Source organism: Cydia splendana, chromosome 9 (assembly GCF_910591565.1).
Source record: "Cydia splendana chromosome 9, ilCydSple1.2, whole genome shotgun sequence".
NCBI lineage: Eukaryota > Metazoa > Arthropoda > Insecta > Lepidoptera > Tortricidae > Cydia > Cydia splendana.
The window spans coordinates 47,222-191,400 of record NC_085968.1 but is presented as its reverse complement, the minus strand read 5'-3'; the positions used below and the strand labels follow the sequence as shown (position 1 = coordinate 191,400).

The following is a 144,179-nucleotide window of genomic DNA, read 5'->3' as shown; positions in this document are numbered from 1 at the left end:
TAGTTTACATACCGTAATTTTACTGTCTAATTTTGTAGTGCAAAATGTCAACGTAACACCCAAAATTCAACATAAAATAAACATTTCACAAAACATTTGGTACTTACTTATTTTTCTCTTCTGTCAGTCGACTAAATATAACTTGGCTTATATTTAAACGGTGGATATAGGTACTTACTTTTTACACGGCACAAGAGCGCTGGTGCTCCATGCGTCATACTCGCAGTTTTTGCGAACTTGGCCGCTTATGGCAGATATATGACACGTATGACAGCCTGCCAAGTAAAGTCGGCATTAATGTCAACTCTAGTCTTTTAGTCGAGTTTCTTGTCTTAGTTCTTTAAGGCTCTTCACTTATCCGAACGCAGAATACCTACGTATTAATAACTTTCATTGATAAAATACGAGTTCGAATATATGATTATGATTATTACCTATAGGTAAATAGGTATCATTAGAATATCTAAGTATTTTGATTTTAAAATGGCGAACGTCGGAAAAATAAACCTGCCAAAATACCTAGGTATACGGAAACCTGCCAAAAATACTGTGTTACTTAGCATCTTTTTATATAGGTACTTAACTCTGGAACTCATGTCCTAAATTTTAAAGTCATCAAGATAAAATTTCAAAGGCTATGAACTTATAAATGAAATTGCTTGAATTGAATTCATAATGTTCATATATAATCGTATAATTGTAGTTTGACTCGCCTCCGACTATTAACAGAAGAAAAAAGATAATTTGTATGCGCGTTTATCCTTCACTTTTGAATGAAATCGTTTCAGCGCATTTTAAACATGACAATTTATATATTTAGTGGCTTAGGACTACCTAGCTATTTAATGATGGCATTCGTTTGTGTCATATTCATTCTAAACCAAAGCTTTCATACATGGAACTTGACGAAAATTGACCCTAGAAACTAAAGTGTCCTAGCTAGAGACCGAGACTTTGAACGGAGCTTAAGGACATGAACTTAGCTTTGTGATTCATGTCATGATCGATGCGGGACACCGCCACCTACCGAGCTTCGCGCGAACGTCGCACTACATGTAACTACACATATTACAACTACAGAACCAAGCAAGCTAGAGACTTACCACACCGCGTTGCCGTTGCCAAGACAACCAACCAAGGGTTCAAGGAAGGATGGTTGTCAAACAATGAGCAAACTCAAGTGTTCGTAAGTGAGTGCCATTGTTTTTCGCCGAGTTTTTTCCTGGCGTCGGCCAATCGCGCGCGTGCAATGCTACTATTGGGCGAGCTGAGGGGGCGGGCCGAGCGCGAATTCTGTGCACCTTTCCACTGCTATTTGTTCGTGTTTTTGGAATTTTCAAAACAAACGCGAGATGCCATCGACGATCTGAGATAGAATCTGCTAGACGATGTACGTTGTTATAGCTACGTAACTGAGAAAAACGACAAATCTATTTATAACCGACTCTTTAATACGTTTCCAAATTTTAAACATGAACAATATTATATTATCAATAAAACATAAGAATTGAATAAGATACCGCTATGTATGGAATTTAACAAGTATAAAACATTATACTCGTAGGATACATAATACGAGTGTGTTATGTGTATAAATATATATATATTATTTAAATATAACAAAACACCTCCTATGATAATCCACCTGTCCAATTTCTTTGTCCAATGTCAGTGCGTCTCACTCTCTCATTACAGCAAAATGTGAGAGACGCAATACACATTGGACAAAGAAATTAGATAGGTGGAATACCACCCATAGATCTATGTAAGTACCTAAAAAACAAGTGTTAAGCTCAAAAAATGACTTTTTTCGGAGTAGGTACTTATACGTAGGTATATTCGAGGCCCGGGACCGGGAGGCAGGACCGGGATAAGTGGCGTACCTAACTATTACACGAAGAGAGGCCTATACTCAGCAGTGGGCGACTGAAGGCTAGAATGAGGATGATGATGATGATATTCGAGGCCATAATTGATAAGTAGGTACCTACCTAATTACTTTTAGTTAGAGTCTACAAAAAAAATGTGCGGGAGTGATTCTAATTATAAGATAGGTAATAGGTATAATATAATTAGAGGAAGTAATTATTAAGACAAAGATGCATTGAATGTATGTACATTTTTCCCTCTACATTTTTAGATGGATTGCAAAAAAAATCATACCTACCTAATTAAGGACCACTTTCAAGAAAGTTATATAATTGATAATTGATACCACTGTGTTACGAAAACTATTTATTTATTTATTTAATGCACTAGTACCTACGTATGTTGGCATATTATGCTTTAAACTTAGATATGCATGAAATAGATAGACTAATCAAATAGTTACAATCTTCATCGTCATCATCATCATATCAGCCCTTTATCGCATACTGCTGAGCATATGCCTCTCTTCTAGTACGCCACTTGTCCGAGTCCTGAGCTAATCTCAACCAGAGTTGACCCGCAATCTTCCGGATGTCGTCCACTCAACGTTTGCAGTCCGGTGGCTATGCATGTTCTAACAGCAACAGGCCATTGATGGAACTTATATTTTTGCAATAGGTTTTTCCTGATGCAGGTTGTCCATCACAATCCATCGCGGCAACGCAGCGAGCGTGATGGGCACCTTTGCGTCGGGGGCAGCCCGGGACGGGGTTCATTAGGCAATTTATTTTATACTTATCTAGTTTACATTTATATTTAAGTTTAGTTTTTAATTAGTTTTATGTTTAGTTTATGTGTCTGTTTTACGATTTGTCATTTAACTGTGTGTTCGATGGTAATCAGAAACCACCTTCCACAACATCCCTGAAAACTTGCATAGACCACTCGATCGGGCGTACGATTACGATAGTCGGTGTCATCCACTCTACAATTAACACGGCGCGGTGGAAAGAGGCGGGCACGGCACTAGCTGTCATTATCACGCCGTCACGTATTAGGTAGTCAAGTGCAGCCATCACAAGTTCATCTTCTTCTTCTTCTTTAAGTGCCTTCTCCATCCCGGAGGTTGGCGACCTTATGTCTATATGCCATTCTATCTGAAGTCATGCGAATTAATTTCTCTGTACTGCCCACGTCCAACCAGTCTCTTATGTTCCGTGTCCATGATATTCTCCTTCTCCCACGTCCTCGTTTCCCTTCAATCTTCCCTTCAATAATTAGTTTTAATAAATCATATTTTGAGTTTCTATTTTTTTTTCCCTAGCCTACTTTGGTGTCCCACTGCTGGGCAAAGGCCTCCCCGCGTTTTATCCACTCGACCCTGTCATCGGCATTTTCCCACCATTTGGGGTAGAATGCGTCCAAGTCGTCCCGCCATCTCCTTCTCTCCAATATGTCGACGAGTACGTTTACTTGGGCCAGATAGCATCCTTCGAGAACAGGCGGTCTATCGAAATCGATAGACGTATCGAGAACGCCTGGAAGAGCTTCTGGTCCATGAAAGCGCTAATGAAGGGCGACCTTCCCTTGTGTCTTAAGCGCAAACTCCTTGACATGTGCATCCTACCCATCCTAACCTACGGTGCACAAACTTGGTCATTAAATGAGGCTCTAAAATCGAAACTCAAGGTTTGCCAGCGTGCGATGGAGCGTAGTATATTAGGTGTTCGCAGAACTGATCGGATCAGAAACACGGAACTACGCTCCAGAACTAGAGTTGTAGATGTAGGCGTCAAGACCGCTAAGCTTAAGTGGGACTGGGCTGGACATGTCTGCCGCATGCACCCAGAAAGGTGGGCCAAAATGGTTACTGAGTGGGACCCACGGAACACAATAGACGGTGCAGGCCGGAGTTTAGGCAGACCGAGTTTCTATATATATGTCCGAAATATGTAGCTTTCCTTTCTTTAATAGTTGTTACGACTTCCACCTTTTTCTTCATTAATAACATGACTCTTTCGTTACTAACTTTGTCGGTCCATTTTATCTTAAGCATTCTACGATAGATCCACATTTCAAAAGCCTGTAATTTACTGATCAAATTTTTCCTTAGCGTCCAGCTTTCGGAGCCATACATGAGGATTGGAAGAATATAGCATTTCACCATTCGCCACCTTAAGTGTTATGTGTTGACGATTCTTATTGGGAGATATTTTTGTATTTTGTTTGTGAATTTATATTTTGGATTTGTAAGTATTTACCTACTTACTTTTATTCTAATTTTATTGACAATCCTTTTCATTATTATTGTTATTATTTTCATTTTTATTTTATTTTACTTTGACGATCATGATAGAAATTCTTATATTCTTGACATCAATGGAAACTTATTATGTAATTGTCTTTCATGAAATAAATCATCTAATCAAATCTAATCTAATCTAAGTTTAAATTAATCTTCCTGTTCGTCAACAGTTTCTTCATATTTTGAAAGGCGCTCTTGGCAATACCAATTCTAGTTTTAACTTCCTGCTCAGGATCCCACGTTTCATTAAGCCAGCAGCCGAGGTATTTGTATTTACTAACTCTTTCCAGACTATGTGATCCTAGTTTTAAGGGGGGAGTTTGTGCACTTGCTTTACTAACGACCATGTGTTTTGTCTTTTTAGTGTTGATTTTTAGACCATACTGTTGAAGTGCATCATTCAATTTTTCAAGCATTATTTGAAGGTCATCGAGGTTTTCAGCCAGAAGAACAGTATCATCGGCATAGCGTATGTTATTTATAAGCTTACCGTTGACACGAATGCCCACGTCGAGATCCTCAAGTGCCAATTTGAAAATAGTCTCCGAGTAAATGTTAAATAAACAGGGTGAGAGAATGCATCCCTGTCTCACACCTTTTTCTATCTTTACTTCTTTTGATATGTTATTGTTTACTCTTATCTGTGCTATTTGATTATAATATAGGTTTTTAATAAATTGTATATCTTTCCCATCCCATCCAATCGATTTTAGAATTTGGAATAATGTATTGTGTTGTACGTTATCGAAGGCTTTTTCAAAGTCTATAAAGCACAGATGGACGTCCCTCTGCACATCTCAGCATTTCTGAACTAGGTTTACTACAGCTACTAAAGCATCCCTAGTACCAAGGCCTGCTCTAAAACCAAACTGCGTTTCACTTATATTCTCTTCAATTTTTCTATATACTCTGCCATGCAGTATTTTCAAGAACCACTTAAGGAAGTGACTCGTTACACTGATCATTCTGTGGTCACCGCAGGATCTCGCATTAGCTTTCTTTGGTAAAGGTGTGAATTCAATGCTCGACAGAACAAGTTCATACTTCATACCAATCAAGCAATCACCTAGTTATAATGGACGCTATAAACAATACTCCGGGGCGTATCAGAGGCAAGTAAATATACAGACTGGTAAAGTTTATGCTGTTTTGAGTTTCTCATTAATGTTATAGCAAGATTTTATAGTTATGAGGTTATGACTACACATCGGTAACTCGTGGCATTTAGGTAGCACTTAAAAGATTAGTTTAATTAATTTCCTTTTTTTAGTGGTTTCTTTTTCTCGACTCGTATAGGAAGAACATTGTCACATCACTAGTCTGTGCCTGCTACCTAAATGCCACGAGTTACCGATGTGTGCTCATCACTAATTTTTTAAGTGCTACCTAAATGCCACGAGTTACCGATGTGTAGTTATGACCAGCCAATTGACGAAATTACAACTTTCACCTCACGTTTGGAAGCCCCTGGGCCAAGATCTAAAAATTATTTATGGAAAACGCCAATCGACACTTAAATAATGCATGTAAATCATCATTGGTCACGTGATTTTCGTTCGATTGTCATTTCGATACATATGGCATGGCATTGGCAATTACAAAGTGAGGTAATCGCCATCATTAATGTAAAATGTCTATGAAAATATGCCGTTTTTGATGACACTGACTCACTTATTTTTTTGAAGTCGGTGCAATATGAGGTAACTTTATTCTGTCCAAGTCGGCGTATATGTATAGTTATCTTAGACTGCCTCTTCTTTTTCTTCAGTTTTTCTCGATAAACGGTTGCTACGACCCTTTGTAAGAGAACGTCTAGCTAGAGTGAGTTCAAGTTACTATCATTGAGCAAAAAATAAGCATTCAATGGTCGACAGAACAGTCTATATCGTTGACTCGTCTCTGGCCATATCGCCGCGACATCGCGTTATGCGATATTGCAGTTATTACGATAAGCGATCAGATACACAGATAGCGACGTATAAGGCAACCAATCAATGTTTGATTACTGTCGACGGGAGAGATCATTTTTCTGCGCTGTGGGTTAAGGTTGCATTCGAATTGCGACTGCACGGGCGGGTTTTCTGTTCGTAGGCGCTTTTCGCTACATACGGGTGTTATCGGCTACGCTCGTAGCGCGTATTAGCTCGCACTGGCATTGAAGGTGTTAAGCGGTTTAGCAGGCCTATTTGGATTTCGAGATAATCACAAGATCTTGAGACGATTTAGAGATCAACTAGACCTACATTAGATATCGACTAGATGTGACTTGGATATCTAAGTCATAACTTGTCGAAAACGTTCAAGAGGGCCTCCAGAATCGCGGAAACGTCAAATTGGACATACTCTTACAAATATCTTTAAATTATCCGTACCGTAACTTGTTGAAGTCTAGTAGAAATCTAATTGGTTTTCCGAATCGAGCCGTAAGTGTGAAGAGGTAACAGACAGACATTTTATGATCGCTAACTTTACAATATTAGTGGCCAACTTATTATTTTAGACGCCAACCTATAAATTCAAGTTCCCTATAATTTTTTTGGGTGGCTTGATTTTGCTGCCAGTTTTTTATTTATTTATTTATTTAAACTTTATTGCACAAAAGAAAACTTATCGTACAAAAGGCGGACTTAATGCCAAAAGCATTCTCTACCAGTCAACCTTAAGGCAAAGCAGAGAGATTGTGGGCGGTGCAACTGCTACTACTACTAACAAAATTTAATATAAGGACGCAACGCTAATTTAAAGAATTTTAACATACATACGCAAGTACATCAAAATATACACGATACATATAATATAAATATACATATAATAAAAATATAAATATACATATATATATATATATATATATATATATATATATATATATATATATATATATATATCTAACATTAAATATATACAATAAAATATATAACTTATATAACTAAAACTAGGAATCCTTCATTCTACCAGCAAAGAAAGCACGTAACGATTTCTTAAAAGCGAACTTGTTTGGGGCATTTTTAATACTAAGGGGGAGTCGGTTCCAAAGGCGCGCTGCCTGCACGCAGAACGAATCTGACATAAAGCCAGTGCGATGTGGAGGGATGGATAAGGACATATTGCCAGAAGAGCGAAGCTGACGGTTGCGAGAAACGCCGTAGTATTGAAAGAGGGACCTGAGGTATACAGGAGAGTGTGGATCGTTGAGGACAGAGTATAGAGTGCACAGCATGCGAACACTGCGTCGTTGACGGATGGGAAGCCAGCCAAGCTGGGAGCGGTATGAAGAGACATGATCGTATTTACGCAGACAAAAAATGAAACGAATGCAGTTATTGAGAAGGCGATCCAACTTATTGAGAAGTTCTTCAGTTAGGTCAGGATAACACACATCACCATAATCAATTATAGGTAGAATTAGAGTGTTTATAAGGAGAATTTTAGTCTTGATAGGCAAAAAGTGCTTTAGCTTATTTAGTGAATGAAGAGAACCCATAACTTTTCGGCTGACCTCAGAAACCTGCGCTTTCCAATCCAACGAACTGTCGAGCATAATGCCTAGGTCCTTAACACTGTGACTAAATTGTATTGGTGATCCGTTAAAGTTTACTGGTGCAATAGTGTCAAAGTCCAGTCTGGCCACCTGTCGAGAACTGCCAATAACGATGGCCTGGCACTTAGACGGGTTCACATAAAGGCCATACTGCTCAGACCACAGTTGGATGTGCAATAGGTCCAGGTTGAGCCTATCAATAGAACTCGAAATATTAGTCACTTCACACTGGTCGTAAAGCTGCAGATCGTCGGCATACAGGTGGTGGGAACAACGAAGGCCAGGTGTGATAAAATTTATGAAGGTGGAAAAAAGGAGCGGAGACAAAATTCCGCCTTGAGGCACGCCAGTCGCAAGATCACACCAATCAGATAGAGACTTGTCAAGCCTAACCGCTTGTTGGCGACCACCCAGATAAGTCGCGAACCAGTTAAGGGCTGTCGGAGACACATTCAGATGTTTGAGCAGGGCAAGGAGGATATCATGGTCTACGGTATTAAATGCGTTGGAGAAATCTATTAAAACGAGTATCGTGACCATTTGGTTCTCCATGCCCTGTCTGATGTCTTCCGTCACCTTAAGAAGCGCAGTGCAGGTGCTGTGACTAGGACGGAAACCTGACTGTAAGGGACTTAACAAGTTATGGGAGTGAATAAAAAGGGACAATTGCTTGTGAGCCACCGCTTCAGCTATCTTAGAGAGAAAAGGGAGGATAGAGATTGGCCGGAAATTGCTAAGAGTGGAGGGATTACTAACTTTAGGCAGTGGAATAACAAAAGCCTTACGCCAAAGGGAAGGGAATTCGCCATTGGCCAGTGAGCAGTTGATGATGTCAGCTATTGTAGGAAGCACACAGTCGAGAACGGATAGAATCATAAAACGGCTGACATCATCCCAGCCCACGGCTTTAGACTTGATTGCTTTTATTATGGTCTTTATATCAGAGACAGAAACGGGAGAAAAAGAGAAAAAATCTGAGACAGGGGAGGAAAGAGACGAAATGTTAGAGAGAGTGGTAGCCTTAATCCGATTGTCGAGAGTAACAGCAGAAGAGAAGTGTCTGTTGAGATCATTAAGTGAGAAAGTATCATTGCTGAACCCACTTGCAGGTTTTCCCAGACCAAGTGACTTGATAAACTTCCATACATCGGCCATAGACGAGGAGGACACATTGTCATGAATAAACCGTCGCTTCGCTGTACGCACCACCTGGTTGCAGCGATTACGGGCAATCTTAAAAAGTTTCCAGTTCTCGTCAGTGCGAGCACGCTTAAAGAGACTAAAAGCTCGGTTCCTCTTCCTCATAGCCAGACGGACACTCTCTGTGATCCAAGGGGCCGGCGGCCGCTTGACTCGTACGGTGTGAACGGGTGCATGTTTATCAAAAAGTTTCAGAGTGGCAGCGTTAAAAAGAGAAACCTTGGCGTCAGCTGTTGAGGCGGAGAGCACAGGTGACCAGTCAATGGACGCGGCGTCCTTTAAAAGAGCAGCAGAATCAACCTTAGCAAAGCTACGTATGTTTATCAGTACAGGTTTACATTTAGGTGGCTTGATTTTATACGAAGCAAATATGAGATCATGGTGCGAAAAACCAGGAGCTAAGAGCTGACCCTGTTTTGCGATGAGACCAGGAGATGAAGTAAGAATGACATCCAACCAGGTGTCAGAAGAGACAGTATGATGGGTAGGAGCCAGGGGTAGAACAGAAAAACTAACTGAATGAAGAATAGATTTCAATTTACGCGATTGTGGAGTGTCTTTGCAAAGGTCAGTGTTTTAATAATGTGATGCTTAAATTTGAGGCTAATATAAATTTATTGGTGCTAAAATATTAATGTATAGCCAAATTATATTATTATATGCCCAGTGAAAGTTCCTGTTTAATATTTTAGTTGCCCGGTTAATAATAAACCTTAGATATATGTACATATTTTTAATTAAATTTCCATATTTATTTGCTGCCTAGCGTTCTAATACTTACGACAACGAGCCTGCAACGATGGAAAAGGTTTAATTACTGGATTAGGTACAGCACGTAAAGTTATTTCAAAATTAGTAACTAAACTTTTTTTATCGTTCCTCTAATTTTGTCTATGAGTATATTTTGGTCGGGGTCCCTTTGTTTCCCATAAAGTTTTAAATTATAATGTATTTTTTGTCATATTATCGTTAGTCATAAAACTGAAACCGTTAACTTTTCAGGATTTTCGTAAGGTTCTTCTGTAGGTAGATAGGTTAGGTTAGGTTTGTTTTATGGCAATCCTGAAAAGTTACGCGTTTCTGAGAAAAACCAATTATGACTAACGAAAATTCGGACAAACAATACATTATGACTTAAAACTATTTGGGAAACAATAGAGACCCATTTTGGTCATTAGATCTGTTTCCGATATGATATGACACTGATCTGTCAGTGTCAAAGTGACGTTTTTGGTTGAAGAAATGTCTCTTTTGACATGAGCGATCACTATCATATCGGAAACAGATCGAATAACTAAAACTCGAATTGGCCTATTAGGGATGTTAGTCATACCTATACCGTTCAAGAAACCGTTTATACATATAGCCACTGTTAGTCAAGTACAAGGCAGCTCTTAGCTCTTCCCTTATGAATGAATGTAGATATGTGATTACTTGATTAGATAAGAGTAACGTGTGGTTGATGTGCCGCGCCGCGTGATGCGGCCGCGATGCTGGAGATAGCGAGACTGGACCGAAATAACTGCAATTAAAAAAAAAGATAAAAGGTAAAAGATGATTTTTATTCATATCTAAGAAGGTGACATAATTATATAAGATTCGCAAAACTCCTGCAACTATACTTGCCGCAGTTACCAAGTGGCTAGAGTAACCGTAGACTAAGAAAAGTCTGCAACGATTTTAATAGCATGCAGTGCAAGTTTATTTATACGTCATAATTACATAGAATAAAATAACACTTGCACTGCGGGTGCTATCAAAATCGTTGTAGACTTTTCTTGGTCTATCTCTAGTCGGGAATTAATATTCGCAATACCTAGGTAATACTTATACTGTTGCGAGTCCCGCTCCTTAAGGTCGTGCAAGTGCGACGGAGCAAGATTCCGGCAATTGACGACCTGACTCCCTACTTAGTTTTGCGATAGTCTGATAATAATACATATTCAGAATGTAATTTTGTAGTTCTTTTTCTAATGCTAAAAAAGCAGCATATCTAAATATAACAGTGCCAAGTCTGAAGTGACAGGAAACGTTGAGGTGTCCCGCTCGGTTCCCGCGGCGTCGTGCGCGAGGCGTCGGCGCGCACGCACGAAATGACAATAAACGGCGCAGCCCGTGGGACCGCTGCGCGTGCGCGGCGCCCGGCTTGCCAGTTCCTGTGTGATAGCCTACCTACATGGTGGTTATTTCTTCAAGTAACAATTCATAGTCAGCATCTCCTAGCAGTTTTCGGCCACACCGACTGTGTTCTACAGCTGACATCGTCACTGGGTGATGCGCTCTCAGGTGACTGACGTAACTACATTTTTCAAAGAATGTGCAGCCACATTCACTGCAGGGTCAGTAGGATTCAGCTAGAACCTTGAACTGACGCATTTTGCGTCTGCACGATATGTACGATACTCCATCGTGGGCGGTCACTGACTATCGTAACTGTCGTTCACTGGTTAAAACGTAAATAATTTTATAAAAAAATAATGAAAACCAACAGTGACATCAACATGGTGTCTGTGTTTGAATAAACATCAGAATTGATTTTCGGGCCGGGTTAGGACGAGTTTCGTGTCTCGTGTCAAGTGCCACCGAAAATGCCATATCAGTAGAAATGGCATTTTCGGTGACATTAATAATGGCATGACATTAATAATGGCATGTTCACACTTTGGAAACTTTACTACCCACCTATTTATACTTTATTAAATTTTACTCTTAATTATGATCTTCAATATACCTATAGGTAAAGGAAATACAGATATATGAAAATTACCACTCAGTGGTGTAGCTAGGCGTGGGCGAATGGGGCACTTTGGAGGGCCTCGCATATGTGGTTTTCGCCCACGGCTAGATTGGTTCACGCTACACCAAGCTCTAACCACTAAACCAAAAATATCACTCTACTACTTAATTAAATATGATCTGACTTAGATCATTTAAAGCTCTAAACGCATGTAATGTTTCAAGTGTTATAATTATGTACATAATTATAAAGTCATTGAGTCGTTTCTATTTAATTACCAGCTAACTCATTTTGTTTATATACATACCCGACGCTGATGCGTCTCCAACTTCCTCTAAACGCTTTATTACCTATTAGGTATATACCTACAGCTACAGACTATCCTCTCCCTTTGTAGCTTCCAAACTGTTTGCACAGACTCGTTAAACAACGAAATCACGCCCTTTACCCAAATTAAGTCAAAAGAGTTGGAACGTGGGGCGCTAAACGCGATACGGGGGATAAAAACTCGCATTTAAATCACTGCAAAACAAACTTAATATAGGAGAATCCTCAAGCGGGGTGGGTTCGCCACTCGTCTCGATTTGCACTTCGTACCACGGATCTACAATGTACTTACAAGATTGCCTGTCAAATATCAAAAGTCCGACCAAAATCGGAATGATGTTATGTGTCATAGGGAGTAGGCAGAAATTAAAATGATTATGTAAATTTCTTTTGTAACAGCATATTCCAAGATATTGTCAGTCACCCACCGTATCCCCTGAATACAGCTTTCCGTATTTTCCAGTCCGCTAACCTTATGTTTTGGTACATTCAAGCGTCCGCTAGAGGGATTTGTAAAGCTCAAGAGTGGTCACCTTTTTAACCGACTTCAATTTCATAGAAGGAGGAGGTTCTGTATTCGGTTGTGGCTATGTTTTTTTTTTTTATGTATGTTCACCGATTACTCCGAAACCCGTGGGTCGATTTGAGTAATTATTTTTTTGTTCGAAAGAAGGTACTTCCAAGGTGATCCCACATTAATCTGGTGCTGTTCTGATGATGGGATCCATGAGGAATTGAGGGAACTCCTCAATTTTTCAAAGCACATGTATGGTGATTTGGGTGTTTTCTTAAGCAACTCGAGCATTTTCTCTCGAAAAGCACCAATTTGATGAAGTGGACCTGATGATGATGATTGTTTTGATGATAATCATGACGATTTCTTAAAATGTAGGACGTTCAGCGATTACTCCGAGACCCGTGGTCCGATTTGAGCAATTCTTTTTTTGTTCGAAAGAAGGTACTTCTAAGGTGGTCCCACATTAATCTGGTGCTGTTCTGATGATGGGATCCATGAAGAATTGAGGGAACTCCTCAATTGTTAAAGGCACATGTATGGTAATTTGGGTATTGTCTTAAGCAAATCAAACATTCCCTCTTGAAAATCACTAATTTGATAGAGTGGACCTGATGATGATGATTGTTGATGATAATAATGATGATTTTATAAATGTAGATTACTCCGAAACCCGTGGTCCGATTTGAGTAATTCTTTTTTCGATTGAACGAAGTTACCTCTAAGGTGTTCCCATAACATTGTTGGTTCTAATCTGATGACGGAATTCATAAGGAAATGAGGGAACTCCTCAATTTTTAAAGGCACGAGTATGGCGACATCGTTGTTTTCTATAGTAACTTAAGCATTTCCCCCCGAAAATCACCAATCTGATGAAGTACAACTGTAGCCCTACCAAGAGTTTGACACTACTACATATTCGCTAACGCCTTCGTAACTATCTCGTTCGCACTAATAGGATGCCAGCACGACGCATAGAAAGTAAGTTACGCACACGCTAGCGAATATGTCAGTGTAAGACTTATGGTAAGGCTACTGAGGAGTCGGGAAATGGCGGTTGAAAGGTTGGTGGTTCAGGGTCGAGGGATTCCGTGATCAGGGGTTGAGTGATCGGGGGGTTGAGGGATTGGGGGGTTGAGGGATTGGGTCAGTGGCGGGGCGGATGATGGATTTTGTGTTTGTGTAGTGACAGGAATAATTTCGAATTTAGTGATACGCATTATTATGCTTTTCATTCATGCGTCACACGTCACTCATAAGCTTTTAACAATGCCTTAAAACTAAAAATTGAAAAATAAAAACTTTTACAAAAAAAAAGAAAACCGACTTCAAAAAGGATGAAATAAAATATTATCCGTTTTTAAGTATATGCGTTACCAACTGATATGTTTTTTTTTTTTTTTTTTTTCATTTATTTATTAACACAAAATATTTACATATATTCAAAGAATTATGACAGCGAACAAAGCCCCCTGGGGCTATTTGAAGTCGGTGCCACGACAAATAGTAACAATACCGGTCAAAAATAATCAGGTTTATGTCTATAATTCACATTACAACTTTACTAATATTATAATGGTGAAAGTAATTCTGTTTGTCTCTTGGTCACCTTTTCGGCTAAACAACTGCCATGTAAACTGGTGAAATTTGCCATGCAGGTAAAAAGTTAAAGCCCTGTTGTAGATGGTCCTTGGATTGTTTTATATTTTGAAATCAAGTTTTCTGGATAAGAGGCGGGAAATAACTCAGTCCCAATCCCACACCAGAGTACTATGGACAGTTCGAAAATTTGTAAAAATTGCTCTTTAAAAAACATATCGGCAATCGCATTGGTTTTATACTAGTACCGACAAACATGGTACGGACTGCGCCAAGGTGGCTTGACGGTGTGTTCTTAGGTATCTACAGAAAGTATGATCATTGCTGTCGTGTGGTGTAAGGTAGGTAATCCAACGTACATACACACATACATTCTTATCGAGTCACCCTAAAATCATGGTATGCTTCAAATTTGACTTGGCACCGACTTCAAACATATCAGTTGGTAACGCATATACTTAAAAACGGATAATATTTTATTTCATCCTTTTTGAAGTCGGTTTTCTTTTTTTTTGTAAAAGTTTTTATTTCATTTGTAGTCTGCTTCTTTCGCACTCATGAAATGTTTATAGGTACCTAGTGTACCTACGTGATTGGCTTCCCTTTTGCACACTTCATGCATTCTAGATCTGTGGTTCATACAGTTGAGTTGAGTCACTACGGGCATCAACCTTAACTGACATTCAAAAATTCATGCGAATGTTTACCGTATTCTTGTGCTATAAACTCTAAATTCAATGTTGTCAACTGTTGTTATGTGTGTAAAGTACAACACCTGTCGTAATGGTATCTCGCGAGCCCTCCAATTCTTTTATAATTAACTCCGACACTCCGTTATTTGATTTAGATGCGAGTCAAGATTCCCGATTTAATTAAGGACAGCATCTGCATGTGTTTATTTTTTAGATATCATAACGCTATTTACATTAGGAGGTCATTGGAAGGTAATTATATCAATTGAATTATGAATGATATTTATGATGTGTATTTGTTTCTCTTAGAAAAGTCATTGCTAATTAGGTGATTACGAGTGTGTTGTACATGCAACTGTACAGTAGTGCAGAGGTCGTTTCACTTCATCAGTAATTTGAACAAATTGTACAAACCGTATCTTGAAAATCAAAATTGTGATGAAATATGGTTGAAATATTATTCTTGAAACTTTATAGCCTAGTATTGTCTTTGATTTTACAGTGAAATTATTATTGTTAAGTTCGACATCTCTACAACAATTGAATACCTAATGAATTATAGTAATAATTATATAAGAATAATAATTGCATCAATGTATTGCTCTAATAATTACCTTAAGATGTGATGTTTGTATGTGTAACTGATGATTTGAAGTGCTTGTTGCTAGGCCTACTTTGTTTCATAATGTTGTTACATGGTTGTTGCCTGCATGCTGTCATTTCTGAATATAAAATTACAATATATGCCTACTTGAATTAATAATTAAATAGAAACACAGTTTGACAAGTTAGGTACATCTTTGATTATGATTATATACCTACGGCTTTATTTTACCTAACATGCCTTCTAAACAATCGGCATTGACGAAGGAACAACACTTACCTTATCTTATATCACATCGCTTGTTGTGTCATACCCATTCTTTTACATTTTATAAGGACGGTTACAAGACTTAAATTGTATACCAATCATTAAAAATATCAGTCGTTATCTCTGAAGAGGCGGATCCTCAAATCGTGTTGTTTCGGGCCCTGGCAGCCAGGGGCCTGGAGTGGCCATTAATTCTGTAAAACACTCACTTTTGTCATGCTAATGCAGACCTCGCCGTTGCGCGTCGCGCCGACACCCGCTCGTGGGTTTGCGAAGCACGCCCGGCTATGTAATATTATATATTATATAAGGTTTTATACAAATTTCACATATTTTAGGAAAAATCAGAGAGTATTTAAAACATTTTGTCTTTGAGAAGTTATATAACCAATTTAAAGCAAAGTAAACAGTTGCTTAGAGCACCAAAATCTTAGGAATCAATCGAATGCCATAAATTACCCCGGTCCGGACAGGGGGGGCTCAAATAAGCTTTAAACATGCTTAGTGATAATAATAGTAGCATTAGTTCTACTAATTAATCAACCAAAAGGGGTAGATAGAATGGAAATCTCTCTCTGTCTTCAATTGTGTAATTTAGTTTTTCTGCTCCCCGGTCGGAAAGTGTCAACTTTCGGCCCACTGCGCTATATGAAGTTGCCGGTTTCCGGCTCCGACGAACAGAATAGTAGATTGTTAACCAAGGGATGAAAGGCGCCCATTGCAGTCGAGGTAGTTTGGCGCTCGAACGGAGTGCGAGATTGAAATGGTCTTTCACCCTAGTTAAACACTCTACTTTTCATATCGAAAACGACGAAACCAAACAAGACAAGGAAATGCTGCAAAATAATTGAAGGCCGTGATTTTTACTTGCAATCGAACACTTTGCATGTCGGAAGATAAATTAATAACAATAAATAAAACTCAGTCAAAATGTTAGTCGTGCAATTAATTTCTTATTCAAATATTTTTTCTAATAGTTATGTTATGACGGCTGTTATACGCTATGGGGCAGACCGTGCTAAGGTCTTAATATATGGACATAATATATTATTGTTTTTATAACCGACTCAATAAAAAATATTAAACCGTGATTTTACCATACCCATTTGTTTTATATGTATATGTACTTGCATAGGTATAACGGCATACACAGAAATTTGATTTAAAATACGCCCACAAAACGTCAGTTAGTTACCCAAGCCAATTAAAAGTATTATGTAGGTTATATTGCTAACTAGATCGAACATCATCTAAAACCAATGCCGCGATTCACACGTCAGACGTGATTGTTCGTCAATCATTCTTCTTGTACGGGAAACCTTGAGAACTGCACTATAACAAACATAGGTAACTCACAAATTTCGCACGAACCCGCCGCGCCGCCATAAAGCCACTCCCATACCATACAGTACGAACGAAGAACGTTACGCTCTCATTTTCAAACGGTATTATGCTTAAATTATACTTAGCTTTTAAATTAACATAACATTCAAGTGTAACGAATTCAATATTATCTCTGCCTGGCACTAGTTTATGTTAGTAAAAATATTTTATTAAGAAAATAGAGCGAGTACTGTATGTAAAACTATAGTACCAGATATATATTTTACTTAGTTTACATCTTTATGTCAAATCCTGCACATAAAACAGGATTTATAGTGGAATAAAGAAATCACATACAAACATGAACCCTGAAAACAATACACTTCTTTTTTTGGGCAGTCGTGTAATAAAGGGGTAGTAATAGGTGTCGCTAGCCGCGTGGCTCGATAATTATTTGTTTGTCAATACCATCCATACGTCAATGGCGTCGATACGTGCGCGGCTGCGCGCGCGCCGCGGGGGGCGGCAATATGCGGACGATTCGCGATCGGATGTCATTTGTTTGCGGCAATATTGGCGTTTGCACAAAGGTTTGATCGACAATAGGCGAGTATTAATTAAAGGAAGTGATTGTTTGCATGTTTTTGTTTGAGGTAAAGTTTTAATGCGCTGTGTGAATTCTGAATTTTTGGAAGAGGCAGAAAGGGTAGCCGATGTGGCTTGGTACTAGGTATTGGGTTTTCATCTTGTCCGACACGGTAAACAATAAACGAATTATTCTTCTTCTAGCTATCGGCATTATTTATGTGGTAACGAAAATAAATGTCAATTTTCCCAACACACACCTGCAAGGCTGCAATAATAAGAAGGTAGGTACCTACGTTGTACTGGGATGCGCATAGAGACGCGCTTTGCTAAATATTATGGTCAAATATTTTTCCTCGTTAGATAACTTACTATTTCTGTGGCGGTGTAAGTGAATCCCAGTAATCGATTTCCAAATAAACTAAAAGTATCTCTAAACACTAATTATGTCAGTGGGCACTTGGCAGTGTAGGTACCTACTCGTAAGTTACGAACGCACCAGAATGAGCCTCGATGATCTGAAACCCTGATGCGATCAAATATTGATGAGCAGTGCATACGCTCTGCATACATCGTCCACACTATTAACTGGCCGTTTGTAAACCGTATTACCAAGACATAAGGTCTATCGATGAGCATGCTGTTAAACGGTGGGACAAATCAGCCGGGCCGATAAACAGCTGCAGGGAAGCCTGAACACGGTTTATTCCAGGAACAGTCAGTATCAGAAGTTGCTTAACAGAAAAGCGACAATGACAAACTAATTAACATCGTCATATATTATGACAGGACTTAAAACCCCGTCATCACAAATAAAGACAGCCCTTTAAGCGACACTTTGATCGAGATTGAGTTATAATTACATATTCATCAATTATTATTTATCGTATGGCCACAGATACAGTCGACGTCAAAGATATGTTTACACTTTTGCACCTTACTCGTTTGTAACAAGGCGAAAAATGTAAACATATCTTTGACGTCGACTGTACACACACTTATTAAATTAATACTTAACATTAAAAAATACGATTCCGCAGCTACAAACTCGCGTTTATTGTCAGGTTTTTAAAATCCTCTATTAACGTCATTTCACACGTTTAATGGAAGGAATTAGTCCGTAGCTCAGCGTCAAGCTACTCAGGCTATCTAAATAATTTCTATTTTCCCGGTACATATTTTCCATCCGATAAAAGCCAAAAAACAGCCCAATAAATATTGAAGGCGTATCAATCTTGGACACGTGTTAAATCATTTACATAATATGTAAACACCAAGATTTATAGGAAGGTTCAACTATTCTGAATAACAAATTAGGGCGTAGATTTTAATCTACATACTTATCTACTTTAAATCTTGCGCATTTCATAAAAATACAGTACTTACTTAGGTATATAAGTCAACTTTCTCATTCAATTCGCCTCATTATGTTTAATTTTTTGATACTTACTTCATATTTTTGCAAAAACATTATTTAAATATAAAATTTATTAACATTATCAAGAATGATGAGTAGGGATATAAAAAACTGCTTATTTATTAATGCCTAAGTACATTTTTTTACTTTGCCGCTCTTCTCTACTGACGGAAATGGCTTGACAGTTATTTTTAATGTACTTATAAATTTTAATTATTATTTTTGAAATTGAAATTGAAATTGAAATCGTTTATTGCATATCACATAGCAGGAACAGGTGTTCTTAAATATAAGCAGTTCATGTGACGCCCTGTTAGGGCACAGCAACATGGTTCCACATAGGACAACATACTAATATAATCTAAAATTGTACATATTATTTACATATATTCCTAATAGTTATTTAATTATTTTACATTTTGATAATATCTTACACATACTAATTATAGATTTAGAATTACAAGTATCACTACACCAAAGAGATATTATGTATCTTCAAAAAATTCTCTTATACTATAATAACATTTATTTAGCAGGAATGATTTTAGTTTCTTGCTGAACAGGCTTAGTTTATTCTCATTTTTTATGTTATTTGGGAGGTGATTATATATTTTTATGGACATATAGTGTGGGCTAGCTGTGACCAATTTCAGTTTAGAAAAAGGAAGCTTTAATTTATTTAAATTGCGGTCATTTCTTCTGGGTAGTGTTTCAGGAGAGTATAGTTCACTATGTTTTCTTACAAATTTGCTGGTCTCCAGAATATATATAGAGGTAAGGGTGAGTATTTTATATTTAACAAAAAATGGCTTACAGGATTCCATTTCGTCAATGTTGGCTAGGATTCTGACACATCTTTTTTGGAGTATGAATATTTTGTCTATGTCGGTACTATTACTTTTTTTTTTCAGTTTGTTACTATGTACCTATATACGTATAACATGTTGCCATGCCTTAGTAGGGTCCATGACAGTACTCATTTAATTTTAAGAACATCTATGGGAATAAGTATATCTATGGGAATTCATTTACTTAAAGCATTATAGCCTATTAACAAGCCAATGATCTTAAATGAGGCAGGGTAGAGCGACAACTTTTTTAGAATTTTTAGTCGGTCCACAATTCGGCTCCCGAAAATAAATATTTCACTACAGTATTCCATCAAAAATAAAAAATGAAAACGAGCAGAATAGAGCACCACACTCTATTAACCTTACCTTATTGAATGAATGGAATTCTTTCCGAACTTGTCACCTCGTCAGCGGCACTCCTTTGTCAATTGTTTCGTAGCAGTAGATCACCGCAGGAGCACTCTTTGTACTATAAACACAATTAAGTAATCATTTATCGACCTTAATGCATTATAATAAGGTCTACCATGGTAAGTTAAGTTAGTAATCCCTTTATTCCCATATAAATCCCGACGCAGGCCGGCGTAGCGAATGGCACAATCCTTCCTGCGTGATTTAGGAGGCAAAAACGTGACACTGCGCATGACAGGTGCGCGGGAAGATTCTATAGAACTCAGATAGGATCTGATAGCCATTAGCACGTTGCCACTGTGATATGTGGTGTAGGTTCCTACCTACCTATGACTGATTAAAGGAAACCAAATATGCCCTGACACGCAAAATATGTCAAATATCCCTTCAAGTGGCGCCAGCGAAAACGCGAAAAGTAGTCAAGTGGCGGGGCCCCGGTGGGTGGTCAGCGCAGATTAAGAAAATTTTACAAAATCGTCGATTTAAGCTTTTCTATGTTTGAAAGTATATTAAATCACATATTGTTAGAATCCGCGTTATATAGGCTATTTGAATATAGCAATTAAATTATTCTAATGTTTATACATTTGGCCAGACCTAATCAAACTCCGGAAGAATGATAGTTTTCCAGCTTCCTTGTTAAAAATGACTACCACCATAAAACTAATTGATTATTGGAGGTAATTGCTATTTAATTATCAAAGGAAGACTTTTATCTTTAAGATTAAATCAATAAAAAGGACCTAAGATACAATTTCTTTTACAAAATAACCTCTTAAAAAAACCAGACTGACCTCGGGCTAGGCGGTCGCTCCCGAATCAATGGTCCTCACCAACAAATTTTATACCAAGTGTTTTTGTGTTTCTTATGGTATGCTATCCTTCTCTAACTCGCTACCTAATTTTGGGCGCTAGAAAAGCGTAACTATACTTAAATGCGTTCAATTTCACCTCTAAATACGTCAACACCTCATTAACCACTCACTGGTGGATGACAGTTTACCGGTTTTCGCATCGACCATTCACGGGTTGACCGCCACTTGAAGGGATATTACGTCTAGAAACGTTTCTTCAAACAAAAACGTCACTTTTGACACTGACATGTCTGATCCATATTCGTATCTTGGAAATATTATTATATTCTTATTCTTATCTAGACGTAATATTTAAGAACTATGACACGGCTATGAATAAAATCTAAATTATACTTTTTTGTTTTATTTTATGGGTAGGTAGGTGGTCGTAAATGAGTGAAATTTAATTCAAGCTGATTGTAGGTACATGTTGTATTTATTTTTTTGGCTAATTAACAGATGTACCTATCAGTGCCTAGGTACTTGCTTAATGAAGTGTCTACTAACCCGTGAATCTCCAAGCTATAAGCAATGCATTCTCTCTGTTTTTCCCAAAATGTTTTTTTTCAATTTTAACTGTCAATACAAATCCTAATCCTAGTAAACTAACAACGCAATGAAAGTAAAACTCACACCACGAGATGCAGTTGACATTTAACATTACTGTCCCACCCCCACCCATGACCCACCCCGCTTCATTCATTCAACTGCAATAATATTCCCTAAGTGTAAAGTACAAACAACCCCTAGTCTAATACTCTTTCATATCACCATAATACATGTCGATTTTACTTGCTCCCTAAATACCATAACAACACTACGATATTAGAGGTCAGAAAATACTGGTTTAACCAGCGACAGGATTTTAGGAATGACGTGTCATTGTCGGGTCCATTTTCCGGTTTGCTGCGCAATAAGAATTGCGCACCCGTGTTTGTTTGCATGTTTGTTTGCGTGTTTGTTTGCGTGTTTGTTTGTGTTCGGCGCGTGGCGGGCGGTGAGCGCTCTTCGAGACGCGTCGCTGGGTTTTAATTTGAACGTGCTGATTGAAATTGGGATGTAAAACGCTTATTAAAGTAAGCAGACTGTAATAACAGATTTCTAACGCATGATGTCAATATCAAAACTAAACGAGGTATTTTGAAAGTAAATCGAATACAGTACAATGATTAAAAAAAAAAATTACGTATGTATACCTACATATTGTGTTTTAATTTCAATAACAAAAAATAAGCATTTTTTTGTAGCACGTCAGTGGTAAACAAGCGTACCTACGGGACACCCGGTGGTAAGCGGTCACCGTAGAAGCCTTATGAATGTTACGTCCGTTTTGCCGGCCTTTTCAAAAACCTCACAGAAAAAAAAGTAGTCAAGATATTTTGTGTTTCCTATATAAGGAAACAATTAAATTCTTGCGTCAAGATATAAAATGTTTCAACGTTTATTATTTAAGCCAAAAATATCAATTCTTTATCCGAGTTACAAAAAGTTTTTTTTTAAAAAGCTCAATATTCTCACCAAGGGCGTTTGCGTTTTGTTTTATGTATTGTAGTTTTTGAATTGAACCTAAGTGTCTTAGTGCAATACTTTAAAGAACTTGTGCCAAGAAACTTTGTTTCTTGGGGCTAAAGATACTCATAATTGATTGATATTTCTCCATAAAAACAAGAAAAAGCATTGGTTCAAGAATACGTTACTCAATGTAAAATATTATATTATTTATATCTAGAGCTGAGATTTCTTAGCGCAAAATTTAGTATATCTTGTAAAAAGAATAAATTTTCTTAAACCAACATGATTCTCGTGATTAGTTGAAGATGTAATGTTTGTTGTTTGAAACTAAACTAATCTAAAAGAAAAGCCCTCTTGTTGACTATACAATAATGTAATAAATTCAATAGAGGTACAACTGTTCTAAAAGCTTAACAATATTTAGTACCGGCCAGACGTCATGTTTCTCGGAAAAATCTTAACACCGCGAACTAGGATTTTCAACACACGGTACAGCGACATATGTCAGGCAATTTGACAACTAAAATCAAGTTCTTACAAATAAACCAAACTCTCAAAGCAAAATTTTGGTGCTAAATAGCTTTGGTTCTTGACTGTATATTGAAAATATCAAACCAAAAATTTATCGCTCTTGTCTAAAAACTTAAAAGTCTCAAAGGGAAATTTTGGTGCTTCTTCTTTGAAATAGCTTTGGTTCTTGATTGTAGGTTGAAAACATCAAACCAAGAATTTATTGCTCTTGTCTAAAAAGTTAAAAGTCTCAAAGCAAAATGTTGGTGTTTCTTCTTTGAAATAGCTTTGGCTCTTGACTGTAGGTTGAAAACATCAAACCAAGAATTAATCGCTCTTGCCTAAAAACTTAAAAGTCTCAAAGGAAAATTTTGGTGCTTCTTCTTTGGAATTGGGTAATATTTTTGGTTTGATGAAGAGTTACTCAAGCTAAAACCGTTTTCTAAGAGCGTGCAATATCTCATGCCAAGACTTTTTTTTATTGCGGCGAATAATTAATATCTTAACTCAAATCACTAAAATTAGCTTTAAAAATGTGTAAACATAAAACTAAACAGTTTTTATTCTCCTTTAAAAAATGATGATGGTTTTAACTCAAGACATATTTATTGGACTAAGCAATTTATTATTTTCTTTAAGCAACCGTGCGCAAGAGAGTTTTTCGTTTTGAATTAAGATATCTTTTTTATCTGTAACTACCGTAACAAACCTAATTACGTTCATACAATAGTAAACAAGTAGTCGACAATAGTCTCTGAGCCTGTCTTAAAAAAAGCTACCGTTATTTACAGTGTGTGGATTAGCGGGATCCATTAGCGGGATCCAATTTGCGCTGTGTCCCGCCGCCCGCCGCGCTGACCGGTCGAATTAGCGCGGCGTCCCGCCGCCGCGCCGACGAGTCCCTGCCATGTGCAGCCACATCTAGCGGCTTTCATTACCTTCAGAATAAGGGGTCAGGAGACGCCGACTTTCAGGTAGATGAAAACAGTTGAATGATTATACAGATAAGGTGACATGAACGCTTGCAACGAATGCTATTATAAAAGCTAAACTGTGGAATGAGTTGTCGTTGTCGCCTGCGGTATTTCCAGAACGATAGATACCACACGACTTACTCCGGCCACCAATTATTTTTAATGTAGGCCAATAAATTATAGACAAAGGTCTCGGTACATTTTGGACTTCGAATAACAGTCCATATCGTCGGGTGACAAGCAAAAGTCACTAAGTACTATCAAAAAATTAAAGTAACAATGCACTTTATTACACTTGCAACACGGTTTATTGTCCAATAATTTCAATGTTGTTAGTTAGTGACTTTTGCTTGTCACCCGACGATATATTAATATGATCAGTCCAATCAGTCATAGGCCGTGTGTCAGCGTAAGTATCAGAATTTACCTGACACATATCACTGAAAGGTCTCTCTTCTCCAAAATATATATCACGCCCACAGCTTTGAATACTTCCCAATGCACAATTTCCCGCTATTTATGTTGTCAAGCTGCGCGCAGTTGAGTCGCTCACCACACAATACGCGTAGGAGTCATTTTTGAGCTCTAGTCAGATGAGACTTTTGTTAGTTATTCTAGTTCGTTGGTGCAAGCCAACGGGCCCGCGTCGCGGGTCGGCCGCCCGCCGCCGGGCCCCGGCCCGGCAATCCCCGGATTATCCGCGCCCGCCATGACGCAAATTAAAAACTAAGGCGATTTGTCGCGTCGCCGCCGATGTTCGCTTTATTGAAACTTTATTGACTGACAGGTTTAACTTTATGAGAAAAGTTTAATATAGATTTAAACGGGAGGAGCGGATAGTTGGACGCAAGTCAAGGATGCAACCCTAATTGAAAATAAATACTTACTATGTTTTTGGCAGAAAGTTTAAATTTATTAATAATTATTTTGTGTTTCAATGGAGTTTAAAAGCAAACTCTTTATTTCAGAATCCATGCGTTTTTTGATCGTAATAAGAAAAAACCCTTTCCTAAAATTTTCTTTTCGAGTTGACATATGTATGACCGAGTATTAGATATCCTTATAAATGCATAAGTAACTCTGTCTCTCTGCTTGTTTCCTCTTCACGCTTAAAACGGTGAACCGATTTAGATGAAATATGGTATTGAGATAATTTGAGTCATGAAAGAAAACATGGGCTAGGCATTTTATCAATCCTCATTATCATCCCAAACAGACGAAGTCGCGGGCAGAAGATAGTACCAACATAATTTAATGGCCTGACCCATATAAAAATGAACTGTAAGAAATCCTCTCAACAAATAGAAACACAATTTAAGGGTCACACAGAGAATTATATTAAAGATGCGTCCCTCAAACATCTTATTTACAAATCTGCTACTGTTTTTACAAACATTTTTTATTCATCCAAAACACATTTTTGAACGTCACCGTTATTCCGACGAATGATCGCCATTAGTCGCTTCGAGGAATGTTGGGACCAAAAAACGACCCGCTACCTGTCTCTATCAGATCGACGATTGTTGTGACAATAACAGTTAATGTTGGCAGATCGCATCTGGTAATTTGTTGCGATCCACACGTGTAGGATCAGGATCTATCAACACGGTGATTTCCTCGAAATGGTGTGGTTCCAAATAACAACCAATGAGAAACTAGTTAGAACACATTGATTTACAATAAAAATACGATGTTAGAACACTATTTAAGTTCTACTTGAAAAAAAAAATCGCCAATGTTAAAAGTATGGGTCAAAAGTGTGGTCGACGAACACATCAAACATCACGATTTCCATAATTAGACCCACAAACATGTGCACTTGTGCAGCCGCGGGACACGGCTCAAATTTATGTTAACAAAGAAATCCTTATTAGCTTTAAAATATCTGGGCAGCTCTACCCCGCCTAGAACCCCATTGTTGCTATCTATGGCCGTCTCTTTTTATTATATTTGTCTTTTAGATTATAAATTTACTGTTCAATTCACTACATCACTATTAAATTGAAATTGAATACATTAGAAGTGCTCGTTAAGCATGACGTTGCTCGGTCGATGATTTTAGTAAAGTGACAGCCACGGTGGATCCTAGATAACTGTATAATGGTTGTGTGTGGAGTTAAACGCTTAAAATGAATGTCTTCAGAAGTTCATTTCGCAATTAGCACCTGTGTTACACGCGCCTCGCCTCGTGTCTCTTTGTGTGAAGCCATGGATCTTTCTGGACCAACAGCTGTCAATCAAGCGTAATGTATGTGGCATGGAAATGCGCACGCGGCGCCGCGTGACCGCCTCGTACATATGGATCCATATAATGTATTCATCTTAACGTTCGCAATAAACAGGATAACTTCGGTTAATATGGTTTAGAACCCAATAGTCTTGCTTATCTGTTTGTCTGTAACTGAATCTTTCCACTCCCACTTAGTACGCTCTTGCTAAATTTCACCCCGCGTTTGATCCCGTTACGTGCTTGTAGAATCTGAGAATAAAAGTTTTTGCCAAAAATTTCATGAGATTTTTCTTTCAACACTCAACTCATCTAGAAAAGAGAGTGCTAGCTCATCGAGAAAATTCTAAAAAACCCAAACACAATTCTAACAACTCAAAAACATGAGTAGAAATTGAATTGAAACCTTAAAAGTACTGTCTTGAGTAACCCTCTGATTCTCGACCCCCCCGTACCTTGAAAGTGTGTCTAAATTGTCCCAAGCCAAACACTTTCAGGTTGTACACTTTACGTTTTACAAACGTCAAAAAAGGCAGGAGTTCGTGGTACCCGGCTCATAGAATAAATAATAGTATGTATGTACTACCGTACAGAAAGGAAACTTCCTGCTAGTTTGACAGCGGTTCAGGGTCGAATCATGCTGTTCCTTTCCAATATATGGCACTTTCGACTATTTAGGGTTGTCAAAATTTAAGCCATTATCTTATCTGTGGTCGTGCACGCAAAGGGACGTCAAATTGTGTCAACCCTAATAATTGCTCGGAGCAATGCTGAGCCGAACGGAGCCGAGTTTGCCCGAAGGGAGGAGTTTCGCAGTTCGCACCCCTGCCCGGAGACCAATTCAAACTTACATTTGACTTCAAAATGATGTCAATTTGTTCTCATTCGCCCATGCGTGCGTCTCGCTCGCGCCAATACATTTAATATGTTCATTAGCGTTAGCTAGATAGTTATAGAGCGGCCGCTACGCACATAGCCCGTAGCGCGTAGACATGCCGTCGCGTTGTGACCACTCTGTTTACCTAGGGGCAGGGCCTACACGTTCTAGCGCTAGTGCGCTACTGCAGACGAAGACTGGGTACTGCAGCCACATGAGGGCGCACGAGCGAGCGGACCAGCTCAGTTCCTCCGCTCGCTCCTAGGCATAATACTAGTGGCTCTGTGAGCTGTAGACCTCGCGAGCAGAGCTTTAAATAACATGGTGTTAAGAGCTTTAAATATAGTAAATTAAAAAAAAAACAATACGAAATTTATGTGTAAAAAAATACAAAAAGTTATAATATACAATTACTGGGCATAGAACCCAGACCCTCTGTGCAAACAGAAAAAGCGAACGTTTACAAACTGAGCCAAATAGTTCTTAGATGGGTTGACGAAATTTAGCTACTCCTTCTCAAATTAAAATTAGTTAAAATTAAATATCTCAATACCTCCGAAACCAGCGAAATAAATTTTCTGAATTTTTGGCCATTTAATCTATAAACATATCTCAAAAAGAAAACACTCGTATGGTACCGATACCACTATTTGTTTAGGCGCGAGCTATCACGACTCCGCCATTTTCAAAAAATTAAAAAAACCGTTCGGACAAAAAAAAATTATTTAGACATAGAATCCAGTCACAAAATTTCACGAGATTCGGTTAAGAATTGCGACCTGTAGAGGAGAACATCCGGACATACAAAAGCAAAACGCTCCAGTCGAAACGTAGACCTTCGCTAAGCTCCGGTCAATAATGCAGTCGCTGTGGCCGAAATCGGCCTGGAGAGGAGAAGACGTTCTGGCGCTAGTGAACATTTAGCAATTGCAACTAAAAAGTACACAATTTGAACTTCGAAAATAATATAATAATAAGTATTGCACGAGAATACGGTCGACAACTGAATGTGTTTTCGAAGTCACAATCAGTCATACATATTAACAATAACAATTAAATGTTACACTGCAATGATAGTTAGGTACAAGTAGGGAGGAGGTGTGTGACAAATATGAGGTACGGTAGGCTGTGCTGTTATCTTAATAGGCGTCTGGCTGAGTTATCCCGAACAGCCCCCTACCCTCCCCCCACTGGATGACAAATGGCCGATGCCAGACTACGTTAATCTCTTGTTACAATTATGTCTTAACTAATTTACGTATAATATAGTTTACCTACCTATTTAAGTACATACACAGTATAGATATTCAGAATAATGTAGGGTAAATAACGTTTTCTATCTAAAATAGTAATCAGGTCGTCATTATCACTATCTAGAAATGGAGAAAAGTCGTATAAAGGCGGGGATGACTGCGTTAATATGAAAGAAATACGCTATCTTTAATAAGCTGATAGACTACTACTATTACACTTAAAATTTTACTACTGTTTATTTCACCATCTTGTTCATAATCTAGCGTAGAAATGACATCTCATCTCTCTAGCGATAAATTTTAAATAGCTAAATGTTTTTATCCTTACCTACATGTCTAGATCTGGACGGCTATGATGGTTTTGTCACCATATCATTAATCATTTAATGCATGATATGACGACTATCTGATAAATGATATAATTCGGTAAAAAGTCGCGAGGATAACGTATAAGTGACTAATGATAGCGTGATATGTTTTGAGGTTCATAAAAATCAATTTTAAACTTGATGAATTAAGGTGTATATTAAAGAAAAGATGGTTAAATCACATTCTACCACTTATCCACATATGTCATTGTGAGTTAAATCTTATCCATGATTTGAACCTTTGAAAAATCAATTCTAAATAAGTTTACTTAAAGCGTATTTTAATTAATAGTTCGCGAGGATAACGTATATGTAACTAATGATAGCGTGACATGTTTTGAGGTTTTGAAAAATCATATTTATACTCGATGACTTAAGGTGTATTTTAAAGAAAAGATGGTTAAACCACATTCTACCACTTATCATCGACAGTTAAATTTATCCATAGTTTGAGCTTTTGAAAAATCAATTCTAAACAAGTTTACTTAAAGCGTATTTTAATGAATAGTTGGCTAAATGACATGCTATCACCACTTATGCACATGTGGCATTGATAGTTAAAAGTTTTCCATGGTTCAAGGTTTTGAAATATAGATTCTAATTGAGTTAATATAAGGTTTTTTTTAAAGTGAATCTTTTATTCCATCGCCTCAAATTTAACCGTCTTTATCATGTCGCAAAATGTACTTTATTTCTAGTACTTAGAGTTCATACTCTTTGAATTAAGCTACATTATCGGACTAAAGTAGACTCGGCTACAATACTAAATTCACGATTGCTGATATTTGCTTGTAATGTCATACAAAATTTTAAGGACAGTAGTCGACCTTATTAACCTAAAATACGGTGATCTGTGAAAATCAAATAAATAATACTTTAAGAGCAGTAACTCATTTTGAAATCTCTTTCAATTGTAGAATTTAACATATTGTACAAGTACAAAGTATCCAATTGAATGACACTTCAAAATGAGTTAGAGTCGGACCAAGAAATGTCTGCAGCGGATTTGATAGCCCACGCAGTGCAAGTGTTATTTATACGTCATAATTTCATAGAAGTTTGACGTTTAAAATAACACTTGCACTGAGTGGGCTATCAAATCCGCTGCAGACTTTTCTTGGTCTGACTCTATACTGCTCTTATTGCACGGCAGAATTGTACAATCACCCACACTGTTAACTGCACATCGGTGGACTTTATGCCTTTTGAAATAAGGTCCACCGATGTACCTACAGTTAGGAATGTTGCAGTTTAGAAAAAGAAATCGTTTATTTGAAAATAAAACATAACCTATTTGCTGGGTGCGATACGACAGCGGACTTTGAAATGTCAAATGGCTGGCTGTCATTACGAAGGTGTTACGAAGAGAACAAATAATTTCAATGAAATATTGTAATTTACATATATTCTATTCGAACATGTAAATCTTCATTTCCCCTCTAAAATGGCACAAAGGGCACAATCAATAAATTTCAGGTAGTACACACACGGACTTTCTCATGGCTGACTTTACGAGAAGTAAAGAAATAAAAATCGAATAACGCATTTTAGACTTATAATGCTATAGACTTATGTGTACGATTTAATTACAATAAATACAATACAATTTACATAGTTAATTTTCGTAACACAAATGTATCAATTAAGTTAAGACTCATCACAGCTTCTTAACTGCGCTTATCGTGACCCAGTGAGCACTACGATAAATTAATCAAGGCTAGCCGTCAAAAATCGTCTTCATATAACACTTTAAACTCTCGCGTTTTGTACACATATTTAATTACACAAACGGGTCTACCGCGATATAATTTCATTGTTTTTACCTTTAATTCCGACGTTTCAGCTGAGTTGCACCAGCTGTGGTCACGGAAAGACTGAAGTAATACCCGTAATAGTACAAATGTAGTGTTGGAAAGTGTCTTCGTAAACTTAAAGAATCTTGTTTCATAGGTAACTGCATAAACGCACGTGGAACAAGTTTAAATGTTTGAATAAATATACAGCTTTAGTTCGCGTGCGTGATGCCGTCACATTCGTTTCGACCTTGCTGCTAACCAGACTAAATTTGTATCAGTGCCTAATCCTCGACAATATACTCTTCATATGGACTCATCATAGTTTCCTTTACGCCAGATTCAACAGGTTATGGGCCTGCGCGTTTTCAATAAAAATCAAACCGTATTTCGAGCGTAAAAAGCGAAAATAGTTAATACGGTCGCCGGCAGTAATGGCGTCCAGTACAAATTCCTCATCTCCACTCGTGATGGAAAAACTAAAAGGAATGGAAAACTATTCATCGTGGAAATTTATGATGAAGATGGTGCTAGTTCATGAAGATCTTTGGGATTTTGTGGAAAAAGAGGTTGACGATAAAATACCGGAAGATGTGAAAAAGGGCCAGAAAGCGCTCGCACGCATTGCATTGTCCGTGCAATCGACGGCCTTCGTACACATAAGGAACGTGACCTCGGCACACAAAGCATGGACGAGTCTTCAGAAAGCATATGAAGATAAGGGATTATGTCGGAGACTAGGCCTGTTGCGAACTTTGTTTAGCACAAAGTTAACGGATTGTCAGAGTATGGAGAAATACATAAACAAAATCACGGATGTCGCACAACAACTTCAGGATATTGGTGCTGGGTTGGAGGATGACTTTGTTGCGGTCATCATGCTGAGCGGACTTCCTGAGGACTACGACCCGCTAATCATGGCTATTGAGAACTCGTCAACTGCCAAATTATCTAGCGAAGTTGTATCGGCGAAGCTGCTACAGGAGAGGATGCGACGTGAGGACAGCAAGCGCGACGGAGACGGAGTTACGGCTCTGGCGGCCGCGAGAAAGCTGCCCAGGTGTTATGTATGTAAGAGGACCGGACATTTCAAGAAAGATTGTCCGATGTTGAACAAAAAGAAAAGTAGCAAAGAAACGTCGTCGGCAAAGGCTCTACTCACGGCGCTGTCGGTGAACGTGGAAAGTGATCTTTGGTACGTGGACAGTGGATCGGCGAGTCATCTTTGTCGAGATGTGAACATGATGAGTGACATGAAGTCAGAGAAATCGTTGCAAGTGACTGTAGCTAACGGAGATAAACTATTTACGGCCGGGCGAGGTAATGTTCAAGTGGAACAACGTAATGGCACTGTAAAGACTATAAGTGATGTGTATTATGTACCTAATTTAGTAGCTAACTTATTGTCGGTAAGCGCCATGGCAAAGAAAGGCTTTAAGATAGTATTCGAATCCGACTGAAGTCTTTCCGTGACCACAGCTGGTGCAACTCAGCTGAAACGTCGGAATTAAAGGTAAAAACAATGAAATTATATCGCGGTAGACCCGTTTGTGTAATTAAATAATCGTCTTTATGTCTAATTATCCAACAATAGTAGCCACTTACCGTGTATTGTTGTCTAAGTGGACAAAACGGTATGAATGTTATAAAACTGTATAAATCTAGACAAGTGACCGTTATATCATTTAACTTATCCACTTATCCACTAAGTTTAAGGTGGATATGTAGACAAATGACATATTATCCAACGACCATGTTATGCAGTTAATCGTTTAACGACTATCGCTGTCAAAAGTGGAAAAGACGACAAATCAATAAAAACTGGATAAAATATCCGTTTTATCATCATTTATCCAGCCATATCATTTATACAGTCGACCATCATAGCCTTGCTGAACTGTATATTCATATTGTAATTCCCCCAATTGTCTGTAACATGTTTTGTAAGCCAAATAAATTAAATAAAATACAAATAAGTATAGTCAAAGATTATACCTACTTTAGTTTATCTGTGTGAAAAATACAGCCTATTAGTACCTAGCGGCCAGCTAGCAACCCGGCGAATAGCCTCACGCATTCCACCGCCCACATATGGACTTTACTTAAAACGAGTCGAAATAGAAAGGTTATTGTTATTGAGTTTAAAACAATGGTGTAGTGTAAGTGGTCGGGAACAATCGCTCCCCGCGCGCCGCGCCCCCCGCCCCGCCCGCGCGCGGTGCGGTGCGGTGCGCCCGCGCCGATGCGCGATATGCAAATGGCCGCGTATTGACCGCACTATTGTTTGTTGCGCCTTTTATTTGCACTAACTAAACGAGCCGCTCATACGCGTGTAACTTATGGCTCCCGAGCGCCTCGAGCGAGCTCCTGCCGAATGCAGAGGGAACAGCCCGTTCTTTCAGGATAGACTGCGCGCTTTCGCTACAACTGCGTGAGCGACTTAAAGCTCCCAGCTGTAACCCGTGTTTTTTCACTAAGGCGGAGATGAGAAGAGACGTGCGGGAATCAATCATTAGTTGTAATCCAGCGGAGTCGAAAAGATGTAGATTACAACTAATGCTATTGTTTTATCCCCGCACGTCTGCTCTTATCTCCACTCATCTCGGCCTGAGTGGAAAAGCAGCCACTAGGTCTTAGTAACTGTTCTTTCAGGTTAACCTATGCGCTTTTATTTGTATTAACTAAACAAGTGTACGAGTGATACGTGTAACCTGCGGCTCTACAGCGGAATCTGTGTTATTGACAACAGAAAAAACAACGCATTCTTAAGCCCTTTTAAATAAATAAATAGCAGCGTTGTTGTTATTGATAATCTTATCATTTCTAACTAGGTACCCATAATTTGCATAGAATCTCATGACTAGGGATCACCAACGATTTTGTGCCCAATCCAAAATGTCGAAAAGGTTAGGCTGCCTTCCCTCTGAGGCGGAGATGGAAAGAGACGGCAATCCACTAATAGCATTGATTATCTTTTCCGTTCCGCTGGATTACAACCAATGCTATCGGTTCGCACGTCCCTTTTCATCTCCGCCTCAGAGAAAAGGCAACATTAAACTGCGCAGTTTCGCTCAGAGTGCATTGTTTGGCCATTGCTCGCGCTCGCGGCGCGACCCGCGGCCGCAAAGGCTTCCGCGGCTATTGTCGATTGTCCGCTCACACCCCCCACCTCCCCCCACACGGATCATCTCCGCAGATATTTCCATCCTGCCGTCCAATGCCGAAAGGTCACAAGCTGTTTAATCTTGACAAATACATAAGACCTTTATTTGTGAGGCATTGTTTCGGTAAGATGAAGGTTTGCTTACGTGAGCTGCGCTTTATTTGGATATTCACGCGTCGTGGTTTACTGCAAGACTGGGCACTGAAAATTGCACGAACAACTGTTTCAATATGTATGGATGTAGTAAACTAAACGCAGTGTGACAGAAGAAAGTTTTTGCTTTCTCTTCTAATACGAAAAAAGAGATTAACTTTGGTCAAGCAAAGTGCGGTCAAATCAGGAGAATCATGCACGGACTTTTTACTATAGGACATTTTATTTAAAAAAAATCACGTTATATGATTAAATTCTCTTCTTATGTCAACTCCTCCTGCGAACTCTGTTATGGTGATGATTCGGCAACATTGTAAGTATAACTTGTTAAAAGCTCATGTTTAATTTGTAAGGAATTAACAAAATATATGAATCTCTTCATTAAAATTCTGTTACAGTTTCATATTAGCATCACCGACGGGACAGTGAAAAACCCGCAATTCGCCAGAAAGAGTGTGTATTATTAGCCTTATCCCTTATTCATAAAATATCACCCATGAAAACCATCCCAGTGACAACCGTCTCAGAATTCGACGAAACATTTTTAGCAACTGCGTTTAACCCGAGGTCAGAAATACTGGGCCGTCTGTTGTTCGAACGGCATTGGAAATCAGGATTACACTCATTAATTCATCGGCAAGAAGCTAACAACAAAGATCATGTCGGCAGACGCAGGTTTTTGCGACCAGTCGCAAAACGCAATGGAAATCGCAGCGCGACGCGACGCGACGAGAAAGTGTGATGTTGTCACGGACACTTGGGGACCAAATACATTGTATAGGAACTGTTTGCTGACATAACATTTGAAACTTGAAAATCTTGTTAGATAATATTAACTTTTATATGCATATTTTATCCGTACACTGTTATTTGTATTGTATTGTTTTAAATTGGTTTAGTTCTCAATTTATACTCAGTATTAAGTGCAGGTAAAGGCTCGAAACGTCGGACTTGTTTTGTTTGAGGAATAACTATTGCGCTACCTATCTGATAACAGTATTAGGTTTAATTAGATACAATTCTGTCATTGTAACACTTTAAACTCTCGCGTTTTGTACACATATTTAATTACACAAACGGGTCTACCGCGATATAATTTCATTGTTTTTACCTTTAATTCCGACGTTTCAGCTGAGTTGCACCAGCTGTGGTCACGGAAAGACTGACGTCCCAACAAATGTCAACAGAGATATTAATAAAACACCACTAAACTACCCGAAATTTGTTTATAAAAATGTTTGGGGTAGACAAAGAACTTGCAGCTACCCGTTAAAGTTTAATGTTTATTGTCCACGGCACGACACGCAACACTCACAGTATCCGTATTACACTGGTCCGAAGATATATATCCGCTGGTTTCAACATTTGAATCATGGTATAATAATATACTCCGCCTGGTACTCCATTCCCGTCTTTTCTAGGTCACCTAACTGACACAAGCCTACGTCATCATGCGACAGCGCTATATGATAATATGCGATAGCGCTATATATAGCGGCCATGTTATTGTGACGTAGGCCTGTGTCACTCTGGGAATAGAAGACCATGTTTTATTATTATACCCCGTTTGTGTAATTAAATTCTGTCATTAATGTAAGTTAGGTACTTTTATATAATGATATGATAGGTATTAATAGACTATGCCTATGAAAATATTCGATTTATTTATTTAAAGTGTACTATGACAGAAGCAAATATTCGAAATATACCTATAAATAAATAAAACTTCAACTTCGATGAAGTCGTGTTTCAATAAAAATTGAAACACTCGTCTTGATCTAAAAAACTTTCCGAAACAATACGCCCGATCGCAATCGCTCTGATTACATTAACGTTTTTACACACTTTATTAAACTGACAGATTTAAATACATCAGTCGCAGTGGCAGTCGTTCATTCGCGTCTAGGCACTCGCATAAACTGCACTTATCTCATCAGATCTCCGACCTGCCAGGCTGATTATGATTTCACTGTTTGTTAAGGTTTTGAGCTTCTTTTGATATGACTGTTCTCGATGATTGGTCCCCGCGCGCGCGCGTCTGTCAATCTGTCATTAAGGAATTTTGCCTGCACTTATTAGTGCGCGAGAGAGGTACAGTATGTACACCCAGCCGCATAATTGCATGGCTATTTTATAAAATTAAATGAATTTATTCACAATGTATCCATGAAATTTTGCAACTCGCTGTACGCAAGCCGTCTCAAGGTAGTGTCAAAACAAGATCATAACATTAACAAATGGTTAATTTAGAATCGGCCCCTTATCTCTTCGAATCTCCGAACTGTGTTTTTTCCCGCAATTCCTAAAATGGCCATCTAATGTATAATTCAATTGATTGCATTAGCGGTAGTTTTTCAGCCGGGTCGCGATACATATGGATGGCGCTCTAATAAATTGGTTGGGGTACCTGGCGCGGGCGAGTGGCTCGACAAATGCGGGCAATAAGAGTAATGTAGCCCATTGTCTAATGACTCTCCGGGATTTCTCGGCACCATCCACCGCGCGTAGCTTTACCTTTACTGCGTGTTTATTTATAGTCTTCCTTTTCCTTTAGATATACAGGGTGATTCAGGAGACGTGAGCAGGACTAACACTGCGCATATCGTTAATTATAAGCAACTGTTTCGTATCAGTATTAGTGAGGTTAACGTTAATTTTCTAGTCGTGTTGAAAAAAAAAGTTATTAATTTTTTTACGACATGCATGGTCACCCTAAAATTAGAATACTAAACTACCGATATTCTGTGTCAAATTGAATGTCATCACTGTCATCACGGTCTGGTTACTTTTAAAAACTCGTATCTCACTCAAGTTTGACAGTTTATTTTCTTCGTAATCAAAATGCCATTACGGTTAAAGAGGTTTTATGTTTATTAATTAGGTCCTGTAGGGTGACCATGATTGTTGGGAATTAAATTTGCCCTCACCAAAAAGTTAAAAAATAGGAAAAATAGTGGTTGTTTTTCCTAAATACGACGGTGATCGATCAATTATCAGTTACTGAGTGTGCAGGATTAGTCCTGCTCACGTCTCATGAATCATCCTGTATAATTTAGAAATCTAATTCCCGTTCGCCCGTTGTGTAAACTAAACTGTAGGCTGTACTTATATGTATTCCTCAAACTGACCAACATTTAGTCAGCTACTTTTAAAAACAACTTGTACTTTGGTTTTAGTACATACACTTTAAAGTTTATTTTAAGACGCAATGTACTTTGTAATTACGAATTTAATTATTTTTAATGCGTGACAAGAAACGTCAATTATGTACACTAATGACAATATTTTATTTATATGAAAAAGAGAAAATCTAAAGACTTCACGGTTTTAAAAGTTATTGAACTAACGTTTGAGGACTACAATTTATGTTTATTATTTGCTCGCGTTACAGGAGACACGCAGTTCATGTGTAATATGAGTAGCCTAGATTTAAATGCTAGGTACAGTATGTAGTAGTATAGAAGGTAAACGTACTAGTGCTCGACATGCTAATGCCCAATAGATGACACCTTGCTGTCACCTCTATTAACAATGACTTAAGTTTCAAGATGACATGTACTGGGACCGCGTCGAGCACCAGTACGTTTACCTTACAGTCATACGTAATAGATATGCGTCAACATATCGAGGATAGTAAAGGATAGTTTTCGGATACCGCGATAGTTATTCCTCAAATAAAACAAGTCCGACGTTTCAACCCTTTTACCTGCATTAGTATTCACAGGTGGATTGAGAGTTTCGTTTCATAACTAAAGCAATACGGTTAGACCAAGAAAATCTGCATAGATTTTGACAGCACAAGCAGTGCCAGTGTTATTTATTCGTCATATTAATTTCATGGAAGTTTGACGTTTATGGTAACATTCCATTTCTGACCGCAGCTGCACTACTAGTACTGAACGCGTCGGTGTTATTGTCAATTTCCATAGTAAAATGAACGGTATTAGTGCAGCTGGCGTTAGAAATTGACTGTCACCTTTAAACTACGTTAAGACATTTTGTACGACCTGCACTGCGTGTGCTGTCAAAATCTCTGCAGACTTTTCTTGGTCTAACCCTACAATACAAATTACAACAAAACAATATTGTAATTTTAACTCAAACTAGACAATCTCTTTAGTTTGTTAATTAATGTTGTTATGAAACAACGATGAGTAAGATAAAAGGGTCAAACAGATCACTGTGTTATGTCTTTCCTGTAGACATACACAAGAGTTAAGGGCTATAAAGGTTAATTTTCTTATTTAACCCTTATCCACGTGAAAAGGTCCTCCTTTTATTTAGAGAACTATGATAAAATCATTGCTTACATGCCCACAAGCTGTTAACTATTACCCACAGGAGAGAAAAATGTACTGTTCGCGATAACACACTATTTTTCTCTCCTGTGGGCAATAGTTAACAGCTTGTGGGCATGTAAGCAATGATTTTATCATAGTTCTTTAAATAAAAGGAGGACCTTTTCACGTGGATAAGGGTTAAATAAGAAAATTAACCTTTATAGCCCTTAACTCTTGTGTATGTCTACAGGAAAGACATAACACAGTGATCTGTTTGACCCAAAACGATCAGTAAACAAAAAATAATTTCAATTAAAGCAAGCATTCGAAGTATTTCGTTAAGTGGCCCATCCATAATGATCTGAACACAGCGAGGCTACGCCCGGAATGCCCATCACACCTGTCCCTTTAACCACCCATTCGGTTTGTAAAGGGATATTATGAGTAATGATTTACCTGCTCAGGGCATCCCTACCTACTACAGGCGTATTCTGTTTGTAGTAACAGGTTATGTCAGATTATATTACAAGTATTACATACAGGGTTCAGTGTCAAAAGTGCCAAAAAATAAAATTATAGTAAAATCACCAATAAGGTTACGTTTCCACTTTAAATATTCCACCCTTTCATTGTCATTTAATTCATTTTTCACGCCACTGTCCGGAAATGTGGCAAAAGATGGTCTAAAACCAAGCTGGCAAATAGGCAATAGCTGTAGCACCTGAACCACCACTACTACAATGTTTCATTGTTATCATCATCTGTCATTGGTGACGGTTCGCTACAGCAATGAGTATAATTAAAAACATAAAAATGAATAAAAGGTCTTTTTTGGCGCAACCTTTTCCTTCAAAAATAAAATTAGGTTATTTATAGGACCAATTTCTTGTTTAAAAAAAAAGAAATGTCAAAACCATTCATTCATTCAGTCAGTTCATTCGATTCACGCTTAAGGCGTTATTTAGTTTTGTAGCTGTTTATGGTTTTTTTAGCAAAAACGCTTCTAAGTTTAGAGTCGGTTTGAAGCAAACAACAGAAAAACACCTCTTAAAAGTGATAAAAAAAGTAAAAAAAGGCGGGATCGGAAAATACTCACTGAATTGGATAGTGTAAATTGTGTTTGACAAAAAAATACAAGAAACAGTATCTACGCTCGCTATAAAAATGAGTTCTTCTAATGAAGAAAATGATATTCTTACGCTGACGCCTACCGAAATTCAAGAGACAGCACAGGCAGTGGCTAGTAATGTGCTACCAGAGAAATCGCGGGCTAGTACTTATAGTTATGAAAATGTTTTCCTATTTCCTCGTAGTAGTCGTGAAAAGCACTATGCTACCAGAGAAATCGCGGGCTAGTACTTATAGTCATGAAAATGTTTTCCTATTTCCTCGTAGTAGTCGTGAAAAGCACTATGTAATGCCTCGGCCGGAAACGCTAAAGATGCACTCGTATTATTTGAGGGCCTCTACTAACGTGTCGGCCCCGGCCCTCAAACTCACTCGTCCATCTTTTAGCAGTTTTCCGTCCTCTCCTACAATGTACTATAATTAAAAGCGTAATTGTTTATTTTTTCTGCAATAAACCTAGCAGCTCGTATGCGCGGGCGGCCCGCGCCCGCGCCCTATTTTTTAAGGCGTCCCATTTATTCCACACATTCAAGGAATAGAGTCCAAGTTCCAAACATTAGGTAGTTATAGGAACGGGAAATACCCTCTTTTTAGGGGGTCAAAAAGGGGCGATAAATCAGCAGCCGGAAGCGGGAAGTCATTAGGTCGGAAATGAGAGTCGTCATTGTTGGCATTATTGGTAAGTATCTAGAATTCTAGATAATACTGCGAAATGGAGCAGCAGATATCATAAGTAAGAATAACTGGGGGCCTAGCCAATGTGACATCGACAAACGAAAAGAAAAAATGTGCAAACAGATGCTACGAAAAGTCACGTGGCTATTTCCATACAATATTTAAGATTCGATTGACGTAATTCTATCAACGAGTGTCATCTTTCGGCATGGCTAGGCTTTCGAAATAAATCATTTTTTGTTGGGGTCTAGCTAACTTCTACTCACTCTAATACTTAGTGAGTGATTTAACGATTTCAAACCTTCCAAGTGTATCGGGAAAAAATGGTTGCAGCTATTGTTTCTGCTATAATTCTGCCCGTTAACTCTGCTATACTTCATTCATAATTAATATTGTGATCGTTTGCATTTGCATATGGAACACGCGTGACGGCGTTATACTCCCGGTCCTCTCCGGACCCTCACTGCTTCTGTAGGCGCAGACACTACTGGCCGAATGTAAACCTTATTGTAAAGAGATAAGGTCTACCGATGACCAGATAAATATACCTAATGTTTGTAGCTACGCAGATAATTGATGAAGCGTTGTCTGCACTTCGGTCACACTTTAACTGTACTGTACCTATTCGAAGGGGCATTCCTACATGTGTAAAGTTGCGGAAAGTTTCAAAAAAGTTGGAAGTTCTTGGAAAATTTCGTTCCCCATACATTGAGAAGTTCCTGAAAATTTTCAATGTGGATATTTCGCAATGTTGGAAACATTCAGACGGCACATCATTAAGTATTCCTAAATTCTTATAGCTAAGTTACGTATAAGAGGGAGAAGGCCTGCCGTCAACATCGAAAAATCGAAAGTCGTTGACTGCCTTTTTATCGCTCGAATACCTATGCAAGAGCAATAGAGACAGATAAAGGTTTACGGTTTTGCAATGTTAGCAGAAGGCCGCGGCATCTGGTAATGTAAGCATATATGCGGCAGATCATGAAATGCCTAGGCCATCACCCTGGGGATCATGAAACGCCGCCATTTCATGTCGTTATGTCCTTTATGTTGTATCTGACAATGGCGACCTTTACGACTTTCTCTGATGATCACGTATACATGGCTCACAAAACAAAACTTTGTTTTAAATGTGCGATCGCACTGCGTACAATAAAGCTGCCCTTGGTCGTTGTATGTATACGAGTAGGTAATGTGTATGTGTAGGACGGCTTAAGACCAGACTTCTTTTGAAGGTTGAAGGCGCTTTTGGTCCAGGTGTTCAAGCCGAGCTTCTTTGAAAGTAGCTATAGTTACACCTTTTCTCACCTTATTGCGCCATTCTGGACTCCTAACCGTGCTCTTCCAAGCTCAGAGGGGATATTACTACAAGCTTTGAAATGGCGCTTCAGAAGGTCTTCTATTCTACTAACTAAAAGGACTCATTAATTAAACTTTTCTTTGCAACTCATAATTTTAGTTGGAGTTGGAATCATAGGTTGACATCCTTAAAGAAAATATTTGATTAATGGTGATCACTTTCGTATAAATTATGACTGCTCGACTTTCTATAGCTTTCCCATGACCGCCCTAAAAAACGAATGCAAGCATGAAAGGCCCGGAAGCTGGCAATTCTCGGGGAGACTTTTTACGACAAAACACTGCGGAAGTTATGCTCCAAGCACAGATCATTAAGCCGAGTAAAGCACTGAAAGCACAACTATATTTATTGCTGCATGGTTTGACAACCCTGTCCGACTGCGGGAGGGCTGCGGAGTGCCCACGCGCGCGCTCTCTCTATTCATACAGCAACCGTATCTTATAGTTGTTAGAGTTGGTTTTCGGATGGGGTGGACCGGTGAAGATAGGGCCCTCGCGAGGGTTGTCACGGAGGTCATTATTTTATGACAACTTCATCGAGGGCGGTGGCGCGACTGCAAATCACTTCCCCGTCATTAAATACTTATTTTATTTATTTACAAGTCACTTGAGATGTTTGATTTCAATAAACACATCATACACATGATACATTAGGATTATACATACAATAAAAAGTAAGTTAGTTTTAAAACATTGGTACTAAAAAGCTCACAAAATAAGTAAGTACTTACTCCCGGCCGCAATACAGGGTGACTGTTATAGTTATTGGCCACTACGTAGTAATTGGCCACTCCATACAAATCAGAAAGAAACAAGCCAATATAAGTCTTATCGTTAAGAGTGGCCAATTACTATGTAGTGGCTAATAACTATAATAGTCACTCCCTATCTCTACTATTTGCTAGTCCTACTTATAGTATCTTTATAGTAGCTAGTGCTAAATTAACTCTGTGCGTCTATCTGCTACATCTTCACGCTTAAACCGTTGAACCTATTTAGATGAAATTTTATGGAGATAGTCTGAGGCCCAGGGATTGAAATATGTAGAACAGTTTTTATCAATCATCATCATCATTCCACGCATACGCAGTCGCGGAAAAAGCTATTACCTAACTAATAAATGTTTGTTAGCATTGACGCCTTCGAGATGTGGTGCTAGAGAAAGATGCTCCGTATCCCCTGGACAGCATTTCGGACTAACGTCTCCATACTGCGAGAACTCAAGATCTCGTCGCGGCTGACCGAATATCTAAGAGTCCTTGAATACTTCGGACATACAGCAAGGAAAGACGGTGGCAGCCTCGAAAAGCTTTTTGTGACCGGCAAAGTGGATGGGAAAAGGCCTGGACGTGGACGCAGTCCAATACGTTGGTCCGACCAGATCCGCACCACTCTTGACTCCACAGTCCACATGGCTCTCCACACCGCCAAGGACAGAACCAGATGGAGAGAAGGTGATCCAGAAGGGAGGTCACGACCCTCATTACTGAGGATTACGACGCATGGAGGGGGGAAATGTTTGTTGACTAGGTTCCGTTTCGTACCTCATCAAAGGTCATATTCTCAATAATGTGTGATTCGATAGTTGATAACACTGCTCTATTGCACTACCAGCAGCGGCGTCCATATATAACTCGATAGTCTCGATACCCGTCGGCTTGCCGCTGCAAGACGCATATTATACATATGTATATTATGTATACCCTTTTTAAGTGACGAATTGTTGGGCTAGGTTCTATTAGATTAATTATTTGATAAAATATTAAAATCATCAAGTCATCATCAAAAACTTACATTTTCCCATATTAACAAAAGCGCCACCTATGTATCAACCCTCGAACTACACAGTGAATCGAACGAACCGCAAACATTTGCCAGCAGGCACACAGTACACGTTGGAACGAACACTCGTCCAAGCTTGGCTCTCTCCCTTAGCATTAGCAGTCAGCATTCCACTGAAGCAAGTATTTTTAACGGTGATCGCTAGATGGCGCTAAACGCAACTCTATATTTTACAACGATAAACAATGCGATCAGGCGATCACGGAAAACAAAACGATAAACCAAGTGCCCATGCCCAATAATGTGTGTATGTATAAATTTATAATTTATAATTAAATAGGCAGTAAAAAGGCGAACAATAAGGGATTTCTCCCCAATAATCCCAATTAAATATACACCATTTTTAAACGGTTTAATGTATTATCTAAATAATCCGGAGCCTAAATATGCAATTGTTGCAGCTCAAAAAATAATAGTAGAGATTAAATTAATAATGGCTACTGAAATGGTTGGTACGGGTATTTTTACATAGTTTTTATTTTACCTTCTCTTCTATCGTGAATCTATTCCCAAGTGCTTTTCTTTTTAGGGTTCCGTAGCCAATGGCAAAATACCCTTATGCCACACAAATACGACACAACGTGCCAAAAATAAACTTTTAATATAATTTGGAGGGGTAGATTTGACACGCTAGGCAGTTTACCTTGGCACAGTTTTTAATACCCTCATTTATGTACTGCGACTACTTCGACAATAGGGTGAAATACAAATTACAACTTTTGGTTCGATTCTACGGATCACTTTAAACTAAAAAAAATGACGCTCATAGTGTAGTTAAGAGACATTTTAAAAGGAAAATTGTGATAGAAGTCGAACGAATTGTTACTGTTCAGATGACCCCATTTAGTTAATTTTAAAGTAAGTAGGTACATATATTTTGTTAATGATACCAAAAAATCCGAACACAGCCAATCAATAATTCAAGTTACCTATTTTCGTCTGAACTAATCACGAAATGGCCATGTGAGCGGTCAACCACTTCTTAATACTTATTAACTATAAGTACAGACTGAACTGTTAGGTACTAACACAGAGACTACCCATATATACTACCCGCTCGGCAGCTGAGGCTTCCCATAAAGCTAAACCCAAGTTGAAGATAACTACGGTCAAGGGCATATTCTCATATTGTTTTCGGAACGCCTACGATTGTCGTTTTTAGGCATTCCATTGTATCTTGACCTCTATGTCTGTAGTGACAATGTGTTATACGAGAGCATTGTCATACTGGTCTACTTGAGCGATCATCATGGAAAACAATCTCTACACCTTATAAAACAAAATCCCCCGCCACGTCTGTCTATGCTTGTGTGTTTGTAAGACATCGGTTACACGCTAATTCTGGCGTCAGTTCAGTCCATCAGTCCATTCGAGTTTTGACTGATGCCAGAATGATGGAAAATGGACACGGTTACACGATCAGTCCAGACTGACAACCGACTGATAAAATTATGACACAGTCGTCGTTTGGACACAGAACGCAACACAGTCATTTAGTCTTGTCTATGGTGACTGACGCGAGAATGACACGAACAGGTTACACGATCAGTCTCCTATCAGTTTTCTGTCATTCATAATGGACTGACGAATATTATCTAAAAATTTAAATTTTCATCAGTCAAGACCATCAGTCGATCAATCCGCGTGTTACACGATAATTCTCCCGTCAGTCTGACCAGACTGATGGATTGAACTGACGCCAGAATTAGCGTGGTAACCGATGTCTATGTTCGCGATAAACTCAAAAACTACTGAACGGATTTTCATGTGGTTTTTACCTACCTATCGATAGAGCAATTCTTAAGGAAGGTTTGTGTATAATTTGTTAACCCGTGCGTAGCCGGGGCGGGTCGCTATTATAATGATACTTATTGATACCCTACATGGGTAACAACTACACTTAAATGAGAGTAGCCCTTATATTGTTGCATATACCTAAGGTTGAGGAATGATCAATTAATTATGTGAACGGTATCCGTAGCGACAACTCGGCGTGTTGACGCGTAGCCACGGAGATCTGATAGGACAACATCGTTAGGGTGACTGTCCGTACACATCGATTTCGTGTTTTGAAATTAGAATGTGTCTGATGTCAGTCAGTCAAAGCCTCTCGTGTCGAGTGTGGTGGATGTGTTGTGTGTTTCTGAGTATTCTCGAGGAGTGCTGGGGCCTGGTCGCGAGGCGGCGCGATGAGCGTCTCCGTGCGGTCGGTTCTTGTGGAGGGGCCCCAAAAGCCCAAGGGGCCCTACACGTACTCCAGTGTCCCTCGGGGCCTCTACAATAATATGAGGCTGAAGAAGGATCCGTCTTGGTAAGTAGCATTTATTGACAAACAAAACTTGTTTATGTTTTGATGAAAAGGTTTGCTTGGTGAAACGTTGTTATATTGTGTCTATTTTGTACACAAACATAGCGAAATGAAGGTCGTTCATTGTTCATTGTAAACTCGAATCTTCTACCATAGACCTAAAATAGCACAGGTACTCTTATAATGGAATTGTAAACATTCACTTGATCATATTTTGGAGAAGTAGGTACCAACATGGCAGTACCTAATGTTAAGTTTGTATTGTAAGATATGATAATCGTACAATCTTTTATTGGATTCGTTTTCACGGTCATGATCATGGTGAACATTTTTGATCTATACCTATATACATAAACATAATATACAATATGTGGGAGACTGAGTTTTGCTCGGAAAATATATAAAAACTCAAAAATGCGCATTTTCCCTATAAGACCTCTTATCTCATCTCTTATCTTATCTCTATAAGACCTAACTAGATCGATTTATCGCCCCAGAAAACTCCCATATAGCAAATTTCATAGAAATCCCCGATCTTCCGAGATTCCCGATATATACAGGGTGTCCCAAACTTATGGGACATGAAGGGGAAGTACCTTAAATATCGTAGATAGTGTATTTTGCTCAAAGAAGACTTTATGTTATTTTTAAAAGTTAGTAATTCTGCATTCATAGATTTTCTAAAAATTACTTGCTTCGTCTGGGAATCGAACCGACTTAAATGTCAAAAAAAAATCATCCTACTTTTATGATGCCAATCGAAAGAATAGCTAAAAAATAATAACTCTGCTTAAGTAACATTGTATTTTAAAAGAAAGGAACAACGTGAAATTAATAATTTTAATCAAATTAAAAACATACATGAAACTGCCGTAGTCAATTAAGTGGGTATTTTTTTGTAAATTAATTAATTAAATGCTCAAAATGTGATCCCTCTTGTCTTACGCAAATCGCCAATCTTTTAATGAGTCCGCTGCCTGTTGATTTTCTTATCATTTTATGGTGAACACTCGATGTGATATGGCACAATTCTGTTTGCAACTCGCCCACGTTCTCGTATCGCTTTTTGTATAGCATATCTTTCACGTATCCCCAAAAGAAGAAATAATTCACCATAAAATGATAAGAAAATCAACAGGCAGCGGACTCATTAAAAGATTGGCGATTTGCGTAAGACAAGAGGGATCACATTTTGAGCATTTAATTAATTAATTTACAAAAAAATACCCACTTAATTGACTACGGCAGTTTCATGTATGTTTTTAATTTGATTAAAATGATTAATTTCATGTTGTTCCTTTCTTTTAAAATACAATGTTACTTAAGCAGAGTTATTATTTTTTAGCTCTTCTTTCGATTGGCATCATAAAAGTAGGGTGATTTTTTTTTGACATTTAAGTCGGTTCGATTCCCAGACGAAGCAAGTAATTTTTAGAAAATCTATGAATGCAGAATTACTAACTTTAAAAGAAAACATAAAGTCTTCTTTGAGCAAAATACACTATCTACGATATTTAAGGTACTTCCCCTTCATGTCCCATAAGTTTGGGACACCCTGTATATGTCGCAGTCGGATCGTATAATCCGCCGTATTACATTACGGCTAGCCGTTTTCAAAAACAGGGGCGTTTTGAAATGCGGCGGTTTAGCGATTAGCCGGATTCAATGCGGCTTAATGAGAATCCGCCGGAATGTATTCTGCGCCATACGTTCTTCAACACGGCTAGCCGTAATGTAATACAGCGAGTCATTAGCCGCCGCTTTGACAGTTTTTAGTTCCCATTTTTAACACTCTCAAATCTGGAGTTCGTCGGACTGTTTCTTTTCAAAAAAAAATTCCTTCGCAACTTAACTAGACGGAGCCCCGCGTTCGCGGGGCTCCTATTTCTGAGCGGTTTGCCCTTCGGGCATCTGAAGCTACCTAACGAACCTAACCTACGTACCTATTGATTTAGTGAGACGTCCGTGAAAACATTACACTTTGGGGAAAAAGCGTAGGTAGGTAAGTAGGTTAGGTTCGTTAGGTAGCTTCAGATGCCCGAAGGGCTAACCGCCCAGAAATAGGAGCCCCGCTTGCGGGGCTCCGTCTATTTAAGTTGTGAAGGAAATGTTTTGGAAAAGAAACACATGTAGTGCCATGGGACCATGGTAAAAATAAATTAAATTGCAAACATTGTCAAACTCCGGTTACGTAGGCGACCGAAAGAACTGGTCACTCTACAATCTAAAATAGTAGTACCTACGATGCGGCTAAACGTAGGCCGCCTTATTGAAGAACGTATCGCAATGACAATCCGGCTAATCGTCGAACCGCCGCATTTCAAAACGCCCCTGTTTTTGAAAACGGCTAGCCGTAATGTAATACGGCGGATTATACGATCTGACTACGACATTTATATACATATATATATATATAAATAAGTAAATGTACAAGAATTGCTCGTTTAAAGTTATAAGATTAGAGTCTGTGTTGAAAGAGAACAATCGTGGAACGTGGAATGTATGGACTCCCTTACATTCCACGACTCTTCTCTTTCCACACAGGATCTATACGTAGGTAGGGAACTATTTCCCAGACATGTTTTACAATGCAAATAAATTCAAAAGTGGAGTATTAGTATAAGATGATACACCAGTATGATGATCTTACATGACATACCTACACACGCTCTGACTCCCTGACTATAGACCGTGCTCAGATCATTTTGAATACCTCGTCCATTTAAAAACTTTTACTGCTAGTTAGACATAGCTACCAAGGCACACATTACATACTAGGTTTTCATCGTAAAGAAAAAGTACTTCATAATATCATAAATCATGTCGCATTCATACCGGAGCTTGCAGCTAAAGAACAAGTGCGAAAATTTACGACACAACGAAGTCTATGTGATATTTACATAATAACACATATTAATGAATGTCACCTGTCCACTGTAGTAACAACGACTTTAACCGTCCATCGCATCGTTCGTTATAGTTTATAGTGGACGAAGGTAAATTGTTATTAGTAGCGCTTATGTTCTGAAGTCATAAATCGTAATCATGCTATGCGGTATTCGGAAAGGACAAAAGGAAACGACCTGATTTGTTTGTCCGTGGCCCACGGCCGGTGGTCAGCAAAAGGCGTCTTCTAAACATTTATGTGGACCTTATGTCGGTGCGAAAAAGGCCCACCAAACTTAGAGGTGTTGTTGTTAGTTACAAAACTAACTCTTCACATCAAACTGACCACAACACTGATTGACTCTCCACTACAAAGTCATGTTTCTTATCATTGTTGGGAATGACTGCACTCTAAGAAACTCAGTTTTCATAGCTTTTATAAGCCCTGTATCTCATCTTTTATCAGTTTCTATGCCAGGTATATATATATTCCCTTCAGGAACTTATACCAGGTAGCTACGGTGCATTCCGCTAAGATTATCCACTCGATCGAACCACAAATTTCCATTATCTAAAGGATCATAAAAGTCTCCGAGATCATTCCATATAGAAAACATCGCATATTTGAGTAAGTATCACTTGGTCTGAAGAACGCAATACAGAAGTGTTTTTTCCGATCTCATACTCGGTTGCATATTCGGAATCTACTCTGTGCTTAACTTTTTTAGACCATTCTTTAATTTAAGCTTCTCTATGATTCCATTTACGTCATAAACAAGGATTAATGAGGCACGTTATAATTACTTAAGGTACTCCATCACGCCGGAAGATTATAATCGGAACCTTGACCCGTCCGGCGTGGCGTGCCCGCTGTGACTAGCTGACAATGAGCCACCACCCTGCGTCTTTTAGTGGGACCTTACCGACCCACCGAGCTATCCGCTCTGTGCATGACTGTGGCGCTGCTCTGGCGGCCATGGGACATTAATGAAATGAAAATCTTTATTTCAGGCAACTAATGGACCATACATAAATACCTTAAAACTAGCATACATATTATATAATGAAATATTTTAAAACTAAACTTTAAAAAACTAAACACTACATATCACATTATGAGGCACGTAATAATTACTAAAGACACTCCATCACGTTGACCCGGCCGTCGTCCGTGGCGTGACCACTGTAAGCTGCCAATGACCCGCGTAACATCTTCGGTCAAGGATCTATAGAGACGGGGTTTGAGACCCTAATACCGACTCTCCGAGCTATATCCAACCAAGCGGTAGTACAGTACCTGAAATAATATGTTACTCTTCGATGGTCACAAAAATATGTGACACGCACTTATGGCTCTACAAATAAGATAGTGCCAGATTTTTTTGCGGCCTTCGTTGTGTAACATATTATTGCAGGTGACTACTTACACGTCTAGATCTTTTTTCATTAACCATCAGATAAAAAATGAAACGCCCAAAGCGCACCGGCTGCGTGTACGTAGACGTGCGCGTGCGCTAAGAAAATGTTGGAGCCGTGCGCGCACTCGTCATCGTCACGCAAGCGGTGCGCCGCCTCTTACAAGGTTCTGTATGATGTGCCTACAATATTACGACGCGCACCTGCCCGTGCAACTCTACGCACACACACATCCGGTGTGCCTTTAATACTAAACATTTTTCAAGCAGTCGCAGTTAGAAGCCTTACTCATGGTTAGCAGTGGCTGGGCGTATAAGAGGTTATAAGTAGAGAATGACGCCTAAATTCAGGAGTTATTATTTGTATGGGAACTGCACGCCGACTGCACGCCACCAGCAACGTCGGCGTGCAGTCCCCGTACAAGTTGCAGTCCATCTGTACCGGCCCTTACTGGCGACTTCCAGCCTGCTATTCAACCATTTCAACCCGAGTCGTTCAATCCGCCTTCGTGTGAAGGTGGCAGGTGGTAGTGGGTGGTCACCGCTTGGACACTTATAAACGCCAACGCTGAGAGTAACGCCCTTAACCTTGCGACCTTGGCGAGGCCACTACCATCCCGCGTTCTAGGGTATAATAATAAATGCAGTATTTTATTTTGTACGCAACACTAGGGATTTACGAACAAATATATCCGTGAGACCTGTCTGGCAAATATGTCTGTGGGACGAATCTATGAATAAAGGCGGGAATTAGGAATACGTGCGTCTGCCGAAGATCTAACGGACATGGCCGTACGTATATGTTACTAGCTTTTATTTAATCTCATGGCCTGGAAAAAGTGAGAATAATATGAGGCTATGAGGTTTCTAGCGACTGTAATTCATAACATATTTTTAGCATACAGATACTAAAACGGTGGTTGTTTTATACTACACAAGTAGTCTGCAATTTTTTTTATTGGTTTTCTCATCTCTCATCAACTCTGTCGCCCACTAACAAGTAGTGACGCGTGTCATGAAGATTACTACGATTTAATATACTTACTCCTCATAATATTATGACTGTGTCTGTCTGTGCCCTTATCTGGCACCGACTAAACGAAATCTAACCGTGGACGTGGACTAAACGTGGCTAAGTGTTAGCGTGACGGCCGGGTTCTGGCGGCGACACTTAATCGCCTTGTTCAAATACTAGACTTAACTATTTTTTATTTTATTTTTTCGTTTAATAAATCTCAAAACTTTACATTCTTCGAAAAGTAATGAAATCTGGATATGAAAAAAAAACACTCAGGAGCATAGAGTTTCATTATAATATAGTTGGTTGTAAAATCTCCGTATCCTTCCGTATCTATTTCTTCTCATAAATGTGTCTACACTTAGGTCATCTTAAAATACTAAAATCAAATAACCCAAAACGAATGCGCAGTTGTAATAATTCCGATACATGTATGTACATACTTAAATGTCAAAGGGTTGCCGTCCCGCCCAACTCGAAATCTTACTCAATTAATACCGCCTTGAAGGTTATAGTTGTAAATAATATTAATATCTAGTGCCCTTGGCTCTATAAATCACCACTTGAACTGCTGTACGGATTGCTAACCCGATATTAGGCTCAATCATGAGTCATGATTCATGACTTCAAAGCATTATGGCTACCCTCTGACGTAAACTCTATTATATGAATATATAGGTTCATTAAATAATGATTGTTCAATTCCAAATATATACTTTAATGACTGTGAGTACGAGTATGACCTTTACCAAAAGCCGCACTCAAATCGGTTCATACGTTTGGGAGCCACAAGCCGCGATAAACTTTTTGCGATTTTACCATCATGTCAGCTGAAAGAGGTCCACTGCTGCTGCTGAATAAAGGCTTCCACCAAGGCTCTCCACTATGTCTAATTCCTGCGATCTTGACTAAATCATCGGACCACCTTGTTGAATGCCTTCTTTCTGACTCATCTCATCAGCCATCGGTCCTGGGTGTCTTGCCAGTGCCAGTTGTCAATTCTCGGGAATCAGTTAACGCGACGTCCGCCTGTGATGTGGCGGTCGCCCTCGTGATATAAACATACGGTGTTATTAGCGACTATTGTTCGGGAATGACTTGGCAAGTGTATGAATCGCGCAATCCATTATGGCCGCAGTGTTAGGTAAAATGAAAACGCACATTTTTTACTCGTCGACGTAACTTTATAAAACGGTTTGTATAATTTACTAGCTTCTGCCCGCAACTTCGTCTGTGTGGGATAATAATGATGGTTGAAAAAATATCCTATGTCCTTTCCCGGGCCTCAAACTATCTCCATACCAAACTATCTCCATATCAAACTTCATGTAAATCGGTTCAGCTGTTTAAGCGTGAAGAGGTAACACACAGAGTTACTATCGCATTTATAATGTAGGGATTAACAGGTATTGAACATTCCCACACCTACTGACAAAGCTCTCCAATAACTTGTGTTGTGACAAGAACCCTTACTGGAATCCGAACCTAGGACCATCGGCTCAGTTGACAAGGTACTACTGACTAAGTCAGACTGGCCGTCAAGTTATTTATTAACCTGTGTATTTGTCTACGAGTTTTTTTATTCCCTCGAAACTTTTAAAGTAGATACTGAATGGATTTTAATGATATTGATTGATTGATTCGCCGGAAATTGAAGGCTATCTTGTATTTCTATAAAATGTATAGCGGCGGTTGTAGAATAAAATTTTCACAGTGAAAATAAACATTCGATGAAACCTCTTTCATCGAATGTTTATTTTCTGTTTATGTTCAAAGCTACCAAAGCTCCTCAGCTAAATCGTGTAGTATGATATCGCTGTCACTGTTGCGTCACGTCATGTATGTCGCTTTACTAAAGACGAAACCGTAGCGCTACGAACTGCTACGCACGCTACGCAGGCCACGCGTGACGTACTTCCTGCCGCGTAGCCGCAAGGTCGCGGAACCTGTAATTACGGAGGTTCTCGAGGAAAACCTTACAACACCACACCGCACGCGAAGACCCAGAATCACTGCTGGAATTACTATAAATTAAAAAGTATATAAAAACCTCCGAATGACCCGACACATTTCTAATGTTCCACTAAACATAGTCAAATACAATCTTGCCTGGCAAAATTATCGACCATAACAAACAATTGAGAAATGCGACCTGTAGAGGAGAACTGCCGGACAGATATTATAAAAGCGTTTTTGCCCAAGTTCAATAAATTGAGACGCTTCGAGTAGCTCCAACCTTGAAGGGGTCCGAGGTAGTCTCATTACGTCTACCTGTTTGCTATCGCGAAACCTGATCGCACTAGCCGCAATAAGTAATCCAAACAAAGCCGAGCTAATGGCAACGATTCTTATGGCCGAGCGTTCATTCCCGTCATCACAAAAGCAGGCTTTTAAAAGTGACCCCGGTCTATTATAAGCCAATGACAGACTATCTTAAGCCGTTTGCGATAGTTCAATTCAAAATTATTATTATTATCTGTTTGACGGAGAGGAGGGTGCACGATGGCGGTGGGCGTAGCACCTCAATGTATTAACTTCACTGCTAAATTAGTAGGTACGCTACCAGTGCGTGAAATAAACTTTCGGACTCGTTAAATATACCAGTGCCCAACTAATCAATATTGGGTTGGGATGTATTTGGATTGAACTCAAATAAAAGGATCACATAAAATCGTTCAAATCTTTATTCAAGTCAAGCTAGGCCGGCTCCAACCCTACACCTCTGACCCGAGAAGATTTAAATCCTTCTCAATTGGAGAAGGGTATCCCAATATGGGACCGGCAACAAACTCGGCGGGACACATCTTTTCAAAACAACACTTCTCTTTATTTTTATTTTACAAAGGTAAGCTTTCTAATGATGCACAAAAACACTTAGCTAAATAGTTAAAGAGCGTTAGATTCTATAAGCTTTCAGAATAATCCTTCAGGTTTAAGCCTTCAGGAACGTGGCGATGTACCGAACTTCACCCAAGTTAAAGGCGTTCAAAAGTCTTCTACCTGTCATCTTCGTTCAACAATACGCCAATAGACGGCGTTACTCTCTACGCAACTTTATTAATCTCATTACAACTAAGTAATACGTAGCCAAACATTGCTAAACGATTTTATACAGGCGTCTAAAACTATGAACGGTAACGCTACAATACGTCCTTCTGGAGTCACGCTCCGACATATTCATTAATTTTCTAAATATAGGTAGTCTGTTATGCCTAAAAATAACGTCAGTGACAGACAGTATTGTGATACGACACACTTAATGGATGCCAGGTCATGCACATACAGTATTTATGGTACAGCTAACGCAATTAGATGAAGACCACTTAACGCAAATAGTAAAAGTGGAAATTACTTTTGGCATACAATCGTTCATATCGTTAACTGTGTATAACTAGCAACTCGTAAACTTTATTACAAAGACGTAAACACACCGATGGTCAGCTACGTGGCTACGAGTAAGTGGTAGTACCATCGTCCCTGTTAACTGACTTATCGTGTGCCTTGATGCAACTTCATAAGGCCTACCAGCAACAAGGTAGGCAAACAGCCTACCACCAATTAGTTAACAGCAGTAGTAGTTCAATTAGGAGTGTTGCTGTTAGTGCAGTCGCATAGTCTAATAAAACATGGTCTTCTCTTCCCAGAGTGACACAAGCCTACGTCACAATAACATTGCCACTATATATAACGCTATCGCATATTATCATATAGCGCTGTCGCATGATGACGTAGGCTTGTGTCAGTCACGTGACCACGAAAAGACGGGAACTCGGAGTAAATATCTATGGAGTAGAGACGCGCACTAATTTCTATCTGAAAAATTCTGTCGTTTTTGGTGCGGGGGACGAGGTAACGCACACAAATAATGTTAACACTAATGCATTTTTAGCATGCGTCGCTACACACGCACACGACAAAATTATCAAACACTAGCAAAAACTATATTCACACAAGTACAAGAACAAACACAGACAACCCTGTCCGTGAACGAGATGACGTCAGTTCTAAGTAAACCTAGATAGTGCGAGGGACGCGCCGATAATATTATCGATAAAATTGACAATGAATTTTAATTTCTGATTTTATCAATTATAATAATAATACAATATCAAGTCTTTGTACCAGCATTTTACTAACTTTGAATTTATGTATTGTTTAGATGTTATTTCTAATAGTTTGTCAATTTGTTTAGGGCGAATCTTGCAAGCTGATATAGAATGATTTTTTATTATCAGTTCATGAGTTAATATTTTTCATATCTCATGCTCTGAAAGTGGGTCGTTGTTGTTCTAAAAGGTGCGCAGAAAGTGATACGTTTATGCTCTAGCGCAGAAAAGTAGTGTACTCCTCTGCGTCCCCGTCCCACGAACAACTGGGTGGAAACAAAATGGAAAAATAGTGTATTTATTTCCTCGCTTGGAACAATTGGTAATTGTTTAATTTTACTAATCCCACGTTGATCCTTTTTTTTATAAAAAATGATGTAAGTAAATTGTTAAAACAAATTTTTCTTGTTTCTTTCGTTGAATTCTATTTACTCGATTTCGTAAGGCGGGAACCAACAGGAATACACCAAAAATATTTTTTTAAACCTTACACTTGCGTAAATTAGCAAAGGCAAAATCTTATACAGCCACAGTTAAACCTTTGTACGATATTAAATTGGTTTTTAAAGTTATTTAGCACTATATTCATGAAAATAAAATAAAATACAAGATAAAATTTTTGTTATATTATTAATGAAATAGTTATTTAATATTTAAAATACTTTTATCATGTTATTACGTGGTGCGGTGCACCAAGGTCGCGGTGCGGTCCGGTAGCCTGTTGCGGCTTTTAGAACGAAAAAGTATAAAATTAAAAAGTAAGAGGCAATCCCGCTGATTTTCATACTATAATGTACAAACCATTTTAAAATTACTGCAGTTTGTTAAAAAATGTGTATTTTCGTAAATATTGCAATCTAAATGATTTTCGCTAGGGGTTATTAATCTTTACACTTGTAAAGTCTCCGATTGCAAGTAAGTCCTAATGAAAAAAATCATGGCCGTAGGTCTATTAGGTACTTCAAATGCTGATTTTGCGAAATTGCCTTGTCTTGTTTGGTTTCCTCGCATTCGATATGAAAAGTAGAGTGTTTAACTCGGGTGAAAGGCACCATTTCCGTCTCGGACTATTGGCGCTCTCACTGCGTTCGAGCGCCAAACTACCTCGACAGAAATGGGTGCCTTTCAACCCTTGGTTAACAATCTACTATTACATGTTGGTTTACTTCTGAAAGCAATGCAATATACTATCGAGCATGCAGATCTGATGACAGAGATGGAACGCGGCCATAGGATGTCATTTAAGGGATATTGAGTAGGGGATAATTAGTATATATATCGGCGGTAGATCGTAAAATCGGGCATATCGAGATATTCCTAGGCATATCATGAAACGCCGCCATTTAATAATCTGCCTTTTGCATTTTTTTCCACGGCTATTGCTGCATTCTATGTGGCATTTGGAGCAGAATGCGTAGGTACTAGATAGGTACTAAAATCATACGCTACCCAAACACGTACTATAAGTAGGCTGTCAAGCCATTTCAATGGTTATCATTTGTTAAAATTTAGGACATCCTACTTATTCGATATGCCTAAATGTTGAGGTTTGAACGGTATGGCTGGTGGTCACTAGTCAGATCATGACATGCCGGCGTTTCATGATCTGCTTAGGAATATCACACCTTGAAGTTAGCACGATATGGCTGGTGGTCACTAGGCAGATCATCATCTGCCTAGGAATATCACTCCTTGAGGTTTGTACGATATGGCTGGTGTTCGCTAGGCATCATGAATTCATGACCATCTGTATATTATTCATTATGTTTATATCGATTTTACCGATATTGGTTTTTATGGTGTCCCATCACTAATATTGGTACGGTGATACCAGAGTAATAAATTAAAAGTGCCTATTTATGGAAAGTGACAGCCGTAAATACCTTAAATTAATAAGATATTGTTACTACTTCGCCATTGGTACTACTTTTAGACGACTTGTTGCCAAATTGGGTTGCCGTTCTGTCAGAGAGGAGATGGCGGCCTACCTCCAGCCTTGCCAGGTAGGTTTTGGTACACCTTTGGGGTGCGAGGCGGCAATCCACGCGACAAGGCATTTTTCAATGAAGCACGAGCACAGCGATACTGTCATCGTGAAACTAGACTTGAAAAATGCATTTAATTCTGTCGAAAGGGATGTAATTCTACAGCAAGTAAAACTTCGCACCCCCCACCTGTATCCATTTCTTTTTCAGTGCTACGCCTTTAAAAGCAACCTTTTTTATGAGGGCACTGTAATCGCCTCACAGGTCGGAGCACAACAGGGCGATCCATTGGGGCCTCTCGTATTTTGTCTGGCAATCCAAAGTCTGATAGCGGCATTAGAGTCGCCTCTGAATGTCTGGTACTTAGACGATGGGACCTTAGGAGGTGACTCTGATGTCGTATTTAATGACGTTGCCAAGCTTTTGCCAGCACTACGAGCTATTGGGTTGGAGGTGAGTTCCTCAAAGTGTGAGTTGTATGCTTGCAGCCCCCTGGCGTTAAGCACCTTGTCCAAATTTGAATCTTTGCTGCCGGGCGTAAAGGTTATTAGTAAGGTATCTTTTGGTCTTCTTGGTGCGCCAATTTTTCCTGAAGGTGTAAGTTCGATGCTTCAGGCAAAGACATCCGCTTTAGGGTCTTCCTTTGAACGTTTAAAGCATCTATCGGCGCATGTATCTCTTACGCTACTGCGTAACTGTTTCTCGATGCCACGCATAACTTATTCTCTGCGGACGGCGCCCACTTGGATGTTTAAGCAAGACACAGAGGACTACGACACCGTGCTCAAACAGGGTCTGGAAGGTCTATTAAACATCCAATTGGTCGATGAACAATGGCACCAAGCAACACTCCCCATTCGGTATGGGGGTTTAGGTATCCGTCGTATGCATGACATTGGAGTTGTCTCGTTCCTTGCTTCCTCTCATGCTTCGGCGGGCCTTGTGGCGAAGATTCTCTCCATGAACAGTGGCAACATCTGCCTTCCTTTCCTGCAGGAGGCCCTTGACGAGTGGTCGACTCGGTCGTCTGGAGGGACGCACCCGAACAACCCTGCTTCACAGAGACTCTGGGACGACATCTTGTGCGAGCAAACATATTCGCAATTGCTGGCTCAAGCGGGCAGGATTGAAGATGTGGCTCGGCTTAAAGCGGTGGGGCAACCTGAATCAGGGGCCTGGTTGCAGGCACTGCCTTCGCCACATTTGGGGACCCTACTCGACAACGACACCCTGAGAGTAGGAGTCGCCTTACGGCTGGGTTCCAAGGTGTGCGAGCCCCATCGCTGTATATGTGGAATGGCGGTGGAAGCGAATGGGCACCACGGCTTGAGCTGCTCCCGGGCTGCAGGGCGGTTCCCGAGACACCATGCGATCAATGATTTGATACGTCGCACCATGGTCTCGGCGAACGTGCCTTGCATTCTGGAGCCTCAAGGCTTAAGCCGTACAGACGGGAAGCGCCCGGACGGCTTAACGCTGGTTCCGTGGGCCAAAGGCCGCTGCTTGCTCTGGGATGCAACCTGCGTGAGTACTTTTGCGCCTACTCATGTTGCTCCCGGTAGCCGGCTGGCAGGCGCAGCCGCGGCAAATGCCGCGAGGCTCAAGCGATTAAAATACGCCAACCTGGAACCAGCGTACGATTTTGTTCCGGTCGCGGTGGAAACTGCGGGGCCGTGGTGTTCGGAGGCCAAGAGGTTGATTAGAGACTTGGGGCGGCGTCTACGTGACAGAGGAGGCGATCCCCGTTCAGGCTCCTATCTAGTCCAACAGATATCGCTTGCCATCCAGCGCGGTAATGCCGCTAGCATCTTTGGCACTTTTGGGCTGGGTGGGGGTCGGAATGGGGCTGATAGTGTAAGTAGGATAGTATATTAGTAATATGTTTAGATTTTAAGTTAGGAAATTGCATGTAAATTATTTAAGTAGATTTTAAGATTGACTTTGTATTTGTATTTGATGAATCAATATTGTAAATACCTTATAAGATATTTGACATGTTAAATAAAACTAGTGGCTCTGTGAGCTGTAGACCTCGCGAGCAGAGCTTGAAATAACATGGTGCTAAGAGCTTTAAATACAGTATAGTAAATTAAAGAAAAACAATACGAAATTTATGTGTAAAAAAATACAAAAAGTTATAATATCCCAGCATACAATTACTGGGGATCGAACCCAGACCCTCTGTGCAAACAGAAAAATCGAACGTTTACAAACTGAGCCAAATAGTTCTTAGATGGGTTGACGAAATTTAGCTACTCCTTCTCAAATTAAAATTAGTTAAAATTAAATATCTAAATACCGCCTAAACCAGCGATAATTTTTTTCTGCATTTTTTGCTATTAACTCTGTAAACATGTTTCAAAAAGAAAAAAAGTCTTATGATATCAATACGACTATTTGTTTAGGCGCCAGGTATCACGACTCCGCCATTTTTTAAAATTTCCAAAAACCGGATTGACAAAAAAAATTTATTTAGTCATAAAATTCGGTCACAAAATTTCACGAGAATCGGTTAAGAATTGCGACCTGTAGAGGAGAACATCCGGACATACGAAAGCAAAATGCCCGAGTCAAAACGTAGACCTTCGCTTCGCTTCGGTCAACAAGCAAATCTTGTCAGTAAAAAAGGCGCGAAATTGAAATTTTCTATGGGACGATATCCCTTCCCGCCTACATTTTTCAAATTTGCCGCCTTTTTCTACTGACAAGATCTGCTTGACCAGCTATATGTAGAAACTAAAGGAAAAATTAATTTAAAAAAAAGAGTCTATCGGTAATTTTACGTTATTTAGGGGTTGTGCACAAATCACGCGAGATGTTTTCGACTACTTTTTGATTTTTGATTTGATTAAATAGATTAGGTTGATATGAAACTAAGGTGTTATATAAAAATAATGTGTTACATAAATTATATGTGACGTCCCACGGGTAAAGGTACCTTATGGGGGTTGGCGCTTACGCTATTATTAACGCCGCTCCAATATTATTGCGGCGCCATGCGACGTAAGCGCCGGCCGCCATAAGGTACCTTTTTCCATGGAACGTCACATATAACAAAAAGCAACGCAAATAGGGCATATTACTGCAATGTTCTGCCGCCAGAGTGTAGCACTAAGCTAGCTAGTAAATTTTCTCTTTTCTCTTTATCGCTCAAATACGCAATAGTGATAGAGATGTTAGATAACGAAATTTAAATTTTCTTGTTCCGCGGCGGACCCCCAGATTGTGATGGATTGTGGTAGTCGCGCCCCCTACGCAGAGTTTCGCATAATATTTCCTATTAGAAATTCTACTCGTACCTAATTAATATTTAGAAAGTCTTCTTTAGAATTACCCTAAATTAGATCTAATATCATATCACTGGTATCACTGTCAGATTGACAATGTTTTTTAGTTATTTGCAAAGTTAATGCACTATTTGATAATATTTAGATGTAATAGTACTTACATATTGTAATAATTAAAAGCCGGTTTATAGCTGACTGACGTTTATTGTCAAATCATCTGAAATCTCATGTGCCAGTATAGTAACAACCTTTTTACAATCGTAGCATCTCTCCCTCTTAAGTTAGCTACCCGGGAAAATAAAATAAAGTTTTAACTAAACGTTTAAACGATTTACCATAATAGAACACAACTAGAAACATAAACACAACTAATACTATTTACTGACTAACACTATACCTACTTAGCTAGACTTTTGGGCCCGCATCCAAGCGCGCAACGCACGGGCGGAAGCATCGAGCGGTGACGCGGCCGGAGCAATCCGAGCATCCGCCGGTGGCGTCAGGACACCCGCTAGCGGGAAGGTGCTGCGTCAAAGGCTGCTCCCTGGTGCTGCCTGAACTTCACCGTCCGATGCATCCTCAAACGCTTCGTCAGCACCCACACCTTTAATCTACATGCCTTCGCCATTCGATTCCCTGACCCATATCAATCGTATAAGAAACTGGACCAGTTTGCGACTTAACCCTACCTTCCGACCACTTCTCCCCTCTTATGATCACTGTTACGATAGGTATTGGAAAAGAAACGTATTAAGAGCGGTAGGTACGTCCGCGCCTTCGTGCAGAGCTCTTTTCATAGCTTCTTTAATTGTTTTTACCACATTTTTACCAGCACCGTTGCCTTATGGCCTGTATGGTGCTGACGTAACGCGCTTAATACAATTTTCTACAAAAAACTTCTTAAACTCATTAGAATGGCGGACCTTTGTCGGTCACGAGCTGCTCAGGAAAGCCAAACCGCGCAAATACGGATCGAAACGCAAGGAAAGTTGTACGAGCGTCCGTGTTTCTCATCCTCACAGCTCGCGGCAGACGGCCACCCAAACAGAACCTAACCATAAATTCTATTTAACACGGAATCCTTCTGCGTTTCCTCTTTGAAACTAACTGGTAACGAATCTTCAACTTATTGAACATAGCTTACAGTCTCCGAGGCCATAGGCGCTGCTATCAACATAATGCGCGTTTAAGTATCTAACAAAACTTGTTTCGCCTCTAAAAAGGCCTGCTTACAAGCGGAATCCCATTTCCAAACTCTGGTTCTTAACAACGCATGCAACGGATGCAACAAAGGGCTTACATTTGGTATAAACTTTCCGTAATAATTCAACATCCCGAGAAAACTTTTAAGTTGCGATACGTCTTTCGGTTCTGGAGTATTGGAAATGGCCTCTAGCTTAGTCGGATCTGGTCGTAAACCATCTTTGTTAATAATGAAACCTAAATAATTTACTTTATCTTATAAGACCTTACAATTTGCTTAATTTTAAGGTCATTCCCATGGTGCGTAAGCGTTCAAGTACAGCGCGCAAGTTTTGCATGTGCGACTGTTTATTAGGCCCGGTCACGCAAATGTCATCCAGGAAAACAACACAATTAGGAATCCCGCGCAGAGTTTCCCCCATAAGCTTTTGGAACTTCTCCGGAATGCACGAAAGCCCATACGGTGTGCGACGGTACACAAAAGTATCCACATTAGTGATGATTGCAGTGTAGGTACGGCTGCAAGTCCTCCGTCAACATACACTGTTCGTAAGCGTGACGTAAATCCAGTTTAATGTACTGCTCCCCCCCGCTAAGATTAGCAAACAGCTCCTCTATGCGAGGTAAAGGATAATAATCACGCTTAAGCTTAGGATTTACCGTCACCTTGTAATCACCACAAATGCGCAATTCTCCATTCTGTTTCACTACCGGTACTATTGGGGTTCCATAGTCAGAATGATCAACGCGGCACAGGGTTCCGTCGCGCTCCAGACGTTCAAGTTCGCGTTCAAACCGTTCGCGCAACGCGAGCGGTACCGGCCTCGCACGAACATAAACAGGGTCGTGGTCTGTGAGCTGTAATTGAATGCTTTTTTTACAAGTACCTAATTTATCCGTGAACACCTCTGGGAACTCACTACACAGCTGGGTCACCAGACTGTCCTCCTTCACTATCTCATTTATAGTTATCTGGTTGACCTTAAGAGCACGTATCCATTCACGACCCAAAAGGGGCCGCCCTCCGTTTGGAATGACATACAATGACAAGTTAGTTGCTCTGATACCGTTTAGCGCAACGTCAACCGATAAGTATCCAAGGGCTCCGATTGGTGACCCAGAGTAGCCGCGAAAGAAAATATCATTAGGATTAATTATTTTATGAGCAAACTTCTGCTTATATAAGTCCTCATTAATAGCAGAAATACGACTACCCGTATCGATCTCACAAACAAAATCTTGTCCGTCCACATTCAATGTAATAAAATAAGGTTTGTTACCTTGAGGTGACACTTGAATGTTAAATAAATCCTCATCAGATTCTTCGTCCATGTAATTTTGCCGTCCGAACTGTCGACGAGCCTCATCGCGTCCTTGACCGCACATCACCTTCAAGTGACCGCGCGTGTTGCATTCATCACAGTTGTAATGCATATATTTACACTTGTCCGGCCGGTGCGCCTTCCCGCACCGCCAGCACTGCGCCTGGTTGCCGCGCGCCGTGCCGCCCCGGACCGCGGCCGCGCCGCCGCCGGCTCCGGGCCCGCGCCTGTCGCGCCGAGCACTCGCGTGATGCAAACCTTCACCAATATCGCCGCCGCCGCCGTCGCCGCCCGAGGTGCTCGCCGGCGCCACCACTGCGCCGCTCACCTCCGCGTGCTTCTCCGCGGCCTCTAGGGCGAGAGCCAGCTCCACCGCTTCTTTATACTGAATATTTTTTTCAGCGAATATCCGAGATCGCATCGCCTCGTTTGCCAGTCCCGACACGAACTGGTCGCGCAGATTCTCCTCGAGCTTGGTGCCGAAACTGCAAGTGCTCGCTAAATGCTTTAAGTTCTGCAAATATTCTGCGAGCGGCTCGCCGAATCGCTGTCGGCGCAGCCTAAAGACGTGCCGCTCGGCGATCTCTGATCGCTGCGGTTCCAGGTGATCAGTTAATAATTTTACCAGCTCTTCAAATGTTTTGGCCTCAGGAAGTGTCGGTGAACACAAATCGCACATAAGAGCATACGTGGCATGCCCGACAACTGTTATCAGCAGAGGCACCTTCAGTTCGGTCTTCACTTCATTTAATACCATGTACTGTTCCACTCTGCGGATATATGCCGGCCACTGTTTAGATGTCAAGTCAAACGGTTCCAACTTCCCGAAAGGCATTTTGAAATACTAAATAGCCCGATAAATTAACTGAAAACACAAATAAAATCCGAAATCCTGTCGCCAATGTAATAATTAAAAGCCGGTTTATAGCTGACTGACGTTTATTGTCAAATCATCTGAAATCTCATGTGCCAGTATAGTAACAACCTTTTTACAATCGTAGCACATATGATAAGAAACGTGTTCTTTTTGTAGACTAGAGGTTTCCGATCTCATTTTGCACGAGAAAACGCTGCAATTCGGCATTTTCGGCTCCTATCATTCCGCTTAGACTGACGTTTGCTGAATGGCGTATGACGTGTGGCAACTAGTTTTATATAACCTCCTTGACCGGCGGCCGCGATCTTTTTGCAGAGGGGAACGCCTGTTAATGGCCGCTCCATAGATATTTACTCCGAGGACGGGAAGAGAGTACCAGGCGGAGTATATTATCATACCATGTGCAGTCGCCATCAGATACATACATAGGTAGGCACCTATCGGAGCGGCTCGAACATGCACTTTACGTCTTGACAGTAGAGGGTTTGGTCAGATATTTGTGAACACCTTGGCCGCTTCGATATATCTGTAGGCGACTGTAGAACAATTGCAAGGGCGTTGCAATCTAACCCAACACAAGTGACAGCGGTAATCGAGGCAGTAATCACATGTTATATCCGTATCAGTAGGGTAAAGGTCGTCACGCGGCAGTTCCCACCGAGCGCGAGCGGCCCTTCGCCACGATGAGACAACACTGTATCGACTTGTATATTATTATTATTGCAAGCCTATTGTGTCCCACTGCTGGGCAAAGGCCTCCCACCTCTTCTTCCACTCCTCCCGATTTTGAGTCTCTCAAAAACAAACCTGCTGTATCGACTTGATAAATAAAATAATAACTCTATTAAAAATATGCCAGTCGGGTGCCATCAATCTCATACGGAAATTATTCTGAGAACTAATAAGTCACTATGGCGGAAACCTACATTTCTATAAGAAATCCGTCGATTCGTTATACCTACACTTACCTACATCATAAACTGCAAATAGATAAATATTGTAAAACGTCGGTTAAAGAATAAAATATCATGCTCTCCAGTACCCGAGACCAGGATCACAACATTAGAATGACACATCGAGTACTTTTGAAGGGTTTAGTCAATAAAAATACATCCAAACGACGTTACTATCAATTTAGTATCTTAGAGACAGTTGTCGTACGGCACAAGTAAACTTATACTTTACCTGTTGAGTTTAAGTATTATTTCCCCTGTTCCGTGCGTTTGTAGTTCAATCTACTATACTGACGACGTCGCGTCAGCTGATCGATGATTCACGCCGGCCTATTTACCAGGACAATCATATGTGGACGAGCAGCGCAATACAAACATTAAAGAAAAATCGTCAAAGTGCATTAAAGGACTCGGAACGGCTTGTTCTACAAATAACATAATGACGTCGTAAATGCACAATTACCGGCGCTTGTTAATAGTGTATGAGCTATTTGTTGTACAAACTGCAATCATGTAATCGCGAAAGGACTAACAGCAACACTTTTAGCCATAGATGGACGTTAAGTAATTGCAAGAAGGTATAGGATCTGAAAATGAACAGTGTGGATGGTAGTCAGACGGTGCGTGCCAGTAACTGACCATTCGTAACCCTTATCGCTTCGAGATAAGGACTAATGGTCAGTCGTCGGCGCGCGTGCGCGGCTGACCGGCGGCGACCACCGCCGACCGCCAGTGATCGTTAGCCCGCGCCGCGGCCGCCCGTGCAGCATGTGACAGGATGCCGCCCGTGGACCTGTCCGAGGAGGCGTTCACGGTGCTGCAGGACCCGCCCGTCAACGTGGTGCGGCCGCTGCCACGCGCCGACATGGTCGCTCCGACACCACACTCCCTACTGGACCCGAAGTTCTCCCGCGCGCTTGATTTCAAACTTCGCCGGTTGAAAGAGAAAGAGATACTCCAGGCGAATTTACGCAGACCTACACGGAGAGCGCGCGCGGCGCCGCTTGCTGCTTCCAATCCGAGCTTGGGTTCCAAAGCGCATAACTGTGTTGAAGGCATGAGCAGATCACATCCACGTATCGATGTGATAGCGCCTGAAGAAGATGCTTCGCCAACAGGCCCGCCAGCGGAGGGTTCTCCGTCGCCGGGGCGTGGTAGCCGGCGCGCTAGACGCCACGCGAGTCCTGGCGAGCGGCCGCGCTTCGTCACGACTGTCAAAGTTGGGCAGTTCCTTCCTCCGCCGCCTGAGTTAGCGGAGCTTCTTGGCCTGGAATCTCTGTACCCAGCACCAGCGCCTGTAGTTTACTCATACGCGAGCCGGCCGAAGGCGGTAGCCGGGCGTAGTAAACGCGCGGCGCCAGAACGTAAGGAGGCGCCGGTGGCGAAGCGGCCAGCAGCGGGCGATGTGTTCAGCGGGGTCCGGGCGCTCATTGCTGGCGTGGCCGGCCTGCGACACATGGTTGAACAGAGCGATACCACGTATGTCCTCACTTCCCACTTTGTTGCACAAGATTCTTTATCACATTACTAAGACGCTCCTGCTGGCGGAGGCCAGCTTATATCTGAATGTCAATTTATCTAGGTATTGGTCCATAATTCATAATCTCTTAGGTTAGGTTGCAAAATTGCACGGACACATAATTTATGGAGACAAACACAGCAAATCGAAAGGCAAGGCATTCCATGTTTGTATTCTTATTAAGTGTAAGGTATTCCACAATAGCATCGAAACTACAGAGCCAGTGTTGATGATGTGTCAATATTCAATGATTGCCATGTAGTAGGGGTAGGTTAGGTTCGCATATTAGCGAAGACAATCTGTAGTCGTGTAGTTTTAAAACTTGTTACTTATGAATATGTGTTAAACACGACTACCATTTCTACATTTCCATGGCAGTCGGCAATTACCCTTCACCTATATTCAATGGTGTATGAACGGAACTGACACATTTCCGTTTGACGAGGTATTCTATCTGCGACTGACACGACACTCAAGCACGAACCAAACAAATTCAATCATGAAACAGCGCCGAGGCGCGATCGGTGGCGGTTGATTCTATTGCATTACATGGCTGTTCATCAAACAACTTTCACACAATACAACGCGGAGCACAAAACACAAATCCTTAAACTAAGATAATCAAACGTGCATAGAATTTATTTGGCACTATAGCGTAATGTACACAATGATGGCAACACATTCTGACTAATAGTTTCCAACGTAGAGAGTCGATAGTCGCACCCAGTCGCATACTAAAATCTATCTCTAAGGCTTACCTCTTCAGTTAGCTGCAGAACGAGCTAAGCAGGTGAGGTGTTCAAAATCCTCTTGCTAAAATAAGCTGCCTACTTTTGCTGCCGATTGTACTAATTTAAAATTCAATTCTGCGAGTAAACCTCAAGGGTTATTTACTTATTTCACAACTCAATAAAGCATTAACAGTGACACAGTGACGTACTATTCTTTACCAAAGGTCAGAGTCACGCTGGTCTGTCTTTAGCGCAGCGCTCCATGGTCGTGTGAATTGCTGTAGGTACCTACTGTAAACCGGGTCGGCATGATAAGTGTGAATTTTTAACACGAAATTGACAAGTGATAGACTCGGTATGCCTCCGTACGACGAGTGGCCCAGAGAACTGCCAGCTGAGAGTAACATTAACGATTCATGGCCGAATTGGGGTCGGCCATTATTGAGTCGGGCCCTCGTTCGTGGACTTCGTGGTGCTTATCTTATCACAATGCCACTTTATTGCAGTTTTTAGTTGGCATTCGGAATGGGAATGATTCTAGCACCGCGATGTGATGAAGCGCGAATATTAGCGGATTTGATTGGAGTTTGCTATGGATCAAATTGAAAATACTCAGTATGACAAACGAATTGTCAGTAAATTTTGCCATAGGTTAGGTACCTACTAAGAAAAAAAAATTAAAAAATCGTTTATTCTCATGCTTACTTACATTTGCGGTTTGTTGGCAGACGAGGCTCCTATTATAATTAGTTTATGTAAGTATTAGGTAGTCTATTTATACGTAACTTAAACTTATCTACTTAACCCTTTACCGCATACGTAGCCCTATACGGCATTTATAATTTTAAAAACTATTGATAGCTATTAAAGTTCATTTTTAAACAAATACTTTTTATTTATGGCATGAAGTAAGGGGTCAACTCTATGATCTGAGCGTACAGTATAAAAACACTTAGTGTATGGTTTACATATTTATAGGTTGCACTTGATATTTTATCTTATTTAATAGAAAACTACTTAATTTCTTTTTAAATGTTTGTTTAGTCATCCTTGTGGTCTTTAAATCCGACGGTAACTCGTTATAGATCTTAGGGACTAAAATAAATATTTCCTACATCTCTGGCCACAAAAAGGCCATAAGAAGGTACCTACATTATAAAAAAAGCTTTAAACCAAAAAAATGGTAGGTATATACTTACTGATTTTCAGAATCTCAAGATTTATTTATTCTGACTAAGTGTCACTAAGTAGGTACATCAACTCAACGATTTGGCCCTTAGAGGATATAACCAACGGAGACGCCATGTCTATAATTTCCGGTACAAAATAGTCTGCCGTTTTTTGCGGGGGAGGGGCACATCAAATGTATACGTAACGTAAACATAACCATGTCAGATAAACGTCAGTCCATACATGTGGTTGACATGTCGTTGACCATTGGCCGCCTATTTTCGACAGAGGGGAACGCCTGTTAATGACCACTCCGTTGGTTTTATTCTCTAAGATTTGGCCCGTAAACACAGACCTATCATGATGCCAGTTTTTTGCACAGCTGAAAATAAAATACACCTAGTAACCTGATCTGCTGTCTTTTATCTCCGACTGAATTAACTACATACTGTTCCGTGCTGTCTCAAGACAGTCAAGGCGTGAGACTGGAAGAGGACATAACGTGACAGTATATTCCCCACTTCCAGTATCAAATTCAAGGACGTATCCAAACTCAGAGGACACGGTCGTGGGACGCCTTGAAAATGTTTGGTAACCTCTGATCTAAATTAGTGTGTTGTTGTTGCAGCGGCAGTATGGCGACAGCGGGCGGCGGCAACCTCATGCACGACAAGCGCATCGTGCGCGGGAGCACCTTCGCTGCGCACCCCCAATCTCACGTAAGTTGCTTTTTGTTTTTGAGTGCCTGATCTAAGTTAGGAGATTGCTCCTCTAACTATCGTTTGGACACCGCACCGGGGCGCCACGGAGGTTCCCGAAGGGACGCCCCGGGGGAACGTAAGATCTACTGTTGCTTCGACTTTTTAAACTGCTCTCCTATGATTGTACATCATGTGCTAACTACAAGTAATCAAAGTGGATATAATTTTGCAATATGAAATCAATCTGAAAGTCGCTAGGGACCTCATGCTATTGCACCGTGACAAGGTACTTACCACAAATGGTACTGAAATTAAATTCCTTGACCGTACAATATAATACAACGACGCGTTCAGGGTACTGTTGCGGCTGCCGCGATACTGCAGCGCGTCGGGCATGGCACGCCATAATTATAATGGGACCCGGGTATGTCCTTAAACTCCAAGACCTTACGTCCAAGACCACCGGTGGACGGGCAGCAGTGTCCCTCAAATTCGGTGTACTCGACTGCGATCGCCAACCCGCCTGCCAAGCGTGGCGATTATGGCATTCACCCCCCCAAAGTGGGAGGCCTATGTTCAGCAGTGGACGTCTTATGGCTGAGATGATGATGATGACAATACAATGCTCAACTTTAGGAAGAAACGTCTAAAGCATTGTGTAAACCATAAATAAAACAACCAGTCAGTATGATTTGAATAAGCCGACAGCACCTAATACACGGTGACACGGTGAGCGGCGTTGACTGAGACTGTTGGTTTCCTTCCTAAGCTTTTTACCACATTGTATCGTATGTGTTTTGTTTACTAACATTTGTAGCGCGAATTATACCAACTGGAAAATAAATACCAACTTTGGTTAGCTGAGGTTAAAAATTAATTATTTGATTTGCGTGCGCACTAAAATCGCGCCGAAGATACGGACGTAAAATTAGTAGGTACCTAGGTAAGTTTTAATAACAAAACTTCCGTGAGACACAGACATATTAAATATATTAAGAACGGGTCACTCACGTATTTTTAGTCGAAAAACGCTCGACATGTTTCACTCCGTACCGAGGAGTGTCATCAGGAGCTTGCGTTTACGGTGATTGTACCCGTGGTGGTGGTTAACCGTGATTGTGTTGGTCAGTGCCTAGAAGCTGGAAAACTGTTTTGGGTACTACGTCGGTAGACAGTGTGGACGAACCATTAGCGAATGACGTAGAGAGTCTTGTGTGCAACCCATCATTTGACAATAATGCCATAAACGAGGGTAGTACCTCGCTCCCCCTAATTTTTAATTTAACTTTGTCGGAGGTTTAAAATATTGACATGTCCTCGGAAATGAGTTTCTAAAATGTATTAATTATGTACTTAACTGTTACCACAATTTCGCACAAACAGCAGCCCGATTGTATTTGCAATAGTTGCAATAACTGAAATGTGCGGGCATAGCATACGGAATGCGGCCCACTGGCCACACCACAGTGATCAATAATAGATGTTTGGGCGCCGTAAGTGGGCCGGCCGTTGACTGCCCAGAGCCCGCAGTCTGCAGGGTTCCTGACCAATAGTAGTCCTTAATGCGATTATTAGAAGGTCTATTAATGGTAAGTGTTTTGCTGTTAGTATCGTATTCACCGTATCTGAGTAAACTTCGTCTACGAGCTTAATAATGCTTTGAAATCTAGCTCACAGAAAAAAAACAAAATTAAAACTAGACCGGTGGTCTCATAACTGATGGCTCTACAAATGCAAATTTATAAACAGAACAACCCTTTATTGGGTTTATGCGGCGCGCTCATTATTTCTTCCGCCGTGGGTTTATTCGACGTACTCCAAGCAGTTAGTTGGTCTTCATTGGCAAAAAAAATTGCCAAGTGGTAATGACACAAAGCGAAAGTTAACAAGTTGTTGCAGTGACAATACTAACATTATTATAGCAAGGTTAATGCAGCCGGCCACTAAATAATCGCTCTATCATATCATGCAATTCATGCAATAACAACTACGCGATATGACGCATCCCACTACGAAATATACATGAAACGCCACTCGCCATATGACTTTCAACTCTCCCACTATGACTTAAAAGCCCACCCAAGGAACTTAGCGTAATTCCTTCACATGCACTCAAATAATTCAGTGAAAAACAACATTAGCATGTCAGTCAGTGTTCGGGCAAATTGCTACAAATGACCCTTGGATACTTACCGCCTCCAATTTGAACTATGTCATTAAGGTAGTAGAGTTGACTATATGCTTTAGCCCCGACGGCGCCTGGCGCCGCTCTTCTGCATTCCTTCTATTTTCTTGGACAAACGGACATGTTTACTAGGTATATTAAAATGTAAATCTTTTAGCCCGCTTGTTCAATTACTAATCAATACAGACAAGAATAGAAAAATTACTGTCGTTTTAGCGTTCACTGCGTTTTAGTAATCATTTTGACATGTCTTTCATTAAAGTGACAATTTCAAGCAATTTCCTCCGCTTTACGTTTTACGCTTTGTTTACATAATTGTGCATTTAGATAATTTTGCAGTTGACAAGAAATAATTTACCCTACGATAAGTAGGTACGGCGGCTCGCAATATCCACACAAAATCTCAGCATGAGGCCACTTTAATTTACGGCACTTAAAGTTTAATGCAGATTTTAATTAATCTTGGGCATTATTGCTTTGTAGTCGAGTAGATAAGTTTGAAGCTGTAGGACAATACTTAAGTCATGATACGCGGGCCGCGATAACCACGAGACTGCCAGTAGAAATATTAAACCTTAAATTCTGTAATTAATATTATATTGGTATAAAACATTCAGTTGCTGTTGCAATAATTGCCAAAAAAAAATTAATATTAAAAAGAAGAAAAAACAGCACAGGCACAGGCAGCAGAGCTCAAACTCATTGTCATGAGGCTTATTAAACGCGACGTTCGTATCAATGGCGAGTTCTGAAAGTACCGAACACTACAGATGTAGTGCATCATTATTTTCCATTATGTTTTCACGGTAACGTACGAACGTGGCCTTGCTTTTTCAGTCAGTCTCGGTACAAAAAGTGCTGACTTTGACTGAAGTAGCATGACAAAATATATGAACGTTTCCGAGAAAATACGATGAAAAACAATTATGCACTACATCTATACAGACCAGCAGTTACTCTACCTCCTTCCATTTCGAAGAAAAAATGATTTATTTCACAGATACCTATTTATTTTTCTCAATAACTGTAAGTCGTTCACGTGAATTAAGTTTCCTGGAGGTCATCGTTGAAGTTACATAATTAGTTTAGTAAACCTACGCTACCTGTAAAAGTGCAGAGAGAGAACGCATGGTTATCTTCATACAATACGCGTTAGTGAAAATTCCAAACAAGCCTCAAACACCCATTAAACCGACTCACATAGACTACTAGCCATATTAGCCATACTAACAAACGGTGGTGGTGCTAGTGAAACTCGTTTGCCCGTAGGTTGGAGCCGGACGCTCGGCTCGGGGCCCGAGAAGCAAAGCACGCACGTAATGCGCCCCCTTTTACTTTGCATTCCACCGAGACTTACAACGCCCGTCTATCGCGTGATTATCCCTCTGCTTGCCATCTTGTCGCAACAGCCATCTTTGTCGGCCTTTATCAAATAAAATAGTAAAAACATGTTTAGAACCCCGGTTTTACGTCACAAATCTAGACCTTGCAGTGATTATAAACGACCGTTGATTAATTATAGGCCAACGCCTGCGAAATCGCTTCTAGGCCTTAGGGATTTTTATTATAAAATTACACATATAGTTTAATTAGTGCTTTAATAATAAGTAACATTTCGTCCTGGGAGATCACGTAAAGCATATGGTTTGGACAATATTTACCTAATCCTCCCGAGTAGGTAACTGCAACGATTTTGGACAAATACTACAAGATGCGGTTTGCGAACAAGACGATATTACACAAAAAAATCTTACTATGTAAACAGCAATTACATATGATTCGTAAAGCGAAACATCTGGGCATAGTCTAATCATTTCTTTTAGTTGGAAAAAAGTTTTGGATCTGTGCATGGTGGCCTTTTAGAGAATATGGCATGTTACTTACGACAACCCCGACTTTGGTATACAATATAACCATCATGGAGCGTTTCTATCGACCTGCTCTAGCCATGGTTCAACGCCATGAATGTCCGTTAGGCTTTGGAAATCGGTAGATTCTTTTAGCTGTTTCCCTCATTTCGCTTGCGTCAGAAATTGACGGGAATCCAAAATGTTGCATAAAAAGTCGTTTTCATGTAAAGATAAAAATTCACCACATTTATTCTGTGGATGTTCAATTGAGCAATCATGAAAAGGACACTTTGATGGCATATTTTGGGGTGTTTAATGATCGATATAAAAATAATTAATATATTTTCTGTAGATATAACAACATTTAATATAATTTCAGAAAATATAATTACTCATTTTGTATAATATACATTTGGTATATTATTAAAATGTTTAATATCATATTATATAATTACTAGACGGGCCCGCAGCTCCGCTCGCGTAAATGAAATAAAGAGTTTGTCTTATGTTTAGTTAAATACCGACATTATTATGTATCCCTGCCAGGGTTTATAACTGTGATAAGGATTTCTTATTTGTCAAGTAGGTAGCCGTTATTTGGATAACTTAATTCGAAAATTTCTTATAACGTACGTAGGTATTTATTTAAAACTTGTTTTAACATAAAATTATTACTTATTGTTGTAAGCCTAGTTGCAAAAACGTTCATTAGATTACTTATTTTCCGCTTTAAGCCACGAATATGGACGACCACCACCTATAAATCGCCTTTTCATACAAACGTAGGTAGTCCCCATTTCCCTTTCTGGATCTTAACATTACTACGGCTAAGGTGACGCAACGATCCAAAGGACTCACCTGGCCTCCGATACCAGATCACGTCATGTTTCTTGCGATCTTGCGATAACTCTCGCCATCGGGCGTCTCCCATTTTGTTGTCCCAAGTACGCTCGTCTCATTCTATAACTTTGTATTTTTGGCTCATCTCGGCAGCCCTTTCCCTGGACAATGTTTGCCGAGCCATGAAAATCAATCTGAATAATAATAACTCATAAAGAAATTTAAAACAATAAAATACAAATTATTAACACGATAATCATACGATAATATTAATTTGATTGATATGTCATAAATGGCATAATTCACTCGTATGGGCTATGGACTAAGGTTGAGGTTGAGGTGTAATTTACAATAAGGAAAAGAAATTTTCATAACAATCTTCATTTTACGACTTCGACCATTTCTCGGCAACTCTCGGTTGCTTTCGTTTGGCGGTGCTACAGATTAGACCAAATAATTCGTAAGTTAAAGTAAACTAAATTATGTTTGTCATGTTGGTATACAGGTATTTCTGAGTTTTTTTAGACGAAGTAAAATAAAAAGTGCTGCCAACCGCAACCTTAGTCTATAGAGCCCATACGAGTGATTTATGTCATATATGACTTATCATTCTTATCAATCAAAGTAATTACTATATTATTATTATCAATTTGTATTTTGTTGTTTTAAATTTATTTTTGAGTTATATTATTCAGATTGACTTTCACGGCTTTGGCAAACATTGCCATTCGTCCGGGGAACGGGCTAAGAATGCTCTGAGATGGGCCAAAAATACAAAGTTGATAGTAAGTTATGTAGGTAGATTAAAGTGCATGTTCAGATGTTATTGAGCGACCTGATAAAAATAAGCAAATGTACAGTCAGCAGTCGGCCAAATATCGTAATATAATTTTGTTGCCATAGAAATAAGGATGTGGTCCGATATAGTGGCGAAATATTGAGAGACAAAAGCGGCTAAATTCAGTGGTGGCTCGGACACTTAGAGAGAATGGGAGAGGATCGTGCCGTGAAGAGAGCGCAGGTACTTGGGACAACAAAATGGGAGACGCCCATAGATGTAAGTAAATTGAGGTAGATATGGTACCAGGCGCACGATTGTGAGCCATTAAATATAGGTTCCGGAACCTATATTTAGTTAGGCGTATGGGTGACGCCAACCTGTCAAGCTGTCAAAATCGTTGGATCAATTTTTAATTTTGTCAACTATGAACGTCACACGTCTACATAAATAAAAGGTCATTGGAGACGCCCGAGTGGACGTCCTAGGTACCGCTGAAACGACGTAGTTGCTCAACACCTGCTCAACCTCGGCCATGGCGACTGGCGAGAGCTATCGCAAGACCGAGAGGACTAGACTACCTATGTTTGTATGAAAAGGCGATTTAAGGGCGGTGGTCGTCCATATTCGTCTTAAGGCGAAAATTAATCTAATGAACGTTTTTGCAACTAGGCTTATAAGAATAAATAATAATTTTATCTTGAAACAAGTTTTAAATAAATACGTGTAGATGAAAAAATACAATCTTGCCTTTTATCAAATCATATAATTTTTTGACAAATTTGCGAATTGAATTATCCAAATAACGGCTACAAATAAGAAATCCCTATCACAGTTTTAAACCATGGCAGGGTTGAATACATAATAATGTCGGTATTTAACTAAACATAAGACGATCTCTTTATTTCATTTACGCGAGCGGAGCTGCGGGCCCGTCTAGTTTATTATACAAGTATTATTATATAAGCATTATTCGGTATAATATAGGTATTTTTATGACGATATATGTAAATGTTTAACGCCTAAAATTTTTTTTTACAGCAACGCGGCCTCCAGAATCGCGGAAACGTCAAATTTGACATATCTATCTTACAAATATCTTTAAATTATCCGTATCGTAACTTGTTGAAGTCTAGTAGAAATCTAATTCATTTTCCGAATCGAGCCGATAGAATGCCAAGTCAATGTGAAGTGACTTAAGAATAGGGCTACACAAAAGATGAAATACAACATTAGTATTTCCAAGAAGCGTTATTAGTTAGAGTGCAGAATTATTTTGGTAAATCGGTGACGCGTCGTAGTTTTCTGTTTAGTCTACCATCCGGATTAATACGATTAGAATTATAAACATATTGTGCAAGTTGCGAAAAGTTACCAAAAACTTAGAAAAGTTCACGGAAATTTCTAAAAATAAAGGAAATTCATTATAAAAAGGGAAACTTTCAATTCCCATAAAAATATATAAAAAGTTTCCCAATTTTTCCATGTCGACTATTTTGGAATCCTAAATTAACGTCTTTAGTGTAAGCGTCGCAAGTTTTAATTAAATAGCTTCGCTGGACAAAGGCCAACTATACTTACTACACGGATAGGTAATATTAATAAGTCCTACGCGTGTGGCGGCCACGGGCCAAGACCTCCCCTAGCCTTGAGTGACGCATTTCTTACGCGGTCACGCACTCCGCCTCACACACTGCTTTATAGGACTTACCTAATTGCTAAATTTGCTAAGCATATTGCTCAAAACAATATATATTGCCTGAAATACATGATATATACATTTTTTTTTAACTGGATAGGAGGCCGGGCCAGGAAAGCACACTATCGGTGTTTGAACGTCTACTGAAAAATAAAGAAAATAATCAGTTAACCAGAAGTCGACTAAAAATGGAAATCATCCCAATAACGAGTCCAACGGGGTGCCGGGGTGGCCCTAATGTTTGCACTTTTGAAACATCTACAAAAATAAAATTATACATTGTTAATCTTAATTTTATTAATTAATTCTAACAACAATTTGATGCATTTTTTTTGCGAATTACTATATCCGAGTCTTTGGGAAAACTCGCTGATACGTGGTACAGGGGATCGCGGCTATCTCCACGTCATATTTTTATTTTTATTGGGGTACTGTCATTAGTTTATTAAGGTAGGTACCCTCGACTCTTTAGAAATCCCCACAGAAAAATTGTAAGATGTAAGTTCTGGGCCAAGTTGAAAATAATCAAAGAAATAACGTAATACTTATGAATTCAATGGAATAAATACGTGAAGATGTCGTGAGAGTTTTGGTTCCACAGTTGCATAAATTTGAAGGCTATACAGCAGGACATGCCCGGACATGCAACAAGATGGAGCACCATGCCATATGTTGCACATGAGTTTACTGGTAGTCAGAGAAATGTTTCTCAACAAATTTATTTCTCGCAGAGGTAACATCCTATGCCCTCCAAAAAGCCGAGATCTTACACCTTGGGATTTTTATGTGTGCCTTTATTTTTGCTTAATGGGATCAAGGGGTTAACATTTCTCGGTGTCGGGGGCTTAACCGCCTTTGGTCACTACATACAAATACCTAACCCTCTAGTAAAAATAACTGTTCCAAAATCCGGTCGCTCCAAAAACTAACAAAAAGTAGGTTTAGCGGCGCGCGGCCCAAATTGGACCGAGTTACTCGTCCGTTGACCGCCGCGCGCCGCGTCGATACGGCCGGAGCGGAGCCGGACAATCCGTAGATACTCGTGCTCTCGTGCAAGAATTGGCTTTGTGGGATGTAGACCTAGCGGACCATTTTGAAATATTTTCAAACACTGAATCGACAAAAAATTATAATAATATATATTTTCAGAGTGCCTTGGTGAAAATTAAAGTAGGATTTTCCAGTAAAAACTAGTTTTCACCGAGACCGAGGCCTTACAAAAAACTAGTTTTAAATAGGGAAAACGAGTTATTACAGTAACATATCCACTTAAAAAAGATACTTTTGATTATTTTAAAAACTTTCACTGCCGTATTCGAGCTTCAAGATATTAACAAGAGACGACACGTACTAGATCCATTCTAGATACGTTATAGTTTAGATATCAACTAGTTCTCTTTTGCAGCGCAATTCGGGCAACCAATGTCACCTTTACGTTAGATAGAGTAAGATATCTATTAGATGTGAATTGGATCTCTAAGTCATATCCTGTGGAAATCGTTCAACAGTATCTCCAGAATCGCGCAAATGTCAAATTTGACAGGTTAGATCGTAAACATAATTATCGTTATCGTATCTTGGTGATGTCTAAAAGATGTCTAATAGATGTCTATTTCAAAATCCGAATCGGGCCCTCATTTTGTTTTTACCAATTTGAAGTAACGTGAAAACCAAAAAATACATGAGGGAAACCGTAAAAACCGTAAAAAATTTGAAGTCAGCTTGTAGATTATCTTAATAAATGTAAAAAAATGCTTCTAAGCTTGGTTGTGCCGTACTTAATATGAGCGTAGCTACTGAACAGAAGCTGCAGATATTAGCAGGAGTAGGCACGTTAGCAGGGACTTTCCTTCACTGAAAAACAGCTGATAAATAATGATCACATTTCGTACATTATTTATTGTTAGTTTTGATGATATCGTTCGGTTGGTGTTGAAAACTTATACAAAATATCGCGTCTTTTCTAATGATAAATTGAATTGCCACTTGCCAGACTATAGATTACCTAATTCTGATGTGACCGCAGGGCGATGGTATCGAGAGCGCCGCAGCGAAAGCAGCGCGCACGCGGCGACGCGCGCTCGCCCGGCGCGCCGCCGCCGCGCGTCTACGGCCCGGCACGCCGCCGCCCGCGCCCGGCCGCCGCCACCACCCCATCCAGACCGAGTACTACCTCGAGGAGCTGTTTGACAAGGGCGTGGAGATGGAAGTCGGCGTGCAGACCGATCTGTTCCTCGACCGACCCGCTACGCCGATTTACGTGCCGGCTAAGACTGGTGCTGATGCCGCTACGCAGATCTATCCTGGAGACGTAAGTTACATATTATCTGCTTCTGCCCGCTTTTATCTTGTGGAAAATTACAGAGAATTCTCTATCGTTTACGCTGACCACATGTTGGCCTACAGCCGCCTATGGTTCTGTGACTAATGTGACTATCTTCTATGATCAATGGAAATCCCAGTTGTAGTTGAACAATTTATCAATAATCATATTTTTTTTAATTCCAAGATTTTTATCATCATGTAATTGACTAATTGTGCTACCCACAGCTATTCGACTTCGACCTGGAAGTGTCTCCGATCCTGGAGGTGCTGGTGGGGAAGACGACGGAGCAGGCGCTGGCGGAGGTGGCTCAAGAAGAGGAGTTGGCCACTTTGAGGGAACAGCAACGACGCTACGCCGAGCTCAGGGACGCCGAGCGCGCCGAGCGGCAGCGGCTGGCCGCCATAGACCAGGTACACTGAAGGGAGCAGAAGATGACGCAGGAGTAGTTAGCCACCTTGAGGGAGCAGCAACAACGCTACGCCGAGCTTGGGGACACCGAACGCGCCAAGTGGCAGCGGCTGGGCGCCATGGACCAGGTACATTCCTTCGATGCCAAATGGTTTCAAGTTCACATCACACATATTTTTAAGCACCATTCAGCTCTGACCGAATCTAATCTGTCACAAAAACTTTCTACCCATGCGATAGTTTTTGCACTCGGAAAACCAGGATCAAACGCTAATAATGTTTGAGGCTACAACCAATAATGAATAAAGAAGGACAAAATGTATAAAATCCTCATAAACCTTTCGTATGTGGCTGTCAAAATATTCCGTTTAATCGGCGATATAAATAAAATACTTGTTTAAGTTGAATATAGTGTGCTCTGATCAGTACCTAAGCATATTACCTAAAGTTAACGGCCATGGCGGCATCCCTGTATTATATTATACTAGCAACCCGCCCCGGCTTAACAAATTATACACCTAAACCACCGTATGAAAATCCGTTCAGCAGTTTTTGAATTTATCGCAAAACATACAAACACACAAACAGACAGACGCGGCGCGGGACTTTGTTTTATAAGGTGTAATGATTTGATGGCACGTTTATTTAGGTATGGTGAAAACTGCTAATGCAATGCTAGGACAAGCATAAGATATGGCATGTTACTCTTTAAAGGAAGACTGATGAAAATATACTTGGCATTTTCCAGCGTCTCTACGAGGAGAAAGAGCGGCGCGTGGCGGAGGCGCGTGTGGCGCAAGTGGCGGCCGAGGAGGCGCGCGCGCGGGCTGCGGCGGCAACCCTGGTCCAGGGATACGTGGCCGAGCTACTGCCCGCCGTGCTCGCTGGTCTGCGCGACCAGGGTTACTTGCTGGAGCGCGTGCACCGAGGTATGCACACATGGGGCAATCTCCAGAAACATCTTTCTAGATTTTGATACCCAGCCTTTACTGCAGTATGCGCTACAGTAAGCATCCGCCGTAGAGCTTAAAATGGGACTGGGCAAGACACGTCAGCCATATGCTGGATAACCTTGCGATATATTGCTTGGCATACCTACATACATAGGTATCAAGACAGCCAATAGGGTCCCACAATCCACAATCCCACATGTCTCTTCGGAGGTGGCTTGACGTCTGTGACAAAGTAGGATGAAAAACTTCTCAATACGTACCAGGATAAGTGGAATAATAAAAAAGATGCCTTTAATGTGACCATGATGAGATCTGATACTCAATTTTATCCTTCCAGGAGTGGATGAGGAGTTCATGCCGTGGCTGGTGAACGCTGTGTCCGAAGAGCTCGACTTCATCATCACGAGCCGCGACGTCATCACGGGTAAGTTCACCGATCACCAATTCATCATCAATGACATCAACCACCTTTCATAATAGCTGTCAAAATCATGTAAGGTTCATCAGGAATCATTTCGCGAATACTTGTAAGTTGCGTCTACTTTGATTAGAAAAAAAAACTTCCACTTATTTTACAAGTTACAAGCTTCCTTACAACTGACTTCATGTCGTAAGATCCAAAGAGAATATTTTAACCACGTAAGATCTTGGACCTGGGGATTTTCTGCTAACCCTATAAGATCTCCTTAAAGGGTGTTGGTCCAAATCCATCATATCATCAGCTAAGTTTTCATTAACAATAACGGCTGAAACTCTCTTGTTGCAGAGATCGTCCGCGACGTGGTGGAGGCCCGCAACGAACTGTACCGCGCTGCCGCAGAAGCAGAGGCTCAAGTTGAGGAACCGGAGGAATCCATCACTCCGCCGTCCACCCATGAAGAGGAGGAGGAGGAACCAGAAGGTACGCGCTAGCAGCTCGTTTTTGTAGGCAACACACACCTGAGCTTCATCATCCGACACATGGAGATGGTCGAAAAAGCTCTTGAGTAGGCAAAGGGTTGCTCTTGAGGGGGTGATTGCGCAAATGATTCCGATGGATCCCCCGAAATAATAAGATAAGGGAGTCCGCACCACGGTGCGACCGATCAATCCATTACGAGAGCTTGCCATTAGTGACAAGAAAAGTATCAAAATTTATGGGGATTTCAGGCAGTATTCTTCTTTCAATTACGGGCAGTTTTTCAGTTTAAATCTCTCTTCTGGAGATTCTTCCCCGAATCATGCTTAATGTCTAATCTGAGTGATTGTCAGAAAAAGTATTAACTGGATTTCGGGGATGGCCTCGTTATAAAATTTGCTTCGAATTACCGATATATTCATCTTGCTATATGTACGCCCAAAAATTTAAGGACAAACTCTTTAGTAATTTTTAATTTAGCCACATATATTAGCCACGACCGTAGTTGTACTTAGTGGGTATTACATCACATTTCACCAGAAAAATATTACAAATAACCTGAATACATGCGGATTCAATATGTGGGTGGCGCTGTCAGCGGCACCCGGCGACACAACCTGTCGCCACAACCACCCAAAACCCGAGAAGAACTTACACGTCTACTATTTCCTCAATGTATTTAGAACTTTATGCCGTAGAGCTAAGGTACAGATTTATAAACATGTTGACGACCAGTAGGAAAGAACGCGCTTGCGCGAACGCAGCATGTTTCGAACTTTATATCTTAGAGATAAAGCACAGATTAGTATGAGCATGGTAGGCGACCAGTAGGGGTGGTGTGGCGATTTGCTGCGGTGCACGTGCGGCCGCAGCCGGTGCGGCGCGGGCGCAGATTCGTCGCGCCATGAATACGCTCATTACGGAGCCATTGCTTGGGCATTAGCTACAATGCACTGTTTTGGGGGCAGGGTAGGGTCGGCGCCAAGTATGAAAGTTTGGCAATTTTAAATCGATGTTCAATGCGATATTTGAACTCTATTTTGGCCTTTCAACAAATGGATTTTAACCTAAATTAATATGAAGTATTCAATTTCACCTAAAACTTCTAAAAGGAAAACAGTTTTTATTTACAGTTTATAAATTTTAAATATTCAATATTAGGCTGTGTTAAGGCTGTCAAGTTACTTTAAATACTTACTAGGTAAGAAATAATGGCCAATTATATACATCCGCATCTGCTAATTGACAAAAATTTTTAGAACTGACTAAACTTACAAGTTACAATGTTACAAATTAATCAAAATTATATTCTAATTATTTGAAACACAGGCACGATTCAATTCTGAAAAATAATTCATAGTTGAAGCTACAAAACTGCCGCGCTTTGTCGGAACTTGGCCCATTTTCTACACCCAAACTCAACACAAATAAAATGATCCCCGCAAAACCAGTGTATCCAAATCGTATCAAAGTGGTATGACGCCATTCCGCCGCGCCGCGCCAGTGCGGGGTCGGTGTCGGCTCGAGGGGTGCCATATATATTGGCCGTGTGGGGTGATTTCTGACTTTGGAAAAAACGACTATGATGTAATTGGCACTTATGGCATTTTGTTTATTTTTAGTCGGAATCACGAGCTCTTACGATACTTAGGTATAAAGTAAAAAAGTTCCACGTTTCATTCCATTATAATTTTTCATACCTATAGACTTTCTATGACGATTAAACAATGGAAGATATGAAAGATTTCTTGAAATTTTGGGACACCTTCTCTCACAACTCTTTTCTAACATAAAATTTACCAAATAAAAATAAAATTGGTGTGCAACTTTCCGAAAAATGGGCCACTTAAAATGTCCCAGACAAATGTAACGCTAGACGTCGTAAGCGCCAATCACCCTAAGTTCCAACAGCAAAGACAACATAGTGACACGTGCGTCGTCACTTGTGACACTTGTCGTGTCACTTGTCGCTCGGCGGCGTGATGTCGCGCGACAAAACCTCTCGCGAGGCGTTCGACTGGAACAGTTATGATACAATGCGTTTTTTAATTTTATAATGGAGGGATTAAGTAAGTAAGTACAGCTTTGCCACTCGAAATATAACATAGGTACTGCAAATATGACAAGGGCATTTCTATGAATTCGGTGACTATAATAAATTGAATTAGATATCATAATTATAGAAATGCATAGCTGTTGGTTTTCCATGTATGTAATAAAAATAAAATAAATAAGGCTGCTATTTAACTGATCACCAGATTTAGTAAAATTTAATACCAAAAAATCTATTTTACCACCCTAAAATCATGAATGATCACCAAAATTATAACACCATTTTAATGTGAAATGATTACCAATTTTATTACATTTTACTATCCTTTTAAAGGAAATGACACCAAAATAATCATTATTAACCCAAAAATAGTCAATGATTACCAAATTTCAATCCCCATTTTAATGTGAAATGATAACCAAATTTTTACATCTTGCTATCCTATTAAAGAAAATGACACCAAAATAATAATTGTAAACCCAAAAATAGTAAATGACCACCAACATTAGAACTCCATTTTAATGTAAAATGATAACCAAATTTTTAAATCTTGCTATCCTATTAAAGCAAATGGCTCCAAAATAATCATTGTAAACGCAAAAATAGTAAATGATCACAAAATTGTAACCACATTTTAATTAAAAATGTGCAATCATTTAATATATCGTTATCCTATTAAATTAATTAATCCACTTCGTCACCTTTTTCTAGTAGCATTTTATTTCTGTAACAGTCGCAGTTCTAACCTAACCTAACCCACTTTTCTAGTAGCATTTTGTTTCTGTAAGGGTCGCAGTTCAAACCTAACCTAACCCACTTTTCTAGTAGCATTTCTTTTCTGCAAGGGTCGCAGTTCAAACCTAACCTAACCCACTTTTCTAGTAGCATTTCGTTTCTGTATGGGTCGCAGTTCAAACCTAACCTTACCCACTTTTCTAGTAGCATTTCTTTTCTGTAAGGGTCGCAGTTCAAACCTAACCTAACCCACTTTTCTAGTAGCGTTTCGTATCTATATGGGTAGCAGTTGAAACTTAACCTAACCTACTTTTCTAGTACCATTTCGTTTCTGTAAGGGTCGCAGTGCTAACCTAACCTAACCCACTTAACTGATAGCAGTTTAACTTACTTTTCTAGTAGCATAACGAAATGCTACTAGAAAAGTAGATTAGGTTAGGTAGGTATGCGGTGCGGGCTACGGGGGGTTGAGCGGGAGGGGCTAGTAATTTTGGCATCAGTTTAGTTTATTTGGTAATATGTATAAATTTTTTGGTAATCATAGTGGTTTATTTAGGTGAAAATATCGCATTAATTTGGTCTTCAAGATTTGGTGATCATTAATGATTTTTGGTGATCATTCAATATATTTGGTATTTGAATACAATTTGAAGTGCAGTCGTAATTAAAGTGGTGGTACTTTTGTATTTTTAGGCCTTATTTTTTTGGTGTTCAGTAATTTTTTTTGGTAAGCATGATTTTTTTATTTAGGGTACCAAAGTATTTTTTGGTGGTCATTATATTTGTAGCCAATAAATAATAATAGAGAAAAGTGACTAAGCTCGCCAACCGCTCGGCATCTTCAGCTTTCGCAGCTAACGCTACACAATGGGCCACTGGGCCATCCGGTCAACACGGTCGGTACTCAATTACTCATCCCAATTTCTCAAGTATAGTTGGTCAAACCAATTTGTCAGCCAGTAAGAACCAAGAAAACTATACTCATCCTTTACTTTTGAATGCCAGTACTAGTGTAAGACAAAGATAGTATGATTCTATCTGACTATGATTGAAATGACACAGTCCTTCCTTTGACAAACTATATATGCAATATTTGAAAAGCTTAGCGTCGTTGAAGTCTGTAACTGTTTTAGTTTTTGGAAACAACAGTGATGAAGAAAAAATGCTTTTCGTTGCAAAAATTAAAGTAAAACGCAACAAGCAACAAGCTACAATGACAATGGTAGGTAATTGCCTGGTAGGTACCTACTCCGCTAGTAGTGGCAAAGCAACAGGGGGACCATAGTAGTCGACAGCGGCGGTCACGTGGCTTACACAATTAATGGGGTATCAGTACATATTGACGATGCCATAATTAACAGTATTTATTGTTGTGTAACATACCGTCATTAATGTCATTATGAAAGTTGTATTTCTATTTAATTGTCGATCGCTGCTGTCGACTTCTACCAATTCAAATAGACGTAAGTAAGTATTATAAAAAAAATATTAGATTAAAATATAGTCGAATAGATATTACCTCCTCCTTTTGGTTTTTGTTTTTGTATCCTGTTAGAAATAAGTCAAATTACTGGGAGTTTGTGCCTAGTTAAAAAAAATTCAAGTAGAGTAGTCTGTATCAGAAACAGTTTGTGTACAGTACAAATACATAAATATACCTATGTAATCTTTTTAACACAGTTACTAAACCTGTATCCGCAATAAACATCTACATCGAGTGTTTATAAACAACCGTACAAAATCCGCATTAATCAAATAAGCTCCACTCTACGCAGATTCAATTGTAATCGGCGCAGCAATTAAATTGCGTTGTCGATGCATTACCGCAGTGGCGATGGTATCTGACCTGTAATTCTCAATCGTCAATCGTCCACGACTGAGGCCAGTGTATCTTGATTCAAAAAGACTACATATATCAGTTACGAAATGAGGGGTCGATTTATACTGGGCAGTGTTTGAAATGTGCAAGAATAGGGGAGCGATTGGTCGATGGTATCAAAACACGTGTGCGAGTAGCAGGGGCCGGGGGGCGCGGGCGGGGTGTCAGATGGTTGATAACTGATAACGTTATCAAGATCGCGCGTAATGCAATCACGCACTTGACCGCGCATTAGCTGATTGATATACACATGCGGGGTCTATCCTGATGCAAATCGTTAATCTATGACGCAGGTGCAGTTGAGAATGAGATGCTGTTGGAAATTGGAATAATACATAATTTTAGTGTGGTCACCATAATATTTGGATACTTTTGATATTCAGGGAAGCCGGCTTGTGACTGTCAGATATGCTTACTAGTTTAAACCTTGTTTTCATTCCCAAATAGGTACTCGTACTAATAAAAATTATCTATAATTTTAGTAGGGACTAAAGTAAAGTACCCGGGTAGTAAGTTCACCAACCGAACTGTAATTTTAGTGTCTGGGGACTTTGGGGTATAAAAAAACAAGTACTGATTCCAGCCGCTCACGGGGACGGGTGTAAGATTTTTTATACGAGTAATGTGTGATAATATTGACTTGATATGAGTACGAGGTGCACTGTGAGTGTGATTCTTATTGTTCACGGTGTTGTTCAGTGAGTGTGGACTAATATTATTCCTCCAGGCTCTTGTTTTCATCAACATCCGTTACCATCTGCTTTCATTTTTACATCCAACTTAAATATATAAGTATTTATCCTGCTTCCAAGTGCCATCTATTAAAACAATTAGATAGAGCACTCTGTAGTAAACATGACCATTCACGAAGAGGTCGCTAGAGCCACCTGTCTTGTCCCATGCTCTTCCGCGTCCAGAGTCAATATTTTCGTAAGTCTTGTCTGCCCAGGGCCATATCTTGACCCATACCAAACTGACTCTTATGTATGCCGCATTTAGTTTAAATTCTAATGCATTTGTTCTCAAAATTGCAAGTGCTGTTTCAAATGGACTACGAGACCCACCATAATAGTCGTTACAGTAGATTTTGAGCCTTACTGCACAGGATTTAGAGTAGTGTTTGGCATGCCTGCGCGCGCGCAGCTGCGTCAACACGCCGCGCGCCCAACAATAGTGTAAAGAGCTTAAACGTTACAATTTGGAGCACTTAATGAAGGCACAATACGTGTCGCATTTGTGGTGATTTCATTTGATGGGGTGGATGTTTTTTTGGTGTAGTTTTTAAATTGTTTTATAATAATGTTGCTTTTGAAATGTAAACTGACTGCCTTTTGCTTGCGGCTTTAGTTAACTGGGTGGGTTAGGTATATCAAGTGAACAATTATTTTGTAAAAATCATTTTTAATACAGTTGCTCACAAAGTGCTACTTTACGTAGCTGTTTAGCGTGCGGAAATTTGGTTATGTCGAACTAGTGCTTTTTACTTTTCCAATTTTTTTTAAATTTATACTTGTTCCAATTCACGACTACTTATTGATGAGTGTTAATATTAGTTTCCTTTAAACGTCGTAATCAGCATAAAAACCTACTGTTAATGTAAGAATATGAAAAATATACATATTTCATATTTTAATACTTACCTCTTCATCATTATAACACGTTTATTTTTTAATATTGAATATTGAAAATTCCGTTCTTAATAAGGTGTCTGAATGGAACGGAATAGCTGCCAAACGCCCATAGATATAATATACTTAAAGACGACGTCTAAGCGAGCTGTCACTGTTACCACTTTTGTTTAGTGTACGATTAACAATGTTTTACTTATTTTTTCGCAACTGTATTAAAAAACGTCGTTCGATACACGTGCGGAAATGTCATTCTTCACTCGTCCCGAGTCTTCCCACTCGCCTGCGGCTCGTGGCAAGATATCTCGGTACTCGTGAAGTAATGACATACCTTCCGCACTAGCATCGAAATGTACTATTATCACTTTATCCGATGTTGTACTACCATATATAAAAAGAGTTTTAAAGAACGTGCATACGATGGACTCTTAAACTAACACATAAAAAGTGTGGTGATACGAAAAGACGTATTTATTTTTTAATTGCACCTCTAATAAGGTTTACTTGTATTCTTAGAAACGTCGCTACCTATATGGTTTTCTACATTAAAGCTTGACGGTGTGCTACACTCAAGCATATTTTTCAGCTAACGTAGAGGCGCACGCGTCGTTATCGTAGCACGTACTACGACCCAACTACGACAGCTACGTGCTACGAATGTTGAAAGCAAGATTGGCGGCCCGATTCGAACATTAATATAAGTACCTACATCAAAAATTAGCTCTAGATACGATATGGATATCCAATCCATATATAAAAATATATGTATATAAAAGTTCGAATCAGGCCGTGATACTAAACTTTACGTTATCAATAATTTTCTAAAAGACATAGATAGATACTATGGGAAATTAAAATTATATCTACTTAATACAAATGTTTCAAATACAGGTTTAGTAAATACACTATCACATTTACTAACGCACAGCTATACCTAAGTAACGTTAACCTACACTTTGCTTCACAATTCCGACTGTAATTATTAATTAATGCACTTGCTGCTGCATCTCTTGTACAAACACGGGGCAGTACCGGGGCAGTCACTCGCGCGAGCACTGGCCTAACTCGCCGGCTTAATCCGGCGTACCAACACCAACACTTCACTCATCATTGGTGGACTTTATGTCTTTGCAATAAGGGTCATGCACTGTCAGTCAACAGTGTCGCCGATACGATGGTACACATCGGTGGTAAGACGAATCGCAAACACGGTGAAAACAATCTAAGCGTTTTGTAATGTTCTTAATGTTTGAAGTTGGCATTAAGCACTTACACAGATTTAGCTTGGACAGATTGCAGATGGCAGTTATGTTCTCGTAGTTTGCAGAGTTATCGATTGAATAGTTCGCAGTAACTAAAGTTTTGAATACTTACCTTTATGAGTGGCTAACGTTATTTTTGTTACTAGCCTCCATTTGTTCGCGTACAAGTCAACAAAACCTTTCAAAACCCTTTTAATTAACCTCTTGGACATGTAATTTCAAAAACTCCTGTTTAAGATTTACTGAAAATTCAGATTATTTTATTAGACCAACAATCTTTTGGTTAAACTGAAAATAGATGTAGCGACAGTCACCTACAATATTATGTTACACAACAAAGGCCGCAAAAGTATCTGACACGAGCGTGTCACATATTTTTGCGGCCTTCGAAGAGTACTGCATTACTGAGTGGAGCCTCACATCTTTATCTTTATATAATATGTCTCTTTGTGTTTTGTATACTTCTTGTTTCACATTTTATTTTATTTTTTGTTATGCATTTTGTAATGGAATTGATGTGTTGCCTGAATAAATATTTTTCTATTCTATTCTATTCTAGTAACATATTATTGCAGGTGACTGTACTACAAAATCTACAGTAAGTACTTAGGAACGAGCACTACGTGTAATACCCAATTTATGTTGTATTTTTTTACCGCTAACATTTTCTTCGACTTGCCTTTTAACAGTAATCTAACTCCAGATTTGACCGAAGATAATTAAAATCTTCCCTTTTTTGCCCTCTCGCGCATGAGAGGAGGCCTGTGCCCAGCAGTGCTGAGATGGGACCATTTCGTGACACTTTATTTTTCACTATGTTTTTTCAATGTATGTCTGTTGTCTGTGTGTTTACGAATAAAAAACTATTCTATTCTAACTATTCTATTCTATTCAGTGGGACGTGTATAGGCTGAAATGATGATGATGAATTAAAATCTTGTAGGTACCTAATCATAGGCTTATTCTCTGGTGACAACGGACTTGTAACCTAAAAAGCGTTCCTTAAAACGCGGTCATTCTGTTACTAAACGTATGTCTTTTCTGTTGCAGTGGCGACGTAGAACACAGCTTATTCCACGAGCCCAACAGGAGGGATTACGGGCTGGATCAGACCTCCGAGCCGTAGTTTGGAGAACCCTGACTTATCACAAGCAATTTCGCGTGCTGGATAATTGGTCTCTGTAAATATAGTAGCTGTGACTCCGTCCATACGCAGGTTTTTTGGAAAGTTATTACCTACCGAGTAGATTCTTAGAAAGATAATATATAAATATAACCACAACAAAAATAACTTATCTACGACACGTCGTTTAACTAAAGGGCGAGTTAAAGGAAAATTCGAATTGTGAGAAATCCTTTTAGCAAGTCGCCTAAAGAAGTATGTAGGTAATCAATAACTGTAATTTTTTTTATAACCTGTAACTTTCTTAATCGTTTTTCATACTGAAATATTTTTGCAACAGCAGTGATTACTCACTTACAAATTTTAATCTTTATCTTAAGTTTTCAGTACTATGTTTGTTAAAATTAGCCTCATTTTGTACTGTTGACTATTGTTTAAACCTTTTATTGTTTGTGTCGAGCTGCGACGTTTGTACATTGTGTAGATGTAGTTCTATAGTTAATATTTAAACCCTTATTTGTTATTATTATCAGACATCGTACATTTTCCAGCATTTTTGGTGCAGCAGAGTGGTGTTAACGGAATTGGTACCTATAGATAATTTCAACTGGAATGGTAAATTAAGGTTAATATTAATGTAATTAACGCTAATTAATCATTAAGGTTGAAATTATTTATACCAGTTCCGTTAACACCACCTCCGCTGCACCAAAAATGCTGGAAAATGTACGATGTCAGAATTATTATGGAATAAAATTCTTATGATTACTAAGTACGTAGTATTAATTTTTTTCTTACAAACATCGACGTGTTTTATTTATTAAAACTATAGGTAGGTGTAGGTGCCCAAGTAACAATTTGTGGTTCTATAGTAGTCGATAGAACGTTTCCCAAATACCACCTAAGGTCCTATAAAAGACCAAAGAAGATTGTATAAAGCCGAAATGGCGCATCTTATGTGCCATTCAGTGATATAGTAGACCTGTAGCAGTGTCAGTCGTGACGTTTTAGGTCTATAAAAGTGATGTGATGATCACTTTTGTGCTAATTTGTTGTCAGTAACGCCATTATAGTGTTAATTTATACTATAGTGACATTTGAGATTCCATTATAGTGCTTGTTTTATACTATAGTAGTATTTGAAATTGTATTATAGTGCTTTTTTATACTATTGTAGAATTCATAGTTCCTTTACTACGAAATTTGCTATCAAGTTTTCCATCAACTGTTGTGAGTGGTTTTGTTGTGTGTTTACTTCACAAAAACGGTACTAAGTAAAATGGTGATAAGTAAAGACTTTATATTAATATGCCCCATTTAGATGTCGAATAATTCGGTCCTTAGTGCAAAAAGTATATGGGACGGAAGTTTTACCGTTAGAATAGTATTAGTTTAATGAGGAATTTTAAATGCCCCCTCGATTTATTTATGTTTTTAATAAAATAATTGAATAAAATATTCTGATATTCACCATAGTTACTACTATACAGCCAAGAAGTAAATCCGACGCTTTTATAGGCTAACTATAGAACTTACGACGAAATATTCACCGCCATCATGATTAAAATTAGGGTTCCAAAAGAATTTTGCTGTGACCCAGTTACACCTACAAACTCTTTAGAAAGATATAGGATTTTTTTTTAATTTAGATGTAGTCATTACTGTTGTTTCCTTTTTCAGTGTGATTGGTAAAAAAAATGTGCTAATAATGGATGTCGATAAATATCTAAACCGTCACGATTTTATGCTTGTATTAAATCATTGATGATAAATCTCACCTACAGTCACTAATATCACTGGGGTCTTTTTTATCAATTCATTAAAATATAAAAATATTTTGTACGGAACCACATTATGTGGCTTAGGCCTGAACTTATATAAGCAAGATATAAGTAGCCATTACAGATCAAATTTATCATTTACAAGTAGTCGTTTTCTACCTTTATGTATCTAACTCGGTTTATAAAAGACATAAAAACTCAACTATAACGCTGTTGTCTTTTAAAAGAAAAAACAAAACCACTATACAACAGTTTTGTGATATAAAAGAGTCATTGTGACGTTTACAGCGATGAGATATAATAGGGATTTAAAAACTACTAAAGCGCTTTTTAACGCTATAAATATGTCCCAAAAACGCTACTATATAGCAAAACAGTTCTATAATAGTGTTCATATGACTACTAAAGTATTATGTACTATAGCAGTGATCTCTCTAAAGCCACTATATCCTGAAATCGTTGTATAGCTGGGTTTTTGTCACTGTTAAAACACAAAACTATAGCGGCTTGCAGGGAACCTTAATAGCGCAAACTACTAAAGTATTATGTACTATAGCAGTGATCTCTAAAGCCACTATATCCTAAAATCGTTGTATAGTTGGGTTTTTGTCACTGTTAAAACACAAAACTATAGCGGCTTGGCAGGGAACCTTAATAGCGCAAATTAGTTGCATAAAAGTGATTCCAAATACTATTATACAGTAACATTGCTCTATAGTGGTTATATTTGAACCTGTTATAGTACACGCCTATAACGGCTCTATAAAATGATGAAATGAACCTTTACATCAATTGCTTATAGAATATATTAGCTGTATAAGCCTATAGAGCAAAAAGGTGTTGCCAAGCGCTTTTATACGACAGGTGGTCACCTCTGAAACCTTAATACGACGTCTATACAAGCTTTTAGCGATACAAACTAAAATTATAGGACTAAAATGTTACTTGGGTGCCTATCTATCTAGTACTTACTTAGGTATGTCTTCGCTTCCTTGTCATTTCACTCTTGACAGGGTGGAGTGGTGGTGGTGGTCATTTTAGCGTGTAGGTAATGAAATTACATAATACTATGTTTCTAGGGAATGCAAATCGGTTATTTTCGGTTATTTTTTGTATGAAAATTATCGGTTATTAACCGAAACCGCGGTTATTTCCATACAAAAAATAACCGATTTGCATTCCCTATATGTTTCATACCACCACTTACTTCACTATTCAAACATAATTAGTAGGTAACACAAGTGAAAAAATTGCGCAAAAACTAGGTAAGAGGGTAGGTACAATACAACACGTAGCGTAGGTAATCTCTATGCCATCAATTTAATATTTTTTGGCCATATAATCCCTGACAAGTGAATTTTATTTTTTGGTACCGTCACTTGTCAGCGGGCTTAGCAAATTTAACAATAGTTTAATCGTCGCGCGATTAGCGAGGGATGCTGCGGTGCGGGGCGATTCTCCACGCCCTCAGAGGGCGGGCACTCCCCTTTGTCGATCTACAACCCTGAATAAATAAGGATCAGATTCGTACGAAATGTATAAGTTGTCGAGAAATGTTGAGGAGGATCCGGGAGGCATATATACCTCGACAAGCGCCCGCGCCGGTCACTCTCTGGGTACTCACTACTCTCTGCCATCAACCTTACAACAGACAGGTCACACTATAGTCAACATTAAAAAATTAAAGTGTTAAACTAAAACTCATTATGCAAGGTATCTTTTTTGCTTTCTGGTGCCAGTAAAACCTTGCAAAAAAGCTAGATTTTTTTATTCTTATTTGATCAATTCTTAAAGAAACTAATAACCTTGTGCCACCAAAAAGTAACTGGTAGCTAAGTTAAAGTGTAGTGAACTCTATATGATCGTCGCGTCGTGCCATGCAACTAGTAGCTTGGACGATAGGTGTCGTCACAACAGCGAGTCGTGTGCCATGTTGGGAGGCGCAGGGTGCGTGGCGCTGCGCGGGCTGAGCGCCGGCCGCGCGTCGCGCGCCGTCGCCGCCGCCGAGCTGCTGGCCGCCGCCGCCGCCGCCGACGCGGATCACAAACCGGTCAGTAAACGCTTATTTGTTTTCTTTTTAGTTTTATATATTATTTATTATTGTATATTATAATATAATTTTTATATATTATTTAGTATTTATATTTATTTTAAACTTCCAAACCATATTACTGAATTATCTATTAATAAATTTAAGAATTATGTAAAGCGTAAACTTATTTCTAAAGCTTATTATACCACACAAGACTACATGAATGATATTACAACGTGGGATTAATTGTTATTCGAAATGATTATTTATTTATTAGGTACATTTGATTATTGATGAGGAAATGGATATTCCGATGTAATACTATCTACTTCTTTTGTTACTTATGCTTTTTTTTGACATTTAGATTTTATTCTAGAAATTCTATAGACTAGTATTTTTTTATACAATCTTTTTAATGTTTGACGATCCTTTTGTGAAATTCTTAGTGTTAAATTTGATATGTATAATAATCCAATTTTATTATGGAATAATATTAACATCAATAAATTGCTCTGATAATTAGATTAAGATTAATTACGATTCATAAGAGCTTGTTGCTAGGCCTACATGAATAAAGTATATTTTTGATTGATTGATTGATTGATATTTCTAAAACCAGTCAAACCACAAAGTATAACCAAATCCTCAAGTCTGTACCTGACGCGTAGCCAACGTGCCAATCGTTAACGCTCTAACAATGTCTAAAATTATATGATTTAATGTGGTGATGCGGTTTGTCGAAAATAATATTTTAATACTTGATGATTATAGATAGTCGGACTGTCCAACTTTTATGGCCAAATACTGCATGCGATGCGGGTTCATTTTAAAAACAATTTATTTAATTAACAGGTATACGTGGACGTGGACGCAGAAGGCTACCTGGTGCCGGCGGGCGCGCGTGGCACGTGCGGCGCGGCGGCACTGGCAGCGCGCGCACGGCTTGCGCCCGGGAACGCCGTTCTCGAGCCGGTGTCGGCGTCGGCGTCGGCGTCGGCGCCGGGCGCATGGCGCGTGGTTATCACGGCGGCGGCGGCGCCGCACGCTGAGCTGATGCTCTGGCCCAGTGAGGATGTGCTGGCGCGCGCAGGATTTCCGCAGCTTACGCCGGATAACAAATTAGGTGGGTACTTCTTCCTATAAAATCCTCAGATCCATAGATCCATATATTAGTTATATTAGTTAAAGACACTTATAAAACTACATTAGTAAACTTAAAACATAAAAATATTTCTAAATATACCTAATTACCTATACTAAACTCAATGCTTATATTTTTGAACAGAAATGGATACGCAAAACATCAACTTACTGTAATAAAAACTAGCGAAGCAAAGATTTAGCAAGTAGGCAGCAAAGATTCATCATTTTCTTTTTTTATATAAGGTGTAAATTCCCTTCAGGTCGAGGCGAGTATAGCTGCCACCGCTGCGACTCCCGCTATGACGCTCCACACATCCTACGGGTGCACCTGTTCCTAGCCTGCCGGACACCTTCAGCTCTGCTCTTCCTCTCTGCATTAATACACGCCACAACTACACCTTTGGATCTGCGGAGCGCGTTTCGGCCTTATACGACGGTTTCACCGACGCCGACTTTGGCGCCGGCGGCATTGGAGGCGCTCGCGACGGCGTGGGGCCGCGGCGCGGGCGGCGGCGCCGGCCACGCCTGCGTGTATTGCGGCAGACTCTACTCGCGCCGCTACGGTTTAAAGATCCACCTCCGCACGCACACTGGTTATAAACCCCTGCGATGTCCCCACTGCCGGCGCGCGTTCGGCGACCCGAGCAACCTGAACAAGCACGTGAAGCTGCACGGCGCGGGGCGGGGCGGGGGCGCGCACGCGTGCGGCGTGTGCGGCAAGCTGCTCGTGCGGCGCCGCGACCTCGAGCGACACATGCGCGCCAGACACGCGCACACCGCTCCCCCGTGCGGGGTCTGACTGCTCCCTGCCTATCGACGGTTCTGAGAACTGCAACCTTCCGGTAGATACCGACCATGCAGTGGGTGTTTGGGAAGCAATTTTTTCTGAGCCCCCAACTAAGATCTAAGATCAAGGAAGCTTCGGAAGGTTGGTTGCTGCCACTTGCCAGTCATGTAGTAGGCGCTACGGCATCGCGAGTCTTGACAGGCTGGCTGTCCACAAGAATGGAACGAGGCAGCGGAGCGGTGAGCGAGGTAAAAATCCACGAAATGGATAAAATCACCGCTCCACTGCCTCGCTCCGCTCCAGTGGACAGACACCCTTAGCAATGAATTCTTGGCTACACCGTGACCGTAACATTAGTTAACATTAACATCATTATTAAATGATGAAGAGATGAGATAAAATGTCGACCTCTGAGGCATTTTGAACTGTGATACCTAGTATTTATATTTTACACATGCTTAGTAGAAACGATAGGTATATACATACATACCTAAGTATCTCTTTATATACAGTCTGTTGAATGTATAGATAGATAGTACAGAATGTATTGGGCTCCATACATTCCACGACTCTTCTCTTTCCGCACAGACTCTAATAGGTAGGTAGGTACTTATTTAATAATGAAATGTGTCGCTTAACTTCAAACTCGGGTAAATCCATTCGACCCTCTCAGCAAATATCTACTCTATTACCTTCTCTAAATACCATAATCGCATAATCTGACAGATGGATTTACCCGAGTTTGAAGTTAAGCGACTCAAATATGTACCTAACTTTAAGTGTACCTACTCTTTAATAAAAAACTCTAAATACATCCACATTGCATTATTACTTTGTTTTCAACACACTTGCTCGTAACGTGGATGTTATTGAACCGCATTTAGGCTCATAATCCTAGATATTAAACTCGCGTGCTTTTTCATTAAGTATAATATAATAGCACTACTTGTGTTTCATGGATGATAAGGGTGCGAAACTCCTGACTTCGGCCAAACTCGGCTCCGCTCGGCTCAACGTTGCTGCGAGCAATTATTAGGGTTGACACAATGTGAGGTGGGACGTAAATACAAACAACTGCTTGGTATGATATGAGTATAATGCCTCTCAAATGATACATGTGTAGCCTTATATACTCTAACACTGTATATGTGTGGGTATAGCACACACTACACCTTCCCCCCTGCAGAAAAAAAAATTGATTACTGTACCTAAAACAGGAAAACGATAATCTATTTTTTTTATATAAAATAACTTTATATAAGAAAATAATGCAAATAAAAACATAATAAAGTAGGTAATACACATTGTAAAAATAAAATACTTAACCTCATTAAGAAAAACACATTAAATTTGTTAGGTTTAAAAAATGCATTACTTAGCTATTAATAATTGCAACATATTTCTTTGAAATACATATTGGTACATTTCTGAAGTTTAAATATAAAAAAAAATCTTAAGATATTGACCTTGGAATGTAGATATTGACCTCGAGTTATAAAATAAATTTCTGTATATACGGGATACATTTTAGGTATATAACATAACATATAACTATGCATCTTTCAAAAATTATAATTATTTCTAAAGAAACTTACTACCTAAAAAACTTTGACCAAAAAAAATTAAACCGACTTCAAAAAGGATGAAATAAAATATTATCCTTTTTTATGTCTATGCGTTACCAACTGATATGTTTGAAGTCGGTGCCAAGCCAAATTTTGAAGCATACCATGACTTTGGTGCGATGCGATAAGGATTTACCTACGTTTGATTGCCTTACACGACGACGATGAACGTACTTTATGTAGGTACCTACAGTCGACGTTAAAAATATGTTTACACTTTTCGCCTTATTACAAAGGAGTAAGGTGCAAAAGTGTTAACATATCATTGACGTCGACTGGACCTAAGAACACACCTCAGAACACACGATCAAACCTTCTTGGCGCATTTTTTGCCTTCGTATTTTTTAAAGAGCATTTCTTACTAATGCTCGAACAGTCTATAGCACGCAAGTGTGGGATTGGGACTGACTTATTTCCCGTCCCTTATCCAGAGGACTACATTTCAAAATATAAAACAATGCAAGGAATTTACCTTCTTGCCACATTTCACCTAAAGCGGTTCAGTTGTTTAGTCATGAAAAGGCGACATAGAGGCAGACAGAATTCTTTACACATTTATAATAGTTATTAGTACAGTTCTAATGGGATTTATAGCCATAAAGCTGATTATTTTTGACTGGTATTGTTACTACTTGGCTTGGCACCGACTTCAAACATATCAGTTGGTAACGCATAGACATAAAAAAGGATAATATTTTATGTCATCCTTTTTGAAGTCGGTTTAATTTTTTTTGTAAAAAGTTTTTATTTTACCATTTTTAGTTTTAACGCATTGTTAAGAGCGCGACGCATGAATGAAAAACAAGATCATGTTTAACACAAAATTCGTGTACCTATTACTTTAGTAAATATGTAATCAGGAATTTTCTCGAATCCGTCTGGGAAATTATAATTCCTGTCAACTAACACCATCCGCCCGCCCCGCCACTGACCCAATCCCTCAGCCCCCCGATCACTCAACCTCACAGCACATCAACCCCTGATCCAGGAACCCCTCGATCCTGAACCAGCAACCCTTCAACCGCCAATCCCCGACCCCTTAATCCCTGACTCCTAGACTACTAAACCCTAACCCCCGATCAGTAGCCTTACCAGCTTACCACGAGTTTGACATTGATATATTCGCTAGCATGTGTGTAACTTACTTCCTATGCATCTCGCTCGTACTAACCTTAGTGTGAGCGAGATGCATAAAAAGTTACATTTAGATGCATAAGACGTTAGCGAATATGTCAATGTCAAACTCGTGGTAAGGCTACAGTTGCAGTACATCAAATTGGTGGTTTTCGGAAGCAAATGCTCGAGTTAATTTAGAAAACCCCGAAATCACTTAACGCGTGCCTTTAAAAATTGAGGAGTTCCCTCAATTCCTCATGGATCCCATCATCAGACCAGAACCAAAAATAATACGAAAACACCTTGGAGGTAACTTCTTCCAAACAAAAAAAGATTTACTCAAATCGGATCACAGGTGCCGGAGTAATCGCTGAACATACATTTAAAGAAATCATCATCATTATCATCAAAATAATCATCATCATCAGGTCTACTTTATCAAATTGGTGGTTTTTTAAAAATTGAGGAGTTCCCTCAATTTCTCATGGATCCCATCATCAGAACAGAACCAAATTAAAATGGGACCAACTCGGAGGTAGCTCCTTGCAAACAAAAAAAGAATTACTCAAATCGGACTACGGGTGTCGGAGTAATCGGTGAACGTACATAGAAAAAAAAAAAAAACATCCACAACCGAATACAGAACCTCCTCCTTCTATGAAATTGAAGTCGGTTAAAAATACATTTAAAAACGAACCAATAGGCTCGAGTCGTCTCGAATTTAGTTTTAACATTAAAATAAAAACACACAAAAGTTAAAGTTACTAAATAGACAATTAACAATAATTTTCTCAAAAATGGACGGCAAAGTCGACTTTGCCGTTTAAAAAATAGGTTGCGAAGCGCGTAGTTTATGGTCAGTCAAAAATTAAAAAGTTAAAAACATTGCAGTCTCGATTTTGGGACTGCAATGTTGCATACAAATTCCATTATTTGTCGAGTTCCAAACTTTTTAAAAGTTGAAATGGCCATATCAAATGAAGGCACAAGCCCATTAAACAGCCAAACAGATGATTAGTACCGCGACTATTTAGCTGTCTCAAATAGGTTGGCGTATTTTCGGCAGAAAAATACACTTCTATTTTTTTATTAAAAAAATAAAAAGGCGTCAAAGCTAATTTTTTCAATTGTTTCTACTTTTTTCTGTGAAAATATATACGTAAGAAAGTTGCTTTTGTAAAATATTTCTATGATATTTATATTTCTTGCACCATTTTTGAGAAAAGCACTATATATGACTCGGCTGGAAGGCTACTTGCTGGCTTCGGATTCAATTAAACGGACTCCCAAGGTCGTCCGTTTAAAACGAATCCTCAGCCTGCAAGTAGCTACTTCCGAGCCTCGACAATAATGTACTATTTTACGTTTACAGAATATTATACCTATATAGGTACATATCCAAAATTCCAATCCATGTATATTTATCTATACAATTATTGTATACTTGTTAAATCGTCCGTCTACATTAATGTTTCGATCGTTCAATAGGTACCTATGTAGGTACTCCTTAGTTGTTCTTCGACATAATTTAAAAATTAGTCATTTCCCGAGTTCATTATATGATATACGTATGACTTGCAATTCTATCCATTATTTTATATATTTATTTAAGACGTCACTTTACTACTTACAGTATTTTTTTTTTCATAAACACTTGAAGTGGGCATTTTATATACATCACTTTTGGCCAGGGTACACAACGCTTTTATACACGTGGTCGGCCGACCTTAATATTCATTTATTTTTCACCTCAGCAGCTCGAACAAGGGTACTTTGCTTCTTAAAAACAGTGAGCAAAATGCGATTTTGCTCACTGAGTCATTTTGTCTCACTCAGTGAGCAAAATCGCATTTTGCTCACTGAGTGTGTCTCATTCAGTGAGCAAAATGCGATTTTGCTCACTGAGTGAGACAAAATGACATTCAAGTGACCTTTATAGTCAAATGTCATTTCAACATGCGGGGTCTAATACAAGTTCGATATACTTGGGTTCTATTATCTCTGTCCCTCTAGGTATGTTCTCACTGCTTAGGGTGAAAAATTTTGTGTACTACACGAGATCAAAGTTATTTACATCTCGTGCGCTTTTGAATCCCTTACTACGCTCAAGATTCTAAATTAGATTCACTCGCTACGCTCGTGAATCTATTATAGAATCTTTCGCTTGCACGGGACTCAAAATAAGCACTCGAAGAAATATCAAACTTTGATCTCTTGTTGTACAAATAACTATATTTGCTCAGGATACAAGGATATTTTATTTTTGCGCGCGCACACATACATAATATATTTCTATTCACATTCAGGCAGTTCTTTTAACACAGGGGTCTCCAAACCCCGGCCCGCGGGCCAAATCCGGCCCGCGAGTAACTATTTATTAATCTGTGCCCGCGACGCGTTCCAATCCGGCCCGCCGACACCCAAAGCGCCGAGTGCCCACTGTCCGGCCCGCGGGAGCCAGGCTCCAGGGGTTCAACATTCATTGTGGAATTGTTCCTAACAGCAGCAACCAGACACCCTCCCCCGACGCAAAAACCGACAGTGGCCCGCGCGAATATTTCTGAGGCGCAATATGGACCTCAGCTAAAAAAGTTTGGAGACCCCTGTTTTAACACTTCCTTACATCATAACCTTCCATGTGTCCAAGGAGTCTCCACGATCGATACTCGACCGAATCATGGTCAGACCTCCAAGGATTCCGTGCCTGCCTTGTATCGTGGCGTACCCTTGCTAACCTAACCGCTCAAGCCCGCCTCTCGGGCCACCGAAGATGAGATAGGATATATATATATATAGAGATGAGATATATATATTTTTTTTACGATTTACTTTCGTTTTCCTTTCAAAACACTCAAAATTCAACCTCAAACACTATGAAAACTTCAACAAATAAGAATTTCACCAACTCTTAGTTGATCAGGCTAATCGTCCTTTGAAAAACTTATCCGTTTCAGTTTTCCAACCACTTTACTAACGTACTTTCCCAATAACAAACTATTTTCTTTTCTATTAAACAATCCAACACCAAGCTATCCATTATTTCACATTCAACACTTTTCTGAAACTTCCATAAACATTCAATTACTTATACCTATACATTATCAAAACTTGCGATCCTTGAAAACCATCGTTAATCTTTACAGTATCATGCCCATACCTACAAATACTGGTGTACACAAACTCTACAATTTCGCTATTTAACTATTAACTCATTCTTCATAAGTATGTAATTGGTGTATATTTCTTGTATTAACTAATCTAGTCACTCCTTGAATAATATGTCAGATCCACGTTATTATAAATAATAACAAAATGATACCTAAATCCGGTACACAAAATCTTTAAAAAATCTTAAATACGAACAAAAACATTTGTATACTAAAATACCAAATCTATGCCATGGTTAAAAGTCGGTGCGGTCTCTACTAGCTACTAGCAATTAATAAGTATCATTATGATAAAATTGATAAAACTTAAATAATCTAAAACTGTGCACCATAGATTTATATTAAGCTGGTCACAATGATTCATTTTAAGACACCTGTGACTGAAATTTGAGATGTAATAACAAACCCTCTTGCATACCAAACCGTTTACGGGAACGCTTTCGCAACGCCGCGCTATATTTGTATTTTACACCTAATACTCGTATACTGATTTACAACGAATGATAGTTTATTTCTTTTAGTATTTTTGGCACGTTATAAATAACACGATTATATAAATCAAAAATAAAAAAAAACATGTACAACAAACAAACATGTGGCTGGAAAACTACTGTGTTAAAATGTATATAAAATTAGATCACAAAAAAAAACTATTTATAAAAGTGAGAAATATAAAAGTAAGTACTTAAATGTTTATTTTCAACTAACCGTCCTTTTAACCATATTAGGTAAAGTTCTATAACTTTAAGCGGATATAACGATATCCTTAATATTAATTACTTATTATATTGGCTATAAATTTTTTAATTAAAATTAACACTCAAAAAGTCAATTTTCCAAGTACCACAACTAAAACAAATATGTATTCAAAAGTTTACCTACAAAGAAATAAAAATCTAAAAATATTATTTACCTACGTACCAACAACCCTTTATTCAAATTTTCTTTTAATCATAACCTAGCCAATTATTTCACGTTGAGCACCTCTCTGTTAGCGCTGTTGCCGCCGTACCGTACTCGTATCGTACCTCCTGTCCCGGGCTCGCCGTCCTAGTCCAGGGACACCAACAACTCCCGGCTGCATACTATCCCAAACCGTTCATAATCAGTAATCGCTGTTCGTTTTTAATTTAAAGTCCAGTCTTCTTGTACGTACGTAATAAACTCTTGAAAATACGGTCCATTTATTTAAATATCGTCATGTTAAGGTCACTTCTTCACTACTTATTATTTGAGTCACTTCACTAAATGTTTTTGCAATGTTGTTCACATAGTCTATTTATAATTAACTGTTCTAGCACTTTCTCAATTTTGTGTTGATTTAAAAACAATTAAAAAAAAGGTCACATATTAATTTTCGAACGATCTTCCCTGGCTCGACCTTCACTGGCCGGCGCGGCGCGCCGCCAGTGCAGCACAAGGCCGCACTGGCAGGGTCGCCATGTGAGGTGGGACGTAAATACAAACAACTGCTTGGTATGATATGAGTATAATGCCTCTCAAATGATACATGTGTAGCCTTATATACTATAACACTGTATATGCGTGGGTAAGGTATAGCACACACTACAACAACTTGACGTCCCTTTGCGTGCACGGCCACAGATAAGATAATTGCTTGTATTTTGACAACCCTAAATAGCCGAAAGGGATAGTGCCATATATTAGAAAGGGACAGCATAATTCGACCCTGAACCGCTGTCAAACATCGGTTTTGTAGGAAGTTTCCTTTCTGTACGGTAGTACTATTATTTATTCTGTGATAATAGCTAAGCATGGAAGCGGAGCCTTCTTAATTCGGTCGAGCAATTTTTTTTTTTAATCCAACTGATGAGGTTGAGGGCGTAGGACGTCCACCCACAAGATGGACAGACGACCTTGTTAAGGTCTTTTTTAATAACAAAACTTCCGTGAGACACAGACATATTAAATATATTAAAAACGGGTCACTCACGTATTGTAAGTCGAACCATTAGCGAATGACGTAGTGAGTGTTGTGTGCAACCCATCATTTGACTGTAATGCCAATGAGGGTAGTTTCTCGCCCCCCTCCCGCCACCGGCGCCTGCGCCGAGTCATCGGGCACGGAGAGCTGCGGCCCGCAGTCTGCGCCGGTCCGTCACCGTAAACGCAGGCTCCTGATGACACTACTCGGTACGGAGTGAAACATGTCGAGCGTTTTTTCAACTTAAAATACGTGAGTGACCCGATTTTAATATATTTATTGTTAAGGTCGCCGGAAGACGCTGGATGCGGGTAGGGTTTGCACGACGGATCCGAAATGTATGGGAAGATCCGCGGATCCGGATCCAGATCCGGATAATTGCATACATTTCGGATCCGGATTGCAAACCCTAGATGCGGGTCGCTTGCAACCGGTACGTGTGGAGGTCCAAGGGGGAGGCCTATGTTCAGCAGTGGACGTCGTATGGCTGAGATGATGATGATGATGAGATTTTCAAAGTTCAAAGAGGTTTTATCTCGCCGAACATAATTTAAAGTTTAAATTCTCTCGTAATTTACATTAATGAATAAACATAATAGTGTGCTCGAGAAACTGAAAAGGGTGAAAAATAGAGATACTAACAGGCCTATTCGGATTTCGAGATAATCACAAGATCTTGAGACGATTTAGAGATCAACTAGATCTACATTAGATATCGGCTAGATGTGACTTGGATATCTAAGTCATAACTTGTCGAAATCGTTCAAGAGGACCTCCAGAATCGCGGGAATGTCAAATTTGACATATCTATCTTACAAATATCTTTAAATTATCCGTATCGTAACTTGTTGAAGTCTAGTAGAAATCTAATTCATTTTCCGAATCGAGCCGTAATCCTAAAAATACGTGTGATACCTCATTAGATTCGTGATGATGCCTAGAAAAATGTATTCGAAGCGTGTATTAGCACACAAAAAATATCAAAAGTTATAAACAAAAAAGGGGGAAAAAAGTAGATATTTTTTATTTCCCCAATATCTCAAAAAATATTAATATTTAAGAAACCAAAATTAATATTATAAAAGAGGAGGATATTTCCAATCAAACATTCCATACTTGCAGTCCTTGCAGAACCGTATCCCCATTATTAATACTTTTTATTCAACGCTGAACACAGCGCCTCATTTTCGGGAAACGCGCGCGGCGTGAAAAAGCGAGTACGTAACATTAAATATAATTTTAAAGGTATTAAATATTCATTGATTTTTTTTTAATTATGGTGTATTTAAAACATGTCAACAAATGTACTACTTACTTGCAGAAAACCTTAAAGTTATTTTTTCAACAAGTTAGGCAATTTTTAATTAACAAAACTTTCTCGAACTACCTTCTTTATTAAAAACGATAAACAATGTATCAATAACTATGGTAAAATTTTGTCGCTTTCTGGAGCCCTTCTCATATACACGCTTAATATAAAATATTAATACTTTTTGAGATATTAGGGAAATAAAAAAATATCTACTTTTTCCCCGTTTTTTTGTTTATAATTTTGATATTTTTTGTGCTTAATACACGCTTCTAGGCATCATGACGAATCTAATGAGGTATCACACGTATTTTTAGGATTAGTACAGTCACCTGCAATAATATGTTACACAACGAAGGCCGCAAAAATATCTGACACGATCTTATTTGTAGAGCTATAAGAGCGTGTCACATATTTTTGCGGCCTTCGAACAGTAACATATTATTGCAGGTGACTGTACCTCTATTTTTCACCGTTTTCCGTTTCTCGAACAGACTATAATTATATTATACTACTCTTTGCAAAACAGTGATTCGATTTAAGGCCAGTGCACACCGGATGCATGGTTTACATGCGTGGCGTGGCAAGCCTCGACACGCGTCAGGGACGCAGTTATGCGTTAGAGGGAGCATGCGATATTGCTCATTTCACCGCGTAGCTGCGTCCCGTGAAGCTTGTTCACTGTTGCCACGCATGTAAACCAGGCATTAACGTGTGCGTGCGCAGCCCTAAGTTTTAATACCGGTGCCCTGGCATTTAGCTTTAATAAGATAGAATAAATAAAAAGAGGGTATCGGTTTTTATGTTTTTATTAAGATTGTAGGCTTAACCTAGCTGGCCTGCTGCTTGGCGGCGATGCGCTTGTCTCGCTCCTCGGCGATGGTGAGCCTCACGCCGCGAGCGCGAGGGAGGGAGATGTACGCCTTCGTGCCCTTGCCGATGATGAACACGTTGTTCAACCTGCACACAAACAACACATATCAATCTGTGTGTCGATGACATTCAATTACATTTTGCCTGGCCTTGATTGATCTTTCAAACAATTTAGTACCTATATGATAGGTGTTTTTGCTCCCCATAACAAGCTACAAAATGGGAAATGCAAATTTCTATAAAATACCTAATTAACAAATGGATATAGTAGATTGTGCAACGTGGGGTGGAATTAAAGACTCGAGTAACAATATTCTTACCCTCGGAGATACACACAATGTTTTTTTCACACTTGCGAAGAAAAAACTGAATTTTAAGCGAAATCATTCTTAAATACGGTGACATTTCAAACATTCGTCCGCCATATTGAAATTTTTTGCCAGTGTTTTTTTCACAATCCATAACTCCCGCGGGAACAATATAGGCCTTTGTCCTTCAGTACACCTGCATGAAATAAGGTATTTTTCGAGCAAGTGTGATGAAATAGTTATTTGCGATACAAGTGCGGAAAAATGGAAATTCGAAACGAGTGGCGATAAATTAAAACACGACCGAAGGGAGTGTTTTAAATCGACACGAGTTGCAAATTACTTATTCGCACGTGTATCGTACAACGTTTTACAGTACATATGGCCCTTTAAACTTTTGACATCGCACGAAAAGTGCTATTTTACGCACTAGTGCGGGAAAATAGGACCATATGTACTGTAAAATATTTTTCACTACACCAGGGGCCTATTGCATAATACACAGGACCCTGATATGTTGCTGACATGTCGCTCACCTAGTGGCGAAGGTGTGTCCAGTGGTGTCCTTGACGTGCACGATGTCGAAGGAGCCGGGATGTCTCTCGCGGGACACAATGGTGCCCACACGACCCAAATTTCTTCCGCCAGTGATCATGCACAAGTTTCCTGGAAAATAATTAAATAACCGTAAAAAACATTTCTATAACATAATACAAACACTAAAAACTTATAAATAAAAAAATTTGACCAAGTCGTAGTAGTCGCTCGGTAGGGTGCCCAGAAGGCTGGCCGCATTGCCCCGCTGGATGCAAAATATTGGCCAGCCCACTGGTCACCGTAAGCCTCTATGACGCGCTTTGACAGCTCGTCGTAGAGGCGACGCGCGCTAGGTGCCCACGGCCCCAAGGCTCCACACCAAACGCCGCAAAAATGTAGCTACTACCTAGGTGTGACGTATTTGCGGCGTTTGAGGCTTTCGGCCGAGGATGCGGCCGCACCAGCGCCAACTTTGGTGCCTGAAATATGAGACGACGCCAGGGTATCTACGCATGTAGCGTCCCAGACAAGTGGCCGGGACATACTCCAAGGCACCAACGTCATCCCATATGGCCTCTTGCCATCGACCCTGGCCAGACCGTTGGGCTCGAGGACCGCCGGTACCTTGGCACTGACAAGGGCCCTTCGGATGACGACGTTGAGGCTGGCGTGGCGGGGGATCCTTCCAGCGAGTGTGTAATGTTTTTAATAACAACTATTTTCGAATTTTCATTTTGCATAATTCGAATTGCATAATTTTGTAATACAGAAATGATTATTTAGTATAAAAACAAAATGAAGAAGAACAAATTGCATAATTTCAGTAATAATAATAATTCAGTTGCATAGTAATGTATTTGCATAACAGGCAATCAGTATAATGATCACTTTGTATACTATTTAATGCTCATAACGTTTTTTTCCATAAAAACCAAGTTCATAACGTTCAAAGAATGAAGCGTTGTTTCTTTCCACATATTAAAATTTAAGGTTACTCTTTATTTATTCTTAAAAAAGTATAGCATCGTCATCATCAGCCTAATACACGCCCCACTGATGGGCAGTGGGCACAGGCCTCTCATGATCGAGAGGGAAATAAAACGTGTACTATTATAAAATAAGTCGGTTCGGGCGCTTCGCCGACCGCTGCCCCGGCACGCTCGCTTCGCTCGCTCGGCTCGCGCGCTGTAGGGTCGCAGTTCTACCTAACACTCCTCCTCGCTTCGCTCGTCGTCGTACCTAACGGCGATCCGCCTTAAGGTAGAATATGTAAGTTGTTTTATAATTTATGTCATATTATATTATGTCACTCGATCATTCGTTAAAATATAGTTCTACATTTTAATCATAACATAATACTAACTGTATGTTATAACAAGTAAAATTATTCCTAATGATCGTTATAAACAACGTTTTTATGATTATAGAACATTCTGTAATTTAATTATTATAACGAATAATATTATGGATTGTTTCTATACATTATGTTTATTATGAGTTTTAAAAGTAGTTAAATGTAATTATGCAAAATGTTTGTATTAAAATTGAACGGCGGCACCCCCTTCCAGCGCTACGGCTGCATGAGATGCCGTGGTGGCCCAGATTATCCACCATCCACCGCATTGGCACTGGTGGGGCATGTTTGTTGATGCCCCTATTCTGAGACATGTGGCCAAACGGAATGTTGTATTGTCCAACAAAGTGCCCACCGTTGTGGATGGTAGTGTCCAGGGATCGGAACGGGTTTTTTGCAACAACTTCAAAATAACCATATTTTTCGAATTATTTTGACTCGAAATGTAGGACTCAGTTGTGTATTTAGGTTACGACTTCGTATTATTAGTAGTGTCCGACCGAAACATGTTTTTTTGCCGAAACCGAAACCGAATATTCGGCTTTGACTGTAGTTTCGGCCGAAACCGAAACCGAAACTTTTGTAGACTGGTTAAAATCGTTGAAAAAATGACATAAAACCGCTTTTACGCACTATATTATGGGGCTGTCAATGGGCCGTCAACACCCAATGTCCTTGAGATTGATGTTACTTAAGCAGTTTTTTAAGAAAATTACTAGAGTTAGACCAAGATAATTCTGCAACGATTTTGATAACACACGCAGTGCAAGTGTTATTATAAACGACAAAACTTCTATGAAATTATGACGTATAAATAACATTTGCACTAGTTGCACTGCGTATGCTATCAAAATCATTGCAGAATTTTCTTAGTCTAACTCTATTCATTCACCAGTCAAGCTAACATGTAGATCCAAGAATATTAACTATTGAGAAAATCAACTTTGCGGCACAAGTTGAGCGTAGCCTTTAGCCTCGCTTAAAATTTGCCATTAGAGGTAGATAGGAAAATGACTGAATAAGTGAGTGAATAAGAGCGAAAAAGACATCGTTCGACTCGGGCCGAGCTGATACTCGGCCAAAGCCTGAAGATTGAAATTAAAAACGAAAACTTATTTCCCTGTACTGAACAACAGAACATGCTGTATGCAGAATTTGATATATTACTATTTACTTTTCGGTGAAGGAAAAACATCGTGAGGCAGCCGGATTAGTCCCGATAAGGCCTAGTTTACTCTCTGGGTTAGAAGGTGGCAGTCGCATTCGTAAAAACTAGTGCCTACACCAATTCTTGGGATTAGTTGTCTATTGAACCCCAGGCTCCCATTCCCATTGCCACGGCTCGGCAAAAATTCCGGGATTACGCGAGGAAGATAATGAGTTTTCTTATTATTCTCTTGCCCAGGGCCCAGTAACATGCGACAGTGCTATCTCATTCACTCCGATACAATTAGACAGTGTGCGCGTTATAGGTATTGACAGCCTCTTAAGACTGCGTCTACCGTCCAGTGGCGCCCTTATTGTGGAATTGTGTTTTATAATAAACCAATGAACCAACCAATATTCTGTACCTATACATGAATCAGTATTATGTACGTACTAGCTTTTGCCCGCGGCTTCGCACGCGCAGGAGAGTTTTTTTTAATTTTGTTTTTTTATACGGACTGAACAGTGACTGACCTTAGTCTCACCTAGACATGTGCGCCGATGGCAAAATCATCGGCGGCGGCGTCCGATGATTTTTTGACCGGCGGCGGCGGCGTGATCGGCGTGAAATCGGCGTGGCATAATTTTTGATACTACATGAGAACGTGGCTGTAGAAACTCTATATTAAAGCCTTCTGAGTATTTACTAGGCTATTCAAAACATATTACGTGTGTTTTCTGAATTATTGCCGAAAATTATATACCATCATGTCACTTGGCAACCATTTCTTACCAACCTAACGGTTACCAACGGTATGTTTAAATATTAACATAACAAAGACACTTTAAAACGCTACATTTTCTTCTTCTTCCTCGGTCCCTCATTGCTGAGGATCGCGACCATGTATGCTACGTCTCCACAGTGTGCAATCATAGGCCTTATGGGTCACGCACTGCATGTTGCCGCCAACCACCCTCTTCACAACATCAGACCATCTCGTGGGTGCTTTTCCTCGCGCTCGCTTGCCCTCTATTTGGCCCAAGATAATCTGCCTTTCTAGGCCGTGCTTTTTAGACCCCATGATATGACCAAAGAAGCTGAGTGCGCGTTCTTGACATTTTGTAGAGAGCCGTGTGGTGATCTTCAGCTCCTCTAGGATAGACTTATTGGTTCTCATAGCCGTCCAGGGTATACGTAGGAGCCTTCGCCAACACCACATCTCAAAAGCGTCGATTTTTGCCCTGTCGCGACTTTTCAAGCTCCATGTCTCGGCACCGTAAACGAAGATCGAGAATACCAGAGACCGGGTCAAGCGCACCTTGGTTGAACGACGAATACTTCTGTTCCTCCATAACTTGTCGAGGTTCGCCATTGCACTTTTTGCCAAGCCAGATCTACGGCGTATTTCGCCAGTGCAGCCACCGTCACAGGTTATTATCGACCCGAGATACACAAACTCACTCACTTTTTCATATTTACTGAGTGCATCGGTGATGGGAAGTAGATTGGCTCGGTCTACCACCATTACTTTCGTTTTGGAATGGTTAATCTTAAGACCAAGCCTAGTACTCTCAACCTCAATTTTTTTCAGAAGAGTTGCCATCTCCTCTTCGCTCGATACCACTATCGTCGTATCGTCTGCGTATCTCAGATTGCTGACCCTGTGTCCACCCACTACGATACCGCCTTTCCAGCCATCCAATGACTTCCTCATAATATGTTCGCCGTACAAATTAAAAGTTTCGGCGACAGAATGCAGCCTTGACGAACGCCTCGTTCTGTATGGAAATTATTTGACTTTTCACTTTCCAGTTTCACGAAGCTCGAACCATCGAGGTACAAATTCTGCACCAAAAAAGTAAGGTGTTCAGGCACGCCCATCTCGATCATCACATCTAACATCGTACTCCACTGGACGCAGTCAAACGCCTTAGCGTAATCAATGAAGCACATTACCAGTGGCTTGTTAAACTCACGACATTTCTCAATGAGAAGTCGGACGTTCAGGATTTGCTCACGGGTTCCCTTACCAGCCACAAAACCGGATTGTTCGCTCGCTGTCTGGTAATCAACGAAGGAAGAAAGCCTAGCGTTTATAATGCGAAGGAGTATCTTGCTTGCATGCGGCATGAGAGACAAAGTTCGATAATTTTCGCATTTCCTTGTAGAGCCCTTCTTATGCAGAGGTACAACAGCGGACTGTGTCCAGTCATCTGGCCACTGGCCAGTCCTCCAAATCTTATTGCATATTTGATGGATGACCTTCGTTCCCTCGTAGCCCAGGTGCTGTAACATTGCTGCTGATACGCCATCAGGGCCCACAGACTTATGCTTCAATCTGTTGATGGCATCTTGCACTTCAGAGAGCTACATTTTAGACAGTATAATAACTTTAATACAAATAAAACACAAAAAGATTTCTTTATAAGTTAAGTCGTAAGTTTAAATAAATCTATATTGACTTCTCCCAGGAGCTGTCGTCTCACCTATGATTTGTTACGAAATAATGATGAACTACTTTACATTTGTCTGAACTGAAGTTCATTAGAAATGTATGTATGTATAAAGATGTCGTCGTTTTGATTCACTTCGTCAGGTTGATTAGCTCAACTCAACAGAATGTCTTAGAAGTGTCTCGTGTCGCATGGCACTTGCAGGGGAAAATCCGCGTGTCTTCTGACCTACATACTGTGAGCGAGTAAGTACCCAAAGATTTGATAAACGAGCCCTCTGACGGAAAATTTAAAGAGTCGCGTGAGATAATATATTGTAGGTATTTCATTAAAGAGTTTCATGGAATATTAAGGTTTACTTTCGTTTTCTTTGTTGCTAGCTTAATGATGACCCTTGGTGAGATGCTTACTACAGTAAAACAAAATAACGCTTAACGCTAAATCGTTATCACAGCTAACACCGCATCGACAAAAGTGATGTTAATTTACTTCACTGGCAAATAATAAGCGAAAAACATTAGGATCTTTAAATTATATATCGGACTAGACGGGCCCGCAGCTCCGCTCGCGTAAATGAAATAAAGAGTTTGTCTTATGTTCAGTTAAATACCGACATTATTATGTATCCCTGCCAGGGTTTATAACTGTGATAAGGATTTCTTATTTGTCAAGTAGGTAGCCGTTATTTGGATAACATAATTCGAAAATTTCTTATAACGTACGTAGGTATTTATTTAAAACTTGTGTTAACATAAAATTATTACTTATTGTTGTAAGCCTAGTTAAAAACGTTCATTAGATTACTTATTTTCCGCTTTAAGCCACGAATATGGACGACCACCACCCATAAATCGCCTTTTCATACAAACGTAGGTAGTCCCCATTTCCCTTTCTGGATCTTAACATTACTACGGCTAAGGTGACGCAACGATCCAAAGGACTCACCTGGCCTCCGATACCAGATCACGTCATGTTTCTTGCGATCTTGCGATAGCTCTCGCCATCGGGCGTCTCCCATTTTGTTGTCCCAAGTACGCTCGTCTCCCATTCTATAACTTTGTATTTTTTGCTCATCTCGGCAGCCCTTTCCCTGGACGAATGACAATGTTTGCCGAGCCATAAAAATCAATCTGAATAATAATAACTCATAAAGAAATTTAAAACAATAAAATACAAATTATTAACACGATAACCATACGATAATATTAATTTGATTGATATGTCATAAATGGCATAATTCACTCGTATGGGCTATGGACTAAGGTTGAGGTTGGCAGCACTTTTTATTTTACTTCGTGTAAAAAAACTCAGAAATACCTGTATACCAACATGGCAAACATAATTTAGTTTACTTTAACTTACGGATTATTTGGTCTAATCTGTAGCACCGCCAAACGAAAGCAACCGAGAGTTCCCGAGAAAAGGTCGAAGTCGTAAAATGAAGATTGTTATGAAAATTTATTTTCCTTATTGTAAATTAAATACGCATCGAAAGCGATAGTTTTTATGTTCTAGTTTTATTCTCATATGTAGATAATAGATTTAAACAGTGTTTTCTTAGCATACGTGCGTTGTATTCGAGATACCTGTCAAAAACTTTTTTAGAAATTTGTAAGGCGCCATCTCTCTTCTTCGCTCGTTTTTTTATCCCGCTCTGGTTTTTCAATTTTTTATATATGATACTATCTACTCACTATGCAACACGCAATAAGACACGATAGGTATCAAAATTTTCCACGCCGATTATACGCCGGTCAAATTTATCGGCGGCGGCGGCGTGGAAAAATCGTCGGCGGCGGCGGCGCGGCGGCGCGGCGCACATGTCTAGTCTCACCTGCTGGAAAGTGATGACAAGGCCGAAGGTGTAGCTCACTATTTCAGTAAAAGCTTATTCACAGTATTCACTCTGACTCAGACACCTGAATTGTAATTATATCGATTAATCGAGCTCGACTTATTTAATATAAGGGGTCATCCATTAATTACATCACACATTTAGGGGAGGGAGGGGGTCAAGAAAATGTGACATGTTGTGACAAGGGGGAGGGGGAGTCATAAACTTTGTGACGTCACTTTAACTTCATCAGTAACCGGAAATGTATTTAAATTATTTTATATGCTAATTATCATTTAAATAACAAGGTTTTGATACGATAATCGTTTTTATTCGTTTAATTTTATTTCTTAATCAGTTTTGGGTTATAAAATTACTAATATTTCTTTTGTCAAAAATATTTTAATAAATTATTAAATAAATATTTGCCGATTTCGTTGAAGAAATGTGACGTCACACCAGGGGGGAGGGGTTTGCCAAATGTGACCAAGTGTGACAAGGAGGGGGGAGGGGTAAAAAAACCTAGAAATTCGCGTGACGTAATTAATGGATGACCCCTAATCTAATGTACGTTTTGTACCTAACACCTCTTAATTTATATTTTTTATTTATGTAGTTGTAGCCTTTTGTACCTATAGCATCTCCTTATACACTACATTAGTGGTTCTCCCTTGGATTGCTAGAGGACGATAAACATTGGGACTCAACTTTAGAGGAAGCTGCGTTGTGCGATTCTCCCTTCAAGCTGCGTGAACTTTTCATAATAATGTTAGTTTTTGTCAACTTACTGACCCGTTAAGTCTCTGGGAAAAATATAAGGACAGTTTTTCGGACGACATTAAACGGCAACTTGAGAGAGAATTGCAAAATGGTGCGGAGTTTTACATGGATGAAGTGTATCAGTGTGTGTGATTTGCTGATACCTAGCGGAGGTGTCACGGCTTACCTCGGGGTGGGTTTGCTGATACCTAGCGGAGGTATCACGGTTTACCTCGGGGTGGGCTTGCTGATACCTAGCTACTGCTTCTCTGTGTACATCAGGGTTCATTTTTTGGTAATTGCTTACGGCAGCTTGGTGATCTGATGATTTGTTTTGCATATAAATAACAAATGACTGTCATGAAGTAGCAAATATATTTGCCAAACAATTTGAAAAGTCGTATGTACGCGAGCCATTAAACGAACCAATCCCTGAAGTTAATGTAGCCAGGGTTAATAACTCAATTGAGAATGTTGAGTTCACACCGGATTTAGTCAATAAGGCGATTTTGAGTTTCGACGAAAGCTCATCAATGGGACCTGATGGAATACCTGCAGTTCTGCTAAAGAAATGTATAAAGTACCTTGCACCCCCGCTAGCCCATATAATGACTTTAGAATAGAATAGAATATATTTTATTTGTATTAATTGTACATCGTCATATTCATAATTTACAATTAGGGGAACAAACATATTATTATAATATTAAATGAATGTTACATTTATATACAAGTCAATTACGCTTCAATGCAAGTTAGATTCAATATAATGATTAATGAATTATACTAAACATAATTTGAACACAATTTCATTGAATAAAGATGACATGTCATGAAAGTTATAATTATACCTATACATATTCATTCATGGTTTGACTTTCGACATATTTAGTCATTCATCCAAAAATTCTTTCACCGAGTAGTATGCTTTTGTTGTGCAAAACGTTTTGAGTTCACGTGTGAAGCGTCGTTCAGTACTCAATTCTTTTATTACCTCAGGTAATTTATTATATATTTTGGCACCTACTACCTTTAAGGACTTCCCTGACTTCTGGAGTCTATGCGTGGGTACCGACAGTGCAGGTTTTCTTCTCGCAGAGTAGGTCTTGCTTATAGGAAACTCATCAGGGTTATTTCTCACATATTTGCCTATCTCAAATATAAAGAGCGAAGGTACAGTCATTACCTTAAGGTTAACAAATAGCTGCCGTGCAGGTTCGTCCTGAGGGACTCGTGATATCAGTCTAATTACCTTTTTTTGTAGGATGAATGGTCGGTCTCTATCAGCCGCCAGGCCCCAAAGGTCAATTCCTCTCGTTAGGTGTGCATGGAAATATGCATAATATGCTGTCAGCAGGCCTTGTTCCGATAACGTATGCTTTAGACGTCCGATAGCGTAGAAGGCAGAATTGAATTTTTTACAGATCGCGTCTATCTGTTGGCTCCATTGCAAACCGCTATCGAAACAAAAACCAACATAACGAGCATAGTCTACGGGTTCTATTTGCACCCCGTTAACGGTCAAATCTAGCCGTAACTGTACCCTATTATTGAGTGAGAATTGGAGGAGATTAGTTTTCTCAATATTTAACTGCATGCCGTTAGCTTGAAACCAGTGCAGTAATTTTAGAATTATGTCCCTAGCATTCGACTGCAGTTCCTCTTGGCTACGACCGTGGATTATTGCACATATGTCATCCGCATACATGATGAATTTTGCAATAGGACTTGGGAACGGCAAGTCATTCATCAGTAACGCGAATATACTATTTCCGACATTTGAGCCCTGGGGGACAGACCTATCTCCGACTGAGCCACACACAGAATTCTCCCCGTTGACATCAGTGACTTGAACGCGGTGGGCTAGGAACGACCTTACTATATCCAGGGCCTTACCCCGGACACCGTAATGTTCAAGCTTCGCCGCTATTAACTCATGGTCTACTAGGTCGAATGCACGAGACAAGTCGAAAAATATAGCAGCAACGTAATTTTTTGCCTCTAGATGGTCTAATACGGTTTCCAGTAGCATGCGCACCGCACCTAGGGTTGATCGGCCCGCGCGATATGCATACTGGTCACCGCAGAGTACACCTTTGGTATTGAAAAAATGTGCAAGCCTATTGCATAAGCCTGATTCAAATATCTTGGACAGCGCTGGAACAAGTGATATTGGACGATAATTTTTCATTGTATCCCTACTACCTTTTCCCTTGTAAACTGGGGTAACTCTGATTTTTTTAAGGGATTCGGGATAATTACCACTGAGTATTGCGTCATTAAAATGTTCACATAGATGGTGAAGAAAATTGTGCGGTAAACTGTGAAGTATATATATTATCATTTCGTGAGCACCGATTGCCCCCTGATTGGAAGAATGCCAATGTAAGGCCTATATATAAGAAAGGAGACAAACTGACAGCGGGAAATTATCGTCCCATAAGCCTTACATGTATAGCATGTAAAGCAATGGAAAAAATTATCACAGGCGCGATGAGAAGCTTCATTGCAAGATAGCACGTCATCATAGACGAACAACATGGCTTCACCCCAAAGAGATCAACGGTAACAAATTTATTATGTTGTGTTGATAGGTGGACTAGTAGCTGGAATGAAAAGCTTCCAGTGGATGTTATTTACCTGGACTACGAGAAAGCATTCGACCGCGTCCCGATAAACAGACTCCTTGTCAAGTTAGAGCATTTTGGGATTCGCGGAAATTTGCTGAATTGGATAAAAGACTTCTTGACAGGGAGGAAGTTTCGTGTGCGAGTTGGAGAGCACCTTTCGGATCCGTACGACGTCTACAGTGGAGTTCCACAGGGTTCTGTGCTCGGACCAATGCTGTTTGGAATATTCTTAACGGACCTTAAGCAAGTTGTACACTCGGGCATGTATTTATTCGCTGACGACACAAAGATTATGGGAAACCCGCTTATCAGTCAGAACATCATACAGCAGGACTTAGACCGCATTCTACAATGGACGAAAGATTGGCTTATAACCCTCAACGCAGACAAGTGCACTGTACTTCATATTGGCAAAAATAACCCTAAGCACACATATAATATTGGCCCCAAAAGTTTACAGAGTGTTGCTTCCCAGCGCGATCTTGGTGTAGTTGTAACTAACAATCTTAAATGGGAGGAACATATTTTAGGGTTTACCAAAAAGGCAAATTCGGTTTTATACATGATCAGGAAAGCTTTTCGTTACATAGACAAGAATCTCTTTATTAAGCTATATAAGACATATGTAAGACCCTTACTGGAATATGCCTTCCAAATTTGGAATCCATATTTTAAAAAAGATATAATTCTTATTGAAAAAGTCCAAAGAAGAGCCACAAAATTGGTACCGTCTCTTCGTAACCAACCATATGAAGATAGACTAAAGGAATTGGGCCTGACAACCTTGGAGCAGCGGAGGCAACGCGGTGACCTGATAGAAACGTATAAAATACTCACAGGACACTACAACGTACCCGGGTTAAGCGATATTTTTACTCGCAACATAAATGACAGACTGAGAGGACACTCTCTGAAACTGACACGGACGCAGAGTAGTAGCAACCCCAGACGACACTTCCTGTCTAACCGCGTAGTGAAAGTGTGGAACGGTTTACCCGAGTCAGTGATCAGTGCACCTTCGATAAACTCTTTTAAAAACAAACTCGATGAACACTTTCGTAGACTACAAAACACAAGTGGACATTGATGTGCACGTATCAGCTTTAAGCTGCCTGTGCATTTACATATAATAATAATATATTTATTTGCGGCAGCTTTTAGTTGTTTGTTCCGTGTAGTATTCGTGAACCTGGCACGGCGTTTTTAGGGTTCCGTACCCAAAGGGTAAAACGGGACCCTATTACTAAGACTTCGCTGTCCGTCCGTCCGTCCGTCCGTCCGTCCGTCCGTCCGTCCGTCCGTCCGTCCGTCCGTCCGTCCGTCCGTCTGTCACCAGGCTGTATCTCACGAACCGTGATAGCTAGACAGTTGAAATTTTCACAGATGATGTATTTCTGTTGCCGCTATAACAACAAATACTAAAAAAACTTTTTACAAAAAAAAGCAAACCGACTTCAAAAAGGATGAAATAAAATATTATCCTTTTTGAAGTCTATGCGTTACCAACTGATATGTTTGAAGTCGGTGCCAAGCCAAATTTTGAAGCATACCATGATTTTGGTGCGATTCGATAAGGATGTACCTACGTTGGATTGCCTTACACGACGACAATGAACGTACTTTCTGTAGGTACAGTCGACGTTAAAAATATGTTTACACTTTTCGCCTTATTACAAAGGAGTAAGATGCAAAAGTGTAAATATATCTTTGACGTCGATTGTATCTAAAGCCCACTCCAGACTATGCGCGTGAATCGCGGGCGAAGCCGCGAACGCGAGTGTGGAGTCGATTTCGCAGGTCTGCGTTCAGGACTCCACACTCGCGTTCGCGGCTTTGCGCCGCGATTCGCGCACGAGTGTGGAGGAGGCTTAAGAACACACCTCAGAACACACGATCAAACCTTCTTGGCGCAGTCTGTACCATGTTTGTCGGCACATTAGTGGAAATCCAATGCATTTTTTTTCGTCGTATTTTTTAAAGAGCATTTCTTACTAATGCTCGAACAGTCTATAGCACGCAAGTGTGAGATTGGGACTGAGTAATTTCCCGTCCCTTATCCAGAGGACTACATTTCAAAATATAAAACAATTTAAGAAATTTACCTTCTTGCCAAATTTCACCTAAAGCGGTTCGGTTGTTTAGCCTTGAAAAGGCGACAAAGAGGCAGACAAAATTACTTACACATTTGTAATAGTTATTAGTGCAGTTTTAATGGGATTTATAGCCATAAAGCTGATTATTTTGACTGGTATTGTTACTACTTGGCTTGGCACCGACTTCAAACATATCAGTTGGTAACGCATAGACTTCAAAAAGGATAATATTTTATTTCATCCTTTTTGAAGTCGGTTTGCTTTTTTTTGTAAAAAGTTTTTATTTTTCCATTTTTAGTTTTAACGCATTGTTAAGAGCGCGACGCATGAATGAAAAACAAGATCATGTTTAACACTAAATTCGTGTACCTATTACTTTAATAAATATGTATGTAATCAGGAATTTTCTCGAGTCCGTCTGGGAAATTATAATTCCCTGTCACTACTACACTAAATCCATCCTCCGCCCCGCCACTGGCCCAATCCCTCAACGCCCCGATCACTCAACCTCACAGCGCATCAACCCCTGATCCAGGAACCCCTCGACCCTGAACCAGGAATTTTCTCGAGTACGGACTGGGAAATTATAATTCCTGTCAACTAAATCCATCCGCCCGCCCCGCCACTGACCCAATCCCTCAGCCCCCCGATCACTCAACCTCACAGCACATCAACCCCTGATCCAGGAACTCCTCGATCCTGAACCAGCAACCCTTCAACCGCCATTCCCCGACCCGTTAATCTCTGACCCCTTAACTCCTAACCCTAACCCCCGATCAGTAGCCTTACCAGCTTACCACGAGTTTGACATTGATATATTCGCTAGCATGTGTGTAACTTACTTCCTATGCATCTCGCTCGTACTAACCTTAGTGTGAGCGAGATGCATAAAAAGTTACATTTAGATGCATAAGACGTTAGAGAATATGTCAATGTCAAACTCGTGGTAAGGCTACAGTTGCAGTACATCAAATTGGTGGTTTTCGGAAGCAAATGCTCGAGTTACTTTAGAAAACCCCGAAATCACTTAACACGTGCCTTTAAAAATTGAGGAGTTCCCTCAATTCCTCATGGACTCCATCATCAGACCAGAACCAAAAATAATACGGAAACACCTTGGAGGTAACTTCTTCCAAATAAAAAAAGAATTACTCAAATCGGATCACAGGTGCCGGAGTAATCGGTGAACATACTTACATTTAAAGAAATCATCATCATTATCATCAAAATAATCGTCATCATCAGGTCTACTTCATCAAATTAGTGGTTTTCGGGAGAAAATGCTCGAGTTGCTTAAGAAAACGCCCAAAACACCATGCATGTGCCTTTAAAAATTGAGGAGTTCCCTCAATTCCTCATGGATCCCATCATCAGAACAGAACCAAATTAAAATGGGACCAACTCGGAGGTAGCTCCTTTCAAACAAAAAAAGAATTACTCAAATCGGACTACGGATGTCGGAGTAATCGGTGAACGTACATAGAAAAAAAAAAAAAAAAAAAAATAGCCACAACCGAATACAGAACCTCCTCCTTCTATGAAATTGAAGTCGGTTAAAAACAGAATAAAATAAAGATTTAAATGGGGCTCCCATACAACAAACGTGATTTTTGACCAAAGTTAAGCAACGTCGGGAGTGGTCAGTACTTGGATGGGTGACCGTTTTTTTTTTGCTTTTTTTTTGTTTTTTTTTTTTTATATGGTTCGGAACCCTTCGTGCGCGAGTCCGACTCGCACTTGCCCGATTTTTTAGTAACTGTTTTGGTAGCGGTAAGAGATAATGATGCGTCTGATTCTAAATGGGGTGGTGGGGTGGTAATCTCTTCATTCCTTCTCGTGGTAATCTTCTTGGCAACCACAGAGAGGAGTGAAGAAGGGGGCTCTGATATTGTGGGTCTTACGAGTAATTCACTGTGAATATATACGTCAAAATGACCGCTAGACAAATCACTTGAAAATCTTAGTCGGCCCACCGGATTACCCACAGTACCAACTCTCATATATAGCTCATTGTTGCGGTAAACTTCGAAAACCCACGGAAACAGTTGTCCTGCCGCTACCAACTCGCAGAGACTACCGTAAGTAAACGGGGGCGACATTTCAAGGCAGTATTCAACGGAGCTGGAGTAATTATCACCGTTACTGTTATGAGACATAATAACAAACTCTGGCCACCACGTGACTAACGATTTGCTCGCGCACCTCCCTGGCCATCACCTGCGTATCATACAGAAGATAGGAGATGGCGCGAAACAGCCGGCCTAGCCAAGGTTACAATCGCTATCGCTTCGACAACGAAAAGCATTATGTCTCTCTATCACTCTTTCATATTAGCGCGACAGAGACAGTTGCGTTTCGATCGCTACGGAGCGTAAGCGATTGGCATCTTGGCTACGCGGCCTGACAGGCTCCATCTCCAATTATAGGTACTACGGTGTGAGCCAACATGGTCCCATCAATATCCAACGATTCAACAGCCATTGTAGGTATTAGTGAAATTTTCCCTGAGCTAATAGCTAAAAAAAATTACTTTAAGGGATTGCATTCTCAAGGATCACGTGTGGCTGTAAATCAGCGTGTATGTTACAACCGTCTATGCTATCTTCGTAATTAGCATTCCCCACCAGGGGCCATAGTTCACGTCGGCTACGTTATATTTTAATTTTGATCCCATTTTTGTAATTAGCGTCCCACAAAACCATGGAAATGATACCCATATTGATATTTTGAAATTTCGGCTATGTTACTTCATTCTGATGATTTACTTCATGGACACCAGTGACACATAGAAATAGCACTGTTTTGCAGGTCACATCAATCAGTTAAGGACTAAATTCATTCTATAAGCTTTTGTCCCTCACCAAAGTCCTTGTTTTAATAGCATGGATACAGGAAAGCCATTTAGACACACCATCTATTAGGGAGAGGTCCTTTAGGTCTTGACTTTGCCTATCATTATGATTCTCTCTTAGCTATCCCAGGTGCAAATGTAGTACCTAAGTATGTCATTGTTAACCGAATTCCAAATCTCAAAAGGAGGAGGTTATCAATTCGTTTGTATGTTTTTATTAATTGTATTTGTTGTCCTTGATTACTTGCAGATAATGTACTAACAACACAAACTGAACACCAGTAAACCTTAATGTATACTTAAGGGGCTACCCGAGGTTTTCATCGATTTTTGAATCATATCTCCTTTTTTTGCACTACAGATAGAATTATAAGACAAACGGTTATCGGTTCTTCAATCTTTTATCTCCGGTTTCGTCCACCGGATTTTGAAAGAAATTAATACTTATTTTTTATGAATTTTTAAAAAAAACACTTTTTTCGGATCTACTTTGCTGTGAAGGATCTTACATGTACGAAATCTACATATTTGGGTTCATCTTTGATGTCTCGAAAAACTGTTTTAATTTTAAACTAATTAACACAAAAGTTATGGCCAGTAGACCCGTTTTTTAGCCTAAAATTGTTCAACTTTGATGCCAAATATCTCGAAGACAATGAACTTTGAAGTAAATATGGGATACTATATTGCTTAAAGCCGTTGCTGTTAATATGATAAGCTACAAAACCATTAGAAAACTAAGGGGATCAGATCGAAGGTCATTGGCGTGGGGGAGCCCCTTAACCAGTAAGTGTGGCCACTCACCGGACTCGAACTTGATGAAGTCCATGATCTTGCCGGTGGCGATGTCGAGCTGCACGGAGTCGTTCACCTTGATGAGAGGGTCGGGGTAGCGCAGCGTGCGGCCGTCGTGCGTGATCAGCATCGGCACGGCCTTGGGGCCTGTGGCCACGCGCCGGACCTTGCACAGCTTGTACTGCAACAACAACACAAGTGTTACACATGACCAGACACACTACATCACCACACTAGTGCTCCTAAACGAAAATTACACATGGTAAATTCCTAGGTATTTATATTGTGATTGTATGTTTAACTTAAATTTATTACAGGTTAAACTTATACATATAAATATATTAAATTTAACAGTAATAAAATTAAAGCAATTATTTCGGCATTTTCGGCATTATTATTCATGAACAGTGAAAGAGAACATCTAGCAGGTTGCTAGTAGACATGTGCGCCGCGCCGCCGCGCCGCCGCCGCCGACGATTTTTCCACGCCGCCGCCGCCGATAAATTTGACCGGCGTATAATCGGCGTGGAAAATTTTGATACCTATCGTGTCTTATTGCGTGTTGCATAGTGAGTAGATAGTATCATATATAAAAAATTGAAAAACCAGAGCGGGATAAAAAAACGAGCGAAGAAGAGAGATGGCGCCTTACAAATTTCTAAAAAAGTTTTTGACAGGTATCTCGAATACAACGCACGTATGCTAAGAAAACACTGTTTAAATCTATTATCTACATATGAGAATAAAACTAGAACATAAAAACTATCGCTTTCGATGCGTATTTAATTTACAATAAGGAAAATAAATTTTCATAACAATCTTCATTTTACGACTTCGACCTTTTCTCGGGAACTCTCGGTTGCTTTCGTTTGGCGGTGCTACAGATTAGACCAAATAATCCGTAAGTTAAAGTAAACTAAATTATGTTTGCCATGTTGGTATACAGGTATTTCTGAGTTTTTTTACACGAAGTAAAATAAAAAGTGCTGCCAACCTCAACCTTAGTCCATAGCCCATACGAGTGAATTATGCCATTTATGACATATCAATCAAATTAATATTATCGTATGGTTATCGTGTTAATAATTTGTATTTTATTGTTTTAAATTTCTTTATGAGTTATTATTATTCAGATTGATTTTTATGGCTCGGCAAACATTGTCATTCGTCCAGGGAAAGGGCTGCCGAGATGAGCAAAAAATACAAAGTTATAGAATGGGAGACGAGCGTACTTGGGACAACAAAATGGGAGACGCCCGATGGCGAGAGCTATCGCAAGATCGCAAGAAACATGACGTGATCTGGTATCGGAGGCCAGGTGAGTCCTTTGGATCGTTGCGTCACCTTAGCCGTAGTAATGTTAAGATCCAGAAAGGGAAATGGGGACTACCTACGTTTGTATGAAAAGGCGATTTATGGGTGGTGGTCGTCCATATTCGTGGCTTAAAGCGGAAAATAAGTAATCTAATGAACGTTTTTAACTAGGCTTACAACAATAAGTAATAATTTTATGTTAACACAAGTTTTAAATAAATACCTACGTACGTTATAAGAAATTTTCGAATTATGTTATCCAAATAACGGCTACCTACTTGACAAATAAGAAATCCTTATCACAGTTATAAACCCTGGCAGGGATACATAATAATGTCGGTATTTAACTGAACATAAGACAAACTCTTTATTTCATTTACGCGAGCGGAGCTGCGGGCCCGTCTAGTCCGATATATAATTTAAAGATCCTAATGTTTTTCGCTTATTATTTGCCAGTGAAGTAAATTAACATCACTTTTGTCGATGCGGTGTTAGCTGTGATAACGATTTAGCGTTAAGCGTTATTTTGTTTTACTGTAGTAAGCATCTCACCAAGGGTCATCATTAAGCTAGCAACAAAGAAAACGAAAGTAAACCTTAATATTCCATGAAACTCTTTAATGAAATACCTACAATATATTATCTCACGCGACTCTTTAAATTTTCCGTCAGAGGGCTCGTTTATCAAATCTTTGGGTACTTACTCGCTCACAGTATGTAGGTCAGAAGACACGCGGATTTTCCCCTGCAAGTGCCATGCGACACGAGACACTTCTAAGACATTCTGTTGAGTTGAGCTAATCAACCTGACGAAGTGAATCAAAACGACGACATCTTTATACATACATACATTTCTAATGAACTTCAGTTCAGACAAATGTAAAGTAGTTCATCATTATTTCGTAACAAATCATAGGTGAGACGACAGCTCCTGGGAGAAGTCAATATAGATTTATTTAAACTTACGACTTAACTTATAAAGAAATCTTTTTGTGTTTTATTTGTATTAAAGTTATTATACTGTCTAAAATGTAGCTCTCTGAAGTGCAAGATGCCATCAACAGATTGAAGCATAAGTCTGTGGGCCCTGATGGCGTATCAGCAGCAATGTTACAGCACCTGGGCTACGAGGGAACGAAGGTCATCCATCAAATATGCAATAAGATTTGGAGGACTGGCCAGTGGCCAGATGACTGGACACAGTCCGCTGTTGTACCTCTGCATAAGAAGGGCTCTACAAGGAAATGCGAAAATTATCGAACTTTGTCTCTCATGCCGCATGCAAGCAAGATACTCCTTCGCATTATAAACGCTAGGCTTTCTTCCTTCGTTGATTACCAGACAGCGAGCGAACAATCCGGTTTTGTGGCTGGTAAGGGAACCCGTGAGCAAATCCTGAACGTCCGACTTCTCATTGAGAAATGTCGTGAGTTTAACAAGCCACTGGTAATGTGCTTCATTGATTACGCTAAGGCGTTTGACTGCGTCCAGTGGAGTACGATGTTAGATGTGATGATCGAGATGGGCGTGCCTGAACACCTTACTTTTTTGGTGCAGAATTTGTACCTCGATGGTTCGAGCTTCGTGAAACTGGAAAGTGAAAAGTCAAATAATTTCCATACAGAACGAGGCGTTCGTCAAGGCTGCATTCTGTCGCCGAAACTTTTAATTTGTACGGCGAACATATTATGAGGAAGTCATTGGATGGCTGGAAAGGCGGTATCGTAGTGGGTGGACACAGGGTCAGCAATCTGAGATACGCAGACGATACGACGATAGTGGTATCGAGCGAAGAGGAGATGGCAACTCTTCTGAAAAAAATTGAGGTTGAGAGTACTAGGCTTGGTCTTAAGATTAACCATTCCAAAACGAAAGTAATGGTGGTAGACCGAGCCAATCTACTTCCCATCACCGATGCACTCAGTAAATATGAAAAAGTGAGTGAGTTTGTGTATCTCGGGTCGATAATAACCTGTGACGGTGGCTGCACTGGCGAAATACGCCGTAGATCTGGCTTGGCAAAAAGTGCAATGGCGAACCTCGACAAGTTATGGAGGAACAGAAGTATTCGTCGTTCAACCAAGGTGCGCTTGACCCGGTCTCTGGTATTCTCGATCTTCGTTTACGGTGCCGAGACATGGAGCTTAAAAAGTCGCGACAGGGCAAAAATCGACGCTTTTGAGATGTTGGCGAAGGCTCCTACGTATACCCTGGACGGCTATGAGAACCAATAAGTCTATCCTAGAGGAGCTGAAGATCACCACACGGCTCTCTACAAAATGTCAAGAACGCGCACTCAGCTTCTTTGGTCATATCATGGGGTCTAAAAAGCACGGCCTAGAAAGGCAGATTATCTTGGGCCAAATAGAGGGCAAGCGAGCGCGAGGAAAAGCACCCACGAGATGGTCTGATGTTGTGAAGAGGGTGGTTGGCGGCAACATGCAGTGCGTGACCCATAAGGCCTATGATTGCACACTGTGGAGACGTAGCATACATGGTCGCGATCCTCAGCAATGAGGGACCGAGGAAGAAGAAGAAAATGTAGCGTTTTAAAGTGTCTTTGTTATGTTAATATTTAAACATACCGTTGGTAACCGTTAGGTTGGTAAGAAATGGTTGCCAAGTGACATGATGGTATATAATTTTCGGCAATAATTCAGAAAACACACGTAATATGTTTTGAATAGCCTAGTAAATACTCAGAAGGCTTTAATATAGAGTTTCTACAGCCACGTTCTCATGTAGTATCAAAAATTATGCCACGCCGATTTCACGCCGATCACGCCGCCGCCGCCGGTCAAAAAATCATCGGACGCCGCCGCCGATGATTTTGCCATCGGCGCACATGTCTAGTTGCTAGCAGTGAATGTGTTAAGAGCATGCAACGTTAGCAGCACCATTAGAGCAAACTAAACACTTGAATTTATCACTTTTGTTGCATGTATGTTTGCACCTGATATAGTTGTAAAAGTTAATTTCTAACAAATGAAAGGTAAAATTTATTTTTATCGCATTGTATGGCATGGCCATTTGTATGTAATTTTAGTTTATAACTAAAATTACATTTATCGTGAATAAAATACTTGAATACTTGACGCTCAAGGGACACTGGGATGCCAAGAATTAAAAATTTGACAAAGACCATTTAATAACGACCTAAAATGTTTGAAGACAGTAATATAACTACTATAAGATGACGGAACAACTTAACCTCCAAACAATAACAATTACGGAAAACATTACAACTACAATAATGGCAAAAGTTGATGAAAAACTCAAACCGATCATAGAGGAGAATGGAAAACTAAAAAACGAAATAGAAATACTCACTAGAAAAATAGAAAATCTAGAAACAAATGGAAAGAGAAATAATTTGTTAATACACGGGCTCCCAGAACAAAAGGACGAGTCTCAAGAAGAACTGAAAACGTTGGTAATTACCACCATGAAAGAAATTGATGTGAATCTGAAAGAAGAAGAAATTAATAGAATGCAGAGACTAGGAAAACGAGAAGTACAAGATGGAAAAATCAGACCCATTCTACTGGTCACAACAACTCTTCAACGAAAAGTGCAAATATTAAAAAACAAGAAAAAGATGAAATCTAACACATACATTACACAGGATTTGTCTAAAGAAGCTCAACTCAAAAAGAAGGAAAAAAGAAACATCAAAAAGAAAGACAATGAAAACGAGAAGAGGAAGAGATCTGAATCCCCGAGCCCAAAATCTAGTGATAATAAAAACAAGTTAGACAACTCAAAAATAAGGAGGTGGGATACATTTCAGTACTTGCGTCAAAGATCAAACTCACTTTCGGACGCCCACTCAGACCGACCCGAAGACATGCCTAGTACCAGCCGGACACTCACAACACAATCATAAAAAAAACAACCACAAGAAAAGCCCCCAAGCCGGCTGGTCACCGTGGGGGTTACCGACCACAACCTTCCGAAATCGCAGGAAACAACGAAATATATAAAAAATATATATATCAACACTTACAACACTAGATCACTGTCTAAAGAAGAACAGCTGATAGAATTAGAATCTGCCTTAAAACACAAAAAATGGGACATAATAGGCCTAGCTGAAATAAGAAGAAAGGGATACAACATAGTTGAAAGAAAAGACTATACACTATACAGCTATGGAGAAAATAAAGGAATACGGGGAGTAGGCTTCATGGTTAAAAAGCACATAAACCGCTATGTAGAAAACTTCAGATACACCTCAGAAAGAGTATGCTCACTTGACCTGAACAAACTATTTAATAAAATTTTAGAAGAAAATGAACAAATACCCACTCAATGGACAGAGGCACATATATCCCTATTATACAAGAAAGGAGACCCACATGACATATCAAACTACCGACCAATTAGTCTAATGTCTAATATTTACAAGATTTTTTCAATGACACTACTACAACGCATCACACCTATTTTAGATAATAAACAGCCAACAGAACAAGCTGGATTTATGAAGGGTTTCTCCACAACAGACCACCTTCAGACCCTATGCCAAATAATTGAGAAACACACAGAGTTCCAAATACCACTTTATATAGGATTTGTCGACTTTAAAAAAGCTTTTGACTCAATTACTCATACATCGATATGGCAGGCACTAGAGAATCAGGACATACCAGAAGTCTACATACATGTCATAAAAAAGATCTATGAAAAAAGTACAGCCAGAGTAAAAACAGACAAATTAGGAAGACAGATCCAGATCAACAGAGGGGTAAGACAGGGAGACCCAATGTCACCAAAGCTGTTCATAGCGGTCTTAGAAGAAATATTCAAAAATCTAAACTGGGAAGAAAGACAAAAGGGCATCAAGATAAACAACAAATATTTATCAAATCTTCGATTCGCAGATGACCTGGTAATATTAGCATACAGTGCAACTGAGCTCAGTATATTACTGCAAGAACTAAATGCACAAAGTCAAAAAGTAGGTCTAGAAATGAATGAAGAAAAAACAAAAGTCATGACCAACTCAAAAAAAGTGACTATACAAATAGAGAATACATCACTGGAATATGTTGACGAGTATATATACCTTGGAAAACAGGTATCATTCACAGACTGCACAAACAAAGAAATAACAAGAAGAATCGGACAGACATGGAAGAAGTACTGGGCCATGAAGGATATATTTAAGAAGAAACTACCAATAAAACTAAAAAAACTAGCCTTCGACTCATGCATTCTGCCCTGTCTTACATATGGTAGTCAAACATGGTCACTCACAGGAGATATCATCAAACGAATTCAAGTATGTCAACGGTCAATAGAAAGAAGTGTCCTTAACATAAAGTTATCAAACAGAGTTAGAAACACAGAGATAAGAAGAAGAACAAGATTTATAGATGCAGCAATACATATATTGAAACAAAAATACAATTGGGCCGGGCACATAGCCAGGATGAAAAACAACAGATGGACAAAAATAGCAACAAATTGGAATCCAAAAATTGGTAAAAGAAAAAAGGGCAAACCAAAAACAAGATGGGAAAAAGACCTAATAGAAACAATAGGAAAAGACTGGAAAGAAATGGCAATAGATAGACAAGAATGGAAGAAAATGTTGGACAAATACTTAAATATATTAGAAAAAGGCGATTCGGAAGAGGCCTAGGTCAAAAAGACCTTACGAACATGCATATAGAAATATACATACATAAAATTATAATTGTTAAATGAAATGTTAACAGTTCGTATAAGAAAGGCTTTAATAATAATAAGCTTGTGGCGAGCTGTTGGGGAGTAACCACCCCACGGACCCGAGTGCTCCCGAGAGTCGGTCAGGGTCTCCGTCTCCGGCGTGTCTTCGTCGGTCGGAGTGGACCCCAAGGGGACCCGCAGGACTCTCAGCTCTGGCTTGCCTTCATTGGCCGTCCAGAGAGGAGTCGCTAGAGCTATATGCTCCAGGGGTGGAAGTGAAAGATGCATAAGACGCGAGTTGGCACAGTGGCTGTTAACAGCCACTGGGTAGAAAGCGGCGCACACCTCTCGACACCCCTGAGCCGCTCACGCCGATGTTGCTCCTGGTCGTCTTCGCGACGGCAGTTTCAGGGGCCCATCTAGTCAGCGGCGAGTCACCGCCTGCCTCGATGACGGTGTTAACATTGTTATGGCAGGTGTCCGGACCTCTTTTACAATAGCCCAGTCTCATTGTCCACCCAAACATCAATCCATAGACCTGTATACTGTTCACTTTTTCTACAATAGTCCCAATGCCTGCTGCGACCGGTTCATGGGTGTCTATTGTTGCGCCTGTGAACGGGTTCCAGCAGGCGTTCTACATGACATTAAAACTCTCCAAGGGGCCTCTACGTGTTGGATCTATATCCCCACGCAAGCCTATCAAAAGACCGGGATTTACAGGCCCGTGAAATCCAAAAGGAGACATAATAATAATATAACTACTCCAATGTGTACAAGTTAATTTGAATAATAGTTTTAACCTTTTTATAAACACCCATCATGTCAAAAACATTTTTCTATAGTCTAGGTTCTATGCTTACTATTACTGTAAGACTTGTTAATTTAGACATCTTATATTTTACTTCCTTCTTCTTCTTTCCATCCCGTTACCCTCTGCTGGGGTATATACCCCATATACCCCATGGGGTATATGCCATATGGCACAAACCATATTCTTCCACTGATTCTGGTTCTGGGCAGCTTGGGTAACCTCCTCCCACCCCATCCCCTTGCTTATATACATATATGTATACATTTTTTTTTTTTCGTTTTATTTATTGTCGTCATATGATGGTAACAACAAAAGATATGAAATAAAGCAAGTGTCTAACCTTGGCCTCCTCGGGAGTGATGCGGTGGATGGTGAAGCGTCCCTTCACGTCGTAGATCAAACGGAACAGTTCATTGGTCTTCTCAATCGATACCACATCTGAAACACACCACACACATCAATCGACTATAACACTAGGCATCAATACTGGACCGCAAATTACAATAAGTAATTAAAATTATAAAGTGCTGAATGTTGTTTAGACTGAACTGCATAATATAATAAAGAATACACACAAACAACAAAAAGTAGTTAAAAACTTTACGTTTTTTATTTTCAGGAGAAGATGTCCTCCTTTTGTGGCAGTAAATATATAGACAATGTTCCCCTGGAGATTAACCCCTCGTAATGCTTAGACACAGATCCGTGCGTGCGAGCGTGTGAATTAAAAATTATTGTTTTAAGAGTAAAGGTCACTTTTTCAATGTTCAAATTCGACGTGCCGCATACGAGGGGTGAATAACGAATTAATCGACATCTTAATTCTACAATGTTCAATAGTTGTGGTGGAGCACACAACATACATACTAGAACCAGTATCTAAAATCATAATCCTTCAGTTAGGATTTACAGAAAGTAACCATTATTTATGCAACTTAACAAGAACAATGTATAGCCTTCCATTTCAATGGAATTGAAAATGGTTTATTACAATGCAAAGAGGTAGGCACTGACGTAGACCTAGAGGTCTCCAGCTTGGCTACTGGCCACTGCCAGTCCTTAGCCGACAGTACCTAGCTAATGAAGCAGCACTCACCCATGAATCCGGCGGGGTAGGTGGGGTCGGTGCGGACGCGGTGGTCCACACGCACGAGCCGCTGCTTCACGATGCGCAGCGCCTCGTCGCCGGTCAGCGCGTACTTCAGCCTGTTGCGCAGGAACACCACGAGCGGCAGGCACTCGCGCAGCCGGTGCGGGCCCGTGCTCGGCCGCGGCGCGTACACGCCTCCAAGCTTGTCCAACATCCATGCCTTGGGCGCGTTCAGACGCTTCAAGTGCTTTTTGGGGCCGCGAGCCTGCACACACAAACACACTTATCGACAAACCGCAAACGAAGCCAAATAACTGAATGATCGGTAGCGCCGCATAGACAGCTCGCACAAGAAGAAACAATCACTGTACTGTAAACTTATTACATGTTATTAATCGACGACGACAAGTAACCCGCAAATTTTGTCTTCACAATAACTATGTTAATTTAAGGTTATGAATCAAAATACGCGGTTCAAATTGATCCCCAGACACCACGCAAATTTTAAAATAAGATTAAATAAGTTTCATGCGCATAAAATAGGCGATTTTTATGGATTTACATTTAAAAATTACTTAGACTCACCATGTTTAAGACAAACTTTTGACAGAAAGAAAATGTCAAATTTTACTTACACCGTCACAGAGACGGACACGAACGATATGCGTCAAGCGTTTCGTTATTGCTAATTTACAAAGCAAACAAAACGCTTGCTTACAAAATCTGTGCCCCAAAAATTTGTTTCTCTTTATATTCTGTCAAGCCATTTCCGTCAGTAGAAAAGAGCGGTAAATTTAAAAATGTAGGTAAATTAGCTCCTTTTTCTATTGACAAACTTGTTTGACCGTCTATAGTTGGTCTATAGTTCCCATTTTAAATCTATTATTTTTCCATAACAATTAAAGCAATTATAATAGTACATAATAGGAAGTAGAGCCTGTGCGGAAAGATAAGAGTCGTAGAATGTACCAATTAGTACCAATACATCCTACCACTCTTCTCTTTCCTTATGTTCTACGACTTTTCTCTTTCCGCACAAACTCTAACATATTTAATTACTTTTTATTTCAAACAACTTGAGAATAACAAATATATTTTATAACATACAGTGTGGAAAAAAATAATGGGCCATCGAGGGAAAGTGCCTTGAAACGTTAGCTCATTTTACTTAAACATTCTTTTATTTTTAAAAAGAAACAAGACTGCACTCGCTTGTCTCGCCCGGGAATCGAATCGACTAAAAATTCCAAAAAATAAACACTCGCATATCAGATTAATGATAACATTTCTCCATTGGATCTATATCCCCACGCAAGCCTATCAAAAGACCGGGATATATAGGCCCGTGAATTCCAAAATGGAGAAACATTTCTCCCAGAAACATTAGGTCTTACGGGGGGTTCCGACATGGCTGAATTTATCGGAAGCGCCATCCATACGTAGTATCTTCTTAGTAGTTTGTGGAAGTAACCCTACGTGTGATTTCAGGGTTTGTCCAATGGCTAAGGTCATCCTGTATATTTGCATTCCACGACTCTTCTCTTTTCAAACAAACTCTAAGCAGACGAAACTGAGACGAAAGAATACAAACTAAAAAAAACCGGGCAAGTGCGAGTCGGACTCGCGCACGAAGGGTTCCGTACCATAATGAAAAAAGAAACGGAAAAAAATGAAAAAAAAAACGGTCACCCATCCAAGTACTGACCACGCCCGACGTTGCTTAACTTTGGTCAAAAATCACGTTTGTTGTAGGGGAGCCCCATTTAAATCTTTATTTTATTCTGTTTTTAGTATTTGTTGTTATAGCGGCAACAGAAATACATCATCTGTGAAAATTTCTACTGTCTAGCTATCACGGTTCGTGAGATACAGCCTGGTGACAGACAGACGGACGGACGGACGGACGAACGGACGGACGGACAGCGAAGTCTTAGTAATAGGGTCCCGTTTTACCTTTTGGGTACGGAACCCTAAAAAAGGAAAAACGTAAAGCTTTTTTTGTTATTTATTTATTTATTTAAAATTTAAATCAGGCAACAACACACACAACACACACTATGTATGTATGTTATATGTTATGGTAACACTAACAAAAACTTCAAATGTCAATGTCAAAACAACCGATGTACATGTACATGCTCTTACAGGTTATGTTATTATTATAACCTTAAATTAGTTATTTAATTATAACATTGAGAAGAATAGTGCACCGACCACTGTAGCAATGCGGTCGTCAGACGAGGAGTTTGGTTGGACGCACACATCAAATGATGACTCCGATACGGAACCGGAAAAGTAAGATTTTTTTAAATATTAGTTGCTTTACGCCTGCAACGCCTTCTAGCTGGTTTCCGTTCAAAACCCAACACACGAATGAACGCTAACATTTTATTTATTTAACAACATGAATTATAGGTATAGTTCATAAAGGTGTAGACAAAAACATTGCCTAGGCTAGGTATCTTTAGGTACCTATCTAACTCCATTGATAAGAGTGATGTTTTTATTTTATCTAAGTCAGATTCACTTACAGCATTTGACTACCAGACTTTACGCACTTTTATCTTACTTGCAAAGTTCGTATATAATGTAATGTTCGGTAATGTAAAGACAAGACCCACTTTTAACTAGATTCAGATCATGATGGCGGCTTGGTGGAGACTTTTCTTTGCCAACTATCTGGTTAATTGAATCCATGTTATGTATTGTAATTATTGTAAACTGCACTAAGTAGGCTTTTTGTCATCAAGACATCACTAAGAAGCCTACTTAGTGCAGTTTACAATACATGATATTGTGACAAAGCGATAGACATAGTCATGGCTCTTGCTGTTGTAACGGCACTGTTACATGACCATTGGTAGATCTTTAGATAGCTGAAATTCTGATGTGACAAGATAAATTGGTGTTGTCCCTTATCTTTGTTAGTTTTGTTGTATTGTCATACTTATTGCTTGCTTAGGTAGCCTTCAGATAAAACAATATCAGTTACCTCATTATTTGCTAAACATAAAAAGATTATTCCAGAGCAAAATTGCAATACATATTTAAAGAAGAAAATTAAATATGTATTGCAATTTTGAGGATGTTTTTATGCCAGTGTAACTTTAATCTTTTGTATCCATTCGATATTTTTGATAGATACTTGATCAGTCTGAAGACTCTGAAGCCAGAAACAGCTAGTGAACATAGAAAGAGTGTTCACTTTCAGTTAATCATTCATAATTCATTGATTTATCTGACATGTACTTAAGTATAGAAATGATCATAAGTCTAAACCTAAATTAGCCTGAGGCTTTCCCAGGACATAATTCATAATTTATTTATTGCATCCATGGTTTATTCCATCCATATATTGAGGATGCAAGCTTGCGGTGGTTGTTGAAAGTCCTGAGAGTATCAGTCAAAATGTTTATCGTTTTACCATGTTACATGAGTTAAGTTAAAAACTGCTAAAATTAATGTTAATAAAAACAGTTATTTGTTTTGAATGCACCCGGTCGCTAAGATTCCAAAAAGTACACTGATTTGTACAGACAGACGGCCGCATCGCCAAACTCGGTGCATATGCACTGAACATCTGGCCGAGGGCAAAAGATAGAACAACAGAAATTTAAATTATAAAAATCGTAAAATGAAAGTACATCAAAGAAACTTGTACAAATGTTGTATAAAGATTACAAATAAAATTGTATAAAACTTAAAGTCCTCTAAAGTAATTGTTACGTTCACATAGAATCGGCACTAAACGTTGTGCCCCTTTCTGTGTAGAGAACACTAACACCTCGGACTAACACGGTCATTTATTTACGCTACTATATTTATTATTTTCAATAATTAAGCCAGTAGATTTTTCAGATTAGATTAGAAGCTTCAGTTTCAAGGTCAGTTAAAAATGATTGTAAGTGAATGGCTTTATTCTTTCTTTAAATTACTAACATAATCTGAGATGCTTGCATTCATTTTCTTTCCACATACAATTTCTTTTATTTCAGGACATATGATGGCGAATCAGAGTCCGGCAAAAACTTCAAAAAGAAACTTCAAAAGGAGCTGTTTCAAAATGGCGACCACAACGAGTCTCACGAGCGTAAAAAACTCAAGAACCCGAAGCGAGAGGAGTCCTCCTCCCTGTCCCCTTCACCCCGCCGCGTCAAGCGCGAGTCGCTTGCCAACGGGCACGATGACTCCGCCGCGGCCGAGCACATGCTCAAGATGAAGATCAAGGAAGAAAAAGCGAGCTTCGCCGTACCGCGCGGTTCCCCGCGCAAGCGGCGCGCCTCCGCGGCCAACACCGAGCCCGAGCCCGAGGCCGAGCCCGAACAGCCTCGGAAGAAAAAGAAGAAGCGCGACAGAGAAAGAGACAAACAGGAATCCTCCGCTACTGAGGCCGTCGACGGCCCCGCCGCGGACCCCACAGAGAACACCGACGATGCCGCCTCGGAAGAGCCAGCCGAGCGCTCCGCTAAAAGCTCCGAGTCGCCGAAGAAAAAAAAGAAAAGAAAGAAAACTGTAAAAGATTCCTCAAACGACCAGGAATATTTCGACGGGTGGTGGAAATTCGAGGCGGAGGAGACGGTCGTCCAGGAACGCCCGACGCCAAAGAAGCGCGAGGAAGAAGTCAAGCCTTTCACGAGCAAGGAGTTCGTCAGCAATGACGACTCATCAGAGGAGGAGCGGCCCGCACCCGCAGCTCCCCCTGCACGCTCCCGAGCTAGCCTGAGCGATGCCAAGTCCGTCGAATCTCCCCGGCGAGCGAGAACGTCCGACAGAATAACCTTCGAGGAGGAATCGCAGTCCGAGACCGGATCTAAAACTCGGAAAGAATCGCACGCGTCGACGGAATTTCCCCGCCGACCCCGATTATCAGAAAGGATCACATTCGAGGAGGACTCGCAGTCGGGGCCCGAACCCTCCGCGCCGGCTCAAAACGTAACTCAGAGGAAACCCCTGCCCGTAGAACGCCGGAGGATCTCCGAGAGGATTACGTTCGAGGACTCAAACTCGGAACCGGAGCGGGCGGCCGAGCCTCCGGCCCCGGGGCGCGTCTCCGCAGACAGCGGGCGACTCGGCAGATTCCTCCGGGCACACGCGCACATGCATCCCGTTCTCGGCGACTTCCCGCCCGGCGCCGCCATCACCGCCAACGACGACATATGGATCGTCCGCTGCCCGAGGGACCTGCCCGTCGGCGCGCTAAAAGGGATCACGCTAGACGTCGACTTCAAGAGTAAAGTGAAGATCGGCGGGCAGGCGTACGAGGCGACGCCGGCGGCCGCGTCGGGCGACGAGCGCGTGGCGGTGCTGGCGCCGGCGGCGCGCGGGCGGGGGTTCTGCGTGCGCGCCGTGCGCCTGCGCGGCGAGCTGCGCCTGCGCGCCCGCCTGCCGCGCCCCAGCGCGCCGCGCACCCAGGGCGACGGCGAGCCGGAGCGGATCCCGCTGCCCGACACGAGGCCGCGGCACCCGCTGCTGGGCGCCGGCTTCGAACGGCCGCTGCCGGCCGAAGTGAAGAGACGTCTCGCCGCCGCTAGCGCCCGCACCGAACGAGTCGTCGACGAGGTCGATAGCGACGCGCGGCGAGAAAAAAAGAAGAAAAAAAAGAAGCACGAGGAGCGCCCGGAACCCGAGCCGGAGCCCGAACCGGAGGTCGAGCCGGAGCCCGAACGAAAGAAGCGCAAGCGGAAACACAGCTCGCGGCACGAGCGCGAGCCGCGGGACTCCGAGCGGGACCTCGAGTCGCCGCCGCGGAAGAAAAAGGTCAAAAAGGAAAAGAAAGAAAAGAAGCGGCGCGACGATGCCGCCGTCTGGGACTCCGAGCGGGCCATCGAGGAGAGCCTCTTCAACTTTTAATTATTATGTGTTAAGTAGATTTATCGAACGCTTCAATAAGGACTCTATCGTAAGTGGTGAACATCAGAGAAACAACATATTTTGAATCATGTTTTTTGCAAGCTTATGTATTATTACAAAAATAATAATAAATGGGGAGTATAAGGAGACCTCACGTGTATTTGAGATGTTATATGTTTAGAATCTTTTGTTGTTATTGCCTTTCATTTTGCACAGGTAATTAGCGGTTTGGTTTAACAAAAGATAACAATGCCATTCATCGTCAGGTAGTCTCTCAAATGGATACCGACATTTTAAAACCATATCCGACTACACTATCGGTTCGTGTTAGCCGTCAGGCCGAAACCTGAACGAGAACCGTTAGTGTAGTGTGGCCTTTTACGATTAACTGACAGGCTGATATCGTTCGGCGGACTGGTAATCAGAGGTATTAGGTACTTAGGTACGTAGCTTAAAAAGAATAGTTTTGAAGCTACATTTGATTGAGCATCTTTATTTTTGAATAGGTAAATAAATCAATTATTGCCAATTTTTAGTTTTATTTGAAATCAAGTGAAATGCTTGGGTATGCGGCCGCCTAGGTCGTCGCGTATGTATTCCCGGATGAGGTCGTCATAGCTCTTGTCCTCGCGGAAGCCGAGCTTCAGTGCCCGCCGAGCGCCAAGCCGCACCGGCACCGACGCCATCATGGCCGCCAGCTTCGGGTCCAACTCCCAGCGCACTAGCGCCACGTACTGCACCCCGCACACGCGGCCCAGCGCCGCCACCATCTCCCGCGTCGCCACCGTCAGCCCCGGCAGCGACAGCACGCGCCGCTCCTTCCAGGCGGTCGCCGGCAACGTCGCCGCGTAAATCAAGTTGTGCACCACCGTTGCCGGACCCGATAGCCACATGCCCTGCTCCGGCGGTACTGGCACCGTCGCTGCGCGGCCCTCGAGCGTTTCTCTGACTATATCGCTCGCGAAAGACGAGATGGCGGTGTTGGCGCTTCCTCCGCGCACCGAAACCGTCGGGAGACGAACCACGCGGGTGTCCGCCCAGCCGCGCCGCCCGTACTCGCTCGCCAGCAGCTCCGACATCGCCTTGGCGCAGCCGTACGACGTCTGCGGCATCGGTGCGAAATCCTCGTCCGGCTCGTCCGGCAACTCTCCACCGTACACCCCTACAGTACTAGTCATGACAAATACCAGATTCGTGGCTCGGCGCCGGGCCGCCTCCAGCAGTGCGCGGGTCGCGTCGAAATTAACGCGGAATCCCAAGTCGAAGTCTTTCTCCGCGTTGCCGCTGACGATGGCCGCTAGATGGAAGAACAGGGCTGTATCGGCCTCGATGATATGTTCTGCGACACCCGGTGCGGCTAGGTCCAGTGCTAAGGCCCGCACTGGTATGCTGGCAGGAGGTGGAGTCGGCGCCGTCACATCTACGAGCACCAGCTCGGAGACATGCAACGCGGAGTTCGGGGCCAGCAAGGCCTTCGCCAGCCGAGTGCCCAGAAACCCAGCGGCTCCTGTTATTACTACTTTCATCTTATAACTTCAATGATTATTTGTGGTGTGAATTCTTCGAGCGCTGTTTTTATACTGATTAAACGTAGCTATTTGTATTACTAAAGTAGGAACAATTTGTGTAAATAAAATCGTGAGTTGTGATAATGTTGATATTATTTACATCTTTCGAGAATAAATTATGTAATATAGTAGATATAGAGAAGCATAGATAGCGGTGTAGTACTATCGGCGACATAGTTAGGTATAATTATCCATTCTTCAACTTTATAGCGTCAGACCAAGATAATTCTGCAGCAATTTTGTAGCACAGACGTGCATCACGTGCATTAAACTTGTATAACATTATGACGTTTAAATAACACTTCCACGTCTGTGCTATAAAAATCGCTTCAGAGTTATCTCGGTTTTACCTACTCTAAAAATCAGAGAATGTCCGCTTCTGTATGCAGATGGTTGTACGACTTGTACGCGATGACCTGATGACCTTACTTTACCTACCTACGTGATCATATTATATGGAATAAGAAGTATCAGTTCAATGCCAATTCTAAGATTTCTCTCAAGCTCAATGCAAATGAATGAATGAAAACATTTATTTTCAGGCAACTATTGGCCCAAACCATTCGCTACACTCGCGCACTAGCCGTATATCGAATGGTCATAGGTAAGTAGGTAATTTGGTTTCATTAAGTATTGTCTCGATGGTGATCCTGATCTGCTAAATGTGAGTTTACGGTTAGGTATCTATATAATCTTATTGCAATGATGAATACCTACATTAGATATTTATGTCTCTGGGTCACCCCTTGCGTATGACCTCTGGCCTGGCATGCAGCGAAGCTAGCCGTCGCTTGGCCGTGGCCGGTGCGTGAACTTGTTCGGTCGCTCGCGGTGCGGCTCGCCGAGCACTGCGAGCCCTCGCGGCTTCTGGATTTTTAAGAAGATGGGCTGCTCGGAGTCTGTAGTTGTAAGTATTTGGGGAGCCCAAGGAGCCATCAAGGTTAACATTATTATTTGGAAGTTTGATTGGCTATTGTTTTAGTCTGTTCGAGAAACGGAAAACGGTGAAAAATAGAGATAATACTCCTAAAAATACGTGTGATACCTCATTAGATTCGTCATTATGTCTAGAAAAATGTATTCGAAGCGTGTATTAGCACACAAAAAATTACAAAAGTTATAAAAACCGGGCAAGTGCGAGTCGGACTCGCGCACGAAGGGTTCCGTACCATAATGCAAAAAAAAAAAACAAAAAAAAAAACGGTCACCCATCCAAATACTGACCACTCCCGACGTTGCTTAACTTTGGTCAAAAATCACGTTTGTTGTATGGGAGCCCCATTTAAATCTTTATTTTATTCTGTTTTTAGTATTTGTTGTTATAGCGGCAACAGAAATACATCATCTGTGAAAATTTCAACTGTCTAGCTATCACGGTTCGTGAGATACAGCCTGGTGACAGACGGACGGACGGACGGACGGACGGACGGACGGACGGACGGACGGACGGACGGACGGACGGACAGCGAAGTCTTAGTAATAGGGTCCCGTTTTACCCTTTGGGTACGGAACCCTAAAAACAGGGAGGAAAAAGTAGATTTTTCTTATTTCCCAAATATCTCAAAAAGTATTACTTAATTAAATATTAATACTTATGAATGCATGATCTTATTAAGCATGTGTATATGACAAAGGGCTCTAGAAAGCGAGGAAATTTTACAATAGTTATTTGTACATTTTTTTTCGTTTTCAATACCTAAAGAAGGAATTTCGCGAAAATTTTGTTCATTAAAAATTGCCTAACTTGTTGAAAATATAACTTTAAGATAAATTTCTTACATTTACATTACATTTGTTGACAATATGTTTTAAATACACCATATTTAAAAAAAAAATTAATGAATATTTAATACTTAAGTACCTTTAAAATTATATTTAATGTTACGTAATCGCTTTTTCACGCCGCGCGCGTTTCCCGAAAATGAGGCGTGGAGGGCTGTGTTCAACGTTGAATAAAAAGTATAAATAATGGAGACACAGTTCTGAAAATATAGAATGTTTGATTGGAAATATCCTCCTCTTTTATAATATTAATTTTAGTTTCTTAAATATTAATACTTTTTGAGATATTTGGGAAATAAGAAAAATCTACTTTTTTCTCCCTTTTTTTGTTAATAACTTTTGTATTTTTTTGTGTGCTAAGTGCTAATACACAATACACGCTTCGAATACATTTTTCTAGACATAATGACGAATCTAATGAGGTATCATACGTATTTTTAGGAGTATTATCTCTATTTTTCACCGTTTTCCGTTTCTCGAACAGACTATTTAAGTGTTATTTGAATGGTGACCGAGTGTCATGTTGTGCCATGAGAAATCCGAACTGATGAATCTTTGGCACTTTGGCGTCAATAAAGGAGAATACGGACTTTAAAGAAAGTAAAAGTTCTATTAATTTTGAATAAGAGATAGTCAACAATGAGTAACCCTCAGTATATTTTTTCGGTTCGTAAAAGGTTCGTAAATACCTTTATTATCTAGTGAAATTTGGAACTCGTATCAAGATTCGTAAACACACCCGATCAGCTGTGAAGGTCACGCAGAGGACGCATATGTCAAAACTTTTTATCAATCAAAATCAAATCGGCTCGTTCACAATAACATTCATTTTTAAATATCTTTAAACTAAACTATTCAATAGCTGATACCTACAAGTGGTATAGCAAAGTGCACTGAGTGAAACGCATTGTGCGAGAGCAGGGTGAAGGCCTATGCAGGGTGTGCAGTGACTTTGAACGGTAGGTTTTGGGGGCCCGGCTTCCGCTGGTCTTTGTCCAACGAAAGCTTCTCATACCTACCTAATAAAACACGCAATCTACGTTTATTTAATTATATCATTACAATCTACGTTTATTTAAGTATATCGCAATCTACGTTGCTTAATTTTCTACATAGTGAAAGGTATTGAGGATTTCTTCTGAATACAAGTGAATTTCGTAGAAATAAGGTAATTTACCTTGCTGCACAAAATACAAACAGGTCATACAACTCAAAATGCATGGTCACCTGAGTGTTAGATTATTAACCAGAATACAATAATAATGTAAAGTTGTAAATGTTTTTTTTCCATTACATTACACTTTAACAATGGGCTTAGCTGTATGTGGTGGACTGTGACGCGCGGTTATCAGCATTATCAGAGCTCGGGCAAATGCAGCTCTGCAGTACTTAGCTCTTAGTAGTAGATGGTAAATGGTTTGGGATTTGGAATAACTCCACATACAAATGGGGTGCTCAGAATCACTTATGGTGAGAATTTTAGTTATTCAAACAGAGAAGGTAAATAGTAAATTTTAGGATTTTTATTATTACAGCTTTATTTATTTCAGCGAATATAATGTTTGTTTATATGTTGTTGTATTATTTGTTAATTCTTTTCACTGATCCCTATTGGGTAAAAGCCTCCTCGAGTCCCTTCCATTGTTCTCTATCTGTAGCTAATTTCATCCAATTTATTCCTGTTTTTCCAACTATTTGAACTATGTCGTCTGACCAGCGCTTCTGTGGCCTTCCTTGATGTCTTTTTCCAGGTGGTCCTGTCCATTCAGTCACAGTCTTAGTCCATCTTTTGTCTGTATATCTTGACACATGACCAGCCCATTGCCATTTTAGACGCAGTGTTTGTTTTAGGGCATCCACAAGTTTAGTTCTTTTCCTGATCTCTTCATTTCTGACTTTATGTATTCGTCTTAACTTCAACATACTCCTTTCCATGGCATGTTGACATGTGGAAATTTTATTTTTTATTGTATTTGTGTATGTCCATGTTTGACAACCATATGTCAGACAAGGTAGTATGCAAGTGTCCATTATTATCTTTTTTAACTTTGGATGGTAGTCGCCTTTAAGTACTTCTTTTTGTGACCAGTATTTTCTCCATGTGTTGTTTATTCTTCTGTCGACTTCTTCTTCATTTTGTTTTTTATTGAAGGACACTTGTTTGCCTAGATAAATATAGTCATTTACGTACTCCACTTCGCAAATTTTAGGATATTGACGAATATTATGTTAAATTAATTTCTTAAGTTAGGCATTTTATTTAACTGAAACATTAAGAAACAAATAAATATTGTATCAAAACCTATAAACTAAATGTAACCAAATTATAATAACTAGTGGCTCTGTGAGCTGTAGACCTCGCGAGCATATCTTATTGGGCATGATGAAATTATAGTAAATAAAAAAAAAACAATACGAAAAGTGTAAAAAAAATACAAATAGTTATATCCCAGCATATAATTACTGGGGATCGAACCCAGACCTTCTGTGCAAACAAAAAAAGCGAACATTTGCAAAATACGCCATGATGGTTCTTACTTAAGGTGACGAAATTTAGCTACTCATTCTCAAGTAAAAACTAAATATCTTACATTTTTCTTTGACATCTTTTTTTGACATTTAGATTTTATTCTAGAAATTCTAGACTAGTATTTTTTTATACAATCTTTTTAATGTTTGACGATCCTTTTGTGAAATTCTTAGTGTTAAATTTGATATGTATAGGTAATAATCCAATTTTATTAAATTTTATTATGGAATAATATTAACATCAATAAATTGCTCTGATAATTAGATTAAGATTAATTACGATTCATAAGAGCTTGTTGCTAGGCCTACATGAATAAAGTATATTTTTGATTTTTTGATTGATTTGATTAATACCTCCAAAACCAGCGAAATAAAATTTCTGAATTTTTGGCCATTTAATCTGTAAACATGTCTCAAAAAGAATACACTCTTATGAATATATACCAATTAGTGTCCGACCGAAACATGTTTTTTTGCCGAAACCGAATGTTCGGCTTTGGCTCTAGTTTCGGCCGAAACCGAAACCGAAACCGAACCTTTTGTAGACTTGTTAAAATCGTTTAAAAAATGTCTTAAAACCGCTTTTACACACATACGAGTATTATGGAGCTGTCAACACCCAATGTCCTTGAAATTGATGTTACTTAAGCAGTTTTTTAAGAAAATTACTAGAGTTAGACCAACATAATTCTGCAACGATTTTGATAACACACGCAGTGCAAGTGTTATTTTAAACGTCAAAACTTCTATGAAATTATGACGTATAAATAACATTTGCACTAGTTGCACTGCGTATGCTATCAAAATAATTGCAGAATTTTCTTAGTCTAACTCTATTCATTCACCAGTCAAGCTAACATGTAGATATAGGGTCAACCAAAAACGCGAGCGCAGCGAGCGCGAATTTTTTTGTTAAAATATCGCAAGGCCGGGTACCGATCTTCACCTGGGCCTAAAAGTCCGAAGTGCCCCAGTGAGGCGAACTTTCATGCGAAGTCAAAGCCGTGTTTCAGGCTTCAGGATGAGTAGTTGAGCACAAACTCCAACCAATGTCCATTGTATTAAAAAGCGAGATATTTCCTTGAGCGCTGGTGGCCTAGCGGTAAGAGCGTGCGACTTTCAATCCGAAGGTCGCAGGTATAAACCCCGGCTCGTACCAATGAGTTTTTTCGGAACTTATAGGTATACGAAATATCATTTGATATTTACTATTTGCTTTCCGGTGAAGGAAAAACATCGTGAGGAAGCCGGACTAGTCCCGATAAGGCCTAGTTTACTCTATGGGTTCGAAGGTCAGTCTGATGGCAGTGGCTTTCGTAAAAACTAGTGCCTGCGCCAATTCTTGGGATTAGTTGTCAATTGGACCCCAGGCTCCCATGAGCCGTGGCAAAAATTCCGGGATTACGCGAGTAAGATGATGAGTTTTCTTATTATTCCTTTGCCCAGGCCCAGTAACATGCGACAGTGCTATCTCATTGACTCCGATACAATGAGACAGTGTGCGCGTTATAGGTATTAACAGCCTCTTAAGACTGCGTCTAGTGGCGCCCTCATTAGTGGAATTATGTTTTGATAATAAACCAATTAATTACTGTACCTATACATGAATCAGTATATGTAGGTACATATTAATATTGTTGTCCTACTTATATTCCCCAACTTTTGGTCTTTGTCACATAGTTAAGTTTCATAGTACGAAGTACCATTTCGTAAGT

The 144,179-nt window shown here is 39.9% G+C and overlaps 5 protein-coding genes across 6 annotated transcripts; 3 read left to right on the top strand and 2 right to left on the bottom strand.

Moving 5' to 3' along the window:
* The first annotated feature begins 45,224 nt into the window (after positions 1 to 45,224).
* On the top strand, positions 45,225 to 89,940 carry LOC134793327 (radial spoke head protein 3 homolog). 2 transcript variants are annotated; one of them, XM_063764866.1, is made up of 8 exons: positions 45,225 to 45,518; positions 68,616 to 68,706; positions 78,067 to 78,351; positions 78,591 to 78,776; positions 79,523 to 79,703; positions 80,065 to 80,151; positions 80,494 to 80,628; positions 89,233 to 89,939. In XM_063764866.1, the coding sequence occupies exons 1-8, from the start codon at positions 45,397 to 45,399 to the stop codon at positions 89,241 to 89,243; spliced, it is 1,098 nt and encodes a 365-aa protein (XP_063620936.1). In that variant the 5' UTR covers positions 45,225 to 45,396; the 3' UTR covers positions 89,244 to 89,939. The 2 variants fall into 2 exon arrangements, with proteins under 2 accessions (XP_063620936.1, XP_063620935.1); XM_063764865.1 differs by lacking the exon at positions 45,225 to 45,518 and adding an exon at positions 64,953 to 66,046 and having other exon boundaries at positions 89,233 to 89,940.
* Positions 89,941 to 92,944: 3,004 nt separating this feature from the next.
* Positions 92,945 to 95,095, top strand: LOC134793916 (myc-associated zinc finger protein). The gene is made up of 3 exons (XM_063765629.1): positions 92,945 to 93,136; positions 93,971 to 94,241; positions 94,522 to 95,095. The coding sequence occupies exons 1-3, from the start codon at positions 92,945 to 92,947 to the stop codon at positions 95,058 to 95,060; spliced, it is 1,002 nt and encodes a 333-aa protein (XP_063621699.1). The 3' UTR covers positions 95,061 to 95,095.
* A 9,908-nt stretch (positions 95,096 to 105,003) lies between these two features.
* Positions 105,004 to 131,439, bottom strand: LOC134793326 (small ribosomal subunit protein eS4). Its single transcript, XM_063764864.1, has 6 exons — positions 131,321 to 131,439; positions 130,742 to 131,000; positions 129,986 to 130,083; positions 121,854 to 122,025; positions 105,928 to 106,057; positions 105,004 to 105,170 (listed from the first exon to the last, which is right to left on the bottom strand). Exons 1-6 carry the CDS (start codon positions 131,321 to 131,323, stop codon positions 105,041 to 105,043), a joined length of 792 nt encoding a protein of 263 aa, XP_063620934.1. The 5' UTR covers positions 131,324 to 131,439; the 3' UTR covers positions 105,004 to 105,040.
* A 1,431-nt stretch (positions 131,440 to 132,870) lies between these two features.
* Positions 132,871 to 136,914, top strand: LOC134793324 (serine/arginine repetitive matrix protein 2-like). Its single transcript, XM_063764862.1, has 2 exons — positions 132,871 to 133,030; positions 134,731 to 136,914. Exons 1-2 carry the CDS (start codon positions 132,960 to 132,962, stop codon positions 136,583 to 136,585), a joined length of 1,926 nt encoding a protein of 641 aa, XP_063620932.1. The 5' UTR covers positions 132,871 to 132,959; the 3' UTR covers positions 136,586 to 136,914.
* A 198-nt stretch (positions 136,915 to 137,112) lies between these two features.
* Positions 137,113 to 138,202, bottom strand: LOC134793325 (D-erythronate dehydrogenase-like). The gene has a single exon (XM_063764863.1). It carries the CDS (start codon positions 138,109 to 138,111, stop codon positions 137,134 to 137,136), a length of 978 nt encoding a protein of 325 aa, XP_063620933.1. The 5' UTR covers positions 138,112 to 138,202; the 3' UTR covers positions 137,113 to 137,133.
* Positions 138,203 to 144,179: the final 5,977 nt, after the last annotated feature.

Excerpts from the sequence above, each read along its gene's own strand:
- LOC134793325 (XM_063764863.1), bottom strand. The coding sequence starts at position 138,111 with ATGAAAGTAGTAATAACAGGAGCCGCTGGGTTTCTGGGCACTCGGCTG.
- LOC134793327 (XM_063764865.1), top strand. The coding sequence starts at position 65,346 with ATGCCGCCCGTGGACCTGTCCGAGGAGGCGTTCACGGTGCTGCAGGAC. Across the intron at positions 78,777-79,522 it reads GGCTGGCCGCCATAGACCAG|CGTCTCTACGAGGAGAAAGA; the intron begins GTACACTGAAGG and ends GGCATTTTCCAG. Across the intron at positions 80,152-80,493 it reads GAGCCGCGACGTCATCACGG|AGATCGTCCGCGACGTGGTG; the intron begins GTAAGTTCACCG and ends CTCTTGTTGCAG.
- LOC134793324 (XM_063764862.1), top strand. The coding sequence starts at position 132,960 with ATGCGGTCGTCAGACGAGGAGTTTGGTTGGACGCACACATCAAATGAT. Across the intron at positions 133,031-134,730 it reads TCCGATACGGAACCGGAAAA|GACATATGATGGCGAATCAG; the intron begins GTAAGATTTTTT and ends CTTTTATTTCAG.
- LOC134793916 (XM_063765629.1), top strand. The coding sequence starts at position 92,945 with ATGATCGTCGCGTCGTGCCATGCAACTAGTAGCTTGGACGATAGGTGT. Across the intron at positions 93,137-93,970 it reads CCGACGCGGATCACAAACCG|GTATACGTGGACGTGGACGC; the intron begins GTCAGTAAACGC and ends TTTAATTAACAG. Across the intron at positions 94,242-94,521 it reads TACGCCGGATAACAAATTAG|GTCGAGGCGAGTATAGCTGC; the intron begins GTGGGTACTTCT and ends AATTCCCTTCAG.
- LOC134793326 (XM_063764864.1), bottom strand. Across the intron at positions 130,084-130,741 it reads CTACCCCGCCGGATTCATGG|ATGTGGTATCGATTGAGAAG; the intron begins GTGAGTGCTGCT and ends GGTGTGTTTCAG. Across the intron at positions 106,058-121,853 it reads CTTCATCAAGTTCGAGTCCG|GAAACTTGTGCATGATCACT; the intron begins GTGAGTGGCCAC and ends ATTATTTTCCAG.